General features: G+C 41.4%; 1 pseudogene; it reads left to right on the top strand.

Annotated features, from left to right (window-relative positions):
* Positions 1 to 54530: 54530 nt before the first annotated feature.
* On the top strand, positions 54531 to 58153 carry LOC140316995 (putative nuclease HARBI1; annotated as a pseudogene).
* The last annotated feature ends 86026 nt before the right edge of the window (positions 58154 to 144179 follow it).

Raw genomic sequence — 144179 nt, 5'->3', positions numbered from 1 at the left:
AACACCCCAATGGAATACAGCCGTTTCCCTGCATCAGTCTTTTGTGCCGCTCCATTGTCCCATTGGCTTGAAATAATGGGACAATGGACACACCCACACACAGATGAAGGCACAGACAGACATCACCATCAGTCTTTTTCATTGGATGATTTGTGTTATTCTCAGGTCATGAAGATCAATGTTGACTCCACAACACAATCATCTGAAGAATAAGATTAGCATATTTTAGCACCGGTTGACTCATTTCACTGGATGCAGCAGAGAGGGGTATTTAGGAATTGATTGTCCCAGCAGGAGCAGTTGTGAAATTTAGAAGCCAAAGATGTTGATGAGGAAACAGATCAGACAGACAAAGAAAGACGAAATTATCTGACTCACTGTCAAGGCTAGGTCTTCTAGCCGTCCCTTTAACTGTGAGGACCCAAACGCAGACACTGCAGCAGAGGTGAAAGTGGTTAACAGGGTTTATTGAGTTGAAGTGGTGTTTGTAGATTGTCAGGGGCCTCTGGGAAGAGAGACGCTCTGAATACGGAAAGAGACGGTTAGGAGGGTTGAGAGGAATGATTAATCCACTAGTGATTGCAGGTTTGTCCTTATGGCGTTCAGAGAGGAATCCAGGTATGAGAGGAGGGTGCTGGCTGTGGTGCTGTGGCGCTATGGCTCTGAGTCAGCGGTGGGGTGAACAGGCAGGCAGTGAAGCAGAAGGCAGTGAATGATCCAACAGTGATGTTGATCCAGGCACAAGCAACTGAGCTCAAAGAACAGGCGACTGGAGCAAGACTGTCAAAGACAAGGTAAACGCTGAGAAAAGGTTCTCTGAAGACATAGGAGGGAGCCGTATTACCACTCAGGAAGTGAGATTGTCTGGCAAAGACTGGCACTCCTGCAGATCCTTAAAAAGGGTGTTCTGGCGAGGGTAGATGAAGAACAGGTGTGACGGCAGGAGTGATCCAGCCTCTGCCCCAGACTCCCTGGAAACCTGCCCCGCCCTCATCTAAGACTTAGAAACCAAGTTGAGTTATTATTTATTGTCAGTTTATTCTATCATGAAAGTATTATTACATTTACATTCTCAAGTGTACACTGTAACAAATTACTGTAAAAATACTGGATTTTTTGCACAGTAGTGTACCGTTTTCCATTAATACAGTTGAATACTGTAAATTCTGATGTCTTTGAGGAACAAAATATAAACGGCAAGCTCCTGTAAAATTTTACAGTAAAAAGCAGTAATTTTTTTTTTTTACAGCAAGCTAGCTATAGTAATACGGTATAATACAGTATTTTTTTTTCTTTTTCAGTTAACTTTAAATCAGACTTGATCTTCGGTCAGTTTAATAGTTCATCTGAACAAAATAAAATATTAAATGAAATTAAAAATAGGCCTACACATCATTGTTTTTATTTGAGATTGAGGACACAATAACAAGAAGATGAAGAATTAGTTTTCATCCGAACTCTTAAACTGAAAGCACCGAATTGCATGGAGCACTTGAAGCGTCACCTGCTGCTTTCTTCGCCGTTCTCTCGTCAACTGCGCAGCGCATCCTCATCCATCCTGTCCCTGTGGATTTCTTAAGAAGGTAAATATAATCTTGCAAAAGTAAGCATAATGCTAATGTGATTTTGTATCGGATTAACATTTTATTGACTGTTTTTTGCCGAAAGGATTGGGTCAAAAGTATGTGCTGCACGCTAGAATACGTTACTCTCATTTAGCAACTATGTGGACAAAAGTTTAGCTTTCCGTTGAAGCTCATTACAAAGCATAAGTTGGCTTGGCCATTTGATTTGTTGTCAGATCTAATTAAGATGGGCTACAAGGTTCTATTTTGCCATTTGTTGTTGTACTTTTTCACATAGAACGGTTTATGCGAGTTTATAGGGAGAAGCTTGTTATGCAGGTTGATGTTAAAAGCTAAAAAGTAGCTCCAAATATACACCAATGTAATATACAGTAGCTAAAGGTTAGTTGATTCGTTGTTGATGTAATGATTTTTTTTTCTTGAGAGTATGTTAAAGATATTTTTGCTGTGAAGGCCTGTAGTTAGTAACATGATAACTTGCAACATATGTGGTAAAACCTGCAGGAATACATTTGCACATGTCAGGCACATGCGAGCTCATAGTTGTCTGCCTAATGCATCTTTCAAGTGTGGTTTCCCTGGATGCACAAGAGCTTTTTCTAAGTTTTCGGCCTTTCGCTCTCACACTCATCGCCATAAATATGTAAATAATGTAACTAAACTGGATAATGCAGGAGATTTAACATGTCACATTGACTTCTGTGGTAAACATTGTGAGGATATCCGGGGTCTTCTCTTGCACCTGAAAAGTCATATAACTGAGGGAATGGGGATGTTCAGACTGGCCATGTCACTCTCCGTGGCGCTCTCATTGAGCAATGTGTCCTTCATTAACTGCTCTTCTTAAGTTGAAAATAGACACTATGGTTGAGGAGCCTGAAATACAATCTTCAAAAAGTATCTATATGTTGAAATTTGCCAAAGATTAAATTTCCCAAAGAGTTCCTCATGCCACCCTCAAAGTTTAATAGATACTGTAATAATGGCAACAGCTGATCTGTTGTAATCCTGAATCGTGAATGTTTTGTTTCTCATAAATAGTTTCAGATCATTCTCTCATAATTATAAGACCCAGGGGTCATTATCATAAAAATACATTTTATTTTTTTATTCAATTAATGTGATAGGGTTCCATATTAAATGCAACTTACCATACCTAATATCTTATATACTTTCTCTATTATTACATTTTAGGCGCCTCATTGGGATTAATCCTGAGAGGGGAAGAAAGACCAGCCAGGGGAAGGTGGTGTCAAAGAAGACAGGGAAGCTGGTCCACAAAAAGGCAACAACAGTGAATCCCCATGTGGCCACTCTACTAAAAAATTTGATGGACTTTGAGTGGGGCTTTATTTAGTCAGTATAGTCTATCTGTCTCGGATGTCCAGGTTCATTTTTGGACCCACCATTGTTGAGAGCCTGTTTGATGTTATTGTTAATGGAATGTGTGTTATTAAGTTAGCTTATACTTTTTAGCTGCTATGCATTTGATGCAGACCTGGTTAATTTTGACCCGGGGAGGAGTCAAGTTTAAAGTTTACAAAGTTTAATGAATGTAACATTAGCCATCACTTGTCATAGTTCAAGAGAAAATTCTGACAAGCAAGCAGTAATGGTGTTTTTATGGATTTCGTAGATGCAGAAAATGTTCAGCTTTAATAAATGCCTAATGTTGTAAGGCCATCTCTTGTCTGAGCCATTTCTGTGATAGCTATTTTCATTTATTATTATTTTTAAATGTAAAACTTTCAAATCTTTGGTTTATATCACTGTGATGATCACATTCTACAGATTTACAGTAACAAGTTGTTCATGGAGAATACTGTAGGAACTATAAAATAACAGTATAATTGCAACAAAAGAGCTGACAGTATAATACTGTAATGTTTATTTTCCATACAGCACAGTACTGTAATATGTTTACAGTACTAAACTGTTGTTGTAGATCACAGTAGGTACACTGTGGAATAACAGTTTCAAGCTGGCAACTGTAGCTGCCAGTAGTTTACTGTAATTTAACAGGAAATTTTGTTACAGTGTATTGAGAAAAACGAGGAAATCAGATACCTCCGTAAGTACTATTTTCTAAAAGAAACAGTGGCTAATCAAGAATTTTAAATCACACAATGTCCAATGGTGTAACATTTCAAACAACAGTCATCTCAACGGAAAGTTTTATTTCCTTCAATCTTCAGCCATACTTTATTTGCCACATTGGCAAATAAAGTATGGTCGCCTTCAAACAGCCTATGTGTATATGGTAAAGGAAGAACACAGACTTGGTCGAACACAGATGTATTCTATTGTCAACCAGGTCCATATCAGAATTACAGAACGATGCATCAAATCTGGAGAGATCCTCGAAGCCAAAAAGCCGGTGTCATGTCTCTCTCACTGGGGGTGCCTCTCCCCTTATATTGGGTAAAACCTTTCCCTATGGGGTTGAGCCTGGGTGGGCTCAATAGTTGGGCTGAAAGATACATATCTATATATCCCTGGTGTGGCTGTCCCAGACATTCTTAACTGAGGGAGTTGAGCATGGGGTTTTTCTCCAGATTTTCATGTTTACCATTCTTCATCTCCTGTTTAGACACACCAAACACACGAACCAGATGCCCTTCTGAACCTCTATTAAGTGTCAGACACCAATTCTGACAATTTGCAGAATTATGATATAAATGTTTTCCAGTAAAAGCCTGGTTTGGGAGCCAATCTTTCCCCAAAATTTGTCTCTTACAGGCACAAAGGGTTGCTCAGACTTCCGTCCAATTGCTCCATCTCTACAAACTGTCTCTTTGCTTTTATCTGTTCTATACATACATACATACAATTATTTCTCCAAGAGTTATCAACATGGACAAAATACCTTACATTCTAAAAGTTACCACTCTATGACATATTACGACATAATGGCTCTAAATAATGGGAACAAATATCCCCTAAAGTAATTCTTGTGACAATTTTCAACCACACAAACATATGTTACTGTCTTTAGAACCTTTTATGGTCAGTAGGACGATGCCTGCCTGATAAAATAGAAATACAGTATGAATTCCTGCCTTGAGCTTCAATGTGAACAACAAATTTTGATCAAAATTCTTCATTCTTTATCATCTGGGTGTTTATTCATAGATATTCTGACATAAATTTCTATCTGTGACTTTAGCTGTCACAGGGGATAACAAAGGGTTCATCCAAACTGTGTACACTTACTGTCAGAGCATATGAAGAGCCCATTACTGTGGTCTGTTTGAGTAGTTGTGAATATCATTAAAGATCTATGCCACCTCTGAGTGAGCTTTGTGGCTCTCCAGTGGGGTAAAGGTTACATCACATTAATTTGCTGTGACCATTACCTGCATATTCACTGACCCCCTCCACATGCCATTATATTTGTCTCACATCAACAGAGTGTGACTGACAGATGCCAAGAGTGATTAGATGAAGCGGATTAAGATGGACGCTCACTGCCTGAAAATACACCTCTGCAGTTCTCAGTTGTCAGCCATGAAATGCGACAGACATTCCAAATGAAAGAACAGCTCAGGATAATATCCCATTACAAATACTGTTTTCTCCGGGTGTCTGGATTTTGCCCGGCTGCCCATAACTGTATCTCGCTAAGCTGTGTGTTGGAAGTTAGGAGGACTGCCAGGAATATTTCCCTTTAAACCTTAGGAGACATTTCCGATGTTAGAAGTGGGATGCTCCATATGTCATTCAGCCAATTCCCTGTCAGTCATGTCTGAAATCTTCCCCTAATGCAGGCTGAGGGGTAGTCGCAGAGTGGCACTGTGCCACAGTTGCTCACCTCACAGCCAAAAAACAGGAGATAACCTTCATTAGTGAGTACTTTGTCCTTTTGACTTTGGATGGTTTCCTTCTTCCTTATCTTCCTCAGCAGTAGCATGATGTCTTTACTCCCCTGAAAGCCAATTTTAATTTCGACTAACATCACCTATTTTCTGCATCTGAACACTGTGACTGTCGCTCACTTTTAAATATTTAAATAATATTTGAGAGTATCACAATGTATATCCAACAAAAAATTTAGTTTGTATGATTATTTTGATTTTCTGAGGCAAACCTGATTACAATAGATGGTATCCACCCTACTGAATTTGAATCCCTACTGTAGCTCAGTTGTTTTATATTGCTCTGTTTTCTTACTTATGACATCTTCGCAAATGTCCTTAAAGGGTCTGTATTTGCTGCACAAATAAAAAAAAAAATACATTAATCAGAAATCAGCAGAAGATAAATTTATCATAAAACCAAATAAAAATTGAAGAGTACTGTGTAAAGGGGCATCACAGAACTGTGGTGTAAAGGATAGAATTGTCACCTCATAGGAAGAAGGTTTGTGGTTTGAATCAGAGGCCTTTCTGTGAGGTCTTCACACTTTGTCTCTGTACCTGCATAAGTTTTTCCAGGTACAGAGGCATTCTCCCACACTTAGGAAACATGCCTCCTAGTATTTTACCTGCTGACAATAAATTGGCCTCGAGTATGACCTTGCATAGTAGTTTTTCTCTGTTAGGCATCGTTTATACTTTGTAATTCTCAGATGTCCTACATGAAAGATGACCATCATGAAAGAATTGTGGGGATATTTTTGAGTTTGGGAAAAATTATCATCATTCTAAATTCCAATGTCAGAGTCTTCTGACCAAAGCTAGCAAGTGAAAAATTTGACAAAGCCAGCAATTTAGGATAATCATCCTGCAGGGTGAATGCTGTTGTGAGACAGGTATCCTAATCATCTAATAGGGATATGAAATTCCTATTAGGAATCGTCTCAAATCTAAAGTCAGACTCACCCAGCCAGATAATGCTGCTGGTGTTTAAATCTCTCCTGCATGTGTAAACTCAACTAGACCCTAATGGGCCTTGGCAATTCTCATGCATCTTTTTGTTGGAAAAAAGTAAGGTGAGAGTGTAAATTAATATAGTTGAGTTCCCAATTAAGCTGCTCACATTGAAAGTTTTTCTGTCCGATGGATAACAATGTCAGAAATTGTGATTCAAAATCAGCCCATTAATGTTACACAGCAACTCAAGATGGTTTCAAGCATTTCCAGACTGTCGCTCTGCTCTAATAAAATCCTGATTTTATAACTGAATTGAATTCCAATTGGCTTGAATTGGACTATATTATTTAAGTGCCTTGAGATGACAGTTGTTTTAATTTGCCGCTATATAAATAAAACTGAATTGAACAACCAGTGTCCTCTGACAAAATCACCATTCAAGTATCTTAAAGATGTTTGTGCAGTGAATTCAGCTGTACTTATATTTATTACGATCTCCCACGAAGAAAGTTAGATACAGCACAATGGCTCAAATGATCTCACACAGTCCACAGCATTAGACCATACATCTGTTAATAACTCTTTTTCCCTCCCATGCATCTTAACAATTAGAGGGATGATGGTCCAATTAAATGGCCCAGGCAGTTACCATAGCTCGACTCAGCTGTTTGTAAGCCTGGTGACTGTTTGGTCTGTCTAGTCTGAGTCATTTCATGGTTACCTGATAAGGCAGACTTCATGGTAGAGCCATGTGCAGTATGTAGATTAAAAACCCTTGTTCAAATATAATCATTTTTAATGCGTTCCATTTTAATGAAACATTGCTGTCAATATATTACACACATACCATACATTACTTCCCACTTTGACTACTGCAACAGCCTCTTGACTTGTTTCAACGAACCAACCAAAAAAAATTAATTCATTGGAGAAGATTGGATTAATTGGCCCAGACTGGGCAGAACTTCAGACGGACTGGAGCCGGTCTGGGGGCCAACCAAATGACCAACGAGGACTCCCCCTGGGCCCCCCTCGGGAGCAGAAGCCGGTGTGGGAGGAGGCTGTACAGCTGGCTGGACCCCCTCCAGAGCAGCAGTGGGAAGAGGCTAGCATGCCTGGGCTCCCTCTGGCGAAGACGCAGGAAGAGGCGAGCCCGCCTGGGCTCCCTCTGGAGCAGGGATGTGCCATAGCCCCCCCATCAAGGGATGGATCCCAGACATCCTAAAGCCTGGGTGGGAGGGAGGGGCTCGGAAGAAGGGCCCTGGAACTGCCGGAGACCGAGGAGGCTGTGGCACTGGAGACTGTGACGACTGTGGCACCGGGGGCGATCTGGCAGCTGGCCAGACCATGAGAGTGCAGGTGTCGGAGATGGTCTGGCGGAAGGCCAGAACTCCGGCGATGAGGGACCTGGAAGCCACGATGGTCTAGCGGATGGCCAGACGACGTGGGAGCTGGAGTCGATCCAACAGCGACGAAGGGGCCCCCTCTGGAGCAGGGACTGGCGTGGCTGGAGGCTCAAGGGAAGAGGCGGCTCCGACAGCCACCTGTGTAGACCTCCGCTCCAAAGATTTCCTCCACGGCTGCCTCTATCACATGAATCACATGAATGACCGTAAGGATTTCGCAATGACATGAGGGAACCTGGAAACTAAATACTGTGGGGAGGTGATTGGTGATGGAGTGCAGCTGTGAACAAAGACAGGTGACATGGATGAACCTAATGATGTGGCAAGAGTGACTGGGGAATAACAATGGTAAATGACTAATGACTTAATATAAACCTAAAACATGAAAAACCTAACGTCATAACAGAAAAACCAAGAACTAAAAACATAACAAAACCAACAGACGTGACCAATGAGATCCTCAGGCAGTTATTTTATTTGTTCCAGAGACTATATTCAGAAAATTCTAGATCCACATAGATAACTCCTACCTTAGTTTAAAAATGTGTAGCCAGTCAGCCTCAGAGTGAGTCAGGGCCAATCCCACTCCGACTCTGAGAAATAAAAGACAAAGTCTTTTCTGAGTGAGGAGGCTGGGTGATTTACATGACACAATATTCTGTAGAATGTGACTGGCTTTCCTAGAACACACACACACACATATACAAATTTATTGCTGTGATTTTTTTACATTTGATTTACCATGCAGTTGATTTTGTCATTAATTTATTAGTTTTAACAAACACTGGTGTTCTGTCAGTGCTGTATTCTTCGTGTGATCAGGCTGCTTGTAAAAGGTTGCGACAGATCCAAATCATCACTGCTGCACGTTTGAATTCTTCCAGTTGCAAAACATCTACTTCTTTTATTTCTGGCATTCTGGTATTTTTGCTCTTTGTCACAGATGTAAGCACAGTTTGATAAAAATCAATCAGCCTCTTTGTTTTCAAGACTAAGCTCAAAACTTACCTTTATGAAAGAGCTTCTACCTAATTCACTGACTGATTTGTGCTCTTCTTTTTCAATTTAATTTCTTATCTTTTATATATTAACACTTTTTAATTTAATTGCTGAATTCATAAATATTTCAATCTTGTTTGAAAATTTATTTTCTAAGTGTGGTGATTCGTTGACATTTTTTTATTTTTTGTTTCATCACTTACCTGTGTCCTTCTAATTGCTTTGTAAGGCACTGAGGAAAATTTTACAAGATAAACGGCTTTGTAAATAAAGATTGATTGACTGACCAACACAATCCCTGCACAATCTAATAACTAACTCTCATCCATTGTCTCGGGCACATCTCCTCCCTGTTTGTTCTCCCATCTCCTTCTTTTCTTCAGGAACTCTGAAAACTCTTGAAAGTCTTCCTGTTTGAACAACTTTTCACATAAGGAGCTCCTTTAAGGGTTAATATGCTTAATCTCTGTTTTTCTTTGCACAAATAATTTTTATGAATACAACCCTGAGGTGACAGAACATTTGCAGACAAAGCCCCTGAACAATTGAAGAAACTGCCAGACAAAGTCAAAGACAAATTTATTTGTATAACACATTTCATGTACAAAACAATTAAAAGTGCTTTACATCAAATAATAGCATTGCAGTGGGGAGCGAAAGATAAAAATATGTAAAAGAATATAAAGAGAAAGAAATAAAATTATTATAATGAATAAAAACAAGCAACAGTCTAGATAAGTTAAAAGACACAGTTAAGACAAGATCAAGAGTTGGTCATTTTAAAAAAAAATGTCTTAATTTCTCTTATGCTACCTACCTTATGCTCTTATGCTACCTACCTACCTCGGATATGAGTGTACTTGCTTTGGATAAAAGCATCTGCCAATTGCATAAACATAAACTTTGTGCCAATTGTAAAATGTTTACAGTCAGGGCATCTGATGATGAACAGTTTTTCAAAAGGAGCACAATGGAGTTACACGTGGGAAATATCTCCCATACTCCCAAGCAAATAGGGATGTCTCTTGTTGAAAATAATCTACAAAGATTGTCATTGGAATTTAAACATAAATCTCAGCTATGAAGCAGCTTCTCTGATGTTGCGCTTGCCCAAGCCAAGAAAACAGCTGCTCTAAATTCCTATTCCTCCAATATCCAAGGTATTATGGCTCTGGATGCATTGGTGGATCAGTCCTCTACAGTAGTATGTGGGAGACGGCCTACACCTGTGGCAGCCCCTGACCAGCATCTGGGTGATATAATCCCATGGTTTCCTGTAGCTTCACAGACAAAGGCCCTCTCTCTTTTATGGGCAAAGTAAAGCTCTCTTTGACCTAGGTAGTGGCTGACCATGAAGCACAGATGTGTTTAACTTCCTCGATTTAGGGGAAGCACTCCTCTCCTCCACAAACACCACTGCAGGTGAGTAACCGGTTGTCTGTCTTGGATAATCTCAGAGATTTTGTCTCTTCACCTCTGAAGTCCTGCCACGTCTCTTGTTTTTTATCTTGCTTTTTTCTGGCACAGGCACTTGTAATTGTGCAAAAATGTGATTGTAAGTAATAGTATAAAATTAGGTTTATACTCTGAAAATCATAAATTTTGCACCCCAAAATTCAATAGAAATCACCATTTAAAGGCTGATCTTTCAGGATTTTATGACACTGCTCAGTGACCACAACTAAAAACGTACAAAACAAGTCTAAAAAAAAAAAAGAGAAAACAGAGTGACAGCTGTACACAAGATCAAAGAACAAGATAAGACAAGTTTTCTGCAGAAGTTAAACTCTGATCTCTCAGGTGTCAACTGATAATTTAGAGCCATCTACTTATACACTTTCCTCTTAATAAGTGTTCTTTACTTTCTCAAAACTGATGGTGGACATTATTCATTTTAGAAAAATGGTTAAAACATAATGAATGTAGAGATTGTATGGAAATGTTGTTACAAGAAATATAAAATGGCAGCATGTTTTCCTGGTGACAGGGTTAGTACTTTTAACACAATATGTAACAGAAGAATTACTGCTCTTGTGTCAGTCAAACCAGCCTTGTCATTATGTTTTCAGCAGAGAGAGCAGTCCCTTTTGCTCATTGTGCATCATACTTCTATGGCTTTGCATTGCATGTGTGCTGCAAGCAAGTCTCCACTGTACAGTGTGGAGCTGAACTTCTTCAGCTAAAAAGCCTAGCACAAAGTGAGGGACAAGATAAGAGTCAACATTACTTTTTTTTTTTTTTTTTACATGAAATTAATTCTATGGGTTCCAAGAGCTCCAAGTTCAGTTTTACTTTCTGTGTTGTCTAAGTTCATTTTGAATTAACATCTGTTGCTCTTGTATGCAACGTGTTTTGGACCTTTAAAGAGAAAAGTAGACCAACACAGGTCACCCAAAAACACTGATATCCTCAATGCTGAAGGGGACTGAGTCTGTCATCAAAATATATGAAGTACTAAAAATAATATACTGAAAATATGTATTTGTATTTTCAGTATGATTAACACAATGGAAGTCCAACGGCCTTTTATCTAAGCTCTTAGATGACAAGTTTTATTTACATTTTAGCAGAAAACAGAGGTAAAATCATACACATCACAGTGAAAACAATGTTCTTCCAGAGATATCAGTAAAGTTTCTTCAGTTGTGCCTTCAGACACTGTATTTGAAGTGTCTATGAAGGATGAGTGTGGTGTCTGTCAGGGTCCAGCCTGTGTATCAGCTGTTTGTAGTGTCTGTGTAGTGGTGTGATAAGGGCTACAGGGAGCTGATCTACACCGGGCTTCTGTGTTCAGCCTGGTTGTTTTTGATGTCCAGGGAAAAGACAAATACACAGCTGTGACCTCTCACATCCCTGTCTCTTGATTCAGATCCGTCCATTTCTATGCTTATACCATATATCACCTGATTAAGGATGAACCATTGTTATCTCCTGTCTCATTAATCCTTTTCCTATGGGCTTGAATTAGGACAACTGGACCTCTTGGTTCTTGAAGACCTTTCACCTCTCTTTCAAAAGACTTTTTCAGTTCTAACCAGCTGGTGTGGATTCTTCAATGTTCGCAACCACCTGTTATATCTTTTCATATTTTACTTCTAGAGACAGATTTTCTTGTAAAGTGGCCATAAGCGATAGTTATACAGGCTTTCTGACAGTCTTCAGCTGTATTTTCTATCTGTTTTAGTCGAGTCCTGGTATATGACTATTTTCAGAGATTATTATTTTTTTTTTTCAAAAAACTTACCATATTTTCAGCAGCAAAAGGCACACCTAAAAGCCTTAAATTTTCACAAAAAATGGCCATGCGCCATACAATCCAGTGTGCTTCATGTGTGCACCGGATTCTGTCAGGATACCCCCATTTTGAATTTACCACGGGGAGCGCCAAGCATTCATCGGGGCATAAATCCCCCTCCGCATCACTCACCGCTCTCCCTTTGCGCCGCTCACCACCACGTTCACTTTTGCCGCGCCTCTTCTCTCGCTTACATTGGATATGAATGGCAACTCGCTTTGCGGTTGGTGTTAATCCAGGGTCAGGCGGATCCCAGCCATTCACTCTGAATGGGGCGAAGATTTTATCGAGCTCATACTTAGCGATTGAATTGTGTCATTGTTAATGCTTTTGCCCATGTCCAAGTGAGAGCCTGTTCTTCAGTCTGAGATGGGTGATGCAGACCGATGTGCAGTTTATAAGTTTGACCGTCGGACCATTTCCCGCTGACACAGGGACGTAATACATACACTCCGTCTGCTGGCAGTGATAAACCAATCAGAGAACATTAGGTAATATGTACGCCTTATAATCAGGTGCGCCTTATGTATGGGTTAAGTCCAGAAATGGACCCCATAATTGAGGGTGAGCTTTATAATCAGATGAGCCTTATAGTGCGGAAAATACGGTACTCATAAATGACTCAAGCACAAAAACTGCTCCTACCTCAAGGGGTGAACCAGTGTTCTGTTTATATATAACAGACAACTTAGTAATCAAGCCAAAAAAACAAGAACCACAATTAAATTGTATGAATTAACCTTTTAATGAACTAATTAACTTTTTGGTTTTATCTTTAGGCACTTTGTTACTAGCAGCCTGTCACGAAGACACATCATTTGTTCCCTTTATTCATTTTTTCTTTTATCTATAAAAATGCCCAAGATTAAACATTTTGACAGACAGAAAATATTTAAACTATCTATGGCAGATGAACAGTATCTGTAACTATTGTCCTTAAGAAATAGGAAAAAAATGAGTGAAGTTTAACCCAGTTATCTCGCCCCGGAGATTGGAATGGAGATTTGTACTGGATAGTGTAGTGGTATGATTGCCACCTTTCATGATGGAGACCTGAGTTCAAATCCCCTCCATGAAAGGTACTACTTCCAGTAGGGGTCCTTAGGCAAGACCCCCTTACCCTATATGCCTACCTGTAAGTCGCTTTGGATAAAAGCGTCTGCTAAATGCATAAACATAAACATTTAGGGAAGGCAGGCTCGCTCAAGATCAAGCTGATCCTGGGCCCCGGGGACTCGTATGTATTGCCATTTTCTGGGAGTGACTCGGGAGGTGTGGCAACACTCCCTGTGGTTTGTGATGTGCTGTGTAAGGCACGTGGTCTCACCAAAATCTGTCTGTGGAGTCTGTGAATGCATAGACCCCAAGGGTCCATTGTTTGTGTAATAGATTATTATCTGCAGAGGAGGAAAAGGAATGGTGTATGGTGTAGTTTACTTTGGGAGTGTAATGTGCTGCAAGAGTGCAGTGAGTTGTGGAGCTTCCTTGTAGTGAGTATTGTAAGGTGATATGGATGTGCTGGTATTTTATGAGTACACTGGTCACTGAGCAGAGCCCAGCGCCTTGAGATGTGGTGAGATATGGTGCAGGGCAGGGGACAAAAGGTTTGGTTCAGAATGAGAGGTATACATTGTAAAGAGGTTAGGGTTAGAATAAGTGGGCAGGGAAGATCAGTCAAGATGTCAGCAGAGACTTGGGTTTAAGGCTCTATTAGGTATTCCTTAGGGTTCGAAAGAATAGTGTAAAAGGTTTTTAGAAAGAAAGTTACAGTACAGGTTAGAGCTATGGAGAGAAGAGACTTTTAGGTTCAGGACTACATAACAACCTTGTTAAGGTCAGGGGAATTTGTTTGGGAAGGTCTATATAGCTATTAACTATACAGTATAATAATTAAAATGTATTGGGCTATTTTACTCATTAAGGAATTATCCAACTTGAAGAGACTTGTCTTCTTGTCTTATTGTACTGTATGTCAGTACGCACATACTTTTCATATAATATAAATATGGTACACAATATATTCTTTGAGAATGTGATTATGGCACATGATATATCATGAGATAACAACTAAAAACTCTAACAGGGGGGTCATGGTTTCTGCAGCAGTCTCTTCACAGCCAGAGGGAAGGCTGGTTAAAAGAGAGTGTCCTGGGTGGGTGGGGTCTTCCCGGATCTTTGAGACCTTTTGGAGGAAGAAGCTCGAGTAGATCTCCTCTAGGCATGGGAGTGGGGAGCCAATGATTCACTGAGAAGTCTTGATGACCCGCTGCAGTTGTTTCTTTTAAGATGCAGTGCAGCTAGCATACCACACTGTATATCCATAGGTCAGGGCACTCTCTATTGTCCAGTGACAAAGGTTTTTCAGCAGAGGTGGAGGGTGTTTGTTCCTCCTCAGCGTTCTCAGAAAAAAAAGATGCTGCTAGGCATTTTTAATAATGTGGGTGGTGTTCACAATCTAGCCCAGGTCCTCTGAGACGTGCAGTCCGAGAAACTTGGAGTTTGTGACTCGCTCCACTTCTTCCCCACTGATGCTTAAGCCTGAGTGCAGTGTGGTCCTTGATCTCCAGAAGTCAGTGATGATTTCTTTTGTCTTCTTGTTGTTGAGGTTGAGGTGGTTGTCACTGCACCAGACCGCCAGTGCTTGGACCTCCTCCCTGTATGGTCATGCTCATCATTGTTGTTATTCAGCCCCACAGTGGTTGTATAGCATAGTCAAATTTGAGTAGGGTGTTGGAACGATGGGTGGTGACACAGTCATATGTGTACAGCATGTACAAAACTGGACTCAGAACACACCCCTGAGGAACACCAGTATTGAGGACGATGGTAGAGAATGTGGAGGTGTCCAGCCTGACATGCTGGATTCTGTTAGTCAGGAAGTCCTTGATCCACAGACAGAGGGAGGTTCCAGTCAACAAACGGCATCTTTATGTATGTTTTGGGGCTTTCAATGTGGCTGAGAGCGGTGTGGAGGGCGATGGAGATTGTGTCGTCTGTGGATCTGTTGGACTGGTGTTTGTCAAAGCCGGGTGGGATATGGGCCTTGAAATGCTGTAACACCAGTCTCTCCGTGCATTTCAGGTCACTGGCATCAGAGCCACAGGCCAATAATCATTCAACCCTGTGATGGCAGAGGATTATGATGGCAGTTTTCAGGCAGGTGGGGACTGTAGTTTGCTGCAGCGAATGGTTGAAGATGTCAGTGAATACTGCAGCAAGCTGATTGGCACATGATGTCAGTACCCTCCCTTGTACTCCATCTGGTCCTGGTGCTTTGCTGATGTCGATGTCACACACTACTCGCAGTATATGATGTTGTTGGATGGTGGGGGGGCTGGTCATGCCTTGGGGGGGTGGGGGAGGGGGTGTTGTGGCACTGTTTGTAGTCCGTAATGTTCTGGATGCCTTTCCACATTGAGCAGGGATTGTTTTCCTTGAAATTGGCCTCTATCTGCTTTCTGTACTTTGTTTTGTTATCCTTGGTGCCTCTGTTCAGGTCCGCTCTAGCCTTCCTGTAGGCCTCCCTGTCTCTCGATCTCAGTGCTGAATCCCCGGCCTGGAGTAGTGCTCTGATATTGGTGTTAAACCAGGGTTTTTTTTGGGGGAATATTTTCACCTGTTTTCTTGTAGTTACACTATCCATGCAGAAACTGATGTATAACAGCACAGAGGATGTGAGGAGCTCAATGTCTGGGTCCTCAAAGAGTTCCCATGTGGTGCCACCAAAACAGTCCTGCAAAGATAATGTGGCCTCCTCAGTCCAGCACTGCAAATGAGGGGCTTGTAAGCTGGTGTCAGGAACAGGGAAAGATGGTCTGAGTGTCCGAGGTGAGGGGAAGGGTGGGCTTTGTAGGATCCTGAAATGTTGGTGTAGACCTGGTCTAGTGTTCTGCTCCTCCTCGTTTTAATTTCCACATTCTTGTAAAATCTGGGGAGCACAGTCTTTAAGTTGGTGCGGTTAAAGTCTCCAGCCACGATGAAGAAGCCTTCTGCATGTTTGTCCTGCTTCTTGCTGATGCTGTCATGCAGCCTGCTCACAGCTACGTTTGCATTAGCCCATGGGTGGGTATAAGCAGCAGCTACAAACACTTAAGTGATTTCCCAGGGCAGATAAAAAGGTGTGCATTTCAATAGTAACAATTCCAGGTCTGGACTGCAGTGTCAGACTGAGTCATGAAATAAACAAATTAATGAATGGTTAAATAAGTTTTTAATTTTTTTTTATTCAACATTGTGATTGGTAAACTACCTCAACATATCAGTGCTGCAAATGTAAGGTTAGCCTTGGCAAAAAGTTTGTTTGGTTGGTTGAGAGATGCACATATCTCTGCAAAAAAGTCAATGAAATAGAATTTAAATCAAGAAAACAAAGAAGTGAGAATACAAAAAGGTCTATTGAGTTTTAACACAGTTTTCTAGCTTAGACTATGCTGTTTTTACAGGTAGGTTAAATTATCAAGATTTCATCATTGAAATTGTTGGTTTTATAGTTAGTTCCCTCTGATTATCATCTCACAAAAAGGGAATCTACGGAACTTTCCTGAGTGTGTATCGCAAGTTAATTTTGAGGACCCCTGACACTGGGAGATTACTTGTAGTGAAAACTGTAGAGAGGAAGGAACTCCTCTTTATTTGTGAAAACACTGTGGTTTAAGAATGCACACTGTGTCTGCACCACTACAAATGTTGACATATATCCTCTGTTAAATAACCCAACTTGCAACAATATCCCATGCGGACGTGTATTTTCTTAGGCGGCACCATCTTTTGGTGACACCCAGGAACTGCATTAATTGGCATGATAAAGGTGACATGAAGCATGCCTAAGACGGTGAAGAGACTTATGTATTCATGTGGATTTTGAGACTGCTGGTGGCAGGGAGAGGCAATTTAAAGTTGCTGCATCAGTCAGTCTGTGAAAGTAGTGAAACAGTAGTTTCTTATCTTTTCTGACACAAATGCATACGGAATGCTTCCAAACTTTTAGTCCAAGAAACATAACATTCTTAGGGGGGAATCATAAAACAGTTGTGTGTGTGCAGTCAGTGTCGAATGGAAGACGATCAACACCTCTCAGAGATAATAGTGGCAACTCCATTTCCAGTATGTGCTCAAAGGGAGCAAAAAGTCTACAGGGGCATGTTTAATACCATTTCAGGAAAACTTCCTAGTGCCTGGAAACATTTTAATTATAAATGCTGTATAATTTCTATATAACACATGCAAACATTATATTTGCTCATAGCATAAATTGATCTATGTGAAAAGTATTTTTTTAACTTGTGTGGTTTAACATTAAAGAAGAAATTCTGCATTCAGAACAGCATCACTGACTGTCAATTCAAATAAAAAGACAGTCTATAGAAATCCATAGAATTAAAAATGTAAATACCACCTCATTTCATCTTCCTCTGAAATGCTCTTCTGAAGCCTAAGTCTTATGCTGTTTGCCAATCAGTTTGGGTTGTAAAACAGTCAATAATGAGTGGATCAGATGCTGAAATAGAAGGATGGGAAAGTCTGACAGCATGGCAGTGTTGCTCCACTTTAGCCTTTAGATCAACCAGCATGTAACACAAAGTGACAGGCAAAGCCGACTCCAAAAATCAAAGCCTCCTTTAGCTCCACATGCTGCAAATGGAACTATTTGAGTGGCTTAGAAAAACTTCAAAGGCGAGGAGAGGAGGACTTTTTCTAATTTCAGATAAGACCCTGTAGCTGAATATGAACTGCCAGAGTTGTATGTACTCACATCTTAATCAACATGACCAGCTGAACTGAGCAAAGAATTAATCTTCAGACTCCTGCTTCTTCCTGACACCTATTTTATTTCTTCATGTTTTCTGTTCTAAATTCGTATAATCAAAATATGTGGACACATTCCAAGTTAGAGAGGGAAATGGGTGTGTACTGATTCAAAAGTCTCACTTAGTACTAAATACATTTTCTTCGTAAAGCTGCAAGAGAATCATGAGCCCCACTTATTTTAATGTAACATCATTATTATTTTGAGGCTTTGATAAATGTCTGCCCATTTGGACTTTCAAATCTGTGAAGGTTGGTATTTCTTAATGTGTTGGGCTAATTGCTCCAGCTGAACACACCTCTATAGGCTGTCTGAATTGGGACTTTGCAAAAGCATGTCTACATGTTATAATTGAATGTAAAACAATCTGACTTGTGGGCTGCTGTTGTTGCTCTTGGTTGTGATAGTGCTGTTATTGTTCTTTTAACTTTGCAGTGGAAAGGAAAAAAACTAAGTGTTGAATAATCAAAATAGTCAAGTGCAGATGTTGTTTGTACTTTCACCTGTTCATATTTGCTATTTATTGTTTTTGGCGCCTTGTCCTCTTTGTTATTAAATCAGTAATTGTTGGCCCTTCCTGGTTAAGCTCATTTCAGCTAGTCTGCATTAAACCAATGGGCCTCATGCAAAAACAATTCATACGAACAGATTTGTTCTTAAGTTTTGCATACAAGTTATCTAAGAGAATTTGCACGTTCACCAATGTTTTTTCGTATTTGAAGTTTTTTCAGGTACGAACAGAATTTACAAGCGATCCAGACCTGTCGTACGAGTTACGTAAAATAGTTCGATGTTATTCAAATCAACTTTGCTTGACTAGTGGATTGTACATTTAATTACTTTGAAGCAATCATAAAATTATAACCTGTAATTATGCTGACATTGTTCTGTTTGACTTAAATTATGCACTAATTGAAGGTTCGTTTGACTGTATATAACAACGTCAATGAGAAGTGTAACCAAACTGATGATGTGGGCAAGCCATTGTCATGCATCAGGCACTGTACTGCTGACTATGAAATAAAAAACTTGCACCTTTCAGGTTGGATTAAAGATGGAATTGTCAGAAACATAATTTTGTCCACTTATTCTCTGTTTTTTTTAACTACTATCCCGTGTTGCTAATTTTGGTAACCAAATTTGGGTTGATGTGTTTTGTGTTGGATTTTTTGTTATCATGAGTATTAATATTATTGTTAATATTACTGTTCTGATATGTAATGTTAAAAGTTGATTGAAGATAGAACGTTGTTATTTTAGTGACCTCCTTTTACCACATGAACCATCCAGACCACTCAGGTCCTCGGGTACAGGTCTGCTCTCCATCCCCAGAATCAGAGCCAAAGAGGGAGAAGTAGCTTTTAGTTCTTATGCTCCAATTATCTGAAACAAACTTCCAGAAAAATGCAGGTCTGCTGAAACTCTCTGTTCTTTTAAATCAAGGTTAAAGATTATTTTATAGCTGCATTTTTTAATGTTTTTAATGGCCGTTTACATTTTTTTTAATTATTATCTATTTATTTTGTGAAGCACCTTGAATTGCCTTGTAGCTGAAAGGTGGTATAGAAATAAACTTGCCATGCCTTTCCTAGAGTTCATCTAAGAACTCTAGTTCGATATTGTGACTGTAACTGATTGGCACATCTTAAGTCTGTAAGAGGAAGTGATATCATCAGTAAACAGGAAGTCAGTAAGAGTACTGAGAAGGAAGCTTGTCCAGCGTGATGACTGTACCAAGTTAAAGCCAACAACATCCACATACATCCTGTGTCTTTGGTAGGATTGTGGGTATGTACAGACTTGTGTTCTTGCATATGTATATTTACAGATAAGTTTCTTCAAAGTAATGTTAATTTCTGCAACTTTAATGATAAAAACAATCTCCCGGGACTTATACTAGCAATCACTAATTGAAGTAGTTAAAGGGCAATGACAAATCATGTAAAGGCGCGAGCAATTTATTACAGCTGTAAGAGTTGTTAAAATCATAATTGAGTTAAAGAGAAAAGTAATTCATATGAATATTGTGAAAAGAGAAATTTGTTTTTTTTTTCTTAAAAGTTGAGTTCATATTCAAGGATTCTTTATTGTCATTTCGACATGTGTTAAAAACACATATTAAAAACATATATTTTCATTGTAATACCTGTACTTAGTAGAGAAGTGAAAGTGATTATGCCCTGTAATGCATGTTACAGTTTGATATTTCCCTGTCATTTAAACCTGTGGAACAAGAGCCATGCTGTCAGACTCTTCTGTAATAGCTGACAAATCCAAGAAAAGATTTCAGCTCAGCCAGATGTTTGGGATGCTGCCACTCCTCCACAGCCACTATTTTTTGTCTGGGTCTGTGGACACCCCTTCCTCACTGATAACGTGGCCCAGGTACTTCACAATTTTATCAAAGAAATTATATTTTGAGAGCTCTACCTTTAACCTTTGGCCATGGAACTGGGAAAAGACCTCCTCTAGTCCGTAAAGATGCTGCACTGTAGACAAGAGGAGAATTACATGATCAAGGTATACCATAACATAATGGTTTCTCCAATCTCCAAACAACCGTTTTATTAAATGCTGGGATATGCAGAGGGGGTTACTCAAATGATATTCAATTCCTCTCAGAGAGGTCAAATGGGGTGCAAATACAGTCTTGGTTCTGTCCGTTTCTGCTACAGCCACTTGGTTGTATCCACTGGCTAAATGAGGAGTAGAAAAATACTTAGCAAAACTGAGTACATCTAAGGAATCCTCAATTAATGGAAGATGACAAGCATCCCCTCGCGTTTTGGCATTCAGTCGGCGGGCATCTACACACCCTCCCAGTGTCCCATCTTTCTTCATGACAGCCACTATCGGTGAAGAATATAAATCAGTCTGCTCTCATCCACAGCTAGTATGAAAACGTACAAAAAGTTATGCGCAGATTTTTGTGCATATTCCTATGAACATCCATCAACACGAGCGACCAGTGTGCCTGCACAAAACCTGAAGTCAGGCCTGACTTGCCTTTTATTCACAGAGGAAAATAAACATTTCAAAATCGTTTCGACATTATAACACATCGTCTACTGTCTTTAATAGTTGCACATAATTTAGCTTTGTTAGCTCTGAGAGCCTGGAGGAAATGTTTATGCCTAAATCTAATATTTCCTGACTGTAAAGTGATCGCAGGTATATTCTGGACCCTACAGTTAATGGGCAGAACTGTGGTCTTAGACCAGTTGATAGAGTAGTCAGAAAGTGCTGAGAATTTATTTACGAGTGTGATCGTGTGAGTGAGAGATGTCTGTGAGTTCTGAAGGAAACGTGATACATCATCAGCATAAAGACTTATTTTATGCTCCATATTTTGGGGTTGGATGCCCTTAATATTTCTATCTTGTCTGATAGCAGATGCTAAAGGTTCAATGAAAATAGCAAAAAGTGAGGGAGAAAGTGGGCAACTCTGTCTGGTACCTCTCTGCAGACTGAAGCTTGGAGAAGTCTGATCATTTGTCCTAACACGTGCATTTGGGGAGCTATATAATATCCTTATCCAGTTGATGAAGTCTGACCCAAACCCGAATTTGTTTAATGCTGCGAATAAAAATTTCCAGTTAACTCGATCAAATGCTTTTTCTGCATTGAGAGAGACGATTGTGGTTTCCAGGTTGTTGATGATAGAATAGTCTATGAGATTAATTAGCCTGCGAGTGTTAGTGGATGAGTGTCTACCCTTTATAAAACCTGTCTGGTCAGGATGTATTATAAGTGGAGTTATTGTTTCTATTCTTTTGGCGAGGGTTTTCCAAATTATTTTGAGGTCTACATTTATTAAAGATATTGAGCGGTAGCTGGATGGAATTATGGGGTCTTTTCCTGGTTTCTGTAGCAGGATAATGTTAGCAGAGTTCATGCGTGGGGATAATCTGCCATTCTGCTTAACTTGTAATACCATTTTGTGAAATGTAGGTACCAAAACAGTCCAAAATTCTTTGTAGAACTCTGCTGGAAAACCATCTGGTCCTGGGGCTTTGTTACTAGGCATATGTTGAAGGGCTTCATGGAGTTCTCCTATTGAGAGAGGTGAATCCAGAGCCATTGCCTGTTCGGGTTGCAATTTTGGAAGGTTGATATTACTAAGAAACTGATCTATTTTAATGTCTGGTGGATCATATTGTGATGAATATAAGGTTTTATAGAAGTCTCTGAAAGCATTGTTGATTACATCAGGGTCATGGGTGACATTTCCTTTTGAGTCTTTAACAGAACTGATTGTTGTTTTCTCTTTGTTTGTCTTTAGTTGATTAGCTAGGAACCTTCCAGATTTATTGCCATGCTCAAAGTTCTCCAAGTGAAGTCTTTTTATCAGGAACTGTTTGTTTATCAATAATTTAATTTAGTTCAAGTTTAGCTTTTCTTAATTCATTCACTATGTGTTCCTCTTTAGAGGCACTGTAGGCAACTTCTAATAATTTAATTCTTAGTTCTAATTCTGATATCCTTGAATTTTCCCTCTTTTTCTTATTTGATGAAAAAGAGATTATTTTGCCTCTCATAACTGCTTTTCCTGCTTCCCAGAGAATACAAGCTGACATTCCTGGCAGGTCATTATTTTCTAAATATACAGAAAGTAATATAAAATCAGCGTCTTTTAGTAATGATGTATTAAATCTCCAATTCCTCGCTGATGGTGTAACTCTGTTATTCTTCAGTGTGATAGAAACTGGAGCGTGATCACTGATAGTGATGGGGTGGATTTTGGTGTCTGAAATATCCCTCATCAAAGAACTGCTAACTAAGAAATAATCTATTCTTGAATATGAGTGTTGTACTGGTGAGAAGAAGGTGTATTTTCTAAGAGTGGGGTGGTGGGAGCGCCAAGCATCACAAAGACCAAATCATTCATGTACTGCTTGACAATAGTTGTGGACTGCCAGTTCCGCTGACTTCCTGAAGTACTGAGTCTGTCTACTCCTGAGTCAGAAACCATGTTAAAGTCCCCTCCTGTGATGAGTGTGTTATCTGAGTGATCAGAGAGTGAAGTGAAAACGGAGTGAAAAAATGAGGGGTCATCAACATTTGGAGCATATATGTTAGCAATGCATAATATATATTTTGGATAGATAAATTATAAATCTACCTTCTGGGTCTATAACTGTGTTGTTTACTGTGAAATTCACTCTTCTATTTATCAGAATGGCTACACCTCTTTGTCTGGAGTTGTAACAGGCTGAGTACACATGAGGAAACTGTGCTGTGGTGAGAACATCAGCTGCAGTCTTTGATAAATTAATCTCCTGTAATAAAACAATGTCTGCCTGTAGATCCTTCAATTTATTGGAGATTTTTAATCTCTTCTCCCTGGACCGAGCTCCATGCACATTCCATGAAATAAACCTTAGCGTGGACACGCTCAGACTAACGCAGTACTGGATGCTTGCTAAAAGCATCCCGTGCGTGTGTGTGCATATATGCTTGCATGAACATGCGATCTATTGCATTTCTGTTCATGAGTGCGGACACCACTTGCTATAATGTGTACGCTCGCTGACAATGTTGTCTAAGCGTGGTATTTTATTGCGTGTGCTGCTCAAATCTCTATGTGCACCGTGCATGTTAGCATTACGTATTGAGGTGGAAACACAGCGGGTTGGGGAAGAAAAACAGAAGAGAAAAAAAAAAAGAGTGGAAGTGTGATATAGAAAAAAAGCCCAAAACAAACCCAAATAAACAAATGTAAGCTGCATAACCTTCTATGCTAGTGAGACTGGCAGTGAGCTATATATTTTGCCTTGACAGATAACTGTGGATTGGAAAGACTATTTCAAGGTTACTTATATACCATCTACGGTGATATGATTTATATAAGTTCACGAATTCTGATCACCTGGGGCCTCATGTACAAAGGGTACGTATGCACAAAAAAGTGGCGTACACACTTTCAGATGTATCAAAAGCGAAATGACCGTGGAAATGTGCGGTGCCTCACGCAAATTTCAGGGCTGTCGTACGCACTTTTCTACAGCGGTTGTTTCTTTGGCGACACTTACAGGTGATGTTGGGAAACTGTTATAATGAATAAATTTAAACACAATTTGTCCTCAGAATGAGCGATGTGCACATCTGAGACACATGAACAATTATTACTGATAAACAATTAACACACCCATGTGTCTGCAATTACAGTTAGAGTGAATATAAAAGTATGCGCAAAGTGGTGCAATGCATACTATTAAAAACAATGGCTGCTTTAGCAGTGTTGGAAGACATATGAAATGGTGCAATAAGGAGAGAGCGTGTATTTAGAGACAGACATAATTTGTTGGCACATGAGGACAAGTGGCTCATCAGCCGCTTTAGGTTCCCGAGGGCAATCCTCATGAAGCTATGCGCAGAGCTGCGGCCGGCGTCGGAGCGCAACACAGCGAGGAGCCATGCGCTGCCTGTTCGTTGGGGTTCCTGGCAACCGGGGCATTTCAAAGGGACTGTGCCAGTCGACCCTGAGCCGAGCCATGCCAGCCGTGTGGGACGGGATTATCCACATCTCAGCCAGGTATATCAAATTCCCATACAGTGCAGTTGAACAGGCCAACATTAAAGCGCAATTTGCAGCGACAGCCGGTTTTCCTAATGTAATCGGAGCTATCGACTGCACACACATTGCTATAAAAGCGCCATCACATGATGAATTTGTGTATGTCAACAGGAAGCAATTCCATTCCATCAATGTACAGATAATTTGTGATGCGCAAATGCACTTAACTAACATTGTGGCGAGGTGGCCTGGTTCAACGCATGACTCATACATTCTGAGTAACAGCATTGTTGGGAACAGACTACAAGCTGGCACTGTGCGCGATGGGTGGCTTCTTGGTGAGTAACTTTCCTAATATTATTCCCCATGAAGTGCATTGAGCGTGTGCGAAGAAAATTTCTAACCCGTCTTCATAGCATCATAGTTGGTGGTTAAAGTTAGAAACTTGCTGTTTTTTGCTGGTTAAACAACAGCTTAAGATCTTTCTAACAAGCCCCTGATAGTCTCTGTGTGCAAATGTTAATAACCCCGTTCTTGTGAAATGTCTCACTGAGTCTCACCTTTTCCTCGGCGCACTTCTGCTCTAGATTACTGTATGAACACGTTTGTTGTGAGTTACACAAATATAGGTATTTACCTTGGGGGTAATCAGAGTCACCCACATTCCCACACCCACCACCCTTGAGAGAGCAGTGTCACCCATAGTTGTGTCGACTCTCTGTTCAACTCCTCAGCATTAAAGGCCTCGCTCACGCTCTCCCACCCACTCCTCTTACGTTTGCTGCTTATATCGTAGGACAGGGTTCCAAAGAGCACATTTTTCTCCTCCACTTCAGAAAGTAGCACCTCCATCTCACTTTCCGTTAAGTTATTCTTTTTTCCGTTTTACGCATTCTTTATTCTTTATTTTCTGATTGTGCAGAGAGGGGAATCGCAGGTGTAGGGCTCATTTAAATATGATTTGCATATTTAAGTAGGGGCGTGGACAGGGAGGAGTCGGGTACTCTAACATGCGCGCTCAATTCCACGTTGATTGAGATGTACAAAGGAAATGTGCTTGGATTCATGCGTGCTCACACATTGATACATCCGGATATTTTTGTACGTTGGAGGGCATTTTGGTTTGAGCGTACGCCATGTTTCAGTAGGAAATCCACGCAAGTCTTTGTACATGAGGCCCCTGGGGTTTAGAAGAGCGAAGGAGTGGTTTCCTGGTCGCGGTACAGCTGCCCGTTGATGAATAATTCATCCACCGCCAGGGGCGGATCTACAAAAATATTTATGGGGTGGCGAGAGGGGGGCAGGAATTTTTGAAGGGTGGCAACATATGGCAGATGTGTATATATATACTGAACTTAATCACAGTTTGATGAGAAATAGTATATACACACTGCCCTTTAGGCTCACGTGGGCCAAGAATGATTCCTGTGATGATAATATTCTCTTGCTTAAATCTCTCCTTGCTCTCATTACAACTAGGTACATAACACCTACGGAATGTTAAACCTTATCATAGGGCTGTAATCACACAACATTAAGCATGAGACCCAGATTACATGTTTCACAGAGGAATGGCTTGCCATCATAAGATTGAAAGTCTTTCCAAATCTTTACATCATACACGTCAGTATATACACATTGTCACACATTTCTTATTCTCTCCACTTCTCACAGGCTTAATTAAAACCTTGTCTATGTGCTAAGTCCTGCAAACTCTTTGTAACATTTCTGTAGTAAAAGCCACGTTTATAATATAAATATGTTAACCCTTTTTTTCCAATGTTTTGGAACAGCAAAGTTCCACATTCCTTATGATGACGCTTTTTTGTATGTTTTGGACGGGTTTGTTATTTTCCAACATAACTACATCTTGCAGATTTTTTACTCGACGCCTCGTCCATCGTTTACAATTATTGTTGCCTCCTCAAGTGTACATACTTTGTTACAAACTGGGCATGCCACATAGTGAATGGAGTCATCTCTTTTGAGTGAAAGTATTTTTCTGACCATAGGGTTGAAGAAATTCTTTCAGCCAAATGTTTCAATATATCAAGTCTGAAAATGCTACCAACCACAAAAAGCAATGACCTAACCAGATCTAACAGTGCTCTATTACTGTATACTGTATTGCAGTTCATTTGATTGGTTATTCAACCCTCGCGCAGCAGGACTGTTTAAGGGGCTTGATTTCATTGGCTGCTTCCGCTAGCAAGTATCATAGTTCTGGCCGGTATCGAATCTACAGGTAGATACGCTAGCTACGCTGCGGCCCTGAGTTGTGTGTTTTCCAGTAAAGTTCACGTTGAGTAGCATGTAAACAATGCCTGGGACGTGGGTCTTCAAGGCGAAACCAAGTAAGGCGGTGCCTCATTGTAGCCAGTGGCAGAGCCTGCAGTCCCGAGACCACGGTTATCACATCGGACGATATGTAGAAGTAAGTTGATACTCGTTTTTTTAGGCCCTTAAATTGTTTCAGTTGTTGAGGATGCCGAGTTACTTGAGATCAGCTTCGTAGACACACTGAGTGCTATACCTCTTTGCGTGAAATCACAGTTATTTTAATTGCAACTGAGAAGTTAACCACTAGACCTGGTCCCATAGGGGACTCTGCTCAGTTGGGGGGGTACAACATAATTCCAGAACAAGTTATGAGAACAAAGTATGAGGGTCCTGTTTACTTCCACAAAAAGACAAACACTAAGTGTAAAATGCAACAGAACAGTGAAGTTTGGATTGCAGGTTCAGGAAAATGTTGTGGTCTTTTTCATTCCAAATATTTCTCTCCCCAAAGAACGTGTGACAATTGGCTGAAAAGGTCTGTCACATATTGATATGTGTCAGTTTTTGTGTTCATAGGAGCCTGCAACAGATACTTTGAGAACATCAAGTTGACTCTAAGTTGACTGAGGACAACAGAATGGAAGAGGATCAAAGTGCCAAAGTTCTCAACAACAGAAGGCATAAGGTGAGTTGATTAACTTGTGGATTGTTGACATGGTTTTTTAAAGATCCTTAGAATGAAAAAGAACATTTGCTTTTGTGTCACATTACAGTGTTGTAGATAGTCTGCAGTGTTATTTCTGGATACAATAACTGAAATATGTTGTATGAACTGTAAATAAAGATGTCGTTTCTAGCAATGCAGAAGAGGTAAATCAGGTTTTAATGTGTTTGTTTTTTAATGTATATATTTAAAAAGTGTTCTCATTGAGCTATGGCTGTCATCATTATAAAGAGTAATATCTAACAAATGTTTTCTGTTTAGGCTTTTAAGTTTGCAGCAATCTGTTGCTCGCTCCATTTTAACTGATGGGGAGTACAGATACCTTGAAGGGGTGCCTGCATGCTTGATGGGCGACGAGGAGACGGACACTGAACATAAAGAAACATGGAAAGCGTATCCACCTGAGTGGAGTACGACAAAATTCACACACATTTCAGATGGGTGCCAGAGCAAACTTGCCGAGCTACAAAGACAGTCCTGCAGGATGGAACACCGCAGAGTGCCCAGTGGCGTGTTCCGCATGAGGCAGCATCCAAGAGGCATCAACAACATTTATTTGAAATGAAACCGTAGATTTTGTTGTGCGTTAATAAAGAATTTATTTTCAAATTTTTTATGTCTGATATATTTTCATTCATATGTGCAGTTATGTAGAAGTGAAACATCTGATTAGAATACTTTATAAACTGTTCATGTAATACTACTGATATTTCATCAATGGTTATTGAAATGGTAATGTGTTTATTGGTCCAGCTAGTGATTTGTACAACATGATTATGGTACAGAAACCAAATTCAAGACTGTCAATTTAATTATGATTGTGATGTAGAAAATTGACTGGGTGATCTTAAAATTTCTAAGATAAGATCTTAGAAGATAAAATAATTTAAGCTGGTTAATACTTTTACATGAAGGCATACATGCCATATTTTGAAATTAATGAAGAGAAGTAGTACATCGGCCATTGGGTTCCCACATTTGCATAAATGAAAAATCCGTAACTATCCGGCGGGCATCCGTCACGTATGGTCGTGAATCTGTGAACATGATACGCCAAAGATGCGGCGAGTATGTGGAGAGATCTAAAGCAGGAACTGTGGTGGATCAAATTCACACGTATTTTCTGGATACATCGCAGATATCCAGTTTTGGGGATTTTACCGGAACCGTTGCTGTCTGTATACAGGGATATCTGAAAACAGAATCCGTCAGGTATGTGATGCGGATTTTCCTGAATATTTTCCTTATATGTGATGTATATGGGCATATCACTGCATCGGATAGTACCATATCTTTATGCTTTTAGTGCAGTGAAAGGTCTGTTAAGAAGACCATGCCCAATTCATCCCAAATTTGAAAAGCAGAATCAATTTGGTAGGAAAATATGATTATTAAACAAAGGGGGAAATAAGGAAAGATGGGTAATGAGAAAATGTTTCCTAAACTGAAAGCAGATTTTTAGAGTGTTTTAGGACCAGGTTAAGGACCTGAGGATATGAACCTACAGGAATTGAAGAGCTCAATAATGAAATAGGACAAATTGCTGAGTTGCTATTCAGTTCCATCTTGGCCCAGACAGGACCCTGGTCATTACACCACGTGAAAATACAATATGACATCTTACTTACGTTTGCATCCCAGTAGTAATGACTAAAACTGGGCATCCCCAGGCCTCCTGCCAATTTTGGTACCTCCATATAAATGAAGAAATTAAGTTATCAATCTCTCTAAACACAGACTTGGGTAGAAAAAAGGGAATCATTTGAAAAAAGTACAGAAAACGGGGAAGGATTTTTATCTCAACTGTGTTCACTCTTTCGGCTAAAGAAATGGGCAATGAAGACCATTGCGCCAGATCCCATTTTGTTTGTTCTAATAAAGTCTTGAAGTTGAGTTGATAGAGATCTTTATATATACGTGTCATTTTAACTCCCAAATATGAAAATTCTTCAGCTTGCTTGAAAGGGAAAGAGTTTAAGTCTTTTACTGTTGCTAAACGATTAATAGGGAAGAGGGTGCTTTTAGAAAAATTCAATTTGTATCCTGAAATTTTGCCATATGAGTCCAGTACATCAATGAAAACTGTGAAGGATTGTATAGGGTTTGATAAATACACTAAAAAGTCATCTGCACAAAGAGAAACCTTATGTATGCTGGTTGACTGAGGCTTTTGCTTTGCGGTAAGACTTATTGCATCACTTCCTGTTGCTTTGTGTGTGCACTGTGACAGTTCTCGCTCTTCTTGAACTACTAATAATCACCTTATTTCTCCCTATAATTTACACATTTTGCATAGTTAACTCTATCGCATACTTGTTATATCACTCTTACAGATCTTTATTTTTTATTTTTCACTTTTTAGCGGTGTGTCTGGTTCTCTAGCTTAGCATGGCTACCAGTTCTCTTCCTCTATCTCCTGCTTTCACCTGCTCTGTGTGTCAGATGTTTAGTTACTCCTCTGCCTCCTTTAGTGGTAATGGTACATGTAACAAATGTATTTTTGTAGTTTTGGAGGCATGGTTATCTGAATTGGAAGCTCGGCTCTGCACTGTTGAAAACCACCCGATAGCGAGCCAGACCCCTTTAGTCAGTGCAGAGCCACCTAGCGTAGCTAGCTCTGTTAGTCGTCCCCTAGCAGATCCCGAGCAGCTGGGACTTAAGAGTGGCTGGGGGACTGTCAGAAAGAGGAGTCATAGTCCTAAAGTCAAGCCCGTGGTTCACCATCAACCGGTCCACGTTTCAAATAGATTTTCCCCATTCAGCGACACACCCGCTGAGGACAAAACCCTGGTAATTGGCAGCTCTATAGTCAGAAACGTGGCGTTAGAGACACCAGCGACCACAGTCAAATGTATTCTAGGGGCCAGAGCGGGCGACATAGAATTCTATTTAAAACTGCTGGCTAAGGATAAGCGTAAATACGGTAAAATGGTTATTCATGTCGGCGGTAATGACACCCGGTTACGCCAATCGGAGGTCACTAAAATTAATGTTGCTGTGTGTAATTAGTTTTCTCTGGACCCCTGCCAAATCTGACCAGTGATGACATGTTTAGCCACATGTCCTCATTCAATCGCTGGTTGTCTAGATGGTGTCCAGCAAAAAGGCATCCATCCCACTTTGGAAGGAGCGGCTCTCATTTCTAGAAATATGGACAAATTCATTAGTCATCCAAAAACATGACAACTCAGGGTTGAGACCAGGATGCAGAGTTGTAGTCTTACACACTTCTCTGCGGCTTCCCACCTGATGCTGCCTCCCCATCAAAAAAACACAAGAGGAGCAAATCCTCTTGTGCAAAAAAAATTTGAAACAAAAACTTTAACTGAACAAAAACATCAACCTATTAAATGTGGTTTGCTGAATATTAGATCTCTCCTTTCAAAGTCTCTGTTAGTGAATGATTTGATCTGTGATAATCATATTGATATATTTTGTCTTACAGAAACCTGGCTGCAGCAGGAGGATCATGTTAGCATTAATGAATCAACTCCCTCTGACTATTTAAATGTTCACGTTCCTCGAACCACAGGCAGAGGAGGAGGAGTGACAGCTGTCTTCAGATCAGGGTTATTAGTCAGTCCTAGACCCAAGATTAGTTTTAGCTCTTTTGAATCTCTGATTCTCAGTTTTTCCCAAAGTGGAAATCACAAAAACCTCTTGAGTTTGTTGTTGTGTATCGTCCACCTGGCCCTTATTCTGAGTTTCTGTCTGAATTCTCTATATAGAATATAGACTATATTAGACTCTATTGGATTTTCTCAAAGTGTTCACAGACCTACTCACTGCCTTAATCATACCCTTGACCTTGTGCTGACTTATGGCATTGAGAGTGAACAGTTAACAGTGTTCCCTCATAACCCTGTCTTGTCTGACCATTTTTTAATAACTTTTGAATTTACATTACTTGACTATACGGTTTCTGAGAAGAATTTTACATATAGAAGGTGTCTGTCAGAGAATGCTGTAACCAGATTTAAAGAGTTGATTTCATCATCCTTTTCTTCACTGCCATGTGCTGATATGACAGAGGACGGCTACCTACATTTTACTCCAGTAGAACTTGACTCTCTTGTTGACAGCACTATAGCTTCAATGCGTACAACACTGGACAATGTTGCCCCTCTGAAAAGGAAGGTAATCAGTCAGAAGAGGTTAGCTCCTTGGTATAATTCACAGCTGCTTTAAAGCAGACTGCAAGAAAGCTGGAAAGACAGTGGTGTTCCTCTAATTTAGAAGAGTCTCAATTAGTCTGGAAAGATAGTTTAATAACGTATAAGAAAGCACTTCGTAAAGCTAGAACTGCTTATTATTCATTATTGATAGAAGAGAATAAGAATAATCCCAGGTTTCTTTTCAGCACTGTTGCCAGGCTGACAAAGAGTCCGAGCCATGTATTCCTTTAACTCTCAGCAGTGATGATTTCATGAGATTCTTTATCAATGAAATTGTTTCTATCAGAGAGAAGATTAATGGAATCCTTCCCACTATTATCACTGATGTATCATCAAGTAGAGCAGCTTTAGAAGTATCTTTCGAACCTGATTTGTATTTAGACAGCTTATGCCCAGTTGATCTTTCTGAGCTAACAACAGCAATAGTCTCTTCTAAACCATCAACTTGTATTTGAGACCCAATCCCAACCAGACTGTTCAAGGAGGTTTTCCCCTTAATTGACACTTCCATATTGGATTTGATCAATCTGTCTTTGTTGACAGGATATGTACCTCAGACTTTTAAGGTTGCTGTAATTAAACCTTTACTTAAAAAACCTACTCTTGATTCAGAAGTGTTGGCTAATTATTCACCTATATCCAATCTCCCTTTTTTGTCTAAAGTTCTTGAAAAAATAGTTGCAGCTCAACTTTGTGATCATTTACATAGAAATAATCTCTTTGAAGAGTTTCAGTCAGGATTCAGAGTGCATCATAGCACAGAAACAGGACTGGTGAAAGTTACCAATGATCTCCTCTTAGCCTCTGATAGCGGAGACTTGTTTCTGTGCTTGTCCTTTTGGATCTCAGTGCTGCATTTGATACGATCGATCACAGCATTCTGTTACAGAGACATGAACATGTTATTGGGATTAAAGGAACTGCATTAGGCTGGTTTTAAGTCATATTTATCTGATAGATTCCAGTTTGTTCTTGTAAATGAAAAATCGTCCTCACACATTGGAGTAAGTCATGGAGTTCCTCAGGGTTCTGTGCTTGGACCGATTCTTTTTACTTTGTACATGCTTCCATTAAGTAACATTATTAGACAGCATAGCATAAATTTCCATTGTTATGCTGATGATACTCAGCTGTACCTATCTATGAAACCAGATGAAACCAATAGGTTGGTCAGACTACAAGCCTGTCTTAAAGACATAAAGACCTGGATGACTCAGAACTGTCTGCTTTTAAATTCAGACAAAACTGAAGTTGTTCTCTTTGGACCTGAGCGCTTCAGGGAGAAATTGTCTAGTTATATAGTTACTCTAGATGGTATTTCCTTGGCTTCTAGTTCTACAGTGAGGAACCGAGTTATTTTTGACTAGAATTTATCATTTGACGCACATATAAAACTTCATTCACCTTCGTAATATTGCTAAAATCAGGAACATCCTGTCTCAGGGTGATGCAGAGAAACTAGTTCATGCATTTCTTACTTCAAGATTGGACTACTGTAATTCCTTATTAATGGACTGTCCCACATATTCTCTGAAAAGCCTCCAGCTGATCCAAAATGCTGCAGCCAGACTTCTGAGGAGATCTAACAGCAGAGATCATGTTTCTCCAGTTTTAGCTTCTCTTCATTGGCTCCCTGTTAAATTCAGAATAGAATTTAAGATTCTTCTCCTCACATATAAAGCTCTTAATGACCGAGCTCCATCATATCTTAAAGATCTCATTGTAAGATATTTTCCTAACAGAGCACTTTGCTCCCAAATTGCAGGTTTACTTGTTATTCCCAGAGTTTCTAAAAGTAGAATGGGAGGCAGAGCCTTCAGTTATCAGGCCCCTCTCTTGTGGAATAAGCTGCCAGTAAATGTCCGGGAAGCAGACACCCTTTCCACTTTTAAGATTAGGCTTAAAACTTTCCTTTTTGATAAAGTTTATAGTTAGGGATGGCTCAGGTAATCCCGAAACATCCCATAGTTAGGCTGCTATAGGCTTTGACTGCTGGGGGACCTCATCTGTCACACCTTTCCTCACTTTGCTCTCTTTTTCCCCCTGTTTAATTTCTCAATTGATTTCATGTACATGTGACATTATTGTGGTTATTAACTCGTGTTTCCCTATTCCAACAGGTATCCTTTGAATGGTGTTATGGTGTTTTTCCCCCCTCTTTTCCCTCTTTTCTGTCTTCTCAAACCCCAGCTGGTCGAGGCGGATGGCCACCCTTCCTGAGTCTGGTTCTGCCAGAGGTTTCTTCCTGTTAAAAGGGAGTCGTTCCTTTCCACAGTCGCCACAGGCACGCTCAGGACGGGAGATTGGACTGAAGACAAGTTTCAGTGCAATCTGTTGGTTTCCTTAGCTAGGATATTATTTTTTTAATTGGCTCTATATGAATGAATTGGATTATGATTACAGTGAATTGAATTCCAATTGGCTTGAATTGGACTATGTTACTTAAGTGCCTTGGGATGACAATTGTTGTAATCTGGCGCTATATAAATAAAATTGAATTGAATTGAATTGAATGTATTTCACCATGTCTTGACACTCCACTGACCCCATCATCTGTTCTTAAGGCAATAGCTAAAGGTTCTATGGCCAAATCAAAAAGGAACAGTGATAGACAGCAACCCTATCTGTGTACAGCTGAAAATAAGTTGACACAACAGAACTCGAGTGTACCGAAGCTGGTGGTAAAGTTTTTTTCCAGAAAATTACATTAGGCTCATATCCAAACTTATCAAGAGTAGTAAATACATACCGTATTTTCACGACCATACGGAGCACCGTACTAAAAGGCGCAGTCTCAGTTATGTGTGCCGTTACTGTGTTTTTAACACACACAAGGTGCACCTAATTATAGGGCGCGAGTTTTTGTATTTAAAATAGATCGGGAGCAAAACTGAGTTTGTTTGTGCTTTATTTAAAACACACGGTTGAACAAGCAAGTGTGCGTCATAACTCAAACCCATCGAAGTCTTCATCTTCTGTTTCTGCATTGAACAGCTGTGCTAAATCTCCATCAAACATGCCAGGTTCACTGTCTTCACTGTAAAAGCCGTGTGGCTCCTCGGAAATGATGCCGGCTTTTGCGAAAGATCGAACAACAGTGCTAGCAGACACGTTAGCCCAAGCATCTACAATCCACTCACAAACTGTGGCGTAACTTGCCCGGCGTTGCCTTCCACCCTTAGTGAAACTATGGTCTCCATCAGTCATCCATTGCTCCCACGCCGCTCGCAGTCTGACTTTCAACGGCCGATTCACACCGATGTCCAGCAGTTGGAGTTCCTTTGTCAGGCCTCCCGGAATGATAGCAAGCTCAGAGTTCGTTTGCTTAACTTGTGTTTTCACATCGGCTGTGAGATGGGCACGCATAGAGTCACAGAACAACAGCGATGGCGATGCGTGGAAAAAAACCACCTGGTCTTCTTACATACACCTCCCGCAGCCACTCTTTCATCATTTCCTCATCCATCCAGCCCTTTTCATTTACCTTAATGATAACTCCAGCTGGAAACTTCTCTTTATGTCTTTCTCTTAAAAATCACCAAAAATCACTGTCCATTAGCATGGCAGCCTAGCACAACAGTAAAAGAAGACTTCTCGTACCCCGTTGTGCGTATCGCTATCGTGCTGGTCCCAGTCTTCTCCACAGTGTGACTCGCCGGGATGTCGAAAGTGAGCGGCACCTCATCCATATTAGTGATGTGACTGGGCTGGATGTGTTTATCGGTGATATGTTTAAAGCAGTAGGAGCGGAAGCTGGCCAGCTTTTCATTATAATCAGCTGGAAGTTGCTGCGCTACTGTAGTCCTGGTCCGGATGGAAAAATGGCACCGTTTCATGAAACGAAAGCACCAAGACGGACCTCCTTGGAAATGTTCGATTTTCATTTCTTCTGCTAGCATTGCCGCTTTAAGTCGAATGGTGACCGTCGAAACGCTTCTCCCACTCGTTCTTTGCTCGATGATCCACTGGTCGAGTCTTTCCTCCAACTCGGGCCACCTCGCCTTATTTCCGCGGAAACTCAGCTGCGTCTTCTTCACCTGTCGGAGCTCGTTTTCCAGCTTCCTCCACTTGCGAACCATCGATTCGTTTATCTTAAATTCTCTCACGGCTGCTCGATTCCCATGTTCCTCCACGTAGCTGATGGCCTTCAGTTTAAACTGTGCTTCATAAGCGTGCCTCTTTGCCATTTTCAGGGTTGTTAAAACAGAGATGTTCTGCATAACGCACACACCTGTTCTTTTACATACAGGTACAATCAACTTCACCCTTTAACGTTCTCATGGTGTTCTCTACCATGTCCGCCTTACAACAACACACAGGGCGCACTGCACTATAAGGCGCACTGCACATTTTGAAGAAAATCTAAAACTTTTATGTGCGCCTTATGGTCGTGAAAATACGGTATTCCCACTCCAGTGGGAAGCGACAGAGAAGAACAGCTTCAATAACTGCTGTGGCTTGTTGACATCGCTCGCATACGGGAGACACAATATTTTTGTAAGCCGAGCTTTAGTGTAGTGAGCTCGATGGATGATTCGACATTGCATAAAGCTGTGTCCAGCACAGATTGAAGATTGAAATTCTAAATATTTAAATAAATAGAAGAGATTGCCCACTTTAATAAAGAGAGGCTTCAGAAATGTTTCGAAATCTGAAGATTTATGAAGAGCAGGGAATTCTGGGAATGAGCGACAGATAAAATCTTGAACTTGAAGATATCTAAAAAAAGTGTCCTTTAGGAAGCAAAAATGTATTTATCAGTTGCTTAAATTAAGCAAAAATAGAATCAACATACAGGTCTCTAAGAGTTTTTATGCCCAGCCTAGCCCATTTAGAGACGTTGCTGTCCAATAATGATGGGGGAAAACTAGGATTAGCTGCAAGTGGAGCACCAATAGAAAGCAGAAAGCAGGCCAAAATAACATCTAAATAGAGTCCATATTTTGATACTTGAGGTCACAATTGTCACGTCTGTTGGTGTTGTTATGTTTTTAGTTCATGGTTTTTCTGTTATGACTTTAGGTTTTTCATTTTTTTAGGTTTCTGTTCATCATTAGTATTACCATGTTTTCCCTCAGTCACTCTTGGACATTAGTTCACTCACTTCGCCTGTGCTTTCCCCCTCAGCTGCACTCCATCACCAATCACCTCCCTCCAGTATTTAGTTTCCAGGTTCCACTCATGCACTCTGTCAGATCCTTACTGTCTTTCATGTGTGTCACAGTTGTTCCCATGTTTATTTTCTTCATAGTCATAGTTAAGTTTTTGTAATCCGGCTCAGCCGCACCTTGTATTGTTTTTTTTTTTGTGTTGAAAGAAATCAAGTTTTTACTTTAAATATCTGCATCTGGGTCCTAAAACCTCCACCACGCCATGTACACCCACCATTTATGACAGAAGGATCTGAACAGAATGGACACCGCAGATATTAAGGAGTTTCTGGAGTTGGTTGGTGCCCTTTGGACATGCAAGTGAAAAAAACAACCCACTGAAAAGGCTAAAGGTATGTAATGAACTCCTTGACTTTTTTTTACGAAAAATCTGTTCATCTGATGGCGACAGATACCTCACACATCTGGGAGGAGGCCGAGAGGATCAACCGTGCAGCCCTGGAGAAAATCTTTGGGTGGAGGTCTGCACGGTTGACTGCCGGGGCCGCCTCTTCCCTCGTTCCTCCAGTCATGGCACTCCCTATTCCAGAGGGAGTCCAGGGGGGCCTGCCCCCTTGTCGCTGGATGTCTGGCTGCCCACCAGACCGTCGCCAGGTCCCACATCGTCTGGCCGTCCGCCAGACCATTTCTGGTTCCAAGTCTCTCGTCGTCGGAGGTCTGGCTGTCCGCCAGATCGCCCCCAGCTCCAGGCACCATGTCGCCGGAGTTCTGGTCAGCCGCCAGACTGTCTCCGACACTTGCACCCTCATTGTCTAGCTGGCCGCCAGATCACCACTGTCTCCAGGGCCACAGTCGCCACAGTCTTCAGTGCCAGTCCCTACTTCGCAGGGGACCAGGGGGACTTGCCTCCACTTTGCTGGAAGTCTGGTCGTCCACCAGATTGTCTCCGGCTCCAGGCCCCACGTCGCCAGATGTCTGCCAGACCATCTCCGGCTCCAGGCCCCACATCGCCAGATGTCTGGTCATCCGCCAGACCGTCTCCGGCTCCCAGCCCCTATTTGCTTCCAGGGTCAACCATGATGGAGGGACCTCAACATCTCCATAGAAGCGCCTGTCCAGAAGTTCTGGCTTGAGGTCTGTGAGGACCTATCAACATAGCTAAAGTGTAGCATCCCTGCATGCCCCACACTGTGCATACTGGGTGACTTAGACAACATCAACGTGAAAATTAACTCAGCACACATGGTCCTCACAGTGCTATGTATCGCAAAGAAGACTATTCTCATTAACTGGAAAGCGAAGAGCAATCTGTGTATTAACCAGTTTAGAAATGTTCTTTTAGATTATATTAGCATGGAAACAATGTCTGCCTCCTCAAAACATCAATTGGCTGAATATCATTCTCTCTAGTCCCCGCTGATTAGCTTTATCACATAGTGGTGGTGGTGGGTTGCTGTCCCGTCGATCTGGGAGGTTGGGTGTGTGCTGGGGGGGGGCTGTGTGGCTTCGGGTGTCTGGTGGTCTCTCGGGTTGTGGGGACCGGGTTGATCCTTGTTGGGGGGGGACTATGTGTCAGGCCTGGATGGCAGTTTTCGGGGCTTGCGGGTGGGGCTGTCTTGCGGCGTGGGGCGGGGTCACTTCGGGGCCCTGGGGTGGCCGGGCTGCTCTGGCATGGGTGGTGGTGCTGGGCCTGGGCTCTGGGGGCTGACTTGCGCCCCGGGGGGATGCCCTGCCTGTGCCTGGGGGGGTCAGGGTAGCATGGCACAGTATGGGTGGGTTGGTGCAGGTCCTGGTGTCGGGCTGATTGCTCTGAGACCTCAGATGTGTCCGCAGGTTGTTTTTTTTTTTTGTTTTTTTTCTTTGGTTGTTGAGGCGTGCGGTGGGGTGGGGCGATGCTTTTCCCCTGTTGGGGGCAGCCTGGGTGGGCCTGGGTGATGGTGGGTCTAAGGCCCGGGCTGCTGTGACTGCATGGTTTGTTTGTTTAGTTTTTTTCTCCTTTCTTTATTTGTAGGGGCCCTCTGGGGTAGGGTGGGTGGTTGCATTCTGGGTGTACAATAGCTCCCCGAATACGGTCGCTACGGGCCCTGAACCTGGTGGACATCAGGCCCTCCTACCCTGTGGAAACGGCCCCTGAGGTCACAGGAAACGGGGGTGCCTATTGCAGTTAGTCTCTGGCTGCCCGGTCCTTTATATGCCCATACCCCTCTCCCTTCTGGCTCCTGTACATAGCACACACTCACACACGTAGGGTTTTTGGGGCAGGTGCTCCCAGACAAGGTTGCCTGCCCCTCAATTTCAATCGCTCACTATTAGAAAATATTGAAGAGCCAGAGGGGAGAGGGGAGGGTTTTTTATTATTTTTAAGAATTTATTTATTTATTTAATTTTTGGGTCTGGGACTTTCTGTCGTCTGACCTGCTTGTGCTGTTATTTATGGGGGGGGGGGGGGGGTGTTGCCTCTCACCGCTGCCTCTCACCGCTGCCCTATGCTTATGGGGGCTCTGTCCGTGGGCTTCCTCTGCAGTCTTCTGGGTGGATGCATGGTTGTTCCTTCAGTGGGCTTCCCGGGTTCTGTGCTCCGTGGGGGCTCGTGGTGGCCTGGGTCTTGTGGCCCTCTCTGCCTGGTTCCGATTGCCTGGGGGGTTTGTGGCTCACACACACAGTCATTAGCCCAGTAGCATGCTTGCTAAGCAGTTGTTGTGTTATTCTGTGGTTTGAGGTCATCTATATGTTGTATGTGATTGTGATTTTTGTTTGTATGTTTTTTTATATAATTGTCTGTTTTCAGGTGCCCCTGGTGGCTCTGAGGCTGGATTCCCTTCAAAGGCTGTGGATTGTCTTCTGCTTTGTTTTTAAATGTGTAGCAGCTAGATGTCTGGTTTTTCATTGTTTGTCTCTTTCCATTTCTGTTCCGTTTCTTTTTCTTTGCTCTTCCTCTTTCCCTGTCCCCCAGTTCAGTTCAGCATTATTACATGTTAAATATTGTAACAAAAATGAATAAATAAGCAGTTGATGGGCATCAAGGGGAGCTTTACATTCATAAAGCTTCCCTTGGCAAAGCAAATCTGTTTGGCATAAAAGGTATTCAGATTACAGCTCTGCTGCCATAACGCTGGACAGGACAAGGGAAAAAAAAAAAAAGAACGAGTGTTTATGTTAGCCTAGAAGGCTAGCATAGTGTGGGTAGTTAGCAACTACTTACTCTCTGGGTGGTGAAATAACTTTTGATGTCTCTTTTCTTTGTTTGTGACATTTTGTATTTACAAAGCAGAAACAAGGGAGAAAAAGGTGAGACTAAATTAAACATTAATGTGAGGATTTACTTTCATGATGTTGTGGCGTCAGGCCTGTCTGCAACAGCCAATCTGAAATTGGATTTTTCAGCAACTCTGCCACACAGCGCTCTTCGTCGGGAGCGGGACGAGAGGGGCTGACCTTCAGCCAATCAAATGGCTAACCTTTTTGCCATTACACTGAACATTGTGACGAGAAGGCACATTGGAAAAATAGTTCTCTATAAATGCTTAATACTACGAATGAGTTATTTAATGCTTTATGTAAAAAAAAAAAAAATACATTAGAATATTATAAAAAATATTGGTAAGGACAGCTCTGTCTTTCCCAAAGTTTGGTTGTGACTTGTCCCTATGCAAACTTACACCCTTGTGTGGCCGTAGTATTAGCTTCGAAGCGCTTGTTAAATTTTTTTAACAGTTCAGTCTGTTCATCCACTTTTCCAGTCAGAACCTGAACTACATGGAGAATGGCGGCGCCGATATGTCCATTATCCCTTTCATTTTCTTGGGGTTTGGGATTTTAATTAGTGTATGAGTTGGGTTAATTTTACTTTCTTTGGAAGAACTTTGGAAGTCTATGGGTTGTTGTGTGTAAATTTACTACATAGGGACAAAACGTTACTTTTTTAACAGAGCCTGCGAAAAGGCTGCATCTCACTCTGCCATCTTGGATCTTCCCCTACTTTTAAACGATTGTTCTGCTCTGCTTGACAAAATGCAACTTAATCAACTGCTCACTCAACAGAGCCCCCATATCATCTCTTTTTATTAAGATTACATATTTATAATTTTTTTATGTGTATGGATATAATGCATTACTCCACAATTGGTCTGAAATTGAAGATGTGCCCATATGGGGATACAGCAAGGAATCTTTGGGAGCATATGTGCTTCTTTATTCTGTGGATGCTAATAATATTTTTTTCCTGATCACCTGCTTTGACAAGGTTTGTCCTCCAATGGTCCAACAAAATATATAAGTATTTTTAAAAATGACAATTGTTATGGACCTTTTTCATGCTTCCTTTCTAATACCTCTGATGAGCAATGAAATAAAGAACTTTTCTTTTTCTGCCAGCCGGCTAAGTTTTATTTTTCATTGCAAGGAAAAGGTCAGTCCACACCATTCAGCAGTTATGGTATGGAAAGACCCAGGACAAAGGAAAGCTGAGACATTTATATCTGAGAAGGGGCTTTGTTCTTTGGGTGTGTAACCACACCTCTGGAGGAGGAAAGGATGCAGTCTTGATGATAATTAAGAAACAGGAGGCTAAAACAATTATTTTGTCTGGGTGTTAATTAAGAGACAAATGGTTTAAAACCATTAGTGTGTCTGGGTGAGACAAATGGTTAATGTGGATTGGAGAGTCTGTTAGTTCTGAGACATAAAATTTGCCATCACACAATACATCACAATCACTGAAGTTTGGGTGTGGTTGGTAGATTTCAACTGGTTGCAGTGTGTTATTTGTGCCACTAGATGCAGTTGTATTCTTCACAGTGGACCTTTAAACTGAAAAGAGATGGTAGAAGAGTAAAGATGGTACTTTTCAACAGTTCAGTGTGTGCATGGTTAAGTGATACTCTTGCATCACTGAGAACTGCAAGGTCAATTAATTACTTTTTATTCAAGCCATTGATTCCATAAAGTGGTTTAGCTGAAAAGGCTATTTCAGAAACCGATCCTGACAGTTAACTTTGGCTCAACCTTCAAGGCAATTTAGAAGTTTATAATGTGCGTCAATGGGAAATATTTATCTTTATATGAATTAACTGTGTCATGGAAGAAATCAATATCTGTGACTTATCTTTTTCCCCTCTTGTGAATGTGCTTCCAGAGAAAATAGATAAATGCAGACTGAAGTTTTTTTCGTTTGACACTTTCTCTTACAGTCTATCTATAGATTATTAAATCTCTTTTTAGTCTCCCAATTGTTAAAGGTATAAATCAAAGCCAATTCCAGAAGTGATAGCAAATAGTTAAACAGATGACAGCCTTACAGCAGATCTGCTTCATCTTACCCAACATCACTCTGTTTTGATCCATTATTCTTCTGAAGGTGTTACCCTAACCCAGGGGTCAGCAGCCCGCGGCTCCAGAGCTGCATGTGGCTCTTTCATCCATCTGCTACGGCTCCCTGGGGCTTTGGGAAATAAATAATGAGCATTCAATTTGTATTTATTTTATTGTAATTCTAAATGTGAAAATGATGGTGATCTTGTAACATTAAAATAAAACTTCACTCAAAATATTCATTGTAACCACTGATATGCGACACCCACCGCCACGCGATTTATTGAGCTTTTGAACCTCCGGTGGGCCAACCATGGATAAATCCAAGAAAAGAAAAGTTTCTGAAGAAAACAGAACGTTTAATGCTACACAGAAAATTGTGAAGTGTTTCTTTTACACTTAAAGAGTAAATTTTACACCAAACTCTGTGATCATTTTGGTTCCAAATTCCCAATGGAGTTAAATAAATAACCAATGTGTCAATTTCTTACACTTTGAGAATATAAATGAACTCTTTTAGCAATATCATTTGACTCTTTCCAGACTGACAGAATAAAAAATAAACTCTGACAAAGTGTCTAATCTGTACAATATGGAATACAATGTATACCATGGAAAAGAATGTTTATTTATCACCAAAAACAGAGTGAATTCTAGGTTTAAAGAATTGATCTTTGACACTTATATCATAGCGTACTGTGACTTTAAGTCACTTCCTCTTCATCATTTATACACTCTTACAAAGATACAATTTAAAATTAATTAGAAACATTAACTCAACAGAAAGTCCAAGTAGACCTTATTTTAAAACAGGTTAACACAATGTGTTAAAAGCAGCATTGTGTCAAAGATTTCCAAGTGTACAGCATTTTGAGGAAACAAATAACATCCTTCATGTAAAATTTAATTTTAACAATTGCCAGACCTGTTTAAACATTTAGCACTGGACTGCACCATAGTCATTATCCATTGTAAACACAAAGGCACACCAAATTAACAAAATGTGAAAGCTGTAAAAGAAATGCACAATCAGTTGCATAAAAAAAAAAAACAAGTTTAAGTGAAAAGAGTTTCTAAAACAAAGCTACAACAACAAATCCTCTGTCAATGTCTTCTACAACAGCACGTGCACAAGAACCACATAAAGATCATTCCTTTCAAAATGTTGTGGTCTGAAGATCAAAGGTTGGAAAAACTGCAACTGGTCAACCCTCAGCAGAGAAGCATCTCAGAAGCAACTCATTTCCATTCGCCACATGGTAGGAGTGAAAATGCTCATCAAATCCAAGTGTCTCAAAGTGTTCAACAGCAAGAAAATAATTCCCAGCAAAAACAATAATGCCACTGATTTGACTAAATATTGGCTTTCCATCTGCAATTTTGGAACACAGGAGACTCTGTGCCATAACCCAAGATACCGTATCCATCGGCTGTAGCTCAGGAGGAAGAGCAGTTGCCCACCAATCGGAAGGTCGGTGGTTCGACTCTGGCTTCCCCAGGATACATGTCGAAGCGTCCTTGGGCAAGACACTGAACCCCACGTTGCTCCCCCAGTGTATCATTGGGGGTATGAATGTGTGTGAATGCTTAGAAAGCACGTAGTTATATCTTAAGACGTGCTGTATGAATGTGTGTGAGTGGGGTCAATGCGGCATGTAGTGAAGCGCTTTGATTGGTCAGCTAGACTAGAAAAGCGCTATACAAGTACAAGTCCATTTACCACCTCACAGTTCATGTCATTATGCCACCATGTCTCCATTTTTTAACTCATATATTTTCACTGCCTTTACATGTCCAGAATCAATGCCTTTCAAAGACAATGACTCCCAGTGGTATGCTTTTGCCATCTGATGTTTTTGGGCTAATGTCTGAGTGATGTTCTTGAATTTTTTCCGTGTTCTTTAATCTGGTTTAATCTGCCTCTAATCTCTAATCTGGTTGACCAAAGGTGAAGAATTGGACCAATCTTTTGTATGATCCTGGGATAATGGATCATGAAGTGGTGTTTGGGTATGAACTTTTGCTGTGGGTAGAGCTCTTTGAACAACCGATTATGATCAATAATGAGACGCTTCAAACAAATGGTCATCCCTTCTGTAATGACTGGTGAAAACACAATATTGACAATTTGAAGAAGCAGCAGTAACAGTCTCCAATATGTATGTATGTATGTATTACATAAGCTAGGCCTAATTTTGTAGTGCTACTTTTACTGTCAACAGAAGAGGCATCAATGAGGGTCCAGACCAAGTTGGATTTCTCCTCCAGAATGTCACTTAGAATTATGTCAGTTCTTCATGTATCACTAATATTTGTGTATATTTACCACTATGAAAAAGGTGAACAAATTTATAAAAATGCAGGCAAAAAAATAATACATAAGTTTAGGTCGTTCAACTTGAATAAAACAAAAAATATTACTGTTAAAAATCCCCGACTTCAGCCGCATTTGCAGACGCTCACCTCACAACTCCAGTAATGCAATATATGAGGTACACATAGTCTGCGATGCCTCAGAGCGAGCCTATGGTGCTGTGGCTTATCTCAGAGTAATGGAGCAGCAAGTGCACATCTCCACCTCATATCTGGTGGCTCAATCAAGAGTGGTGCCACGCAAACGGGTGTCAATACCCCGATTAGAACGTTGTACAGCACTCACAGGAGCCCAACTAGCCTACAACAGTGATGCAGTGGATCAAGTCTAGCTCCCACCGTTACAAAGTATTTGTGGGGACTAGAATCTGAGATACAGGAGCTGACATCCCCTGAGCATTGGCAGTATGTGACTTCTGATCTCTTACAAACAGAAGATGGACACACAGTCAGGCCATCAGTGACCACTTCTGGAAACGTTTCATCCAGAACTACCTCCCGGGACAACAAATGCAACAGAATTGGAAGAATTCCACTAGCAATGTTACAGTGGGACAAATTGTCTTGATTGTTGACTCTAATCTACCCAGAGGTCTATGACCCTTGGGCACCATCTCTTAAGTCTTCCTGGGGACAGATGGTATTGTCCGAGCCGTCGAGGTTAAGGTTAGAGACAGTACCTACATATGCCCTGTAAGCAAACTGCTGGAACTCCCAGAAGTTCCCGAGGATTCAAGTGACACTGATTCAAATCAGAAAGGACTTTAGAATGAGTGTATTTGCATGCAAACACGGGGGCGGCTGTTAAAAGTCCCCGAGTTCAACCGTATTTGTAGACTACGCTACCCATGACGCACCTCAGTTGTAGTTCCGGTTGCGAGTGATGTTAGTTTAGTGCGTGTTCAAAGATTAACAGGTGTGTCGGAGGTGCAAATCATTAGTGTTCCTGTGTATGAATATTGTGTGTGTTCTTGCCATGTAAGCATTGTGTTTACAGAAGTGATGTATGTCATATAGTGATATATCGTCACTTTGATTCTCAAGAATGTCATTTGTGTTGTAATACGTTAGCTCATTGCTGATGGTAACACGCGATCCGCGGCTTACACGAGGCAGTAGTTTAGCTCATTTTGTGTGTTTTTTTTATGTAAACATTTACTGTATAGCACTATTTACACGTGAATGTTCACTTAACTGTCTTTGTAGTCCATTTCTTGTTTAGTAGTAACCGGTTGTAAGTCCATTTGTGAACTTATACATGTTGAGTTTAATCCTATTGTGCCATCTACTGATTAGTTAATGTTACTACTAGCTGGATTAGACTAGGTTAATTCATTATATGGTGTAGGTTGTATAGAGTTATACACAGTAACTAATACACATTTTTACACCTTTATTTCAGATGACCACAAATACACAGACACCCATTCACACACCTCCTTCACTAAACTTGTTTGAACTATATACTTGGAGTAGGCCTTTCCTTCTGACCGAGGACGACTCAGTTGAAACGTGATCGGCAATCAGTGCAATAATATTAAACAATTACCTTGTCTCATAAATGTCGACCAAGAGGCTCCACTGAGTTTAATGTAGCGTTTCTTTCCTGCATATTGAACCTTAAAGAGCATTGCCACACAAATCTGAGAAAAAAAACTTAGTCATTACTTAAACTTTGAGCTGTTCATGCTAACAGCAGGTTAACATCACCACCACCAAACAAGCAGGGCAAAACTGTTATGGGTGGGAATGCTAATCAGCAGCCAGTGCTAGATTTCGAGAGCACCAGAGGGGGAGCGGGAGAGAAGGACAAACAAGTAAACAAAACACTGAGGAAACAGAGTGCAGTTTTTGAGTAAAACTGTGGGAACAGTGACGTGTCTAACTGGCTCCTTAGTGAAAAATAAATAAATAAATAAAAAATGTACTAGCACCGGTAAATTGGGGTTCCTTAAGTTTACGCTACTTCTTTTACGCTAGTTCCATGTCTAGCGTAACATTTACCTAACTGTCAGCTGCTGCCGTGAATATTTGGACAAAATTACATGTATAAACATATCTGTCAATGTACTTACCTGTGTTTTCTGTTGTCAGAAAATAAGTTATATCTTTCACTGCTCTGTCCAAACTTGCTAATCCCGCCAACAAATAACCACTGTCTGCTTGTTTGGCACGAGCAGGCGCATTCAGAGTATGTCACAACTGACACGCACTTGATGTACACACGTACGCTATGTAAAATGTGAACCATGAAGACTCGACCACAAATACACACCCATGAGAGTTAGTGAGTTTAACAAACTCTTCACCAACACTGCAGAAATAACTGACACCAATAGGTGACACTGTTCCAACATGGGAAGTGTATTTAATTACTAATGAACTCCACGGTGTAAAAAAAAAAAAAAAAACACCTCTACATTATCAAACTCTGAAAAAGTAACACTTTTGCATTGGCTGTGAATGTGGGCAGATCAATTTGCTTTCACTGCTGACGAGGCTGGTTTAACAGTCTGCTTAATATGTGGGAAGAAATTGGCAAACAACAAAAAAACAATGTTGCAAGACATTTCTAAAATAATTACACAGCCTTTGTTGAAAAATATCCAGATGGATTTGCTGCAGGTGGATAATTTAAGTTCGGCTTTTTATTTCATAAACACGAGGAGGACTCAAATAGACATGAATATTTTATTTGAAAGTAACCTTCAACCCAGTCTTTTTTTCAAAAATGTTCAAAATGTTTTTGTTGCATGCCAAAAAAGAATGTTACTGTCTGTGTAGCAGTTCATTGATTTCATAAATGCAATCATTTTAGATGTCAAAAGGGATTTGTGACTCCCGGTGTTTTCTTTTTTGTGGTAAATGGGTACAAATAGCTCTTTCAGTGTTTATAGTTGCCGAGCCCTGTTCTAGACAGAGGGGCACTAAGGCAAAAGGAGGGGCCAGTAAGTGAGTTAGAACTATGTTGCTTAGCAAAACCTGATTGATGACCTGACTTTATACCAACATTGTTTTTTGTTGTTGTTTTTTCCATCACAAATAATTTGTAGACTCCTGCTCCATTGTACTTTGCAAAGTTGTGTTCTATGAGCATATACCAAACCAACATCAAAAACAATCAGTGACAGGAGACCCCCTGCTGTCTCTTCTCAAGTTAGCAGCATCAGAGGGAACATCCAACTGCCAACTTTGGCATACAATGTTTGTAAGCATCCTTATACAACTGGTCGTTTTATTATATTGTCATTTTAATGATTACTCCGATGTTGTTCCTGGGATCTATCGGAGCCACTCTCCAGTTACTTCCGGTGCCTGACGCGAGTGGCAGCCTTTCAAACTGTCTATTTAGCGTGTTGTTTTACTACTTTTTATCTATTTTTTTTCCTCTTTTTTCTACATCATATATTGTATTTGATACTCTATCCACATGGAATTTTCCATATTTTCCATGAAACAGCAGCAACAACATAGTTTACACAAAGGAGCAGTTGCTTACACTTAAAACCAAATGAAAAGCTGGTGTTGTTTACACCGTACTGGAGGAGCTTAAGTGTATCTACTGTGGTTGCAGAGCCAGCGCTAAGTGGAAGGCTAAGCACCTGCAGAAACGATGGAGGTACAAGCTTTCTATTCAGTCGGTAATGCGATGTAATGTAAACTCACTGGCCAACAAGGCCGACGGGATGGCTGATCTACATGGACTTTAGCTTTTTAGGTGCTTAACTGAAAAGTGGTTAACTAGCAATATCCCAACTGCTAACGTGGATGCCAAGGTTCACTTCCATGAGAGCAGACAGAGACACGCAACGTTGTGGAAAGAGCAAAGGTGGGGTCTCGCACTCTTTGTTAAGATCAGATGCAATCTGGGGCATGTCACTGTTAAAGAAATTATTTGTTGCCGTGATATGGAAATACTTGCTATGAGCCTGTACCGTATTACATGCCCAGGGAATTCTCACACACCATCGTTTATATTCTCACAAGAGTTGGCTGATACTACTTGTGATGTCACCCACTCCACAATTGCAAGGCTCCAAACACAACACTCCGAGGCTTTCTTTGCAATATCTGGAGACTTTGATCACGTCACGCTATAGACACCACCCCGTCAGCCTTTTTTCAGCTTGTGGATTGTTCCACCAGGAAAAACAGGAGTAGTGACCTTATGTATGTCAATATGAGGGATGCATACACTGCCACCACTCTGCCCCTACATGAGAACTCTGACAACTTAATCTTTCTCAAACCAAAGTATAAGCCACGCCTACAAAGGCATCTGACCAGACACACTTAATCAGCAATTGGTCTCCAGAGGCGGAGGAGGCTTTGAGGGACTGCATTTGAGACCACTGACTTGAGTGTGCCACAGGATCCACATGGTGAGGACTTGGAGAGAATCATACTCTGCACCACAGACGACCTGAACTTTTGTATGGATGTTGCTATGCCAACTATTACAACTGTACACTGCTTTCTAAACAACAAGCTCTGGATTACCAGAAATGTTCAAGGATGGAAACTGAACAGAACTTTGCGTGTGCAGGGTGAGTCCTACAGAAAAAAGGTGGAGCAGAAGCTGTAGGAGAAGGGAAGAACACGACAGAACGTGTTCTCTGTGATTTGATGTGTGTTCTGCATGTTAAAACCTTTACCCATCAGCTCCAGAGTCTTATCCTTGTCTGCATTTGGGTCCACTAAATCCACCACTCGTGACAACAGTGGGTCAATTTAGCAGCTAATCTGACGGAGCATTTATTGGAGCATTCAAATGCAATGTGTATTAGTATCAACACAGAAAGAGTCAACCAGTAGCCTCAAAAAAGACACCTTTGTTAACCTGCCCCAGTTATTCTTCATAATTCACATATCTCAAATAGAAGTGGATCAGCACCGCATCCTTGTGTCCTTACACACAAAAAGCTTTTGTCGCAGAATCAGCTGAGTGACTCGTGGTTAGAGTGGTGAGTGACGATCCTGCATCATGTGTGCTTACACATATCAAGCCAGCATCATTTTGCCTTAGTTACTACTTCCTTTGATGGCTCAGAGATGTATCAGCGATGGATTGACTTTGACCCCCTTCCGCCACTATACTTTGACACATGACACGATAAATAACGAAGGTGCATTAATCCCAGCTTGAAAAGGCATTTGTGAAAGAGGCTAGTGTATTGTAAAGGAAAGACATCTGTACAATTTTGAACAGTAACTGTTGATGAAAATTAGGACCAACTTGTATACAGATTCTCCTGAATGTCTTCAGTATTCATGACTGTTATTTTTAAGTGATTTTTAATGTTCATCATCATGATTATCTCTACTGTCCCCAAATTTTTTGGATTTAAGAATCTTCCAAAATGTCCTGATGAGACTGCTTTGATGACACTAACTGGATAGCATCTTTAATATACAATTAACATGTTTTACCATCACATGTAAATAGGTTTTTCTGCACTATGGCAAACTATATGGTCAAGTCAAACTGGCTGAGAATGGGAGATATGCCCACCAAATTTGAAATGGTGTTTCTGATATAACAAACTCTTTGAAAGCATTTCTTAGCATGCTCTTAGAACTGCACTGTGACTCTGTGCTTGCTGACATATGTGCAGAGCAGGCAGTGGAGAAGGAAAAGACAGATGGGAAATAACAGGAAAGATATGACTGACCAACCATGGAAAGAATAAGTATAGTAGTACAATCAAAGAAATGGGGATGAGGCACTTCAAGTTAGGGAGAGAGAGAGGGAGCAATATTGCAGCAGATGTAAAATTGTTTGCTTGAGAGTGCGTTTTAATCAGCACAGTAAGCACTGGTGAATTGAATAAAATATTACCTTGAAACTGGAAAAGTGACAGTAGAATTTATCATACATTATGTTTCTGATATAAAGGGCTTCACCAATTTTAGCTCACAGAAGTCATTCATCACAAACAGCTCAAAGTACCTTGTTCTTTTTCTTTACTATTGCACGCTGGCTGGGCCTGTGCCCAGAATGATTTGGGCTCCAGATGCATGAGTGCTGCAAGAAGTTATAGAAAAAGTATAGCAATTATCACTGCTCTGGACTGGAGTTGATGAATTTGTATTTCTCCTCTTATCTGCAATGTGAGTGGACATGTGTTCACATGCTTCAGTCCACGCATCGGTCCAAATTTGACAAAGTATGGACCAATCTATGACACTTGAAAAGTAAAGTCAACTGAACTAATAGACATGAACATTTATTAACTACAAACTAAATAAAATGAGAAATGAAAACATAAATATGTACTCAAACAAATTAACACAAATTAACTGTAGCGTAGAGTCAAGAGTTAGGGTAAGGAATGACTTTTCTAACTGGACAAAGGAGAAGTCTGGTGAAGCATAAATAAAATGAGAGTCAGCTCTGACCAGTTTCCCAAAACCACCAGCAACTGTTGGGGAAAAAAGAACAGAGTAGTTGACCTTGTCTTAGGAGAATTTATTATCAGACATACATGTTACACAGCAGCATACAAGGAATTTCCAAAGACAGTAGATTGTGCTATTCTCTTATACTTTCTGCTTGATCATGGCCAAACCCCAATCTCTATCTGATGCCACTGTGTCTGAGATTTCCACAAGTATATTATGTTGTTCATTTTACCTGTGGTAAGACACTGCTCCCTCCCTTATTCCAGAGCCTGGGGGCAGCAACGGAAAAGGCTCGGTCACCCCAGTGCTTGTATTTTGATCTGGGCACTTCCAGCAAAAGTTGATTTGTTGACCTCACAGCTCTGCCAGGATTACAGACAATTAAAAGCTGAAATAAATACGATGGGGTGAGGCCGTTAAGAGCTTTAAAAACAAACATTAAAAGTTTAAAAAGGACAGGAAGCCAATGAAGGGAGTTAAGAACAGGAGTGATATGCACACGTCTGTTGGTGTTGGTTAAAAGACGGGCAGCAGCATTTTGCACAAGTTGAAGGCGACTGAGAGAAGTCTGGGAGACGCAGACATAAAGTGCATTGCATTGTGAATGTCACATAACACTAAACAATGTGAATATGAACATATGACCTTGTTGAGATATGATGACTAGTAGTGTACAATTAAGTGTAACAAAGTCAAAGTTTAAAAAAAATAGAAATGATCATCACATGCAGAGTAATGTAGTGCAGCTTAATCTCTTCAGGTCCAATTCTGCCACTGCTGGCTCCACTCATCTTCTGGCTGAACATTAGTTCAGCAGTCTGATCTGCCAGACCTAGTTAGGAAGAAGAGGTTACAAGCACTTCATTTCCATGAAGGCGATCTTTACCACCCCCTTTTTCCATTATCTACTCTAATCCATTATAGATTAGTTTATCTATCTAAACTAATCTAATTTTAGGGCAATTTAGGAGAGAATTCAGACACATTTTCTTGACAGTGGTTGAAGTCTACACAAAAAACTGATTCAAGTTTTTATTTTACGTAAATTTAGCAGTTCAATTTTACTATATTTATATTTAATGGATGTTAAGCAAAATTATTTCATAGCCTCAGATTCATTAACTCAGAATGTATACATTTTATTTCGGGTCCGCCCCCGTGTGCATGCGCATGTTTCAGCGCTCTCACATACACTTCCTACTCCACTTCTTCCCGCTGCACCTGAAGCAGCACGTTGGACATCGGGTTTGAAAATTAAAATCAAGTCCTGGTAAGAATCTTTTACTTTCTGTTGTGCTGCATTAATGTCAGTATTCTCTATCAGTAAGACGCAGTCCGTGAGGTTGCAGTAGCTACTGTATAACTCCCGTAATTGTGTTAACGACATGAGTTGCATTCAACTTTTCTTGTTCAAAAACGGCGGACTAGCAGGCAATCTCTGCTCCTGATTGTTGGCACATTTCGAGCAAAACTGAACGACTTTACCTAGTCAGTAAGTTTTGAAAAGCAACTTGTGTGGCTCTTCATTCACACCTGGAAGAAATTGATCAATTAAGGTACTTTCAGAGGTCTTAGTGAAAGGCGCTATGATGCTAAATCCAAGTGGGCTTGTCCATCTAACGGCTCAGCGCACCTGTTCAGTGACACCGGCGCTGGTGCAGTCTGGTGCGGACCAAACACGTGAACTTGGCCCGCTTTACAACCAGGGTCTCGGTTCTCTTCCAAGTGAACCCTGATGTGGTTCACATATGCAAATGGTCACTTAGTGGTTAATGTAACTGCGTGGGATGTTTTAACGTGGCTAAAATATTAGGTATCCTAACATCATGTCTTTTAAAGTATGTAATGGAGTATCAAGTATTCATTGTACGTTTTATACTTTCTGAATTTAATCTCAATCATATATTTCTCAGATTCAATCTGAATGTTTTTCCAGCAACTCTTGAGTTAAGATGTTATCATCTTAAACTTCCTCATGTTCAATTTTGACTTATTTTTAAATGGTCTGAATTACTAAATATTCTGGTAAGTATATTGCACATGTAGCGGGTCCCGGCTTGGTCCCCACTGACAGATATATAGATAACCCTCTGATAGGAGTTTTCTGGAAATGTCAGGCAGAAATCATCTGGATTATGTGTTTTATTCTCACATTCATTTTTACTTTTTCACTGCAATCATCAATTATTTCTGTTATTTTGTCTGCATTACAGCATTAGGATTAACCATTTTAAATACCATTCACATTAAATGTCTACTTTTACACATTTCTACAAAATAGACTTATCAAAATTAGTTTTACACCAAAAAAACATTTTCCCTTTTAATCATGTCATCAGTCTAAAGCATAGGTGTCAAACTCAAGGGCCGCCATGTCATTTTATGTGGCCCGCGAGAGCTTAAAAGTTTTAAGTGTCTAAAAATAAATACCAAAAAATAAATTAAGAGCGTGCTTTGACCAAAAACTACATTTCCCACATTGCCTTAGCCTTAGCAGTGTTTCCATGCCAACGAGTGGAATTGAGATATGATCCCAAAATGTCCAGAAAGAGAAAAGTTGATACAGACGGAAGACTGTTTCAAGAATGATGGGAAGGCGAATATACAATCTGCGTCGACAATTTGACACCAAACACGGAGCTAAGTATGCTAAAGCTAGCCTTCAAGAAAAGCAACAAATTGCCCAAGAATTAAAAGGCAAACTGCGGTCTCAGCAGAGTTTGTTCGTGAAATCCACAGCCAAAAACGAGGCCGCAGTGAAAGCTAGCTTCATTGTGGCTGAAGAAATTGCCCACGCTTCCAAGTCATTTTCAGAGGGAGCGTTTTTGAAACCGTGCATGCTGAAGGTCTGTGAGCAGGTGTGTCCCGACCAGTTACAGACTTTTAAAAATGTCAGTTTATCAAGAAACACCATCGCGAACCGAGTGAAGGAACTAGCAGAAAATCTTACAACACAGCTGGCCGAGGAGACACGCAGCTACACAGCTTTTTCATTAGCCGTTGATGAAAGCACAGACAGCGTAGTTAGCCATTTTTATTAGAGGTGTAAAATCGGACCTCTCTATCACTGAGGAGCTGTTGGATGTGGCTGAAATACATGGGAACACGACAGGACAGGACATTTTTGATGCGGTGGAGAAGTCCGTCAGTGAAAATGCATTGCAGTGGGAAAACTTGGTGGGATTAACTACAGACGGTGCAAGGTGTGGAGGAAAAGTGGGCTTGGTTGGACTAATGAAGAGGAAAATGGAAAAAAATTAACTGTCACATGCCTCTGATTAATTAATCTCTCTTGCAGTTAAACTACTTCCCATTTACTGTATCTGAACACAAACTGAAATAATAAACTGGCTCATAGCTTGCCGCTTTAACCGTGAACTCAAACTCTATCATTGTTTCCAATTTTAGCTGCGCGCTCTCCATCAAAGCTACAGCCATAGCTGGTCTTTAACTGCACATTAGCATTTGTTTCAACATTCCGAGCAATGCACCACACACACACACACACACAAGTAATTTACACGCATACAGTAATAACCCACAAATGCCCAGGAGCCGAAAGAAACTAAAGAAATTAACCGTTTGGCTCCGGCGTCGGACGCCATTTTCTCCAATGCAATCATCACGTTTGCGCGACACTTTACTTTATTTACACACTTCGCGATCTTTTAGCTTATGGACCACACATCACCAGGGATTCATATTAGCTTATAAACATCTTTAGTCACAGAAAAGATGTGTAACCAACCTGGAAATATCAGGCAGAAATCAGCGAAGCAGAACACCTGTTGCTCAGTCTCCATTCATCTGGATTATGAGCCCCGCGAAGCATTTCAAAGAGTTCAGGTGACGTTGCTGGTAAGTGCTGCCAACTAGTGTCCATTTCACGCAACAGCATGTTATTGTGTGTTTCTCTGGATTATTTCTTATTCTGAATTGGACAGACTATAATAAAATAATACAACAGCAATAAACTAAAAAGTGACTCTCAGAGGACATGAAACAATAATAATGTCTCAACAAAAACACTTATTTTGTGGGTATCACACATATTTAATATATTTATATCCATGTTTTGCAGTGTGATCATCCCTGTTACTACTTCCAAATCACCAAGTTATCTGTGGCGACCTCCTAGTAATAGTAAGTTTTCTCTTAGTACTTGTTAATCAGTATTCTTTTCATTTGTTTGAGTGATAATTGTGTGCATTTTCCCTTTTTTAGGTTGAATGAAGCAGGTATTGGTTGTTAAAACATTTTAGACAGGCTCATGGGCATATAACAGGCAGTTATCGCTAGAGATAGATGAACATGTTTTTTTCAGGGCCGATACCGATTATTAGTCAAGGAGGCCGATAACCAATATTTGGAGCCGATATTTATTTGCAGTAAAAGAAATATTGGCGTCAAAATTTTGAATAATTCAAACACCAACACTTAAATTAGTTTAAACGCCTTTAAGCATATGTTTATTAAACAGATTTTCAGACATTTAATGGTTATTTAGATTAACAGTACATGTTCAAGTTTTTTGCTTAGAATTTCAAAACAAAGATTTCTATTGTCTAAGAAAAGTGCAGGGAGCTCCAGGACTCAGCAGCATGTCCAATGCTTAATTTATTACAGCATTTGGGAAGCCTGTAGTTGATTTTATTATGTAAATGTTATATTTTAACATGTGATATGAATTGAGTTCATTAGATTATTACTCTCTCTCTCACACACAGACACATACGTCTCATTCCCTACTCCATATATAGGGAAATAAGTATAGTGCACTATATAGTGAGCTCAACAGAAAAATCTTTCAGACACTTCTCTCGGTGCCGGTAATTACGTCATAGCTGTCGTACAATTAAAACGTACCACATTAACGTTGTCTCACACAATCTTGTCCGTTTACTACTGCATTTTTGTTAAATTAGAGGCTTTTGATTACTGTCATGTAATTTTTATTTTCGTATTGTGTTTACTATAACAGCAAGTTACAGTGTAACCTACTGGAATGTTTAATAACATGCTGTTCGTTTTACACTTTTTTTTTTCAATGAATATAGGAAGCCATTTAAATGGCCTTGTTTTAACATTTGTAATAAAATGAACAATGGAATAAACTGGCTTTGACTGTTGAACTGCTCCACAACTCATGAATTTGTCTCACGCCCGTCATCCAACAACTAACTACAAGCAATTCATCAGAGAAAAAAAAACAACTTACCGTTATCTAGAAAACTCAGGTAGTTCTATCGAAATGCCGTCTTCTATCAATCTGGCCGTGTTTCTTTTAACAATAAATCAATTAATGATGATACGGAGGAGAATTAGAATTGCGAGAGAGAGTGAAAGGAGAAGAGTGCTGCTTTTGTAAGACTAGCTAGATTGTGAATGTTAGCTTAGTTTTTACTGCCTTTTTGATTAGAGTAATATGATTTATTAAATCTCTGAACAATAAACTACCCTCCGTCAAACTACACCCCCTACTGACGAAACTTCCTGAACCTTCGGCAGCTCCTTTATTTCATGTCTCACAATATTGGACAAACTGATTAATCCAGTTGTGTCTGACTAGTCACAATGGTCAGATTCACTCAGCTTTTAGTCACCCACTGTACTAGCCATCATTAATAAATGGCGAATTAAGCTTTACTTATTAAACTATCTGTGCACATTTTCTAGATAGAGCCGCAACCATCTCTGTTACTGAAGTTTAAATATTAATTTACCATTTATCGTTGATAGTTGCATCTTTCTACAGCCAAATGTTTATAGATGATTAATTGTTGATTGATAATCAAGAAAGCCTTTTGTCATCACTTGTATCAATATAATTTTTAATGGTTATTATAAACCGTTACCCTTAGGCCTACACCACGCCTAAGACAATCCAAACTCTTTTCATGTGTCGTCCCACGATGGTGGAATGACCTACCGAGCGCTACCAGAACAGGGGCGTCCCTGTCTATCTTCAAGAAGCTCTTGAAAACCCAGCTCTTCAGGGAGCATCTCCTATCCCAGCACTTACCTTGTACTTCCCTACCCCCTCTATCTCTGCGCTTTATCTTTCTGCACTTCCTTCTATGCCTGCACCCTATCACTACTCTGTCACCTCTGAAGGAGTCGGACTAGTGGGTTCCTTCTATGTAGTTTATTGTTAGCTTTTTGTATAGCTGTTATATCTTCATTTGTAAGTCGCTTTGGATAAAAGCGTCTGCTAAATACATAAACATAAACATACCCAACAGAGTGATTGTTTTGTCATATAGCTTTAATACACTTAATTTCATGACACCATGTTATCAGTTTTAATTACTCTTTACAGCGTGATCACCCATCTCGGTACTGTCAACTGAACCGCCACGTCCCTGTCTTGATCATCTACTTTGATGGTGAGTGACCTGCGCCCAGACTTCCGCCTTTCGAGACCAACTGTTGCCCACCTTATCCGGCTCCTTCACTCTCCACTAGACCATGGCTGGGGTCATGACCTTGAGGTTTTGGTCTTCCTCTTCTGGATGGCAAGTGCAATATCTTGCTGTGTCGTATCCAGAGCATTTGCCATCCTGCGATCCACGGTCCATAACATAGTTCACAGGGTCACCGAACAAGTTCTCATGCTGAAGAACAGGCTCATCTTTTTCCCCTCAGCCGATCAGCTTCAAACAACCGGTGCAGGCTTTAAACGGTTGGCTGGATCTGCAGCGTTTTCTAGGGTTGTGGGCAGTATTGACGGCTGCCATATCCGCATTAAGCCACCAAGTCTTAATGCTCAGTGTTATTTTAATAGAGAATTATTTTATTCCATTCAGCTTCAAAATGTGTGTGACCACCAGTGCCAGTTTCAGGACATATTTGTTGGCTACCCTGGCTCTGTCCATGATGCCAGAGTTTTTAAAAATAGCACTCTTTTTGTTGAGCAGTTATACCCACCTGAAGGCTTCCAGATTCTCGGGGATAGTGGGTATCCCTGCACCTCACAACCTATCGCCCTCATCACTCCTTACAGGGAGCCTGTCAGAAACCCTGTTGAGGCCAGATTTAACAGGCACCACACCAAGGCCCGTTCCGTGATTGAGAGGGCATTTGGTGTCATGAAGGCCAGGTGACGCTCAGTTTTTTTCAAGGCCTTGGAAGTTAAGCCAAACTTTGCTGTGTCGGCCATCGCTTGTTGTGCCATCCTCCATAATCTCTGCCTCAAGGACGGTGATATTCTGGAGCCTGTGGAGGAGGCACTGGGGCTAGATGATGGCGGCGATCAGGTCCAGCCGGATTTGGAATGTGGAGAAAGCCTGCGTGGTCGCATTGCTGCTACAGTTTCAGCGCCAAAGCACAATCCTCCAGCTCTGCAGGATCATGATTAATAAAGACACGAAATTACAAGTGTTAACTGTTAGGCTTAGAATAGATTAGATGTTCTCTCTTTCTCTCTTCTCACAAAATTAATTCTCTTCTCTCTAACCTAATTTTACCTGTCACTCTCCTCTTCCCTCTTATCTTCTATTGGTTCAAGTTTCAATTAATGTAAATAGTTTCAGTAGCTGTTGATAGTTAACGTAGCCTTTGATCTGTTTTATATGCTCTCCGTAATTTTGTTTAACGCCGTGGAAAGAAATGTTCATATGTTATAATTTACAAGTAGTTCTAGTCAGTGTTCAATAAAGAACTGTATTTCAATTGAAAACAAAGTGAGACATGTATTCCTTTTTTTATGTATTAATTTAATTAACATTTTCTCAACTATTTTTTTGAGGAGGTTCAAAAGCCTCCTCCCTGTTCTCCTCCCTTTTCTCCCTCTCATCTGCCCTCTTCTCCTGCCTCTCCAACAGTTCTAAAACTGGGTCATGCTGCTTCAGTGGCGCTAGCTCCTCAGACTCCGAGTCCTGCTCTGCACTCTGACCCTCTGGCTCTGGTGGCACTGAATCAGGGGAGGCTGATACTGAGACTGGTGGGTTCTCCCCCCAGGCTGAGGCAATAAGACAAGGAGGCTGAATAGAAGGCCTCCCACCTCTTGCTTCATCCATAAGGGAGAACCACTTCCAATTTCCGGCAGTGGACTCCTCTGATTCAGTGCCACTCCCAGTTGCTGGCTTCCTCAGCTCCTGCACACATTGCAATATACATACATTTGATGTGTGCAATTAATGTAGTGTTTGTTTATAATGCTAAACACAGCCAGGGAAATATACAAAGTATATACAAAATCATCTATGTCGGGCATGTCCAATCTATTCCACAGAGGGCCGAGTGGCTGCAGATTTTCTTTCCAACCAAGCATCAGCACAACAGAAGTGATTCATTTAATCAACTGATCTGGTCTTCAGACAGCTGATCGGTCAAAGTGTGTGCTCTTGGGTGGTTGGAACCAAAACCTGCAGCTACACGGCCCTTTGTGGAACAGTTTGGACATGCCTGGTCTATGCACTCATAAAATCGAGCTGTAGTTATGATGCATCCTAACCTCGTATGTTTTTTTAAGATTCTCCAACTTTTTGGCCGCCCGGGCAGGAGTCACCACCCCAGGCAGCCCCATTTCTTTCATAACAGCTCTACAAAGTGCAATAACAAGTACAGGATGATAAAAACCACAACAACTAACCTATCATTAATGCTGTCAGTAGCAAATGCTTATGATAAACAATAATTTAGTCAAAAGTCTGTGTCATTTTACAGTTATTCTCAGTTTTTATCTTAATAACATAACGTTACTGCTTCACAAGAGTGACATAACTTTGACTCACTCCCAACCGGCTGCGGAGGCGAAATGTTTGCCTGAAAAAAGGCGGTCATTGTCCATCTTCAGCCGAATCATAGTTCATCATAGCCAGTCAACCACTTCGTCGTCGGTCCCTGTGAGATTAAAGTAAATGTATGAGCTTCTCCCATGCTTATTTTACACTTGAATGTAATTTCGCTAATGTTACTTATTAATTATAATAGACTGTAATACATTTTTACTCTAGCTTAACATGAAAAATAGCATTGACAATTACCTGTAGTACCTCAGTTGCTAGCCATGGTTGGTGTTGTAATGGCTTAATGTGTACCTCCCAGTAAGTTTTTAAATAGTATTGCATATTAACAACCTGTTTTGAACTTCGGGATCAAACGTTAAACGGAAAATTTAACGTTTGTGCATTAAATTTTCCTGCCGTCCATCTGCCATCCCTTAAGCCCAGAGAATTTTTGGCAATGCATGGGATATCTTGCTCCGGTTAGTGACCATTGGATGCTACATTTCGCGGTAAATTGTGGGATACATTGAGTGAGCATCAAAAAAGCATAAAAAATCCCTAAACATTCGGACACCACTACAAAATGGCGTGGTCACTATATAGTGCACTATATAGTGGTTAGGGAGTGATTTCGGACACATCCAGAGAAGCGCGGCTGCATCAGAGCTAAAATAACACTGTTTGAAGTTAATCTCTTATCGGGCCGTGTGATTTAAAAATTTTAAAAAAAGGCAGATACCGATATGCGTCAAAATGCTGAAAATCGCCGCCGATAATCGGTCGATCCCTAGTTATCGCTTTCTGTGTCCATAGACAGATTGTCCATGTACATTTACTTTGTGGAGTCAGCTCTTTAATAACACTGACAAAAGTCATTTTGAACAGACAAAACCGAATTATCAGTTCCAGACATTTCAGTGTTGGATTGTGTCACGTGTGCTCACACAGAGAATTGATATCAGAGCAAGGGTTTTTTCAACACATTAACAGACATCTCAGGCATCACAGAATTGTCCAATGTGTGTTTCTAGATTGTAAATGTAAAACAAACATATATAGTACATTTCATACAAACATAAATAGGAAATACAATAAATGCTTATTGAATGACTTTAGAAGTAATATAATCTGCACTGGTGGTTAGTAGTCCGTCAGTCCAATAGTTCTGCAGAGTATCCGTCTCACTCTGGGGACACCGATTATGTGTATGACAAAATTAATTGTGATGATTCAGCAGAATTACTTGGTTCAGATTATTTCGAAGAAAAAATGGCTTGCCTTCCTTTGAAGTTAGAAAATATTATCCATGTCCCCAAGACAGTATTTGATGAAGCCCGGCTTTCAGAGCTTCATTACTTATTGAGTACAGCATCTTTGCCTGTCACAAAAACAATCAAAATGTTTCAAAATACTAAGTTTCTAATTGAAGAGTCTGTAGTTGATGAAATTTCCTCAGTTCCTCAGCAGTATGTCACAACCTGGCTCCGAGGTAGGACAAAAGATGGAGACCACACAAAACTTTAAACTATAAAACATAAATTTATTTAATTAAACCACAATAAGGTTAACTGTGTATGTCAGTTCATCAGTAATGTTTGTAATGTATGGGTGTGTGAGAATGTGTGTAAATGTAAGATGAAACAAAACAGAAGTAACCAAAGCTCAAACAAACCCAGAAACTCAAACAGGAGAGAGAGAGTGAGTGCTCAGAGCTCTTCTTATAACTGAGCACTCACACCAATGCAGGTGCTGACCTTAAATCCCAGACAACCAATCAAAAATTAGGTCAGGCCATGAGGCTGTCACAAGTAGCAAATAATGGCCCTTTAGCTACTGCATATAAAATAATGCACTATTATTGTTCTCGTTTTGGTGTTGTAGAGCCAGTGGGGTACATACTAGATCAGGGGTAGCCAACACAGTGCCCGCGGGCACCAGCTCGCCCACAAGGACCACGTGAGTCGCCCGCAGGCCTGTTCTAAAATTAGCTCAAATAACGGCACTTATCACTGAGCTGCATATATTTTATTTTATTTTATTTTTTGTTATTCTTGATTAAATCACTCTCACATGTGAATGTGAAATGACAATTTATTAATTTTAAATATTTTTTTAAATGATCAATATAAATGAACTCTGACCTTCTCAAGGATCTACTCAAGGTCAGTTCGCGTTGCGAACGTAGCGTTTGTGGAGTAGCCAGAAACACAACATTGACCCCCAAAAATATGGCAGAAAAAAGCAAGAAAAACAATATTTTTCACAATGAATGGGAAGGAGAGTTTTTTTTTACTACTGTGAAAGGAGCCTGCGTGTGTCTCATTTGCGGGGTGACTGTAGCGACGGCGAAGCGACACAATGTGGAGAGACATTTCTTGCCACACAAGCTACAATGCTAATTACCCGCCAGGCAGCGCACTGCGAGCACAAAAAGCTTGCGATTTAAAGGCAGCTCTGAGCAAACACTAAATTTTTTTTCACGAGACCGGTGAAAAGCTCCCAAAAAGCAACCGAAGCCTCATTAAGAGCTACGCAATTCTTGATTAAGAAAAAGAAGGCCTTTTCAGATGGGGCTGTTGTAAAAGACGCAATGATGATAATTGCTAAAACTGTACTTGAAGACGAGAAGTTCAGAACCGATGTTATCTCCTCTGTCTCTGATGTTCAACTGGGTGCATCTACAATGGTAAGAAGAGTGTCAGCGATGTCCGCGAACTTGGCCGATCAGTTGGACCGTGATCTGGCGAGGTGAAGGTGGTTCAGTATCCAGTGTGACGAGTCGGTGGACAGTAGCAGTACAGCGCAGCTGATGATATTCATCAGGATGTCGTTTGATGATTTCTCCACAAAAGAAGAACTTCTGACAGTACTACCCTTAAAGACCACTACCAGGGGGGTTGACATCTATAACGCGGTGAAGGAGTTTTTGGTGGAGAAAAAGGTGCCGCTGGAAAAGCTGGTATCAGTGCTTACGGATGGGGCTCCTGCTATGATTCATTGCTCATTGTAAAGGTGACGCAGATTTCCCAAACTTTCTGCATTACCACTGCATCATCCACCAGCAGTCCTTGTGTGCAAAAGTGATAGGCTTTGAACACGTGATGACTCCCATTGTAAAGATCATAAACAGCATCCGTTCCAAAGCTAAACAGCACAGAAATTTCAAGGTACTATTGGAGGAGCTGTCATATGGTGCTACCACACACAGAAATCCGATGGCTCAGCAGGGGACGGATTCTGCATCGTTTTTTGTCACTTTTGGGTGAAATCAAAGAGTTCATGCAGTCCAGAGGGGAAGACACCTCGCTGCTGGAGGACACTGACTGGACCCTTGACCTTGCATTTTTAACGAACATTACTGAGAAACTGAACAGTTTGAACTGTGAGTTGCAAGGCAAAGGTAAGACTATTGCTGATATGATAAGCGCTTTAAATGCATTTAAAGCCAAGATGAGCATTTTCTCTGTGCATTTAAAGAGAAAAAAGGTGCTGCACTTTTCCTCTGTGCAGATGGTGCTGAAAGACAATACTTCTGCATCTGAGGCTTTTGAAAAAGTTGCAGAAAAATATTCTCAGGTCATCGAAAGACTTGGACAAGAGTTTGAGAACAGGTTTTGTGACCTGGTCAGCTTGAGCCATGCGTGTCATTAATTTCTAATCCTTTCATGAATGTGGACATATCAAGTTAAATGCAACATTCAGCTTTGATGCTGGACAGATGGAGCTTGAAATTGTGACATTGCAAAACGACCTCCATCTCAAAGCCTATCAGGGTGCACCAAACTTTTGGGGCCTTGTTGACACAGTGGTGTATGCACAGCAGCTTTGAAGGTTGCAAGCCTGTTTGGTTCTACCTATCTTTGTGAATCAGCCTTCTCTGACATGCACTTCATCAAGAACAAACACAGAACACGCCTCATTGACGCACATCTGCAAGACTCACTCAGAGTTGCAGTGTCAAGTTACACACCAGAGTACAACACATTGGTGGAGAGCATGCAATGCCAGGCTTCCCACTAGCTGACAAAGAAACAGATGCCAGATTTGGTGTCCAGTTCAAAATGTCATTCATGATTTGTTAAATGTGTTTGTAAAATGTAACATTTGATAGCACAACTGTTAAGTGCATTTTTTTCTTAGGCTTGTGCAGGATGTTTGTTAAAAATGTTAACAATTCTGCGGAGGTACATTGTGATTTCCAAGGACTGTTGAAAACACTGAAACTTGAAAATATAGAAATAAAGTGTTGCATGTTGATATTAATTTATTTCCTATCTTTTTATCATTGTTGATATTTTTGTGAGAAATCACTAACATGATCAGTGTCTTCATACAGAAAAATACCATTAATTATTAATAATAACATAATTAAAGCTCAATTGAGGAAACTGGCTATTTCAGAAATGTGTATCGAACTGGTAGCCCTAGGCTTAATCAGCACCCAGGAAGTAGCCCTTGTTTTCAAAAAGGTTCGGGACCCCTGTACTAGATGCTCCAAGGAATAGAAAATATCAGGACATTCCTTTATTACAATCTCTGCAACAGTTGTTTTCTCAGAAAGATACTCTTGAGCTTCTTGAAACTCAAACAGGACAAACCACCAAACGGTGAGTACTATAAGCAAAACCATTTTCTCTGTGGTGAATACTTAAGAATTGCAGTTCATCTTTATATTGATGATTTTGAGATTTGTAACTCACTTGGGACATCTCGTAAGAAGCACAAACTCTGTGGTGTGTAATGGGTTTTAAGCTATTTACCACAGGTTCTTCTTCAGCAATAACATCAATCTATCTAGCAGTTCTGTGCAAATATGATGATGCCAAGTCTTTTGGTAATTTGAAGGATTTGGAACCTCTCCTGCAGGACTTTCAGAAGAGCATGGTGTTTTTTGTGTCTCAGCTTGGTCAATTTGTAAAAGGCTCTGTCCAGTGTGTAATAGTGGACAACCTTGCAGCTCATGGGCTTGGTGGATTTGTATGTAGGTTTTGTACAGGAGACAAATCAGAATTTCAGAGTAAGGATGTAATGTCGGATAGTTTCCAACTTCAAACCAGAGAGACCCATGAAGTTCATGTCCATTGTGTTCAAGAAAACGCAACTACTTGCTATGGTGTAAAAAAAACTGTGTTTTAACAGAGCATCTCTCATATTTTCATGTCTGCACTGGTTAACCCCCTGATATTCTTCATGATATCTTTGAAGGTATTGTTCCCACCGATATACTGTATTGGTTTATTGATCTCCAAAAAACACTTTATACTTTGATCCAGGCATTTCCATACAAATTTGGTTACAAAACCAATTGCCCTCATGCCATACCACATACTTATTAATCCATCAACAGAATAGAATAAGATTGCTTCCTTTAATTATTGGACCCCTTTTGCCAGAGGATGAGCCAGCATGGCAGGTAATTCTACACCTAGAAGACATAGTTGAGTTGGTAGTTGCCCCTGTCCACACAGATGAAACCATAGCTTATCCCGAGGCCAAGATCCATGATCACTGACTGCTCTATGCTGACCTCTTTCCACTTGTCAAGTTCCTGCCAAAACATCATTATTTAGAACATTATCCACATATGATTCGATGCTTTAGACTCATTACACTGTAGACAATACGATTTGAGGCGAAACATAGTTTCTTAAAACAAGTTACTCGTCATACAAATTGCTTCAAAAACATACCTCGTTTACTAGCTATTAAACACCAGTTCACAATTGTCTACTACACAAAATCCTCCAATCACAAGAAGTCCTCTTTGGAAGTTACAAATGTCTCTGTTCTGCCTGTTGATATTCTTAATGAGAGAGTAGTATCTGCTCTGAAGGAAAGATACCCAGATATTTCTGAGGTTCCTCTTGCAAAGAAAGTGTCTTGCAATGGCATATATTATAGTGAAGGGATGCTTATCATTCACGGATCTGTGAATGGTTTGCCAAAGTTTAATGAGATCATTCAGCTGTGTATTATTAAGGAAAAGTTGTGTTTTATAGTGCGGGATCTATGTTCTTGGTATAGGGAGCATTACGGTGGTTTTGAGCTGTCTGCCTCACCCACAAGAGAGATTGCCATAATTGAGCTTGGTGACTTGAGAACCCTTGTTCTCAAGTCACTACATTGTGGGGGATTTGCACATGGTGATGTTAAAGAAATTCATCATAATCAAATTGCTTTGTAATACTTAAAAAATCTTTAACTCTGCTCAAGCTGCTGCCCCCGCGACCCGATCCCCGGAGAAGCGGCAGATGATGGATGGATGGATGCTTAAAAAAACATTATCAATGAAAATATAATAGTTGTGAATTAAGTCCAATATCTTACTCTTCTGCAAATGTGATTGGTTTTGTCAATGTGTCACTAATGTATTGTATTTCTTTCTCTTCTGTTTCTTTTAAAGAATAAAGGTGTTGAATAATGGCAAGCACAGTTGCTCTGTACTGGACCTAAATAGAATGCAACACTATCAGAAAAAAACTGCAAACATTTTCTTAATGTTGGAGTCGAAATTTTAATGATTTTGGGAATAATTGTTGATTGCAATGTGGAATTAGCATTTGCTTTAAAAGTTGTTCATTCATGTAGTGAAGCGCTTTGAGTGGTAAAGCGCTATACAAGTACAAGTCCATTTACCATTTACCATTGGTCATAATTTCCTTGTGACATTGTTGCAAGACGTATTTTGAAGGAAAATGCCTCCAGAACACTTGAATATGTGTATGTACGGCACAAATGTTGTTGACTTCACTGTTGTTTGATTTTTACATTGAGTAAAGAGTCATTGTTTGGTTTTTTTGGGAATTGGCTTTGGACAAATAAAGCCGGGAAGAGTTGTAGGTATTAAGAACCTCCTGTAAGGCAACCTAAAATTGTTGTTATTGCTTTTCATATTGCATTTTTTATGGGGAGAAATATAGTCATATTAAAATGTTGCAGTATATGGATTGAGCACTTAAGCCAAGTTTGGGTTATAAGATTTTATTGTAGTTGGATTGTTAAAATTGTGCACACTACACAGCATCCTTGATTTGTGAATTGTAGTTCTTATAGTTCTAATGGGGTCTAACTTTAAGGCTGATTGGAAGCAAAAGGCTGCACATGACAAGATTTTTCTCTTGACTTGATTGGTTGGCTGATCTTCATCAAGGAGTCACAGTTATCATGTTGACAAGTCTCTTGTCATCAACCAATTGCTTAGGGTCAGTCAACCTGTTTTTTTCACTTCATTTCCTGCTCTTGTCTGGTATAACCCATGTTAGAAACAGTTTGCTGAGTCCTGGAAGGCTTTTTTTCTCTTATCTTGTCTGTGTTGTGTAATTACTTTTCCAGGTATCACACTCATTAAAGGAAACTCAGTTTTACACTAATTTTAACAACTCCTTCCCTACCAAATCAACCAAAATTTGGTCATTGGCTGTGATTAGTCTGTGAAGTTTGAGTCCCACAAAACATCTTTGAAGCATTTTTATATATAGCAGTTTTTGACAGTAAATTTTGTCAACCGCTTTTTTCTTTTTTTTCTTTTTCAGATCTTGGCCCATTGTAGACACAAAAACAAATGCTTAAAGACCTTGTAACGTGAATTCAGAATATTCTAAAATTCTAAACACATTAAATGGGTCATAAATGTATTTCTCAACAACGTGTAAAAAGCATTTCAAAAATTGAGATTGGAATTGTGGCGCTAGGCTTTACAAACTGTGTTTCAACATTTCTGTGTCAGGATTTAATGGGTTAAAGGATTTCTTAAATCACAGCCGCTTTCAACGCGGCGGTGTTTAGCACAAACCTGCCCTTGCTGCTGTAGCAGTATAAATAAATTCAGCTCTTTCGCCTTTCAGATAGCATAGCATGGTGGTTTGCAGCTAGCTGGCTAACTAACTAACAACTGTAACAAGTAGTGATGGGAATTTCGGCTCTTTTTAGTGAGCCGGATCATTTGGTTCACCAAGCTCACCAAGAAGAGAAGCTCTTTCAGCTTCAAAACGGCTCCATTTCAAATGGCTCCATTTCACCACTTATACTTTTTAGAAATCAGCCAAATTTAGTGCTGTTTTGACTTGTAATTTGTATTTGAACACATATTTGAAAATTTCAATAAATTGCTGTAGCCAACTGCATTTACAGTCGTAAAATCCCTCTAAACTCTCTAACTTGCTTGAAGAATCACTCTGCTACACAAAGTCTGCCTATAAAGAAAATGCCTATAAAAACCTAAACCTAGCAATTAAAATAGGACAGCTATTGAAACAACTGTCAAAATGCATCCAAATACTTCTTTTTCTGTTTTCACTCATCTTTGCACCACACTCGTCTTCACTCCTCTCTCTCCTTCAGTGCGTCTCTCCCTCCCCCTCCTCCTGTCGTCTCAGCGCTGCTACCCCCGCCCGTCCCTGCTTGATGGTATGATCCTTGTCAATCCTCACACGAATGGTTGCACAGCATGCACATAAAAACCATAGCCAGCACTCGCAGGTACTTTTCCAAAAGCAAAAAGTTAAAAAAAACAAAAAAAAACAATGGGAGCCGGTCCGTCACTTGTCCTTCTCTTAAAAGAGCCGGCTCTTTGAACAAGCTTGTTTCCGGCTGACCCATCAACCCAGTCTCACAGCAAAATGTGTAATAACAATGTAACAATTTGGCCCCCAAAATTGTGACAAGACTAAATAAAAAGTACGGGGAATGTCGGCGCAGGTCAGTGATGTAGACATTGCCACGTCCATAGCAACCATCTTAACAACAGTAGGAAACATTTTATTCTTACGTTTTTATAAGGAGATACTAAAATCTTCAGCAAAACTAATAAATGAAAGATCGCCTGCATTCCTTGAACAAATATTATGCATAGCTCTCGCTAGACATGTCATCAAAATGCATACAAATGCTGATGCTTTCTTAGAATGTTATGTTTTTCACAGAAAATAGGCCGGCAGTCGGCCATTTTCGTTTTTTCTCCCCCATTTCGTCCTGCCAGCAGCAGATGCCATCATCACTGCCATTATATGCCGTTCAGTGTAAGTAACATTATGAGACTGTGAGACACGAGGTTGTGCATTTTCATTGTCTGACTCAAAGTCAGTGTCTGGCTCTGACGGCTCAAACATGTAGGGCCGGGTCACTGCAATGCTGTTGTTAACTCTAGCCTCCATTGGTACTGTTGCTACGTTACACGGAGGCGGCCCCCCATGGTTCCAGTGCCTTCAGCGGACACGCCCCCACAGTGTTGAGAGTACTGCTAATTTTTAACTTACCTTTTTTACCTTTTTTGAAACCTAATTTCTAGGTCCGGGACTCGTTTAAAAAAATTTATCCTATCAATTAGAGGCTTTGTAATCAATTCATTGCATTTTTAATCGCATATAAATATTTGATCTCAGAAGCAAATTTTTTCACATCGATTTTAGTATACCATTGAATAATGGCTGAATACATAAGCTTAAGCAACAAAACGTTTTTTTTTCAAGTTGGTACTTAACCAACTGTGCTCTGATTGACGCAGAGAGAGGGGGAATGACATGCAGTAAAAGGCCGTCCGATGTGGGATTCAAACCGGGGTCCACTGCAGCGAGGACTGTAGCCTCTATACACTCCCATTCGTCTGTTTTTTATAACAAAATTTCCCATCCACGGGGCCAACCAAAGCGGTCTCATCGGCTTCTTCTTCATGTTTGACTATTGTTCACTGTGGTTTGTTGTTGTCTGAAGTCAGTGGTGGCGCCAGAGTATTTCTTCTAGTTCAACTACGGTAGGGCTAACCCATATAGCGGTGGGGCTCAAATCAATGCCATAATTTCAATGTGAATATATATTCCATAAAACAACACCCTCCCAGAGCTACAAACACACACACACAGAGACACAGACAGAGAGAGAGAGACGGTATAATTAATAGTTAAGGTGTCCTAAAACCATATATAGTCTACCACACAACAGCCAAGAGTCAAAACACAGCCCCGACCAATTAAGTATGCTAATTAAGCAACCAGACTGCGTTAAAATCTAATTATTGTTTCTACCCTGCATCTGTGTCCAGTGCTTCACGGTTCGTGACAGATTGTACTGAGTTGAATAAAGTTTGTTATTCCAAAAAGGAAGTAGCCCTAGTTTGCAAGTTTCAAACTTCAAGTTTCAAACTGTAGAGCCTGGATCAGCTTTGAAAAATGAAGAAAGAGTTCAAATTTGCAAGTAAAAAATGGACATGAACATTTCAAATACATAAGCATAGGTTTTGGGTGCAGATCAACATATTTAACTACTACTACTACTAGTACTCCAGGGTCACTGGAAGGAAAAGTCACCCGACAGTGCTAAAAAGCACCCAAGAGGGTCTCGGCCCACAAATTTCACCCTGTAATCTCTTGGCCAAATGGGAAATGGAATTTTCACAATACCTCGCTGGACTTTTGACCTCCTGGAGCTGGTAAATTTTACTTGCTTAATCTGGGGCCTCTGCAAGAAATCTCATTAAAATGTGGGATCTCTTCACCCATTTGGTGTGACTGTGCAGTGGCAATACATATACATTGGAGTCCTAGGAGCACTTTTGTAGTTTGTGACTGGTTGGAACTTCACCAAATCTCAATATTAGTCCACAGGAAAAAATGGCAGCTATTGTCATCAAAATCATTATAACTGTGTTTATTCTAACTTGATTATGAATGATTATTTTAAACATGTAACCTGTTCCTTTAAACATACCTGTATGTAATTTATTATGTACCAGGTGTCAACCCTTGGTGTCATGTGGTAATATTCAAGTCTTAAGCATTGCCATTAGACACGGTACACTTGCAATGTGTTTGAGGTGAACATGTGTCATCCACTCCAAAAACATGACTGGTCACGTATCCAAAACGTACCGGGGTCTGACAGCAATACATGACCCCAAGATTTCCATTGGCAGAGGCAAAAAATGCCCCATCCAGTGGGAATGCGTGGTCTATTGGTATTCACCAGCAGTTCGCATCAGCAGCTGTCCAGGTAATGGACCTCCTACCTATTTGTCCCGGACAGTGTCCATTTTTGGGTTATCCAGTTGGGGCATGCTTCTTGGATGGCTCGTCATCCTGGGTTACATGCTGCCATTCCGACATCTCGCCATTCCGACATTGGCCTCCAATTGTCGGAATGGTGACACTTAATTTTTTATTAAACGTCCCGCCATTCCGACACTTTTTTCCTCCTATGGTCGGAATTTCGGTATGTTTTTTTTTTTAACATACCGCCATTCCGACAGTTCCTTTTAATAGCCTATGTTTTACCCAAAACATTTTGCACTAATGATATGCCGGCGCAAATACGCGCGCCGGCATATCAGCCTCGCAAACAAACTTTAATAATCTATTATCAAAATCCCCTGAAATATCAAATAGAAAAATACAGATATTAATGTAACTCTGGCGAGACTGAAACTGATTAAGCAGAAATACAGTGTCAGTGAGCTGTCTCAGCAGCCAGCTGGAGCGGAGCTCTCCACAGAGCCCATGCGTCTTTTGCACGCTGTCATCATATGCAAAATAAAGTAATAATTGCAATTACAGATATCACGGCTACTGCACAGGATACAGTTGCGAGCACTCTACCTTGCCAATAGGAGAGGAGAGAAATGACAGCATAGAACGTATAAAACACAACAAAATGCAGTAAAAACGTTTATTCATGTTATTCACGTGATTTATGAGTACTCGCTCTAATTTTGGGAAGCGCGGATGGGCTTTGCACATTTGGCACAAACACACAGCCGTTGCGCAAGGCTTTATACAGCCTGTTGATATCTTAAGGTCCTAACTGGTCACACCTGTGAGTAAATGTCATGTAGAGATTGTTTTTACATGGCATTACAGCTGAACATATAGCTTTTATCCACATTCCAACGTGGGAGAGCCCGAAGACCCATGTGCCAGATGCACATAGGCATGCGTAAAACCAATTTTGACCACTTCGTGCTGTTTATTTGCTTTGTTTTAGTTAACTTTCGTTTCTTTTGGATTCTTGTGTGTATTATGGAGCCGTTTCGGTCCATATTTGTAAGCCTTTTTTCCTGGATTAAATTTTCGGAAGTTGAAACAAGTGGCATTGGAGTGTGTGATTGAAAACCACCACTGTCTGCTTCTCCTCCTCCAGTTGCCGAGACTTTGTGTTTTTAATAACGCTTATCTGTAAACATGTGTTAAACATTTAAATTGCATGAACAGAAAGAAGGGACTCACCTGTTGAGTAATGCACATTTCCCTATACGGAAAGCCTTGTCGGAATGGTGGGACGTTTGAATGTCGAAATAGCGGGATGTCGGAATGGTGGGACGTTTGCATGTCGGAATAGCGGGATGTCGGAATGGTGGGATGTCGGAATGGTGGGATGTCAGAATGGCGGGATTTCGGAATGGGTGTTGCCACCCGTCATCCTGGTGCTGTGAACTCTATCTCCTCCATCCAAAGGAGTTTTCTGTTTGCCTACAAGACTCCTTCATCTGCTCCCTGTCCCAAGTAGATCTTGGTCACACATTGCTCTGGACTGTGTCACTGAATTTCCACCTTCAAGAGACAACACCACTGTCCTCACTGTTAATTTTTCTTTACCAAAGCTTCCCTAGAAATAGCTCAATTTCTCATCCAACATTTTTTTTTTGCCTTCATGGCATTCTAGCTGATATTATTTTGGACTGTGGCCCTCAATCAGTCTCTCAGGTGAAGAAATACTTTTGTTAAAAACTTTGTTTATCATCAGATTCTCACCCCTAGACCAACAGTCAGGCAGAGTGGACTAACCAAGATCTGGAGGCAGCCCTGCGCTACATCCCTACCACCAACCCTTTTTCATGGAGTGACTCTCTGTGCTGGGCAGAGTAATCGTAAAACTCCCTGTTTGAGGGACCACTGAGGCCTCACTCTGTTGTTTCCCATCCAGGAGGAAGATATTGTGCCATTAATCTAGGAGCCCCTGCAATGTTGCTGCAAGCTCTGGTAAAAGACCATTACCGTTCTCCTCAGGACCCGGAATGCAGCCAGCAGGAGGCAGACAGGTGTCAGACTCCGGCACCCACCTATAACCCAGGTCAGAGGGTCTGGTCTTCTTCCCAAATTATACCCTGAGAACTTAATCCCAGAAACTGAGGTTGTCTCCCACAGTCTATGTCTCCCAGTTCAAGTAAGATGGACATAAACCACCATGACCATCTAAACAGAAGAAAACGAGGTTACAGTGGGCTGAAGTTAAATTACATTCAGTTAATTTATACAACATCTCAATAAATGTCTTGAAGATACAGTCCAATTAAAACCAATTATGATCTAGTTCATTGTGATCCAATTATAATCTATTTAAATCAAGTTCATTAAAATCTGTACTTGTCTAATTTATATAATACCAACTAAACAAGCCCATTTCCAATCACACAATATATCAACTCTATGACATGGCTAGCAGAGAGTCCAGATTGCATTATGAGTTAAAAAGACATTCTAATAAGTTACATCACAAAGAACAGATTTTAGAAAAGGTCCATGACAAGGCTGCAAAAATCCAATTCTGCCCTGAAACTTTATCAACATATTGACTGGATAGTGTAGTGGTATGATTGCCACTTTTCATGTGGGTGACCTGGGTTCAAATGTCCTACATGTAAGGTACTACTTCCAGTAGGGGTCCTCAGGCAAGACCCCCTTACCCTATATGCCTACCTGTAAGTTGCTTTGGATAAAAGTGTCTGCTAAATACATAAACATTAAAGATAGCCAGAGCTCATTCATTCTGGGCATATTTGCTCATTGCTGTGTTTTTCTCTCCCTCAGTTTTCAGCCTTCTTATAGCGAAGGTCACCCCTGAGTGGAAGCAGTGTTATGTGGAGGCTTTGGCAGTGGAATACCTGAAACAAGATATGGTGATTGGAGATTTAATGTAGGGAATGTTCAATTTTGAAGATGGGTCTTCATGGTTGCCCAATGCAAAACACCCACTATTCACAGGCTTTTATCTTTATTTAACTTGAAGGGCTCCAGACAGAGAGCAGGGACTGTGATTTTACTTTTGTGACAAGAATAAGTCATATGCTATAGCCAAGATACACAAGGAGATTTTTCTTTTCACTCCAAGTGTGAGTGTGAAATACATGCATATCAAACATCATCATATGAAAAAGAGAGAACATTCTCATTGAATTTTCTTAATTTTGTGTTTGCTTTTTTTTTTTTGCTGTGCAGTTTGCTTGTTTAGAGTATGCAGGTGTGTGTCAATACAGTACACATGGGGTATAGTACTATCTTCGCTCAATAGCATATTCATTTAAAAAGTAGGATTCCACATTTTCACACTCAAATATTATGTTTATGCTCTACCTCAAACTGCACTCATACTAAAAAAGTCCATGCTTGTGCCCAAATATTCTCTACAGTAATGGTGTACATCCAGCTCTCTCGTCTAGGCTCTTATGGAATTGCTGCTCACTTTCATATCACTGCAACTTGTGAATAGTTATTTGGGAACCACTCTGACATCACATTCCTATGGGTTCACCCCTTTTGTTTTTCAGAACATCCTCCAATAAATTCTGGTTAACTGGTTTCAACAAATTAGTTAACAGCACGGATCACCCAACCAGTAAAGTACATAAATCACCATATGTTTTGGAGGCCAGTCTGCTCTGTCAGGTTTGCTGACCACTTGATAGCAGTAATTTATATTAACTAAATTTTTCAAAGTGGGATTTAAATTTTTTTTTCTTAATGGAAGAAAATCTGTTTATTTCTGTGAAAAAAACTGTTATGAGTGTATATAGGGAATGTAGTGTCCACATAAAGGGCTTTAATCACAGATAATAAGATGCTTTATGTTAATAACTTATTGATCCACACTTAACCCACATAAAATGTGCATCGACAGAAGCACTGCTATTCTGATTTGCAGTAATGTATTATTTGAACTCGGTAGAACTGTGGTAGAACCTTCCGGTTACTTTGTTGTTTTTGGTAAATTACAAGATATTTCCATCATAAAATACCCCCTATTTATCTATGAGATGTAAGTCTCAATATAGTCTTACTATGAAATTAAATGGAAACAGATATTTGGCCTAATTTTCAGCCTTGATTCATGTTTTATTACATTTTACACATTATTTCTATTACAACTAAACCACTACATTGGTTCCAAGTGATCAGTGTGCGCCTGGATGTTGGGTTTGAAATAATATTACCTTGAAATTAAAAAGTGCGTTTGCAGCTCATATTCATGGTAATTACAAAGAAACCATCACCTTTGTGTTTCCTGGTCATCATTATGTATCCGGATGTTCAATTTAATGTAACATTACTATTAAATTAAATGGATACTAGTCAGTTTGCAGCCATGCTTCATTGTTATTACATAGAAACTGCCACACTTTTTTCCAGGTTAGAGCTTGCAGCAATGAACATTCAAATTCTACAACATTACTTTAAAATAAAATAATATTTGACCACAACGGATTAATTTAATTACAGTAATGAAGTGATTATCAATTTTAAAAGAATAGAACAGTAAATACTTCATAGAATAGAATAGAAAATTCAAATTGTCATGTAGCTCAATTGAGAGGGTTCCAGGTTTGATCCCCACCTGCGGCCTTTCTGTGTGGAGTTTGCATGTTCTCCCAGTGTATGCGTGGGTTCTTTCCGGGTACTCCGGCTTCCTCCCACGATCCAAAAAAATGCATGTTAGGTTAATTGGTGACTCTAAAATTGTCCTTAGGAATTAGTGTGAGCGTGCATGGTTATTTGTCTCATTTGTCTCTGCGTGGCCCTGTGATGGACTGGCGACCTGTCCAGGGTGTACCCCGCCTCTCGCCCGATGACTGCTGGGATAGGCTCCAGCGGCCTATCCTGCGGTCCCCCGTGGCCCGACCGACGGATTAAGCGGGTATAGAAAAATCGATGAATGGATGGATGTAGCTCAATTGAAATATTTACAATGATTGTATAGTAGAACTAAATAATAATTTATAAACTAGAAAATTTCTGGAAATTTTGATATGGGCATGCCCTACTGCCTACCCAGGCTACAACATGTTGTGGTCCAAATCGTCCTGAGTCTTTAAATGTTTGAACGATGTGTGTACGATAAACCATGGCCGAGCAAAGCCTCTCCAAAATCAGCATGTTAATCATTAGCATTAAAATCATGACCAATTTAAAGTGTCATATCTCAAAAACCGTAGTAGCCAGCATAACGAGACGCTAACATGTTGTAGTCCAAAGCGTCCCGTGTGTTTGAACATTTGAACGATGTCTCTACGTTATAGTGCGGCCGAGCAAAAGTCCTCCAAAAATCGGCATAATAACCTCATAGCATCAGCTAATAGAGCATGTCTACGTGATGTAACATTAGCATTTTAGGCTTCCCCGCAAAATGCTAATGATGCTAGTATGTTGGCATTTTAGCATGATGTTAGCATCTGCTGGTTCTGTCTAAGTTGGTTCTGGTTATGTCTGAGGTGGCTCTGGTTATATTGCATTCACTCTGAGGCTCCCCCTCAGGAATGCATAGGATTTGTGTTGCCACGGTAACAAGCCTCATGTTAACGGTTGGGCAAATTTTAACGTTAAATTTCTCAGAAACCGTAATAGCCAGCATAATGAGACTGAAATATGCTGTAGTACAACGCGTTCCGGGTTGGGGAACATTTTAATGATTTTTCTACAATGACCTGTTGCCTAGCAACAAGGGTCCAAAATCAAATTTACAGTTTTTTAAAAATTTAAACTTAGCTATCGCAAAAACCGGAGCACCTAGCGTAACAAGGCTTAATGACCATTTAGTACGAAGCGACCCAAGTGTTTGAACGCACGATTGATGTCTGTACGATAAAGTTCGGCCAGGCATTAAGCGTCCAAATTTCTTCGCTTCCTGGCTTCTACCGTTACCATGGAAACGCTTTTGATTGAGAAGAGTAAGGCCAATCGAGGCACGATGGAGACGCACGTAATGACGTATGCATTACGTGGGTTGCGAGTTTCGGTTCGGGCCGAATTAACAGATAAATTTTTTTCGTTTTCGTCGTAACAAAATGTTAAGAATCCTCATAGAAATGCATTGGGATGACTCTGAAAAAAAAAAAATTTAAAAAAATTTTAATCACAGCTTCATGAGATTTTAATATGTTGTAGTCCACAGTGGGGCAAGTCGTGGAATATATTAATGATGTCTCTACGACAACCTGTTGCCTAGCAACAAGCGGCCAAAGTCAAAATGACGGTTTTTAAAAATTCATAGTTCAAAATCTCAAAAAGCGTAATAATTCGCATAATGAGGTTATACAGGCACTTAGTCCGCATCAGCCTGAGTCTTTGAAAGTTTGAACGATGTCTCTACGATAAAGTATAGCCGAGCGATAAGCGCGCAAATTTTCGACCTTTTTTCCGGTTTTCGGCACGGTAACGGCACGGTAACACTTTTGAGCAATAAAAGTAATGCCCATCGAGGCATCGTGGAGACGCACATATTGATGTATGCCATGTGTGGCTTCACATTGCGGTTCGAGATACAAGTCTAGATACTAATGAATCGCCTTCTTTTTTTTTTTATATATATATCAGAGCGGGGCCATAATATACACCCTGCTTAGCAGCGGGCTTTTTACGACTTCAGCTTGTTAGCAAAATGCTAGCTAAAGTAGCCGAATTTTACATGTAAAATGTTTTGGTTTTTTTCGCAATTTTGTTTCAGGGAAGTTCTTGGCATGCGTCCACTGCAGGGTGTTTACTTTTTTCACCTAGTGAAAGGCTGAATTGCAAAAATGCCCGAAACAAAATCAAAATATTAGCCTAACAAACAGGTTTTTTCAAATTTCTTCGGACGTTATTTTTTTTTTCACGATTTTTTTTCAGGGAGGTTCTAGGCATGTACCACCTGCTAATAACCAGGGTGTGTTTATTTTTTTACCTACTTATAGGCGATGGTGCAAAACGGCCCTTTCGGGTGGTTTAGCACCATCGCAATATGTGCCTGCCAAAAGGGTTTTTCGTCATTTTTTCGTACGTTTTTTTTTTTTTTTTGATTTTTTTTAGGGAGGCTCTAGGTAAATACCCTGCCTATCACAGAACTGGCCTTTTTCACCAGTTTGTCCAGGCACCTACAGTTTTTGTCTGTAGTGCCATTCCACCAGCAGACAACAACGCAGAACAGTGCACTATCACTTACAGTATGATAAAACATGCACAACATATCACTGCAGACATTGAAGGACCTGATCCATCTCAGGAAGAAGAGACATCTGTAATCCACTATGTCAGGGAGGGGGCCACCCCCATACCTAGAAGCTTGTCTTTCAGTATGGGAGGCTGTATGGTGTTGAAGGCAGTGAAGATATCAAAGAACATGACACTCACATATGAACCAGGCACATCTAAATAAGCATATGTCAGGTGCAGCTTATACATAATTGCATCTTCCACTCTTATGTGTTTGTGGAAGGCAAACTGGAGGGGGTCAAGATCTTCAGCAACCTGCAGTCTCATGTGATGGACAAGGAGCAGCTCCAAGGTCTTCATTAAGTGAGATGTCAAAGCCATGTAGTCATTCAGCTCTACCGGTCGCCCTAATATGGGCACCGGTATGACACAGGCAGTCTTCCACAGCACCAGGACTTTTTCCATCTGAAGGCTCATATTGAAGAGCCTCTGAAGAGGAACTGTTCGCTATCCTGCACAGCCTTGAACACACTACATATGTGCTCGCAACCTTCCCTGACCTAAGTCTCCTGAACTCAGTTCCCACCTTCTGTATAGTTGGAGACAGAGGGAGCTGCTGAGGTTGTAGCAGAGGGATAGTGGCAGAAGTGATCTTGGTGTCAGTCACAGAGATGGGGATGGGGGTGCAGTTACTTGGAGATGGTATTTTCGAAGGAACAGTCGCAGAGGTGGAGGTGCAGCTGGGCAGAGGAGGCAGTATGGAAGTCAGCTGGCGTGGTGGAAGTGGAGGGAGCAGCAGCAGAGGTGGAAAAACCACACTATCAAACCTGTTGTGATATTGGTTGAAGGTATTGGCTCTGCCCACATCACCTTTGTTTGTACCCTGTAATGGTCCTCATTCTCATTTTTTTCGCCAACATCTGCTCCCTGGTTAGGAGGTGGACGAGATTAAACTATGGGACGTTAACAACTGTATAGACAACTGCATCATGGTGATAATGGAGACCTGGCTGCATGAGAACATCCCAGATCTAGCTGTGGAGCTAGCAGGCCGTACAATCTTCCCGGCAGGTCGCACATCAGACTCTGGCAAGACGAGAGGAGGGGGCGTGTGCATGTATATTAACAACATTTGGTGCACGGACACTGTCGTTATTGAGAGACACTGCTGTGCAGATCTGGATTTTCTTTCTTTTGAAATCCAGACCCTTTTATCTGCCCTGGGAAATCACTCAAGTGTTTGTAGCTGCTGTGTATATCCATCCACAGGCTAATGCTAACGTAGCTATGAATAGGCTGCATGACAGCATCAGCAAACAGCAGAATATCCAGTGGACTTGTTCATGGTGGCTGTAGACTTTTATCACACCATACTTAAAGATTTTACAAGAATGTGGACATTAAAACAAGGAAGGGCAGAACACTAGACCAGGTCTACACTAACATTTCGGGAGTCTACGAAGCCCACCCCTTCCCCTCACCTTGGACACTCAGACCATCTTTCCCTGTTCCTGGGACCACCTTACAAGCCCCATATTTGCAGGTCTCAAGCCTGTGCAGTGCTGGACTAAGGAGGCCACATTGTCCTCGCAGGACTGTTTTGAGGACACCATATGGGAGCTCTTTGAGGACCCAGACATTGAGCTCCAGACATAATCTGTACTGTCAGTTTCTGCATGGACTATGTAATAGAGCCCTGCGCGGGACTGTTTTCTTCATCCCGCTCCTGCTAAATTTCTGCCATTGTGTGTGTTACATTCCCGCCCGCTCCCACAATGTGTATGTCCACTCCCACCCGCACCCTCAAAACTTACGCACAATAATAGAAATGCTTTGATTTTGTCTCTTCTCCCGTCCCGCAGGAGAAAACACGTAATTTTCTATGCTATTAATAAAGAGATTGATGGACAATTGAGAAACTTCTCCAAATGTCAGACTGGCCTTGCTTTGTCTTTGTGCTGTAAAGACCTTCTTTGAGCTTCCTTTCCACATCATTTATTGACATCCTGTCGCTATGATACATCCTGACAGTGTTGCCAGGTGGGAAATGTAGTATTATTGTACCAGAGACATAAAATGATCGTATTTTGAGGGAAATTATCGTACACCCGTCATAATCAAAACAACAAGTCTATTGATGCGCTATAGTCACTCTGGTGTTGAATAGTGTCTAAAAGGCACTCACGGCTTTGCATCAGCAGTTGCGTTAGGCTAAATGTCCCCGTAAACAATGACAAGTGGGAACTAATGAGCCAAATCATGAGGCCTGGAGGCCACCTACTGTTAGGAACTTCTGAGGCAAACACATGCACGTCACTGTAGCTCACATAGAAAAGCATGATTGGCTTGAAACTTGTCAATGGAAATGCCTTCAGGGTTCACAAAAAAATCAGTTGTGGTAGGCTGATTACAACCACACATTCACAGAATGGTCAAATTATCATATATGTGGCCTTTTTTGTGATTATTGATCGTACATCGTACAAAGGGCAAAATTATCATACAAATAATAATACAATAATTATCGTACACATGACCCGGCAAAACTGCATCCCGATCCTGCAGTGGTTTTTTTGTGTTTTTTTTAGCCGCCCGCTCCCGCCCCCAGCAAAGTTCATACCGCCCGCTCCCGCGAAATTTGAGTTGGGTCCTGCGGGGTCCTTCAAGGAAAACAATCCCTGCTCAATGTGGAAAGGCATCCAGAACATTACGGACTACAAACAGTGCCGCCACCCCCCCCCCCCCAACACTTCTCTCCCAGACCAGCGGGTTTCTCCCGCTTTGAAGACAGCAGACTGGCAAAGGACACACAGCTGACACCATCAGAGCAGGACCAGCCCCCCACCATCCAACAATATCAGGGACTGCGAGTCCTGTGTGGCATCGACTCAACTCAACTCTACTGAAAAACCTTTATCACTGCACACTAGAGAGTGTCCTGACCTATGGATATACAGTGTGGTATGCCAGCTGCACTGCATCTGAGAGGAAACAACTGCAGTGGGTCATCAAGACTGCTCAGTGGATATTTGGCTCCCCACTCCAATGCCTAGGGGAGATCTAATCGAGCCTTCTCCTGACCAGCCACAAAGATCTGGGAAGACCCCGCCCACCCAGGACACTCTCTTTTCACCAGCCTTGTCTCTGGAAGACTCAGTCATGCGGGCCAACACCAACAGACTTATACACAGTTTCTTCCCCATGGCTGTGAGGAAACTGCCGCTGGAACATGACAACTCCACATTTTTAATTGCACTTTAATATTTATACTATTATTATGTTCTATGCTTGTGACATTGTAGCTGCTACAAGAGATGCTGCCAAACGACATTTTGTTTTAGCTTTTTCTTCTTCATGCCCCTCCACACCTCCTTGGTGTTGCTGTTCTCCAGCTGTCTCTCCACCTTTTCTTGTACTCCACCTTAGCTCGACGTAGTATCTTTTTGAGCTCCTGTTGAACACCCTGCTTGTTCTTATCCATGTCCTGGAACGCCTTCTTCTTCTGGTTCATCCACAGATTCAGATAGCACCTTACAGTCCTCAATGGAATCAATTTCCCTGCAGACGTTAATGGAGTCTGTGATGGTGCTGATCCTCCTCTTCATGTCAATGTCGACACAGCTTCTTCAGCTCAGTCGGAATATGTTTTATTCTGTGTCCAGTCCTTGGTAGGGCCAACAGTTCTTCATTGTACACTGCTATACTCGTAGCAGTGCACACTGTCCAATAAAATTATTAAAAATAAAACCAGATAACCATATGTATATACAGTATACCTGTATATATTGTGATTAAAAGTGAAAGAATCTCGATGAAAATCTCAGAGCAACTCAGACTCGCTGCTGTGTAGCAACAAATTTTTTTTCATTTTTAAAGTACAGATTATTTTAAGATTATAAAGTCACTTTTAAACCTGCCCTAGCTAGAAACACCCCTATTTGTCTGTGGAAGTCAGTTGCAATTTACTTTTGCGAGGAGAAGTTATTATCAAAGCTCCAACTGTTTTGTTTCTAACAGATCATTGCAGTTTAATGTAAACCCAGAGCCACTTGACCACAAAATAGAAAAAAGACTGGAAAAAAAATTAAACCCCTGTGGGGGAAATTCAAAAGATCAGCAATGTCATCAGAAATATTATCCAGAAACTAATAATGTGGTGGAAGAGATGGTCCCTGACAGAAGAAAGAAAAGAAAGCCAGACATAACAACTCAGTGAAGACATGCACTGTATTTACACAATATGATGGTGTTGTATCAAGATCTGTTAAAATCTAATCTTTCCATTCTATCTTAAAGCAAATAGAATGAAGCCCCAAAAGCTATACAAATACATTGCACAAAAAAATAATGGGAGCACCTAAACAACACAATATAACTCCAAGTGAATCACAATTCTGTGAAATTAACCTGTCCAATAAGGAAGCAACACTGATTGTGAATCAATTTCACCTGCTGTTGTGCATATGGAACAGGCAACAGGTGGAAATGAGAGGCAATTATCAAGACAACCCATATAAAGGAGTGGTTCTGCAGGTGGTGACCACAGATGATTTCTCTGTTCTCATCCTTTCTGACTGATGTTTTGGTCACGTTTGCATTTTGTCAGAGCTCTCACCCCTAGAGGTAGCATGAGGCGGTGTCTACAACCCACAGAGGTTGCTCAGGTAGTGCAGCTCACCCAGGATGGCACATCAATGCGAGCTGTGGCAATAAGGTTTGCTGTGTCCAGCACAGTGTCCAGAGTATGGAGGAGATAACAGGAGACAGGCCAGTACACCAGGAGACGTGGAGGGGGCCATAGGAGGGAAACAACCAAGCAGCAGGACCACTACCTCCTCCTTTGTGTAAGGAGGAACAGGAGGAGCTCTGCCACTATGCATGTTTCTGCTCAAACTGTCAGAAACCGACTCCATGAGGGTGGTATGAAGGCCCGACGTCCACAAGTGGGGCTTGTGCTTACAACCCAGCACCGTGCAGGGCGATTGATATTTGCCAGAGAACACCAAGATTGGCAGATTCTCCATTGGTGCCCTGTGCTCTTCATGGTTCACATTGAGCACATATGACAGACGGGACAGTCTGGAGACGCCATGGAGAACGTTCTGCTGCCTGCAACATCCTCCAGCATTACCGGTTTGGTGCTGGGTCAATAATGGTGTGGGAAGGCATTTCTTTGGAGGGCCGCACAGCCCTTCATGTGCTAGCCAGATGTATCCTGATTGCCATTAGGTACTGGGATGAGATCCTCAGACCCATTATGAGACCATATGCTGGTGCAGTGTGCCCTGGGTTCCTTCTGATGCATGACAATGCTGGGCCTCATCTGGCTGTAAGTGTGTCAGCAGTTTCTACATGATGAAGACACTGATGCTATGGACTTGCCTGCCCGTTCCCCAGATCTGAATCCAATCGAGTACAGTGGAATACAGTGGAGTTCTATCCACCAACGCTGAGTTACACCACAGACTGTCCTGGAGTTGACTGATCCTTTAATCCAGGTCTGGGAGGAGATAATCATCAGGAGCATGCCCAGGCGTTGTAGGGAGGTCATGCAGGCAGGAGGAGGCCACACACACTACTGAGCCTCATTTTGACTTGTCTTTGAGGAATTTCCACTGAAGTTGGATCAGCCTGTAATGTGATTTTCCACTTTTATTTTGAGTATGATTCCAAATCCAGACCTCCATGGGGTAATGATTTTGAATTACATTGATCATTTTTATATAATTTTTTTTCTCAACGAATTCCACTATGTAATGAATAACGATTTTTAACTGGAACATTTAATTCACTGAGGTCTAGGAAGTGTTATTTTAGTGTTCCCTTTATTTTTTGAGCAGTGTATATAGAAGGAATATACTTACATCTCTTAGATGGTAGAGTTTATTAATTATTTTCACAAGACCAACAGACTCTTTCAAGAGCTAAAAACAAAGTTTTTGGGTTTTTTTTAGAGGTTAACCTCCCCTTATCATACAAGTCTAATTACTTTTAAAAGGCTCTGACTTGAGTCCTGAAATTCCATCAGATGAGCAAAGAAAATGTGGGAATGGTTGGTTAGAGTTACAGGATGTGGACCACATGATGTCAAGTCCTTTGAACTCCAGAGGCAATCCTGGAAGTGAGGTCAATGAATATTTTTCAAGGATATTTTCAGCACTAGTGGCTTTTATTGGAAAGGTGCCTGACAGGAATAAGGGCAGAGAGGGGAATCTCATTTAATCCTATGGTCACTTTTTAGACAACTGTAGATAGACAGGAGTTTGAGAATGAACACAAGTGTCACAAGTTATTAATAAGCAGGGCTATGAACTGTCATAAATTCTCTTTGAGACACAGCAGCTGATTTTCTTACACACTAATGCCACACATTAATTTTGTCATACAGTACACAGTTTAAAAAAAAAAAAATCAGAACTGGAGAAACCGTAGTATAATTACTGACATGCATTTTTCCTCTGACAGCTTTGCTGAGTGTTCACTGTGTGTAAATAAATTAATACAGTCAGCGAGTATAGAGTGAGTTCACAATCATCTCTTGTTTGTCAGTTGAGAGCCCCGCATTAGCATCACAATGGGATAAGTTTTTAGAGCTCATCCTAAGGGCTCTCCCAACCATCACAAGTATAGAGCTGCTATCAGTCATCTTTTACAGAGTTAACGGCAATTTGAGAACACAGACAAGCTTTAAAATGTTATCAATGTGGAGGGGTACCACCGTTTTGCATTGACACTTAGCAGCTGATTTTTTTTTTTTTTTTTTTTTTTTTTTTTACATTTTTTGTTGTTCTCTTACAACATGACCAAATTTTTGAGACCAGAGATATCCACAGATCCATCATATTGAAAATGTATACCATTTTTATATGAAGGCTCTGCATAATCTTGTTAAACAGTCTTTGTTGACAAACACGTGCAAGTAGAAATTTCCCAGAACTGAATCTGAATTTTTGTCTTTCTCCCACGTCCACAATACTTACAGCTAAATACAATTTGTCTAAAAGACAACAGTGTCATGATCTGACTTGACTTGGAGGTGTGTTTTGAGTTACAGGCTGGGTGAGCAGGTTTTCCCCGGTTACCTGGGTGAAGTCTGGTGGCTGCCTGCTGGCACACCTGTTGTGCGTCTACCATCATCGAGAGCGCTTCTTAAGGAGCAGCAGGAGCACCAGTCTTCGCCAGATTGTTTTGCCATGTTTGTGGTAACTTGGTCAGCTCTCACCAGAGTTTTGAGCATCTAAGAAAAGTACTGTGCACTTACCTTGTCTCCTCGTTCCAGTTACTCCTGAGTCTGATGGATCCCCTGGCTTCCCTTCTTATCTCAGCGTGATGCTGCTGTAACAATGCAATTTCCTGTCAAGGAGAGAGAGATTAAAAGCACCCTTCAATCAAACTAATTTGACAGGTGACCTTTGACCTCTAATCGATCGATCAAAGTAGTTGACAGATGAGGGGGTTTATGGGTAGGGTTAGGGGGGGTTTCAGCTAAGGTCAGGAGGTTGTGAGAAATATATTTGTTGAATGTTTAAATAAGAGAAAGGGTTAGGGTTAATAGGGATGGTTAAGTTTTAGAGAAGAAGTTGTCAGCATTTGGTTATCCTATGAGTTTGGTACAGGGTGCCGGAAAGTCCTCCTTTTTGACAGCTTCAAAGGCCGATTCCCTGTAAGGTAAAGATGTGGAAATGTGAAATAATTAGATGTGGGAGGTATTGTTTGACTCGGGAGCTGTCAGGACTGTGAGGATTTGGGGGTGAAACAGATAGTTAATAATGAACGTTAGTGTCTCACCAAATCCTGCTTTGTTACTGTTTCAGTAAGAGACCTGGCAGTCCATAAGTTCTCTTTTTTTTTTTTTTTTTTTTTTTTTTTTTTTCAGTGAGGGAAAGTGGAATAATGTTTAATGTCCTATATTTGTGTCACTTACAGGATAGTGATGAGTCCATCTACGGGGTTGATGGAGAACAACAATCCATTGCAGGTACATCCAATGTTAGTTATTCTTTTAAGACTTTTGCTTTGTTGTACCTTCTGGTTTTATGTTGCATCTTTAAGTTCTGTATTACACTGAAGTATGTTTTTGTTGTTTTTTTGCCAAACAATTGAACTGAATAGTTAACTTCATCTTCAAGTCAAGATATGAGGTGCCAGTGCAGCCAACGTGGGAGAGTTTCCCTAAGACCCTCCAGGGAGGAGCCAGGAGAAGCTGATGAAATGCTGACCTCAACAGAATAAGAAAATTTCTGTTTGGCAACTGAGAAAATCTGATTAACTTCAGTATAAATATACATATGCCATATGTTGCCACCCCTCAAAAATTTACTGCTCCCTCTCGCCACCCCATAAATATTTTTCTAGATCCGCCCCTGCAGACAGTATAGAACACTTTACTTGAGGGACTTTTTTACCAACAGTACAGAATAGTTTACTTTTTTACCAACTAACTACAGTTTACTGGAGGGCCTTTTTTACTGACAGTACAGTACAATTTACTTGAGGGACTTCTTTTTACCAACAGTACAAAAGAGTTTGACAGTTTACTTGAGGGACTTTTTTACCGACTAACTACAGTTTACTGGAGGGCCTTTTTTACCAACAGTACAGTACAATTCACTGGAGGGCCTTTTTTACCAACTAACTACAGTTTACTGGAGGGCCTTTTTTTACCGACTAACTACAGTTTACTGGAGGGACTTTTTTATTGACAGTACAGTACAATTTACTTGAGGGACTTTTTTATCAACAGTACAGTACAGTTTACTTGAGGGACTTTAGAGAGAGATAAAAGGATACCTTCGATCAAACTCTTTTTGACAGGTAACCTTTGACCTCTTATCGATCAATCAAATTAATATGACAGGTGACCTTTGTTTGACATCCGTTTGCTGACATCTGGGGATATGACTTTTGACCTTATCGATCGATCAAGCTATTTTGACGTGTGACCTTTATTTGATATAGATCAGCCATCTGTTGAGGAGGCCTTTGACATCTAAGGAAGGGGGAGTTTATGGCTAGGGTTAAGAATGATTACAGCTAAAGTCAGGAGGTTGTGAGAAATATATTAGTTGAATGTTTAAATAAGAGAAAGGGTTAGGGTTAATAGAAAAGGTTAAGTTGTAGTTCAACATTTTAACAGCTTCAAAGACCGGTCCCTGTAAGGTAAAGATGAGAAAATAATTAGATGTGTGGGGGGTCGCAAGAATGCAGCACTGCAAGGATTTGGGTGTGGGTGGTGGGTAACAGACATTTGGCTCTCTCTGACTGATCAACTCATACCATGAGACTCAACTGTAGGGGATCGCAAGAATGCATCTTACTGTGGCACTGAACAGTAGGAACAAATGGCCAGGGGTCATAAGAATGCAAAGTACAGTGTGGGAAAGAGACAGCATTTTAAGTCTCGTATGAGTATGGCTCAGGGTGCCGGAAAGTCCTCCTTTTGCCAGGTGTTGCCAGCACTACAAGGATTTGGGTGGGTTGGGGGTGGTAACAGATATCTGGCTCTCTCTGGCTCATACCATGAGGGTGAACGAGTGAGGGGGGGTCGCAAGAATGCACCATACTGTGACACTGAACGGAGGATGGGGTGTTTATAGCAAATAGTTGTAGGTTTAAATTACACAAAAAGGTTTCCCTCTTAGTTTGCACACATGGTGCATATGGTATCAAGGGTTGATCTACAGAGAATTCACTAATAGACCAGGTTGCCCATAAAGTTTACATCTGGTTCTCTCTGACTGATCAACTCATACCATGAGACTCAACTGCAGGGGGTCGCAAGAATGCATCATACAGTGGCACTGAACAGTAGGAACAAATGGCCAGGGGTCATAAGAATGCAAAGTACAGTGTGGTAAACAGTCTGTGTCGTTGTCTTAGTTCGCAAGTAAACAAATTAACATATATGATGTTCACTAGAATGCATCATGCTGTGTGGGAAACATCCTATGTCTTACTTCACAAGTAAACAGAATCAATACATCTGTTACTAACCGTAGGATGGATGTAAACTAAGTGTGAAGAGCAAATGGGTTGAAATTAGCACTTCAAGAAATTTTTAAAACGCTCCCTTATTTCTATAGAGGGGGATGTAAGACTATATAAAATGGTTCAGGCATTTACGTCGGGGGCTCAACCGAGGCAGGACAGGAATCATGGACTCTGGTACGCAAAAGTCTCCTTAAAACCTTAAATCACCTCCGGATGGGACTTTTTCATCTCAGTCCACTCGTGCTTCCACATAATATGCAGGCGAAGACCATACACTGACTGAAGCAGTCTCTCTCTCTCACGGGTCTCTGCATAGAACTTTTCAAACGGCGCCTTCCTCATCCGAGAAAATCCTAGACTTTCCCTGAATAAATCCCGGCTACGACGAAGACTGCTCCCTGTTCGGGACAATCAGTTTTCAACGGAGTGTCCGAGTGTTGCTACAGAGGACGGGCAGTTGGAATCATCGGTGTTACACACACCACCGACCATACATTTCTCCCCTCGAATAATACCGCGGCCCGAGTCGCCTGTGAGCGGCTTCAACACCGATACGGTTGAGGGCGAGGGGGCACAGGCTGTCGGTTTACTAGGCTGCATATCGGCGCAGCTATTAGAGGAGCCGGGCCTTGTTCGCGGAGAGGAAGGACCCCTCGCTAAACAGCCTGATCTGCGGGGTAAGTTTTAAAAAAAAAAAAAAAAAAAAAAAAAACTCATCACTCTTTGTTTTTGTTTTCTCACGTGTGCGCGTAAGCGTCATACGTCATCAACACGGATGTGACGCATAGGGAGAGAGTGAGAGTGGGAGGGGTAGTGGTTGAATGAGCGCAGCCTTTTTCAGTAGAACTCATGTGAAGTGCCTGTAAAACAAGCCAGTTGATATATTATTACTGCTCTGTCCACTTTTCCGTGCAGCATTTAACGGGAGCATTACATGGTAACATCTATGCAAATTTCACATAGTGTATACTTAAGCAAAGTTTTTTTATTTATCTATTTTTATGCTATTAAACTGTGTTTCAATTTGACAGAATCTGATGTTATAGTTCCTGTGAGGTCCGTGGTAAAGAATCGACGGTGCAGTAGAGTGCGCACCAGACTGTCGCTTGTCCGAGGGTTAATGAGAGGTGCAGTTTCTTTCTCTTCATTTTTTTTCTCTTTTTTAATTCATTATTATTATTATTATTATTAATATTATTATTTTTTTTTTAATTATTATTTTTTTATTTATCTTTAAAACATTCACAATCACGGAACCAGGCATATTTAAAATACTTTTATGGTTATTTCTCCTTCATCCACAGAGGCCGACCTGTCGATAGAACGGATAAGTCCTACAATTCGGCCCGACCCTCGTCTGTGGAGGAAAAGAAACGCTACCATCCGACGTGAAAAATCAAGAGCTCGGGCATTCATGAGAAGTAGCGAGATTCTTATACAGAAAATTAACCGTGACTTGAAGGTGATTTCGAAGTAAAGTAAATATGTGTATATATATATATATATATATATATAAGTAGATATCTTAACCCCTCTTAGCCATTCTCAATTCTGTGTAAAGATGGATAATCAAGCAGGCAGAGCTGTGCCGGCTGTAATATCCGAGGCTGTGGGAAATTTGGAAAACATTCCCATACCGTTTCATACCGTGGAATTACTTTACACCGCTGGAGTATGCGCTCCTTAATGTCGATTATCAGTCATCTCTTATGAATATTGAAGAAGATGAAAATGATGAAATTGACGTGTTACACGAATTATAATCATCAATCCTGAATTTAAACGGGCCTCCGCCACCCGCCCTGAGTTTGCAAAATGAGTCACCGAATATTGTCTCACCAAATCCAGAGCCTTGTGTCACATAACTAGATACAGCCTCAGCGAATAGTGCTTCTCAAACTTCAGCATCAGATACTGTCTCACCAAATCTTATTTCTTTACCTTCTCCAGCTGCAGCAGAACAAACTCGGCAGCATGGTAGGGGGTTGAATCAGGAGAATGTAGCCGTCTCTGAACAGAGTCAGAGAGATACACCTCCACCGATTGGGGGCTTGAATCAGGAGAATGTAGTCGTCCCTGAACAGAATCAGAGAGATACACCTCCATCGATTGGGGGCTTGAATCAGGAGAATGTAGCCGTCCCTGAACAGAATCAGAGAGATACACCTCCATCGATTGAGCGTGAACGTTTCAATTGTCTTGAAATAAGACGTCCCGTCACAATACCGCGTCCGTGCCCTGATATAATGCTCAACATCGCTGACTTCACTTCAGCTGTTATGAGCAATCTTATTTAAGTGGCAGAAAAAGCGCGATCACTCGCCAGATGTAATGATGTCGTACAACTAGAATTAGTAGATGAGAGTATTTCTCAACACATTACCGTTTCTGTCACAGACGAGTCTGATGTAATTCTTAAAGCCTTTCTGGACTTTTTAGACGAGTTAACTCAATCGAATGCAGAGATTGCCTCTGATACTAACATGGAGTTAGTCCTCCAGGTAGTAAGAAACCCTACAGGGGGCGCCAAACGGAAGGCTTCAAAAACCTTAGAATGAGAATTAATCCATAAGAAAAAACGTCACTTGTACATTACAGATAACTGTGACAATCAGCTCTGCTTCGCCATCAGTCTCGCGCACGTCTCGGGCTCTAAATTTACCGATAGTCAGGCTTCGGCCCAGGCAAGAGAGTGGCAGCGTCTGGCAGGGCTGACTGATCAGACGCCTGTATCTTTCAGTGATGTTGGAAAATTCGAAAAAATCCTAAACAGAAAAATTGTGGTGTTTCACAGAACCAAAGATGACCGAGGTCTGTGTAAATTTGAGACTGATTTCAGAGATCGATCAAGCCCTCTCTTTCTGTTTTTACTCCAAAACCATTACTATGGAATAAAAAACCTCAAAGGATTTATAGGGTCGAGGTACATTTGTGAGAACTGTTACACCAGTTATAATGAGCCACACTCACACTACTATCCTGGTTACTGTCCTGTGTGTTGTGACTCGTCATGTACAAATCAAGAGCTCAGTCCTGTATTTTGTGGCGATTGCAACAGAAGCTGTCGTAACTCGTCGTGCTTCAACAGACACAAAGAACCTCGTGAGAGACCCCGAGCCAGAATGCAAGTGAGCGATTGTGATCTGATTAAAAGGTGTCCGACGTGTAAGAGATTTTATCGCGTTGCGATGACTAAGGTAAAAACCCCCCACGTGTGTAAAGGTTTAAAATGTACAATCTGTGGTGAGAAACTGACCCCCGGTTCTACAGCAACTCTCAGTGGAAACCAGTGCTACATTCAACCTAGCAGCATTGACGAACGGCTTGATGAGAAACTGATCTTTTATGATTTTGAATCCTTAGTCCGTCAGAATGATGTGCATGTCCCCTTTCTGGTCTGTGCAAAAACGCTGAAAGGTGCCGAGTGGTCTGCCTATGGATTGGATTGTGTCAGGCAATTCCTCCTCCATTTCAGGAGACCACGCTACCGTGGATACACGTTTATTGCTCACAACGGATGAGGATATGATAGCTATATAATCCTTAACGTCATGGTGCAACTAGGTATGAAGCCCTCTCTCATCACACAGGGGAGTAAAATTCTCTGTTTTACAGACTGTGATTATGGTTTGAGATTCATCGATAGTCTGTCATTCCTGGCTATGAAACTGAGTATGATGCCGAAAGCATTAGGTTTCAGTGATCATACCAAAGGTTTCTTTCCCCACAGATTCTCTTCAGAACAGAATTTGAAATATGTGGGGCCTTTTCCTTCACCGAGTTACTACTCTGTAGAACTCATGAGCCCAAGTGAGCAGGGAGAGTTCTACAGATGGTACAATGGACTGTGTAAAGGCACCTTTAACTTTCGTGACCCCCTGAAATGCATCACGATCATGTCGGCCTGTATGACGGTTTTTACCGCCAACTTTCTGCAGCCTAAAACCCTGGCTATACCTTCACCCATTGATTACAGTCAGGAGAGTAAGACATTCTCAAACGCATCCATCCAGTGGTTGGAGTGGTTAGCATTTAGCAGAGGGATTGAGATTAGCCACGCGTTAAACACAGGGGAAAAGGGAATCAGTCCTTATCACGTAGATGGGTATGCGGAAATTGACGGTGTGAGGGTAGCTTTTGAGTTTTACGGCTGTTTCTTTCATGGCTGCCCCGTCTGCCATCTGCCTCAGGATGCATGTCCGCTGAGGAAGGCGCCGTTTGAAAAGTTCTATGCAGAGACCCGTGAGAGAGAGAGACTGCTTCAGTCAGTGTATGGTCTTTGCCTGCATATCATGTGGAAGCGCGAGTGGACTGAGATGAAAAAGTCCCATCCGGAGGTGATTGAATTTCTCAAGAGCTTTAACGCCCCTGAACCTCTCTCTCCCAGACAAGCACTGTACGGTGGTCGGACCTGCGCACTCAGGTTGAGGTACAGTGCGGGGGAAGATGAAACTATGTACTACGCTGACTTTGCATCTCTTTACCCCTATGTAAATTGCAGCTTTCCTTACCCTCTCGGCCATCCCAGAATTATTTGCAAAGATTTTGATGACCCTGACAGCTACTTTGGTTTAATAAGAGCTGTTGTTTATCCTCCGCGCGGGCTGTTTTCCCCAGTTTTACCCTACAAGTCATCTCACGGAAAACTTGTATTCACTCTCTGTCGCACCTGTGCTAAAATGAATAACGAGACAGGTGCATGCAACCACAGCGATGAGGAGAGAGCACTAACAGGTGTGTGGGTGAGTGTGGAGTTTAGCAAGGTGTTAAAGCTTGGTTAACGTCTTGTTAAAATCACTGAGGTGTGGCACTTTGACAGGACCAGTAGCTCAATCTTTGTAGACTACATACACACATTTCTTAAAGGTAAACAAGAGGCTTCAGGATATCCCGCAGATGCACTTGATGAGGAGAGTAAGTTGAGGTACGTCAGAGATTACAAACTCCATCAAGGTATTCAGCTGGATACCAGCAAAATAGAGGTGAACCCTGCTAAAAGACAGGTGGCTAAACTGTGTCTGAACAGTTTCTGGGGGAAATTTGCGCAGAGGAACGACGTCCATCAGACCACCATCGTCACAGACCCGAATGAATTTTTTAATTTCATGTTCTCGGGTAAATACAAGATAGCCTACTTCCACTTTCTAAACCCTGACATGTGCATTTTGCAGTGGACTTACAACAAACGGTGCATCGCACCTCCCAACAAGGTAAACGATGTATTCATTGCAGCATTTACCACAGCATATGCACGTTTAAAGCTGTACAGCTGTCTGGAAGTAATTCAGGACAAAATTCTCTACATAGACACAGACAGTCTGATCTATGTGGTGAAAAAAGGTGAGACTCCTCTGAAACTGGGAAACTATCTGGGGGATTTGACCGATGAGCTGGGGGGTGACACAATTCAGGAATTTGTTGCAGCAGGACCCAAGAGTTACGCCTACCAGACCAGAAATCAGAAAAAAGTATCGATGCGCGTTAAAGGCATCACTCAGACGCATGAATGCAGCGAGAAGGTCAATTTTGACAGCGTCAAAGAGTTAGTGGAGGGATACTTGGGTGGCTCCAGAGAAATGGTGATCGAGACCCCTCAGCGTACCATCAGAAGAGATAAAAAGGGGTTTCTGTTAAAAAATGTGACATTCCCGAAAAAGTTCCGGGTGGTGTATGACAAGAGACGCCTTTTTCCTGACGGTACAACTCTGCGTTTCGGTTATTAAGGTATTAAGGTGATTAAGAGGGAGGAAAAAAAAAAAAAAAAGTCGCAATTTTCTGATATGAAGGAGATTGATTTTGACCCCAGACTAAAGACTCCTTTTTTCATGTCTGATTGTGGGGCCCAGCGGATGTGGGAAATCGTTTTTTGTTAGAAGTGTTTTAAAGAAGTGTAACCATGTGATGGATGATGTACCTGATAGTATTATTTGGATTTATACCTCTTTCCAACCATTGTACGCTGAACTGCAGCGGCTGAATAAAAACATCAAATTTGTGGAAGGATTGCCTCATTCTTTTGAAGATGAAAATCTGTTCCCTCCTGATCGTAAGCACTTGGTTATTCTGGACGATGTCATTTTTCAGGCTTCAGACCATCCTGAAGTGGTAAAAATTTTCACACAGTACAGACATCACAGAAATATGAGTGTATTTCATCAAGGGAAATATAGTTGCACCATCAGCCTGAACAGTAACTACCTGGTGCTGTTTAAGAATCCCAGAGACAGATTGCAGGTGAATATACTAGCCCGTCAAATCTTCCCCTCAGAGAAAGCTATCCTCCTGGAGAGCTTTGAGGACGCCACCAGAGAGCCGCACGGGTATTTAATCGTCGACCTGACCCACTCATGCCCAGAACAATACAGACTGAGAACGGGTTTACTTCCTGGTCAGTGGCCAGTTGTCTATGTTCCGAAAGCATAGTAATTTATCATGTCAGCCCGTATAAAAAGGAATGCTCCGTTACTCAGAGCTCTGTACCACGCCACACCTCAGAAACGTAAGGACATTCTCGGCCATTGTTCACCCGACTTTCTTAAAGCTTTGTGTGAGATTGCTCTGAATATTTTAAAGGGTAACATTAAGCTATCCCCTCCCCAGTATCGGAGTTTGAAAAAGCAAAAGAAAGTTATCAGACTGCTGGCTGATAAGAGAACCGGTTTAAAACGTAAGCAGCTGTCTCTCAAAAGTCAAGGAGGTGGGTTTATTCTCCCCATCCTAACGGCTCTTGCACCCGTAATTGGGGATCTAGTGGCCGGAATTGTTAGAAGATAAGATGTCGCTCAGGACGGCACAAAAGATGTTTCTCATCTCACCTCATCAGTTCCAACACTTGAGTCAGTCAGAGACTTCTATCAGACAGACGGCGGAGTCAGGAATGACCTCTTATGAAAAAATTAAGAAATACAACACCCTGCTGCAAAGATACCTCGCCCTAATCAAGCAAGTTCAGATGGAGGAGCCACGGATGACTGTGACTCTTCAGCGAAACAGTCTTAATGTGAATACATCTTGAGGAAATTATCTGAGAGAAATGGCTGGACCACCAGAGGAGAATTTGTTTATCAGGGGCAGGTTGTGAGAGGATCACATTTGGTTGATTTACTTAAAAACCTTCTGCTCCCTTTTAAAAGAAAAGCCCAAACCATGCAACCAACAGGCTGGACAAGTTTTCTCAATGTCCTGAATGAACTGAACATACCTTTATCCTCTGTGAATCATCCGCAAGCCCGTGAACAATACCGTCGTCTCAAAACAGCCGAGCGGAATGGAGAAAATACCATTTGTAAAACCGAAGAACAAGATAACCCTCTCCCCACATTTTTTAAGATCTGGACATGGTGAGTGAGACGAGGCTGCAGATGAACATACTTTGCATAAAAAGATAAAACCTCCGCGCTGGGTTACCTTTTCACCATAAATTTCTGTAAGAAATGAATAAAATGATACCGTCATTTGTTCTCAATAAAAACTTTTATTGATTCCAATTTTCAGAGTCTACAGAGTCATCACTTTCATACATATTACACAATTTGTAGCACTCTTTGAACATCTGTAAAGGACAGGCTCCGTGATGCAATGAGGTAGCACTGTGCTTTCTGATGCATCTCTGATATTTTTTCACAAAGTTAGATACCATCACATCATTTTTAAGAACATCATCACTGTAGGAGGATAATACTTGTTGCAGAGACATTCCACACATCCGGTGGCAGAGTTAATAAACGCACTGCTGACCGCACACGGTGGACAAGGTGTTCTGAAGTTGGCGATTATGGTACGTTATCTTCAGGGATCGGTCTTTCAGAAATGACACAATGTCTGAGGGGTAGTGAGAAAAATCTGGCGGTAGCCCGTAAGAGTCGAAAAAGGTGGCTTGACCATTCTCCTCCAGAGTCAGAGCTAGCCAGTGCTCCCCAGGCATGTGAGAAGGATGTGTGTTCACAATAAAGTAAGCCGGCTTTGTAAACGTTTGTGTGAGCAAGGGGAGGTGGTCACTAGCCCACATGCCACAAAATAGGTCTCCCAGTAGATGGTGTAACAGGCTCTCCAGTTGGTGGTTATTCATGCTTACTCTTTTTATAATACTCCACCAGCACCTGTCTTCTCGAGTTGATCTCCAAAATGGAATCGTAACATGCGTAGACAATGAGGGTTGTGGTGTGAGGTAACGATACTCTAAACCTCATCTCCAGTCTTAAATTCCCATTAGAAACAGGTGACACCAGGATTGAGATTAAAGATAAACAGCGAGTAACCGTTGTTCAATTCTTCACGTGTGATACTCAGAGGGAGATCTTTTAAATGACGACCGGTCGCTGTAAACAAATTGTAAAATTCCCGGACTGAAATGCCTTGGTTGAACTGAGGCTGGAGCGCCTTGGCGGGAACTTTTTTACCATCCTGACAAAGAGCTAGATACTCTATATCCATAAGTTTAAAGTTGAAGGGTGACAAGTCCCTTCTTCCCGTGAATGCCTCGTGGTGCACCATACCTAAAACAATATATTTAGGCATCGCTCCCAAAAAGAGATTCTCCTGATTACATATCCTCGAATTTTCAGGGATGGAGTATGTTTTTACATTCACTTGTGACAGTGGGTAGAGAGCGTTTCCTCTCATTAAGGCCGATGTGTGGCCTAAACGAACAGCGGGGGAGACGGAAACTTTTTTGCTAAAAAGAGAGGCTCCTAATATCATTAATCGGAAAGTCGAGTCTCTGGTTCCCATGAGATAGAAAGCCTCGCTGGCTCTGGTTAGTTTAACTCTCATATCCACAGAGTTCAGCAGGAGCCTTTCGCAGAAAAAAATATCCCCATGGAGGGGGCCCATTAGGTGTACTTCTCTGGAATTAGCTGTACAGAGAGCCCTCTGGTTTAGCCCTCTGTTTGGCCCATTATTGGTTACTATAGAGTCTATGGCGCCGGCTGTGTCTTTATAATAAAGACCAGCGCTGAACTGACTCTTTAACGTGTCTTCAGAAAAGTTTAGCAGAGTCTCGATCATAGCTCTATATGGGTGGGTGGCACAAGACTGTGAAATTAATCTATCACCCAGAGTAACATCGCATTGACTGAATAGTGTATTGAGAGGATAATTGATGAGACCCACAGGTGCGTCGTTCGGCAAGTTTGTGCCGTCTGCATTGGTGATCTTCACGCGTAGATGTAACAAGGTATCGTTGAGATCCAGATACTTTTCACCATCTCCCGGTATAAAAAACTCAATCGGACCATTCTCTGTAATAGCGGATAGAGGCATAATTTCCGTGTAGATCTTATCCTCGATCGAAAGCTGGGTCATAGGGACTGAAAATAAGTCCAGTTCTGCCAGGGTGTACTCAGGGGATTTGTGATGCAAAAGAGCCATGTTTTACTCTCTTTCTCTCTCTATTTATGATTCAGGGAAATATATCCCTGCTCCGTGCAGACTTCCTCCCTTTAGGCTTGATCCTTCCAACTGACTTCCAGCGGCCTCACTATTTGTGACCTCCTCACACGTTCACCCGGCGGCCGCTTTCTTGGTCTTCGTGACAGAACCATAATACCCGATCCTTCTTGTCCTCCCATCTCTGCAGGACCAGAGATCCTTCTCATGGTTTTGCCTATGACATCTGAGGCAATGTTTGTAGCTGCTGTTTTCAGATGAGGCTTAGCTATAGCAAAACCTTTTTTAACAAGGGGGGCTATGAAGCGAAATAATTTTGAAAATATAGAGCCTATTCCGCGACCGTACATTACAGGTGCTCCATAAAAACCAGGCAGGGTACCTCCGACCTGGTTCTGGTAATAGTTTACGAAGCGGTGAGGATCATCCCTCATGTTTATCTGAACCATGTTGCTTTGTTTTGTTATCCTCCTCCTGACACAGACAAAGACACTGAGGTGACCTCTGACTGAACGTTTGCTTGATAGTGACTAAAGAGTCTGTGATCAACCCGTTTTTACTTCTGATCAGAGCTTATCGGGAGAGATAGAATCACAATTCCCTCTTACTCTCTCTGTGATATCAGAGTGAATGACCATCATTTCATTACGCGTTGTGATATCACGGGTCGGAAGTGTAGTCTCACAACGGTTTTCCCATAATTAAAAGTGTTTTGATCCGTTTTAATCTCTATGTGGATGTTTTCAATATGCCTCTTTCCTACAGGTAGCTAGTTGACCGGGTTAAAAGTATGCGTAATTATATCACCAAACTTACCCTCTACTCTAACTGTTCGCAAGAGCGGGGCATAAGCATCGCCAACTATCTGAGGAGCAACCACATTGCTGTAACAGTAAAGCTGGTAGAAACCTGCTTTTAAATCCATCGGGTAAGGGGCACTCCTTTTATCAAATACCATCCATTTGCCAGGCTCCACACCTAGCATGTAGCTCAGTGGTGGATAAAAACGCAGGTGGTACTGGGCACCTGCCTGATAAATGAGTCTATTTTCCACCGTGTTCACGACTAAATAAATATGAGAACCTATTTTTCTAAGGTGACCCTCAATCGCGGCTTTGAGCTGATTCAAATCTTTGAAATGTCCGCATCCTATATTCTGGCGGTAGAACTTTTCCAGCCCCGCTTTCCTCCATTCAAAAAAATCCTGGTCCCTGGGGGCATTATGCCATGTGTACGGATAAGAAATCTCCGTCAAGGCAACCTGCCACGAACCTTCCAAATCGATATACTGGGCTAAATCCACACGGAAACTGGAACTGGTATTATTCTTAAAGATGTTGAGACTAGCATTGGAAGGCAGGGTGATATAAAACCCCACATCCTCTACCGTTCGGTTCATGGCGTAATGTAGCGGGCTAGGAGTAGCGATGGCCCCTTTATACCTCGTGAAGGTCACTGGCTCTGACCCAGCTGTTGAATTTCTCAGGCCAGTTTTTCCAATGGACAAAAACCTGTTTTACACCCCTGATGCTGCGTCGTTTTAATATCTTCTCCACTTGATACATCTCGTCGTTATTCAGTAGAACTTTTTGAAGCTCCTCCGCGTAAAAGGAACCTTCAATAGCTTCTCCATCAAAATCTTTGAGTTTGTACACAGGGGGAGATCGTGCAAGCTGCTCGGTCACTGTAAACACTTCATCTGTAAAACTTTGTTCATATTTCTTGTCAACCACGCCTCGCAGTTTAGATATTCTTACAAGATCTCCTTTTTTAAACTTTATCCTTGAGTCCTTGTAGCGTCGATCGCGTGCAGAGCCGTACAGGTTCTGAAAACCTTTAAAGGTGTTTTCTAGAGTCACCTCTCCAGGCTTCATTTTGATGCTCGTGTGGTAACTGTGGTTGTAACTTTCCACGAGATCCTGCAGGACGTCTAGGTATCGACGTGTGTTATTAGCAGTAAAATATCTCCACATCCTGGTTTTTAACGTTCGGTTAAACCTTTCAATCACAGATGCCTTTACCTCGCTCGGCGTAGCAAAATGCACAACTCCGTGGTTCTCTAATAATGCCTTAAATTTTTTATTAAAAAATTCTATGTAGAGTATATGCATCTTGCTCTGATAAGAAGTCTTGCACTTTTTCGCACGCGACTTTCTTACCCGTTTCGTCCTGTACAGCTTTACGCAACCTCTCTACTCCCCCAAAACTACCTGGGTGGATAGGATCGTAGAAAACCTTTTTCATTAATCTCTTTTCAGCCATCTCACCTTATACAAACTCTGGCTTGTAATGACAGAAAACACAAAACGCAAGTATATTTCAACCTTTTATTTTTTCTCTAATGTGTGATAATACACACACACACATACACATGATCACGAAAAGCAGGAATGCTAGTAATATAGGATTTAAGAAAAGTTAAATGTTATAACAACATCACATGATTACAATATTAGTCTAAACACATCCAGCTGATGGAAAGAAGGAATGTTACACCCTTCTTTTAACCCTCCCAGAACTTTGTCATGGTTTGAAGCTGCTGCAATTTCTTTACATCTTCTCCAATCAACTGCTCGTACATATCGTGTATAGAAGTGTTGATTTGTTTCACCAGAGTTAGTTCGTACAAGTAAGCTTCTGCCATAGCCCTGACTCTGGCATCATCTTCACAAATGTTACGCGCAGTTAGAAGATGTTGAATGGAAGCAATGAATCGTTGATTATAAAGTCTCCGCATCAGAGTGTAGTAATGGTCATGAAAAAAGTCGTCCTCGAGGACATCCTTGCACTGATGTTGGCGTAAACTAGGGTGATCGACACAACACCCGTAGCATGATTCAATCATAAATTTTTTGATGGTCTCATTCAAGAGGTGTATCACTGCAGTTTTCACAACTTTGATAAAACCGTGTGACCGTCCGGAGTTGCTGCGTTCTGCACAGAAACACCATCCTTTTCTTGGGAGCATTTGGTATCAAGGGCTGATCTTCAAATATCGTTACCGGAGTCTCACAAATGAGAGACCGCAGAGCACACGTCCTCTCCAGTGCCTGCGTAGATTTCTCCTCTACACTCACTCTGCTTCTTGTCCTGGGCATCTGGAATCAGTTATCTTTCACCCCAAAGTCGTTCTCTACACACTGACTGTCTCAGGGTTTTTATCCTTTACTCGAAACCCCTCCCCTGTCCACCCATTGGCCCTCAAACCTGGGGTCGAACAATACCCCCCACACATCTAATTATTTTCCCATCTTTACCTTACAGGGACCGGTCTTTGAAGCTGTTAACTTAACCTTTTCTATTAACCCTAACCCTTTCTCTTATTTAAACATTCAACTAATATATTTCTCACAACCTCCTGACTTTAGCTGTAATCATTCTTAACCCTAGCCATAAACTCCCCCTTCCTTAGATGTCAAAGGCCTCCTCAACAGATGGCTGATCTATGTCAAACAAAGGTCACACGTCAAAATAGCTTGATTGATCGATAAGAGGTCAAAAGTCATATCCCCAGATGTCAGCAAACGGATGTCAAACAAAGGTCATCTGTCATATTAATTTGATTGATCGATAAGAGGTCAAAGGTCACCTGTCAAAAAGAGTTTGATCGAAGGATTCCTTTTATCTCTCTGACTTTTTTACCGACAGTATAGAACAGTTTACTTGAGGGCCTTTTTTACCGACTTAGTACAGTTTACTTGAGGGCCTTTTTTACCGACGGTATAAAACAGTTTACTTAAGGGCCTTTTTTACCGTTCTAGTACAGTTTACATGAGGGCCTTTTTTACCGACGGTATAAAATAGTTTACTTAAGGGCCTTTTTTACCGACCTAGTACAGTTTACATGAGGGCCTTTTTTACCGACAATACAGAACAGTTTACTTGGACTTTTTTACCGACTAACTACAGTTAACTTGAGGGTCTTTTTTACCGACAATACAGAACAGTTTACTTGGACTTTTTTACCGACTAACTACAGTTTACTTGAGGGCCTTTTTTACCGACTTAGTACAGTTTACTTGAGGGCCTTTTTTACCAACAGTACAGAACAGTTTGCCTGAGGGACTTTTTTACCGAATTTTACTGTCAGGTATGGTGTAGGGGGAGGACCCAGATGCAAAATTCAAAAGCAAAAACTTGATTTATTTACAAAAGACAAGAACAAAAAGCGCGGCTGAACTGGTTATCAAAAAATCTAAAACTGAGTAATCAATAAAACAAAACAAGACTATTGTAAGACTGTTGTTGTTATTAACAGAGTTGACTGACTACTATTGTGCATTTTCCATGTTATTAATTTTTTTCTTGTAATTTTAATGCCAATTATTTTACTCTGCACATCTTTTGAGCAATATTGACCAATGATGAATTCAGGAATTCTAAAGGAATATTATAGTAGTAGTAGTCGTACTTGTACTTAATTTACAGTACTCATACATGTATTTTTTTAACCTTTTATTTGGGTCATGGTAGTTTATGTTGAAGTTTTTGTTTGTTTTTTGTTGTTGATATTTTTTTCCAGAGTAATTTTTATTATTTTCACATTAATTGATTTTATTGCCAGTTATTTTATTCTGACCTTGTTTTGCACTTTATGTATTATGTTAAACGTTTGTAGAACGTTTCATAAAAATTACGAGTTTTATATATTACAATAAAAGTGTTTTTCATTTAAAGGAATTGTTATCTAACATTTGATTTAATTTCCTCCAGTTGCTAATGCTGTCTTATTCACTTTCTAAACAAACAAAAAACAGCTTCAGAGCATGCCAGCCACTCGTTTAGTAAATGCCAATTTTTATCCCTTTGAAATAAATCCATTTATCATATTACAGATATAAAGCTCAGTAAACTCCCCCCTGAGCTGTCACCTTATGGTGGTGGGGGAGTTTGCGTGCCCCAATGAGTCTGGGAGCTATGTTGCCCGGGGCTTCAAGCCCCTGGTAGGGTCACCCAAGGCAAACAGATCCTAGATGAGGGACCAGACAAAGAATAGCTCAAAAGACTCCTTATGATGAAAAAGAAATTTGGACCTCGTCATCCCTTGCCCGGATATGGGACACCGGGGCCTCCCCCCGGTGCCAGGCCCGGGGGTGGGGCCCGGCAGCGAGCTCCTGGTGGCCGAGCCTGTGCCCATGGGGCTCAGTCGGGCATAGCCCGAAATCATGACATGGGTCCCCCTTCTGACGGGCTCACCACCCGTGGGAGGGGCCAAGGGGGTCGGGTGCTATGTGAGCTGGATAGCAGCCGAAGGCCTTGGCGGTCTGATCCTCGGCTACTGAAGCTAGCTCTTGGGACGTGGAATGTCACCTCTCTGTTGGAGAAGGAGCAGGAGCTGGTGCGCGAGGCTAAGTGGTTCCGGCTAGATATAGTCGGACTCACCTCGACGCACGGCTTGGGCTCTGGAACCAGTCCTCTTGAGAGGGTTTGGACTCTCTTCCACTCTGGAGTTGCCCATGGTGAGAGGCGCAGAGCAGGTATGGGCATACTTATTGCCCCCCGGCTGTGTGCCAGTACATTGGGGTTTACCCCAGTGAACGAGAGGGTAGCCTCCCTCCGCCTTTGGGTGGGGGGACAGGTCCTGACTGTTGTTTGTGCCTATGCGCCAAACAGCAGTTCAGAGTACCCACCCTTTTTGGAGTCTCTGGGGGAGGCACTGGAGAATGCTCCTACCGGAGACTCCCTCGTTCTGCTGGGGGACTTCAATGCTCACGTGGGCAATGACAGTGAGACCTGGAGGGGTGTGATTGGGAGGAACTGCCCCCCCCCGATCTCAATCAGAGTGGTGTTATGTTGTTGGACTTCTGTGCCAGTCATGGACTGTCCATAACAAACACCATGTTCAGGCATAAAGGTGTCTATATGTGCACTTGGCACCAGGACACCCTTGGCACCAGTTCGATGATCGACTTTGTGGTTGTATCATCGGACTTGCGGCCGTATGTCCTGGACACTCAGGTGAAGAGAGGGGCGGAGCTGTCAACTGATCACCACCTGGTGGTGAGTTGGCTCCGCTGGTGGGGGAGGATGCCGATCAGACCTGGCAGGCCCAAACGTATTGTGAGGGTCTGCTGGGAGCGTTTGTCAGAATGCCCCGTCAGGAGGAGCTTTAACTCCCACCTCCGGCAGAGCCTCAACCATATCCCGGGGGAGGTGGGGGACATTGAGTCCGAATGGGCCATGTTCCGTGACTCCATTGCCGAGGCGGCTGATCGGAGTTGTGGCCGTAAGGTGGTCGCTGCCTGTCGTGGCGGCAACCCTCGAACCTGCTGGTGGACACCAGTGGTGAGGGAAGCCGTCAAGCTGAAGAAGGAGTCCTATCGGGCCATTTTGGCCAGTGGGACCCTGGAAGCAGCTGATAGGTACCGGCAGGCCAGACGGGCTGCGGCTTCGGCGGATGCTGAGGCAAAAACTCGGGCCTGGGAGGTGTTCGGTGAGACCATGGAGAACGATTTCCGGACGGCCTCGAAGAGATTCTGGTCCACCATCCGGCATCTCAGGGGGGGGAAGCGGCTCACAGTCAACACTGTGTACAGTGGGGACGGGGCTTTGCTGACCTCAACTAGGGATGTTGTGAGTCGTGGGGGGAGTACTTCGAGGAACTCCTCAATCCTACCAACACGTGCTCGGAAGAGGCAGAGCCGGAGAGCTTGGAGACGGGGCCTCCCATTTCTGGGGCTGAGGTTGCCGAGGTGGTCAAAAAGCTCCTCGGTGGCAAGGCCCCGGGGGTCTATGAGGTCCGTCCTGAGTTTCTCAAGGCTCTGGATGTTGTAGGGCTGTCTTGGCTGACACACCTCTGCAGCATCGCGTGTACATCGGGGACAGTGCCTCTGGACTGGCAGATCGGGGTGGTGGTCCCCCTCTTTAAAAAGGGGGACCGGAGGGTGTGTTCCAACTATAGGGGTATCACACTCCTCAGCCTCCCTGGTAAGATCTATTCGGGGGTACTGGAGAGGAGGATCCATTGGATAATCGAGCCTCGGATTCAGGAGGTGCAGTATGGCTTTCGTCCTGGCCGTGGAACAGTGGACCAGCTCTATACCCTCGGCAGGATCCTGGAGGGTGCATGGGAGTTCCCCCAACTAGTCTACATGTGTTTTGTGGACTTGGAGAAAGCGTTCGACCGTGTCCCTTGTGGAGTCCTGTGGGGGGTGCTCCGGGAATATGGAGTGCCGGACCCCTTGATATGGGCCGTTCGGTCTCTGTATGACCGGTGCCAGAGTTTGGTCAGCATTGCCGGCAGTAAGTCGGATACGTTTCCGGTGAGAGTTGGACTCCGTCAGGGCTGCCCTTTGTCACCGATTCTGTTCCTAACTTTTATGGACAGAATTTCTAGGCGGAGCCAGGGCGTTGAGGTTGTCCGATTTGGCGACCTCAGAATCGGGTCTCTGCTTTTTGCAGATGATGTGGTTCTGTTAGCGTCGTCAGGCCGTGACCTTCAGCTCTCACTGGAGCGATTCGCAGCCGAGTGTGAAGCGGCTGGGATGAGAATCAGCACCTCCAAATCTGAGACTATGGTTCTCAGCCGGAAAAGGGTGGAATGCTCTCTCCGGGTCGGGAATGAGATCCTTCCCCTTGGAGGAGTTCAAGTATCTCGGGGTCTTGTTCACGAGTGAGGGACGAATGGAGCGTGAGATTGACGAGCGGATCGGTGCAGCGTCTGCAGTGTTGCGGGCTCTGCACCGACCCGTCGTTGTGAAGAAGGAGCTGAGCCAGAAGGGGAAGCTCTCTATTTACTGGTCAATCTACATTCCCATCCTCACCTATGGTCACGAGTTGTGGGTAGTGACCGAAAGAACAAGATCGCGAATACAAGCGGCCGAAATGAGTTTCCTCCGCAGGGTGTCTGGGCTCTCCCTTCGAGATAGGGTGAGAAGCTCAGTCATCCGGGAGGGGCTCAGAGTAGAAATGCTGCTCCTCCGCATTGAAAGGAGTCAGATGAGGTGGCTCGGGCATCTGGTTAGGATGCCCCCTGGACCCCTCCCTGGGGAGGTGTTCCGGGCACGTCCCACTGGGAGGAGACCCCGGGGAAGACCCAGGACACGTTGGAGAGACTATGTCTCTCGGCTGGCCTGGGAACGCCTCGGGGTCCCCCCGGAAGAGCTGCAGGAAGTGGCCGGGGACAGGAACGTCTGGGTTTCTCTGCTCAAGCTGCTGCCCCCGTGACCCGACCCCCGGATAAGCGGCAGATGATGGATGGATGGATGGATATTACAGAGGTTTTCATCATTTACAGACGTTAACTAGAGAATTTGAACTCAGCAAAATCCTACTGTAGAACTAAAGCTTGCCCAACAATTAGTACTCTGTTCCCTTGATCAAGGCCGAGCTAGTTTTCTCTGGATTCTTGTGTACAGATAATGTTCAGTCATCTCATAACTTTGGCCTCAAAACCTCATAACTAAGGGTTTAATAGCCTTCAGAATCAGAATCATCAGTTCAATCAGAAGTTTATTGGCAAGTAGGTTTGTGCATACAAGGACTTTGACTTGCTGTAGTTCATGCAGAATAAACATTAAGTAAGAAAATATAGGAAGTTAAAAACACAAGTTTTATATAAACAATATACATATACAACATCTTCTGCAATGAAGGAGCTGTAGTGCAAGCAGAGGTGCAAGTACATGACATGTAATAGTGAGAGTTTACAATGTATTCATAGAATACTATGAATGTGCAGATATACAACAGGATGAAGTGGTCCCAAATAATTAAAGACTTACTGTTACGCAGAAAGTCTTTAGATGATATGTTAATGTAGCATGTCGATCTAGATGGGGAGAGGGAGAGAGTCAGTGTCAGAGGGGGCTCCAGAACTTGTTGAGAAGGCTAGTAGTGGATGGGAAGTATCATGTCATGTGTTGGGTTTTTTTATGTCATGTCTTGGGTTTTGTTTTTGTTTTCAGGAAAAATCCTCACTGACACCTCACCTTCATTCATGCAAAGTGCTTCATGTTTTTCAGGTTTGTCAGGTTAGGTTTTGCCTCTTGTTTTTTCCACAACCACAGCCATAGCAAAGTTTTGTTTATTAGTCTTGTTTAGTTTAATCCACAGTTTAGATTTATTGTTATCCGGCTCAGCCGCACTTTTTGTTCCTTTTTGTTAAATAAATAAAGTTTACCTTTAATATCTGCCTCTGGGTCCTACCTCCACCAAGCCACGCACAACCCCACCCACACCGGTTGTGACAGGAAGAAACTGTTCTTGTGGCGTGAGGTTTTGGTCCTGATGGACTGAAGCCTCCTGCCAGAGTGGAGTGTCTCAAAAAGTTTGTGACCAGGGTGCGAGGGATCAGCTACAATCTTTCCTGCACGCCTCAAACACCTGGAGGCATACAGGTCCTGGGAAGATGGAAGATTGCAGCCAATCACCTTCTCTGCAGATCGAATAAATGGTGGTGGCAACAGCATACCAGATGGTGATGGAGGAGGTGAAGATGGATTCAATGATGGCTGTGTAGAAGTGCACTATCATTGGTAGGTTGAATTTCTTCAGCTGCCGCAGGAAGTACATCCTCTGCTGAGCTTTCTTGATGAAGTCCTGGGACATGGTAGTAGTCCCCTGGAAATGAAAAGACTCCACAGTGCCAATTGTGGAGTCACAGAGGATGACGGGGGCATGTGAGGCTGAGTTCTTCCTGAAGTTCACAACCATCTCCACTGTCTTTAGACCGTTAAGCTCTAAGTTGTTCTGTCTGCTCCATCTCTGAGCTGTGGGCGGACTCGAGAGGAGAAAGAAGACAGCCCTGGGGGGATCCGGTGCTGATGGGCTGTGAGTTGGAGACATGTTTTCCCAGCTTCACATGCTGCTTCCTGTCAGACAGGAAGTCTGTGATCCACCTGCAGGTGGAGTCAGGCACACTCAGCTGGGAGAGCTTATGCTGAAGCAGCGCCTGAGACGGGATCCTGGCATAGGTTCTCTCCGGTGAGGTCTTTTGTTTTGCACCTTGTCTTGTCTCGTCATTTCCTGTTTTATTTTGAAAGATTAACCTTCCCTCTCATTTCAGGTCACTTGCCCTTCCTCATGTGTCACCTGACGGATTGTCCTCCCTGAGTGTTTCCACCTGTTCCCCATTTTTCCTCATGTGTATTCATAGTCTGCGTCTTCCTCTGCATCTCCCTCAGCCCCTTGATTTCTCTGACCTGGAGACTCATAAGTGCTTTATATAAATAAACTGACTTATTGTGAAAACCCTGCATCTGTGTCCTGTGTACTGCCGGTTCCTGACAGGTTCTTGTGGAGTCCAGGTGCTGGAGGATGTAGTGAAGGGCCAAGTTTACTGCATCGTTGACAGACCTGTTGGCTCTGTAGGCGAACTGCAGGGGGTTGGTGATGGCTTTCAGGTGTGAAAGCAAAGAGGTCACAGGTCTGAAGTTGTTAAGTCCTTTGGTCCTTGACTTCTTGGCTTGTGTGTGTATGGGTAATGTCCAGTTACAGCAGGTTGGTCCTCACAACTAAGGGTTTAATAGGCTTGTGTGTATGGGTAATGTGCAGTTATAGCAGGTTCGTCCTCACAACTAAGGGTTTTGCTTTGTTTGTGTGTTTGTAATGTATAGATATACCAGGACGATCCTCCTAAGTCATATTCATGTCTGTAAACGCCTCCCACCCTGTGCTCACAGTCCTGTAGAGAATAGGTCTGTGCCCCTATTCTTCACTGAGTCACATCTCCACCTCATAATCGTGTTCGTTCCAGTGTCAGTTGCCATGTAGTCTGCCTGTGAGTCATCTTATGCCACTGCTCTCGCTCACTCTTGTAATGGAAAATTGACCGAGCTGCAAGGTACCAGTCCTGTTTTCTTAAATTCCTCTTTACAATGGTGGGCTTGTTATCATGAAATAGCTGCACTTTAAGGGGGACAGGGATGAAGCGGATATTTACAACATTACTAAAATTTCCACAACACCCTAGGGATATTTTCCTTAATTTACTTGTAGCATATGCTGGTTGTAACAAAGCTGCTAGGCCTCGCTACTGCTACCATGGATTGCTAGCCCATGGCAGCACCTTTGGGGTCTTTGCCTCCTGTCAGCTGTATTTCCAATCTGTCACATGGTCTTTCCCTTGTTGTCAGCTGCCCTTTTCACAGCAGTCACTAGCTAGGCTAGATCTGAATTCAAAGGTAAACACAAGAAATTTGTGCTAAAAAAATGAATAAAAAAATCGACCAGACTCGGTGAATAATTCCCTACAATACAATAATGATAGTAACACTCAACAAAGTTAAGGCGACTTCAGTCTTTTGTACAGTTTGCTTAACTGATGTTTCTTTGACATCAGTGCCAACAGAGAAAAAGGAGGCTGTCCATTTTGACCTGTGGGTAGAGAGACCCTGAATAACAGGGAGGCATCAGTCACCTCTAACTGTGGAGCCTTCCCTTTTGGCAGGTGTGGAGTTAGAAGACAACTCCATTTTCCCTCTCGCTGGCAGACATGAGACGGTTGCTATGCGCCGACCTTATCGGCAGAAAGTCTATGTAGTTCAGAATTTTGTTCGTCGTTTGTATAATTATATGTAATTTTAGTTTTAATCTAAACATTTTAGTGATTTTTAGTGATCTGCTTTTTATTTACATTTCGTTATATTTTTATTTTTTGACAATGTGCACTGCTACCAGTACTAGAGCAGTGTAGACAAGAGAAGAACTGTTGGCACTGTCAAGGAACGTACGCGGAATTAAACATCCAATTCCAACCAAGCTAAAAAAGCTGTATCATGGATGCAGAGCTGGAGCAAAACTAAAGACAAAGAGGCACAACAGGAGGTGGAGGTACAAGCCTTTTCTGCCCTCTGTTATTATGGGAAACGCTAACTTGCTGTCAAACAAGTGTGATGAGCCAGAGGTGCTGCTGCAGAACCAACGGCTGTATAAGGGGAGCAGTTTGATCTGAGTCCTGGCTTAACGACAACACACCAGACTCGTGTGTGGACATACGCTCGGCTTCACAGCCGTACGAGCGGATCATGACTTGAATATGAGCGGTAAGCGGATAGGCAGGTGTATTGTCCTGTTTTTTAATCAGAGATGGGTAAACCGCTGCAATGTGACTGTTAAGGAGAGGGTATGCTGTCCAGTCATTGAACTGCTGTCAGCTGTTTTCCGTGCGTTCTGTGCGCCCAGAGAGTTCCCATACACATTTGTCATTGTTGTTTACATTCCACCAAGGGCGGCACTTACAACGGCGTGTGACGTCATCCATGACGTCGTTGCCAGGATACAGACCCAGCATCCTGAGGCATTTATTGCAATCACAGGGGATTTCAATCACGTCTCTCTATCCTCCTGCCTGACTGGCTTTGTACAGTATGTGGACTGTCCAACACGTGGAGAAAAAACATTAGATCTGTTTTATGCTAACGTGAAGGAGGCTTACAGGGCAGTATCTCTTCCATCACTGGATAGATATGATCACAGCATGGTCTATCTATAACCCACATACAGACCTTGTGTACAAAGACTTCCTGTTACTACCAGATCTTTCAGGAAGTGGTCACCAGAGGCGAGTGATGCATTGAGAGACTGCTTTGATGTCAGAGACTGGGCTGTACTGCTAGAGGAAGAAGAAATGGACATTGACACGAAGAGGAGGATCAGCACCATCACTGAGTACATTAACTTCTGTAGGGACACTGTGATTCCAGTGAGGACTGTAAGGTGCTATCCTAATAATAAACCATGGATCACCAGTGACATAAAAGACATCCTGAACCAGAAAAAGAAGGCCTTCCAGAATGGGGATGGAGAAAGGCGGAGGAATGTACAACAGGAGCTTAAAAAAAACACGTCAAGCTAAGGTGGAGTACAAGAAAAAGGTAGAGAAACAGCTGGAGTACAATAACACCAAGGAGGCGTGGAGGGGCATGAGGACCATCACTGGATACAGACTGAAGAACTCTTTCTGTGGAAGGTGATGATGACAGAGCCAATACTTTCAACCAATATTACAACAGGTTTGATAGTGTGGCTTTTTTCACCTCTGCTGCTGCTCCCTCCACCCCCACCACTACAGCTGCTTCCGCTATACTGCTTCCACTGCCCAGCTGTACCTTCACCTCTACAGAAGCTTCCACCACCAAGCATCCTGAGACCAGCTACACTTCCACCTCTGCGTCAGCTTCCACCACCAGGCCTATTGAGTCCAGCTGCACATCCACCTCTGCGGCAGCTACCACCTCCAGGCCTCCTGAGCCCAGCTGCACCTCCACATCTGCAGCAACTCCCACCACTATCCCTCCTCTGTCCAGCTGCACCCCACCCCCATCTCTATGATTGATAGCAACATCACTCCTGTCGCCATCCTTCTGCTATAACCTGAGCGGCTCCCTCTGTCTCTAACTATAGAGGAGGTTGGAGCTGAACTCAGGAGGCTTCAGTCAGGAAGGGCTGCAGGCCCAAATGGAGTCTTTCCAAGGCTTGTGAGGGACTGTGCTAGTCAACTAGTAGTTCCTCTTCAGAGGCTCTTGAATATGAGCCTTCAGATGGAAACAGTCCTGGTGCTGTAGAAAACTTCTTGTATCTTACCGGTGCCCAAATTAGGGCAACCAGTAGAGCTGAATAACTACAGACCGGTGCCTTTGACATCTCATATCGTGAAGACCTTGGAGAGAGTCCTTGTTCATCGCATGAGATTTGAGGTTACTGAGGATCTTGACCCCCTCTAGTTTGCCTACCAGAAACACATAAAAGTGGAAGACGCGATTCTGTACATGCTACATCGTAGCCTGGTTCATATGTGTGAATCATGTTCTTTGACTTCTCCAGTGGCTTGAACACCATATGGCCTCCCATTCTGAAAGACAAGCTTCTAGATATGGGTGTGGCCCCCTCCCTGACATCGTGGATTATAGACGTGGATTATATGACTGTCAGACCACAGTATGTCAGGATGGGGGAGATGTGTTTCTGGAACACTGTAATGCAGTACTGGGGCTCTGCAGGGTACTATTATGGCTCATTTTCTTTACACCCTGTACAAATCGGACTTCAGATACAACTCAGAGTCCTGCCACATACAGAAGTACGGTGATGATACGGCTGTTGTAGCACATGTGCACAGTGGACAGGAAAATAGGGCCCTTGTGGAGTCCTACAATGGCTAGACCAAAAATAACTGTTTGCTCCTTGTTGTGACAGTACTGTATTGTTGACAATACAGTGTCCCGGGCTGAGGAAATAAAACAAGGAGAACTGATTGGTGATGTTAAAGAGTTATTTATTTGAAAGAAAAAATTAACACTATTCAAACAAAACCCAAAAGAAAAATTTCAATCCTAACGGAACCTGTTGAGGAAAGAGCCTAAATGATTAACAGAACAACCTAAAACAAATTCAAGCAATCACCCTCCTTCCACTGAAAGAGTTACGCTGTTTCTCAAAACCCTGCACAAGCTACTGAAAAACACACTTCACTGGCAACCAGGTGGCGTCTTCCACATTCTTTTAAAAGTGGCCTAGCTGATAAGGCCTACTTAACCACAGTTGGGAGAACTCACCTGGCTGCAGCTCTAACACACACGCATACACACTGTCACACACACACACGACTGTAGGTGCCTGGACAAATTGGTTAAAAAGGCTGGTTTTGTAGTTGGCAGAAGACTCGACCCTCTCAGTGCTGTGGTGGAGCAAAAGATGAGATGGAAATTATATTCTGTTTTGGAGAACAATAAACATCCTCTCCACAGCATCCTGGCAGGACAGAGGAGCAGCTGCAGTGAGAGGCTCATCTCACTGTGCTGCAGGACTGAGAGGTTCAGGAGGTCCTTTGTCCCCACAGCCATAAGGCTTTTTAACAGTGATTACTGGCTTTTATTTTTTTAATAAATAAATTAATCTATATATTCATTTATTATTATTATTGGTGTTGTTGTTATTGTTCTAACATACAATCAGTGTAAAAAAATTCTATAAAAGTAAAAATTTTGAGCTACTTGACTAATTTTGAATTACCCCCACTGGGGGATGAATAAAGTATTTTTCCATTCTATTCTATTCTATTCTATTCTATTCTATTCTATTCTATTCTATGATTTTGGTGTCACTGCCTGTTTTGAGAAAAGGTTGATGATTGGACCAAGCATACTGTCTTGTCATGGACAGGGAATGCTAACTGCTGATCCATGGCAGTTGATTTCAGCTGTTTGGAACTCGTCTTTTGTCACGTGTTGGAGACGGCGAGGAAGGAGGTGCAGACACAAATTGGTAGCCAGCAGGTATAAAGAAAAGAAAACTATTCAGTTTTACAACAGAAACAAGAATGAACTGAAAAACAAAACCAGACAACAACAACAGCACGGGACATCCTAACCCAAAGTTTAAAACACAAACAAAGAAGCGATCAATCAAAATAAATTATTTCAATGCCCAAAACTTAGGGAACAGGAGGAACGAGGACCACTCAGGGCGATGGGTAGGAGGCCCCTCAGGCGGTCGGCCAGACGTCTAGTTACGGGGTGACTGGATTCGACAATGGTCTGGCGGGCAGCCAGACATACAAGTGATGAGTGAACTGGAGCCGGCGACGGTCTGGCAGGCGACCCCTTCGATTATTAGTTGATTAGGAAAGGTCAATTAGCTGCAGACGATTCTTGCATTGGCCATCATAACAGATGGTGAAAAGAGTAAAAAAATACAAGGAGAATCCACTCAAACAGCATGGCTACAGGCGGCCGTGGATCAGTGGTTAGAGTACGTCGTCCAGTAACCGGAAGGTTGGCGGTTTGATTCTACTCTCGAATTCGATTCCACTCAAACTGCTTGGTGAAACTGACAGCTGGATGTGTGTCAGTCCACCTCCCTGTCATGGCCGAGGTGTCCTTGAACAAGGCCGGATCTTCGACTCGTTGTGTCACTGTGTCATTCAACAAACTTATGTCAAAGAGCTTTTTTTTTTGCTCTGGACATACAACGTCAGCCACTTTCAAAATGCAGTCTCGCACAAATTCTCCATCACTGAACGGCTTGCTCCGCCTGGCTATTTCTCGAGCTACCATGTAGCTAGCCTCTGTAACAGCTTCACTGGATTTGGCCAGATTTGTGAACATTAACTGCTGTGCGGTGTAGCCTCTTTTCATCTGTTCAAGCTTACCAGTGTGCTCCTCGTCGTGAATTTTTCGTAGATATTATTACTCTTTTAGCATTGTGCAAACATTGCATAATGGACCTCTGGGAGTGAGGTCAGGTGAGGTCTAAACCACACCTGTAATTACCGCTTATTCCTGTCATTACCGCTAATCCCTATAGATGTCGCGAAAGACCACTAATTGTAGATTCATCCTTTCAAAGCAATGTACAGTTGTATTATACTTATAGTCCATTGGCCCACGGACTGCCCTTTGAGAACCCCTGATATAGAGTATAAATCACATTAAACCCAGAAACAAACTACACATGTGATTGGAGCTAATGCAAATTGTTGCCACCACTGTTGTGGCACATTCTAAACAGAGCAGGAACTATAGTTACTTTCAAACTGCTGTTACTTGCAGCTCATTGCTTGTTAGAAGTAGCTATCTGTGAGTTAATTCAGTTAATTAGCTGTGCTAATATACCAGCACCCGATTTCTAATGTTAGCTCCTGCAAAGTGTAAAGTTAGTTTGAAGTGCCAAGATGGTTGGAAGGTCTAGAATTCTAGAGGGTTTTCTTACTTCAAGAAGCAATGTTTGATGTTTAAACATTGTAATTAATTGTAATCAGTCATGAAAACTTACTTGTTGACATGTTTCAACACTGAAATATGTGGTTATGACTTATTTAGACACCCTGTGGTCTGACTGGTCACTGCAATATTCTTTGCCTATGCCACTCACTCACAGAGATCGGTGAGTGTAAAAGTTATGTCACTGCTTCTCTCGTTTCAGGTACCTTGCCCTTCCTCCTGTGTCAAGTGTCTGATTGTCTTCACTTATTCCAAAGTGTTTCCACCTGTTCCTCATGGCTCCTCTTGTGCTCAAATAGTCTGCGTCTCCCTTGTCTTGTGCCAGTGTGTCGTAAATATCCATGTTCTTCACTCCAGCACCCTTGTCCCACGAAATCCACAGCCTTGAATCCTAGAGCCTGCAGTCGAGCAATCCTCCCGTAGAGCATTCTTTGTTTGTAATTTATTCCTTAGCCTTAGGTTAGTCACGGTAAGTTCCATATTCTGTTTTTGTTTCTCCCTTAAGGAGTGTTTTTGATTTCATTAATGTTTCATAGCACCTCCGGTATAGGAGCGGTTGCGTATAGTTATTTGTAATTTCATAGAGCCTCCATTTTTGGAGAGCGTCTTTTGTTTGTTTTGCCTCAAACATATTTATTGAGGAGAGTGCTTTAGGGTTTTCACAGCCCCTTTGTTTTGCTCTGTCTGGAGATCCTCAACTTGTTTATTGTTAAATAAACATTCTTGCCTTGAAATCGACCCTGCATCTGTGTCCTGTGGCCCTGACAAGTTATTGTTCAGTGACAGCTGTCATTCTTTTTTTTCCTTTATTGTTGCTTGACTGTCATGTTCTGAATTACACTATTCAAAGCTGCTGGTCGAAAGTGTTTTAATTTGCCTTTGTAAAAGTAAGAAAGTGCTTTTATTTACGTCTTGAATTGTACTATTAAAGGACACGCAAAAAATAATATGTATTGTTTTAAAATAATTCATGTTTATTTATAAATTGATATAATAAAAAAAAGGTCAATACAGGTTGCATGATGATGTTTACAGGTAAAACACACCTTAGCTACTTGATAACTCACAGTATTCATTTGACCCTGTCTGTTGACATACGCTCTTAATATCCTTGAGCTGGTGTGTTAGTGACTTATGACTTGGATAACCTCCTTGAGTTAGTGGCGTTTGTAGATTGTACTCAAAACTGAAATTGGGTAATCTGAATTTTTAGTGAGTTACAGAATGCAACTGTATCATGGTGCACCTCATATTAGAGCCAGACCGATATGGGTTTTTTAAGGCCGATACCGATACAAATATTTGGAGATTTAAAAATATGATGTATCAGCCGATATATATATTTTAAAAACGAAATTCCAGAAACGCATAACGAAACATAAACAAATTTCCCTAACATTAGTTAGATGTAGTTATTTATGAGTCCTCGCTAAAATGATAGGATAATACAGTTTAAAAATAAACTTGTTTTATTGTCACAGCAGAACAGAAGAACATCAGTTTGCGCACACACACAGCCACCCACCCTTCAACAACCCTCACTGGACATGCATTCACCGCTGCTTCCCTCTTCCAGAAGCCAGGCTGTCGACTTAGTCATTTTCTGATGCTCAGCTCAGCTCCTGCCTACTCTGGGCTCTTAAAAACTCACATTCTGATATCGCGCGGGAGGTAGTTTTGTCGTCTGCTAAAAAGTTTGTCCCTTTCTCCCGTCTTGTGAGAAATTTCTGATGCTCAGCTCGTGCCCCTGGTACTATAGTGGTCTTTTATTTTTTTTCTTTAATATTTGGCTACATTAAGAGAGTCACAAGTACTCCCGCTGTGAGCCAGGCACCCATGCCCAGCACGCACACACAGCCACCCGCCCTTCAGCACCCCTCATTGGACGTGCATTCACTGCTGCTCCCCTCCTGCTGGAGCCATGCTGCCTGCCCCAGCAACACGCCCTAACTTTTATGCACAAGCTGTTTGATACATTTTCTCTATGTCTAAATGTTCACTCCTTGCATGCCTAACTTACGTTTTACAATGTCTGTAAACTACATATATGCTAGTTATAAATACAGTGATCATTACTTTATTTAGGCAGAATAAGTTTGTTGATGCATGGTGGTGTGGTGGTTAGCACCATCGCCTCACAGCAAGACAGTTCCAGGTTCAAATCCTGGCTGGGGCCTTTCTGTGTGGAGTTTGCATGTTCTCCCTGTGTATGCGTGGGTTCTCTCCAGATACTCCAGCTTCCTCCCACTGCCCAAAAACGTGCATGTTAGGTTAATTGGTGATTCTGAAATTGTACTTAGGAGTGAGTGTGAGTGTGTATGTGGTTGTGTGGCCCTGTGACAGACTGACAACCTGTCCAGGGTGTACCCCACCTCTTGCCAAATGACTGCTGGGATAGGCTCCAGCCCCCCCGTGACCCAACCAACGGATTAAGCTGGTATAAAAGATGGATGGATGGAAGTTTTTGTGGTTTCCAAGCACATTAATGTTAGCGGTCTTCCACTGACAGTAATGGCATTAGCCAGCTTTGTGGTTAGTCTATGATAAGCCATAATTTAGCAATGGACAACATCATATGCTGCTGCAAATGATTGTAAAACATAGTTTTTCCAAATAACTGGCGGGGAGAGATGATATGTCTCATTGCTATAACTGTCACGCTATTAAAGAAATACATTTTCAGTCACATTGTCAAGAGTTAAACCGACAGTCAGTCAACTAACAACAACATACGAGCTAAATTAGTTTCACTCCCGGCTGACACATAACAGCAGCAAAACTGGACATGGTAGTCATGAATTCTGTCATGCTTATTTGAGTTTAGAGAACTGATGGTGATTTTCTTTTAATTGATGTTCAAGCAACGTATGTCTCGTGACAGTTACCAACTTACCATGAACACACTTCACCGATAATAACTCTTTTGCTCTGCCCTCCAGCAGGATCAGCTGTTTGTAGAGTTTGTGGCTTCCTTGCCAACAGGGACGTTGTGCCCTCTGGAGGACGAACTATGCAACAGCAACACTCATAACATGGTTGAAGGGTGTTTCATCCGTTTTTTTAAATATTCATTTAGCAGCCATTATAAATGCCAATACCGATAGTTTGGAAACTACTTAATATCAGCCGATGATATCGTCCCGCTGATAAATCTGTCGGGCTCTACCTCATATAGAAGATATCAGGTAATGGGCTTAGATTAATAATGAATGACAACCACAGTTGGTATTATATGTGAAACAAATAATTGTGAATTATTTCAGTTATTCTTATTTTTTTTTGTATGTATTTTTTTCATGTATGTAAATTTTGCAACACAAGCATTCAGATAGCAACTGTGTAACTCAGCAGCCTTGCTTCTGTGCATATGAATTACTCATTGTATTTGTAGATATGGAGGGAAGTAGTTGATATACTGCGAGTATGTGTAGTCTATGCGCCAAAACAAGAGAGTGTTGAATATATGTGCTCCATGCTGCAGTACAGTGAAATAAAATGTTGCTATTTTGGATAGTAAAATTTACAATATGATTAATTTAGCAGTTTAGGAGGATAACAGCTCACTCTCAGTCTCTGGTCTCATTCCTGCTTTCACAACTCCCGCTGGGTCCGCTTATACCATTTTGGTTCAGGTCATGGGGCAACAGGTCCAGGAGGGAAACAACACTCTCAAGATTCTCCGTAAGGATCCCAAATCGTTACTAGACCAGATGGGGTATACACTCCCTTCAGCGTATTCTGGCTCCTCATTCAGCTCAACATGCATTTAGTCCTCTTCCTGGCTGGTCGCTAAAACAATGTTTTATGGAAATTAATTGACATGTATTTTGATATAATGGCCAGGCCCATTGGCTGTTGACGCATTTGTTTGTGCTGAGAGACGGGCCATATTCTGTCAAAGGACAAAAAGTTGCCACAGCCAAAAAACATTTTGGTGTGTATGTATGACCAAGAAGTGTTTTTGTTTTCATGAGAAATAAAGTAAAGTAATTTGAAAGATTAGAAAGTTAGTTAAGAGGTTTAAACTTTGGTGACTTACACATTTTCATCCCCAAAACATCTGAGCACAGCACTTGTTTTCCATTGTGCAAACAATGAAAGACTTGTCCATGGAGATAAATGCAAAGCCCATCAATATAATGTTACTGTGTATGTCAATCAATTTCATATAATGTTACAGCACATACACATCATCAGCGGCTGTAGCCTTGTGTCTGTATGATTAGCTGTGCCTTAACTAGGTAATTTATGTATGGGGGCACTTACTATGACCCGAGTCTTTTACCACAGATTGCCATGCCACATCTAATTTATTGTGAGCTGCAGGCAGAGTCCCCTAAGAGCCTTCATTCCCTGGGCTGGAAAAACAGCAGTCAAACACAGAGATTGCATCTCTCAAACAAATAAAGCTATAATGAAGTGTGTTAGAAGGAAAAAGGAATGTAGTGGAAACAATAAGTGACATTTGCTCCTGTAACCTCTTTCCATCTGTGCTGAGTATATGAAGCCATAATGGAAAACTACAATTTAAATTTAAGATCCATTTCTTTTTTCACTAAAGGATTTGTGTTAGATGTGAAGAATTAACTTGTTGCACGTGTTAGACATAGGCTTTTAGTCATGCAAATATTGTGTGTGTGTGTGTGTGGGGGGGGTGTCTTTTCATTTTGAAATAAATAAAAAAAAGCATTGAAATAAAAAAGATGGCGCCAAACTGGGACAGTCCAAACAGGGACTGTAGAACATGAGCAACGAGAAGCACTAAGACAGACAATGACTTTCTGATGCAAACATTTACTCACAATATTGACATTCATGAAATGGAGAGATCAGGAGCACCCTGTGGTCAGAACTCTGACGTATTTAGTGTTCTCTGCCCCTCTCAGTTGTGGCTCTTTTCTTGGACTCTGCAATTTGCGAGTTTTCATTACAAGCAAAGTAACTCCAGTACTGTACTGAACTTCCACAAAGGGACAGTTGTAGCAAGATGTGGAATTAGAGAGGAGGAGTTGACAAGGACTGAGCTTCTAGACTTTTTCCCATGCAAAGCCTAGCTAGATATTCTGAGGAACTAAGGAATGAACCGTATACCTGTAAATGAGTCACTGTGTGTTTGTAAGTATCCATAGGACTAAGATGTGTTTTGACTAATTCAGAGAGTTGTTACCATGGTTTGCAGTGTTTTGGCTGTTGAGAGTTTTTTCTTGTTGACTTAAGCCGACAAACTTTTTATTTAAGATAGCATGAACGCCACTCTAACATATGGTTTTCTTATGTTCTGTACAGAAATATGTAGATACAAACAGAATATTAATCATCTTAACTATTAATCAAAACTAGGGTATTCACGATTAATGTAAAATTAATCACAGTTTTTTTTAAATCTGTTTTAACTGTACCTTAACAGAATATTTTTCATTTTTCTAATACTCTTGTAAGCATGGGATTGGACAAATATATTTCCTTTTTACAAATGCATGTTTATCATTATTGCAACAATCCAAAACAATGACAAATGCTGTCGTGAATAATCTCCAGATAAACCCCAAACCTTAAAGGCATATACTCCCAACAATTAAGGTTCACAAAAAAAAAACTCTTTCAATCTGGATCAAAACACATTTACTCAAAAACACTAATTATTTAAAAAAACAATAAATAAAGTGCAAATGTAACAGTGGAGAGAGTAATACAGTGCTAAGACTTAGCCTATAAAGTGCAATTAGGTTATTCCTTATACTTACAGTGTATTTGGATAAAGCAGTTGGGCTATATTTCTATCTTTTTGCTCTCTTCTTGTCTTTCACAGAGGTTGAGCGACCCAAACTACTTCCTTGTCCTTTTTCTTAATATGAACATGGAAACACCATAAAGGAAAAACAGTAGAAAATAACTACAAAATGCAGTAAATGGTAAATGGACTTGTACTTGTATAGCGCTTTTCTAGTCTAGCTGACCACTCAAAGCGCTTCACTACATGCCGCATTCACCCCAATCACACACATTCATACAGCACGTCTTAAGATTCATAACTACGTACTTTTTCAAATCATTCACACACATTCATACACCCAATGATACACTGGGGGGGTAACGTGGGGTTCAGTGTCTTGCCCAAAGACGCTTCGATATGTAGCCCGGGGAAGCCAGAGTCGAACCACCGACCTTCCGATTGGTGGGTGACTGCTCTTCCTCCTGAGCTACAGCCGCCAAAAATGGGTTGTTCCCATTACGTTTCTTTGCACTGAGCCAGTTCCACAAAGTTTTTTTACATTTTCTGATGACAGGGCCCAGGGACCTCTGACATGGGACGGATGTGTAAGTACTTGCATTCAAAGTAGGCAATCTCACTGTGTGCCCCCTCATGTTTGGACCATCACTGCTGGGGACAGTTCTCTATGTCAATGAATAGACATTCAATAGAATGTCAATTAAATGTAGGATCCAGTGCTGTCGCAAACCTCAGCTATGTGATGTTAGTTTTTTTCCTATCGATCAATCAATCACTTTATTCATATAGCACTTTTCATACCAAAAAATGTAGCACAAAGGGCTTTACAAGATAAAAGCAAATAAAGCAAAGCAGGGAAACCCAAGGCCACACACACACACACATCTATATGTACACATACACCCACACCACACATACTGGAAGGAAGGTATCTGAAGCACTGTCTTATTGTCAGCGAATTGCAGTGAGGAAACACCAGAGACTGGGTAAAACCAAATAAATGGAAGGAGCTAAAAATAAGTAATAAAAATAAATAAACGAAAGTTAATAAAATTAACTAAAATTATACAATAAATACGCTAAATACACAAACAGGTGAAAATTTTAAACATCAATAAAAAGACAGAATATGATAAAAACTGCTGCTTAAACGCAAGGATTAGATCTAACCTTAGAAATTAATAAAAGATCGCATCTGAAGCCTGGAGAGTTCTGGATGGCACATAAGTTCAAATAAAATCCGAGGCCGTATTCACAAAGCTTTTTACTTCCCACTAGGAGTGCTCCTAACTCGTGCTAAAACATTTTACGTTGGAGTTTTTCCTTAAAAGTAATTCACAAAGTCACTGAGACCTACTCATACTAAGTGTAAATCACATATACAGGTACGAGTAGTTTATGAATAGTTTATTATATCTTTTTTCCCCATACCAGTTCATATCATGGTTTATGGGGACACCCCTTTCCCATGGTTGTAGAGAGCTGTAACAAACAAACTGGTCCTTCTGAATTTAGAAAAAATCCCCACTATTCAGAATTCAATTCTAGTAAAGGAATATGAAGATATGAAGGCCTGACATTCTACTATACGCACCACAGTACACCTTACACACACCTGTCTGTCTTCTGTCTATTGTCTTTATCTGTCCTGTCCTTTCGTGTTCTACTCTTGGCGATTCTCGTCCTCTCTGACTAAATCAAGGTTTTTTTTAAATCAATAAAGCTTGTTTGATTATATGATCAAAGAGGGCTGGGGGAGCATACACTCACCATCACTTGCAGCTATGCACAAGAAAAATTGCAAGATTAAATTGCATATATTAGAAAAATATTTTCTTGCCAGACCTCGGTACCAACCATTGATATTTATGCAGACAGTGGGGAAAAAAACAAACCTAACCGCATCTCTAAAGTGTAACAAATGCAATGATGAATAATAACTACATGAGACAATGATTTACATGGACAAACATCTAATTCAAACCCCACTGGCCAATTTTATGTTTAAATCTAGTGACTTTTCAATTTTCATGAAATTTTGGAATTTTCTATTGCCTTGCAAAACTTAAAGGATCTTTTTTTTTTTTTTTCCCTTGTCCTGTTCAGCATTATGGCAGCAGAATTGTAGTCTGAATACCTTTGATGCCAAACAGATTTGCTTTGCCAAGGGAAGTTGTATAAATGTAAAGCTCCCCTTGATGCCCATTTATTTATTTCTGTTGACAATATATGACATGTAATAGAACTGAACCGGACCGGGGGACAAGGAAAGAAGAAGAGGAAAGAAGAGGAAACAGAACAAAAATAGAAACAAAAACCAGACAACCAGCTGCTACACCTGTAAAAAACAAAACAGACAACAATCCATGGCCTCTGTGGGGAATCCAGCCTTAGCGCCACCTGGAGTACCTGAAAGCAGACAAGCAGAGAAAAAACAAACACACAACCAAACAAAAACAAGCACAAGAAGCGGCAATCGCATACAATACAGGTGTGAATATAGATGACCTGAGACATCAACATACATCAACTGCTTAGCGACCATGCTACTGGGCTAATAAATGTGTGTGTGTGTGTGTGTGAGAAAATGCAACACCCATGGCACAGGACCTACATGGTAACCGTGTTTAGTTATGAGTGTATAAGTGTACAGAGCCACAATCAAAAAGTAGGCAGAGAGGGCCACAAGACCCAGGCCACCAGCAGCCCCCACGGAGCACAGAACCCAGGAAGCCCACCACAGGGACAACCACGCATCCACCCAGAAGACTGCAGAGGAAGCCCCCGGACAGAGCCCCCATAAGCATAGGGCAGAGGCCCTCCGGGAGCCAGGGGCAACAGCCCACCGACCCCGCCAGGCCCCAGCCGCCCAGACATGGGCCGTGCACTGGACCCGGGCCCCGGGAGCCCGAGCGCCCCCAAACCCCCCGGCAGAGGCCCCACCCAATACCCAGGAGGGCCAAGCGCCCCAGACAGCCACACAGTGGGTCAGCGCCTGCCCCAGCGCCCCTGGCCAAGTGCCCTGGGAGTCAAGACGTGCCCACAGGTGGGTGAAGTCGCGAGCAGCGGGGAGAGGCAACGCCGCCCCCCCATCGGGAGAAGCACAAGCAGGCCAGGCGACAGCAAGTCCCAGATCCAGGCCCAATCATCACCGCACACATTTTCACGTCCCATACATCCACACGTCCTCCCTCCCTCAACTCCGCTGGTGTGTAGCGCAGCCATCTGCGGACACCTTGGAGGTCCCAGAGCAACAAGCCCGGCACCAGGACCTGCACCAACCCACCCATACTGTGGCGCGTCCAGGTCAACCCAGCCCCCCCAGGCACAGGCAGCGCCCAGCCACCAGGGCCCAGGCCCAGCACCACCACCCACGCCAGAGCGGCCCGGCCACCCGGCATAGAGCCAGCAGCCACCACCCCAAGGCCCCTAAGGGACCCCGCCCCACACCGCAAGACAGTCGGGGGATGCTACACTTTAGCCATGTTGATAGGTCCTCACAGACTTCAAGCCAGAACTTCTGGACAGGCGCACAGAACCACAAAGCGTGTGCATAATCATCAGGTGTGTTATCTGTGCAATGTGAGCAGATGTTTGAGTGTGTTAGACCCATCCTGGACATCCTTTGTCCTGTACAGTGTGTTCTATGAAGAATTTTGTATTGTATGAGCTGTAAATTAGAATTCTGAGTCATTCTGAAAGTGTTCAAACATATTTGTGGCCAGAAGCTATGACTAGAACTGATGGATAAATCTGCCTCCCATTTTGAGGATGGAAGAGACATTGTGTCATCTATTTTAGACAATAATTTATATATTTTTGATAGTAGTTTTGGGGTGCAGATGCTTAGAAATTCTGCTACCCTAGTCGGGAGTTGTAAGTCTGGTTGGTGGAGGATATATTTCTTTGTTATTATAGATTTAAGTTGTTGATATTCTAGGAATTTATTGCTGCCTATCTCGTGTTGTGATATGAGCTCATCAAATGAAATAAAATGTCCATTTTGGATTATATGTTCCAGATGTTTGATTCCTTTGATCTTCCACAGAGTAAAGTTTAGCATTTTTTTGTTTTGCAGTATGTCAGGATTGTTCCAGATGGGTGTAAGCTTACATGGGACAATTGAAGACTTTGTTATTTTAAGAAATTCCCACCAGGCTGTCAGAGAGGTGCTGATGTTAATGCTTTTGAAACATTTGTGATTTTTTATGTTTTGACTAATAAGTGGCAGGTCAGAGATTTCCAGATTATCACACAATGCTTGTTCTATATTTATCCATGGTTCATCTATTGGGCTAGGTTTAAACCATTTTGATATATACTGTAACCTATTGGCTAAGGAATAGTGCTGAAAATTAGGTAAATCTAATCCACCACAGTCCTTGGTCTTCTGTAGGGTTTTCAAACTAATACGTGGTGGTTTGTTTTTCCACAGAAATTTGGAGATGCATGAATCTAGTGACTTAAACCAAGTAGCAGATGGTTTTATGGGGATCATTGAGAACAAATAATTAACTTTTGGTAGTATCATCATTTTAATGGTTGTAACTCTCCCCATAAGTGATATAGGTAAGGACTTCCAACGAGAGAGATCGTCCTCTACTGTCTTTAATAATTGCACATAATTTAGCTTTGTTAGCTCTGAGAGCCTGGAGGAAATGTTTATGCCTAAATATCTAATATTTCCTGACTGTAAAGTGATCGCAGGTATATTCTGGACTCTGCAGTTAATGGGCAGAACTGTGGTCTTAGACCAATTGATAGAGTAGTCAGAAAGTGCTGAGAATTTATTTATGAGTGTGATCGTGTGAGTGAGAGACGTTTGAGAGTTCTGAAGGAAAAGTAAAACATCATCAGCATAAAGACTTATTTTATGCTCAATATTTTGGGGTTGGATGCCTTTAATATTTCTTTCTTGTCTGATAGCAGCTGCTAAAGGTTCGATGAAAATAGCAAAAAGTGAGGGAGAAAGTGGGCAACCCTGTCTTGTACCTCTCTGCAGACTGAAGCTTGGAGAGGTTTGGTCATTTGTCCTGACACACGCATTTGGGGAGCTATATAATATCCTTATCCAGTTGATGAAGTGTGACCCAAACCCAAATTTGTTTAATGCTGCGAATAAAAATTTCCAGTTCACTCGATCAAATGCTTTTTCTGCATCTAGAGAGACTATTGTGGTTTCCAGGTTGTTGATGTTAGAATAGTCTATGAGATTAATTAGCCTGCGAGTGTTAGTGGATGAGTGTCTACCCTTTATAAAACCTGTCTGGTCAGGATGTATTATAAGTGGAGTTATTTTTTCTATTCTTTTGGCAAGGGCTTTACAAATTATTTTGAGGTCTGCATTTATTAGAGATATTGGGCGGTAGCTGGATGGAAGTATGGGGTCTTTTCCTGGTTTCTGTAGCAAGATAATGTTAGCAGAGTTCATGTGTGGGGATAATCTGCCATTCTGCTTAACTTGTAATACCATTTTGTGAAATACAGGTGCCAAAACAGTCCAAAATTCTTTGTAGAACTCTGCTGGAAAACCATCTGGTCCCGGGGCTTTGTTACTAGGCATATGTTGAAGGGCTTCATGGAGTTCTCCTATTGAAAGAGGTGAATCCAGAGCCATGTAATTTTGGAAGGTTAATATTACTAAGAAACTGATCTATGTTACTGTCTGATGGATCATTTTGTGATGAATATAAGGTTTTATAGAAGTCCCTAAAAGCGTTGTTGATTACATCGGGGTCATGGGTGACATTTCCTTTTGAGTCTTTAACAGAAGTGATTGTTGTTTTCTCTTTGTTTCTCTTTAGTTGGTTAGCTAGGAACCTTCCAGATTTATTGCCGTGCTCAAAGTTCTCCAAGCGAAGTCTTTGTATCAGAAACTGTGTTTGTTTATCAATAATTTTGTTTAATTCAAGTTTAGCTTTTCTTAGTTCATTCAGTGTGTGTTCCTCTTTGGAGGTACTGTAGACAATTTCTAATGATTTAATCCTGAGTTCTAAATCTGATATCCTTGAACTTTCCCTCTTTTTCTTATTTGATGAAAAAGAGATTATTTTGCCTCTCATAACTGTTTTTCCGGCTTCCCAAAGAGTACAAGCTGACATTCCTGGCAGGTCATTATTTTCTAAATATACAGACCATTCCCTTTTGAAATAATTAATAAAATCAGGGTCTTTTAGTAATGATGTATTAAATCTCCAATTCCTAGCTGGTGGTGTAACTCTTCAGTGTGATAGAAACTGGAGCGTGATCACTGATAGTGATGGGGTGGATTTTGGTGTCTGAAATATCCCTCATCAAGGAACTGCTAACTAAGAAATAATCTATTCTTGAATATGAGTGTACCGGTGAGAAGAAGGTGTATTCTCTAAGAGTGGGGTGGTGGGAGCGCCAAGCATCACAAAGACCAAAATCTTTCATATACTGTTTAACAATATTCGTGGACTGCCAGTTCCACTGACTTCCTGAAGTACTGAGTCTGTCTACTCCTGAGTCTAATACCATGTTAAAGTCCCCTGCTATGATGAGTGTGTTACTTAAAGGATCATTTAATTAAAAACAGAATCTTACTCTCATAATAAACTTAGCATAATGATCATTTTTATTTAATTCTCTATGGAGAATGTTTCCTATATGATCTGTCATTTTAAGACTTTCCTCGACGCTGTAGCTAAAATACCAGGAAAGTGATTATCTGCAAGAGGCTGCACAGTGGTGTGGTGGTTAGCACTGTCACTTCACAGCAAGAGGGTTCCAGGTTCAATCCCTGACTGGGTCTTTTTTTTTTTGCATGTTCTCCCTGTGTATGCGTGGGTTTTCTCCGGCTTCCTCCCACCGTCCAAAAGGTGACACTGGTGACTCTAAATTGTCCGTAGGAGTGAGCGTGCATGGTTGTTTGTGTACCCTGTCTGGGATAGGCTCCAGGCCACCCGATTGACGGTATAGAAAATGGATGGATGGTCCATCGTCATCTCTTATTTGAACGATGTCAACTCTTCCTGTTTACATTGCTTATATTTAATACCTGTGTGATAATTATGGTATTAATGTACTCTTTGAATGTGCTTTGGAATGCCGGGATAAGAGAGATTAACCTATCTTTTATAAAAAGTTAATTTAAGAATGAAGCCCTTCTGTGACGCCCAAAGGCAAACTCACAATCTCATTGGTTGGAAAATTGCTAAAATCAGGAACATCCTGTCTCAGGGTGATGCAGATAAACTAGTTCATGCATTTGTTACTTCAAGATTGAACTACTGTAATTCTTTATTATTGGGCTGTCCCACATATTCTCTGAAAAGCCTCCAGCTGATCTAAAATGCTGCAGCCAGAGTTCTGATGCAAACTAACAGGAGAGATCATGTTTCTCCAGTTTTAGCTTCTCTTCACTGGCTCCCTGTTAAATTCAGAATAGAATTTAAGATTCTTCTCCTCACATATAAAGCTCTTAATGACCGAGCTCCATCATATCTTAAAGATCTCATTGTAAGATATTTTCCTAACAGATCACTTTGCTCCCAAACTGCAGGTTTACTTGTTGTACCCAGAGTTTCTAAAAGTAGAATGGGAGGCAGAGCCTTCAGTTATCAGGCCCCTCTCTTGTGGAATAAGCTGCCAGTAAATGTCTGGGAAGCAGACACCCACTTTTAAGATTAGGCTTAAAACTTTCCTTTTTGATAAAGCTTGTAGTTAGGGATGGCTCAGGTAATCCTGAAACATCCCATAGTTAAGCTGCTATAGGCTTAGACTGCTGGGGGACCTCATCTGTCACACTTTTCCTCACTTTGCTCTCTTTTTCCCCCGTTTAATTTCTCAAATGATATTATGTACATGTGACATTATTGTGGTTATTAACTTGTGTTTCCCTGTTCCAACAGATATCCTTTGAATGGTGTTATGGTGTTTTTCCCCCCTCTTTTCCGTCTTCTCAAACCCCAGCTGGTCGAGGCGGATGGCCACCCTTCCTGAGTCTGGTTCTGCCAGAGGTTTCTTCCTGTTTAAAGGGAGTCGTTCCTTTTAGTTCCTTTTTAGGGAGTCGCCACAGGCACGCTCAGGACGGGAGATTGGACTGAAGACAAGTTTCTGTGCAATCTGTTGGTTTCTTTAGCTAGGATATTATTTTTTGAATTGGCTCTATATGAATGAATTGGATTATTTTTAAATTAATTAATTAGATTTCATTGGATTATGATTACAATTAATTGAATTCCAATTGGCTTGAATTGGACTATATTATTTAAGTGCCTTGAGATGACAATTGTTGTAATCTGGCGCTATATAAATAAAACTGAATTGAATTGAATTGAATACTCTTTTTGGCTCTCTGCCCTATATTATGAACCCATCCTTAGATCAGTTTTTGTAACTTCTCCCTGACTCTGCTTATCTCATTTTTGTTACCTTTATGGGACACTCATTTCCTAAGCTAAATCCGCGGGGCAAACTTAACCAATAATTCCCTTTTTGACCAAGTTTACTCGAAAACCCAACTTTTGTTGTTGTTGTGACTCGACCCCGCTCAAAAGCCACTATGGCACAGGCCCGCATTCTTTGGCCAAAAGGGGATAACCAGAGACTGGACCGCACGCTCCAAGGATCCTCCGCTGCTCCATTGGCAGCCACTTCACCGGAGAAAAGGAATTCCCAAGTGTCCGTTTGGGACTCGCTCATCCAGCGATCGAAGCGCTCTTGGAAGGCTGCGGCCGATACCTCCGGATTCTGCTCAAAGTAAGGTCCACCCTTGTCTACCTCCCAAGAAACCTCGGGCTGTGGTTTGGTAATGAATAGGGCCGAGTTAAAATAACCAAGTTTTCATTCATGCAATAAGTTATCCCTCTATTTCGCCAGAGACTGCTATAGAAATATTAAGTCCCATATCTCTCTTATCCCTGGGCTATTTAACAGAATATTTGGTGTTATGTCCTCATTACCATACGTCCTGAGTGCTGTTTTACTCCATGTTAAATAAATGACCATATATCATCGATCCGTGTTTCCTGTTTCTTAAGTAATTCCGATCAATTCAGAGATAATTCTATCCTTCAGTAACGACTCTTAGTGACATAAATTTTGAAAAGTCCCTTCCAACGTAAATGGTAGGTGGTGCCTCTTCTAAGATCTTAAGAATTAATTTCATATCTAGAACGCTACAGTGTCGACATTCATTTAATGTATAAAAGAATAAACAGCAAAATTCATAAATTATTGGAAGACAAGGGAATATTGTACTTTATAAATTTCTTAGCAAATTTGTTCAGCACAGTCACAGTCATTGAAGGGATGCAGTGTCATTCCCTTCAGATTTTTCAGAACTGTCAGTTTTGTTCTGTTGGGTATGCAGGAGAAGTAGACTGTTTAGTCTTGTCTTTGACATTGTGCTTCTCAGATACTGCTTTTGCCTTCAAAGTGCAGAGAAGTTCCTCTTGACTGAGGCTGATGAACTTGGCAAGACCAACAGGATTTTCAGCAGTGTTTCTGACTTCATCGAAGCGCCTGCCAGTGTCACCTAAATCTTTTATTTTAGCAACTGCCTTTTTCAGCACCTCTGTAGTGTTTGGGTCAGCATTAATGACGGTGGGCAGCAAGGTCAGTTAAAGTTTTAACTGATGTGGGTCACAGTCACCTGCATAGTGTCCAAGTACAACATCAGTGCAGTTTTTTTTCTTTATTGTTCTCACAAGGAGCCTTTCCAAAGAAGCATTTGCTGTGGCATCCAAGTTATGGACTGAAATCATTGGGTCCCAATGCTTGGCTCTGTAGAGCTGTATTGTATTACTGTATGCGTCAGGATTATCATCAAGTGCAGGCAGGCAGATATATATATATATATATATATCTATATATATCTTTTTTTTTTTATATATATATAGTTCGAACGTACTTTAATAAAGTCTTCTTATTGACAATAGATAAACTAACACAGTGATATATGAGTAGAACATATACAGGTGCCTTCACATGTCTCACAAAAATAAAATGGGTGTATGATTGCTGATGGCAGCGCAATAACTGCCAAACCTATTAGTTCTTGTGGCAAACTTGATTCAGTGTCTTGACATGTATACGCTGTTGCGCTGACTTGACTGCCACAAGAAACAAAGTGTGTTTGATGAGATCTGACCATCTTATTACGGGAGGATCAGTATGTATGGATTCTGATGTGACTGATAAACCCATTTGTATCTTAAGCAAAATCTAATACGTGAGACAACACCCTGACACACCAATCCAAAAAAAAAAAAAAAAAGGGGTTTGTGTGTCCCCACAGTACACAATGTAGAAAAAGACGGAAAAAAGCATTTCTGATTCAGTGTGTGCTTACAGTGCAGAGTGTGGAGAAAAGAAAGGCGTTTGGGGGGGTGGGAGATTTTCTTGGGAGATGGGGGGGGGGGGTGACGAGATCGTATTTTTGAATCAATGGTCAGAAGCCCTGCTACCTTGGCAGTGCAGGCATCAACAATTAGTGTTATTTCACCCATTAACACTTTAGGGACCTCATGCAGTGGCTGTGATATGGTTACTTAACAAAATATCTTTACTGTCTCCTTCCAGACATCTTTCCTGCATAACTGTTCTTCTTTCACAGCCACACCTTGTTGTGAAGAGATGTGCTACACTTAATGCATCCACACTGCTGCCTACTGCACAGATGAAGAGCCTCATGATTGCATGTCAGAAATAACCATCAGTGTTTTACCCAGGCAGGCCAGACTTAACTGATATACCTTACGAAAATGCAGAAATAACTATATTTGTTTGAAAGGTCAATCAGGGAAAAAACCCTGATGGCACAAATGCTACAGAATTTGCAGTAGTAACAGAAACTGAAGTTTTCTTAAAAGACAGTCAGTATGCTTTCTCAACTGTACATGTGTTAACACAGCAATGAGAAAACATCCACAGGTAAATTTATAAACCATAAAGATTTTAGCATTATCAAATGTTATTCAATTACCAGCTAAAGTAGCAATTTGTAAATGTGCTGCACATACAAAAACACTGATTCTGTCTCAAAAAGTAATAGAGAAGAAGAGGAAGAAGCCAAAAAAAAAAAAAAAAAAAAAAAGGAAGAACCTCACATAGAAATAAACCATCAAGTTTTATGTTATATGCAAAAAAAAAAAAAAAAAAAAAACAATTCCACAAACAGAAATGCAGATATGGCAGAATAAAAGTACCATCAACAATGCACAGTCAGACTTGTATGAATGACCGGAAGGAAACCCATACTGCCAAAGAGTTTGTTTAAATATGCTGCAGTACTGAGCCATGGACCATGTCACAGCTCTACAGGAGGGATGGAAGCAATAATGAACAAGGTTTTTACAACATATGGTTTTACTAATTATTAAAATAACAATAATATTAATAAATAAATTGATAAAGTTTTGTCTAGCAGGTCAAATATGTGCAAAATACAATCAACAGGGCAATCAAAGACCAGAATGAAGATAATTCCCTAAGCCAGTGTACCTTTTTCAACATATTTGTATGGATTTCATTATTTGATTAATGTGTAGATTTCATGTAACTAAATTAATGTTAAGGGAAACGATTCTGAGTGATAACAGAGGTTTTTACCAAATGGACTGAAATATTTCCATGTGCACAATACGATGCACTCTCAGCATCAAAAGCACGGATAAAATAAATCATTTCTAGATTTGACATTCCTGAAAAGATCTACAGTGATAACTTGACACACTTTGTGAACAATGTCATCTCACTGATGGCAAAGAACTTAAATAGACCTTAGAAACCACTGTGCATATCATACACAGTCAGCAGGTCTCGTGGAGAGACACTAATTAAGTCAAGATTGAAGAAAATCATGGAAGAAATGGGAAATATTGGGTTTACTGTTTACCATCCTAAACATGCATATTGCTCCAACTAGTGAGGGATTAACTCCATTTGAAATTATGTATGGCAGACTATTTGTACTCCCACAGCTAAAACCGTTCAACAGACATGAAGAAAAATAAAAGAGAAGAAACCTTAGCAGAATACAAATATTAACAAGCAGAGAGATCTCTTCTGTTTAGTCTGTTCCAGGTGAAGGAATCTCTGAAGACAGTAAAACCCAGAGACTGGATCCTCATCAAAGTGATAAAGAAAAAGAACTGGTCCAGCCCAAGGGGGGGGGGGGGGGTCCATATCAGGTACTACTTACATCACCCACAGCAGCAAAAATAATATATCCTGGATTCACTTATCACACTGTAAATTAGTAAGGCCACGACCTGCAGAAGTAGGGAAAGATTAGTTACCCACCACCGTTCTCTGAGGCAAAAGTCTGACTACAAAGGGGAATTCTCTCAGCAGGAGGGGGTTCGTCTCAACCTCAGTGAAGAAAACAACGGCTAACATAGGGTGTGGCGAAAATAAGATGAACAAAATGTCCGTGGCATCCATTCATATTATCAGGATTGTGAGTTAAGAGGAACCAGCTGTGGATTATTAATAATTCCTCTTATTATAGTAGTCCCAATTTTATGGTATGAAGCATGGATTAGCAGAAATAAAGATCATGCAGGACAGAGTACCATCAATGTCCCCTCGACACAGCAGGCGCCACACTAGTTATAACATTTATTTAAACTTGGAGATATATTGAGGAAACAATCTCATTTACAATATAGCTGAGACATAAAAACACAAAAACCTTTGAAGACACGATTAAAACACAACATTTAGAACATACAATAAGCTTAAAAGGAGTGACAAAGATGGACTGCGAAAGCATGGAAGTCTAATTAAGAACAGGAGCAATAGGACAGACCTTTGTGGAATTTGAGTAAGCTCTGGGAATCAAATTTAGATAATGATCACACTTGGCCTTTCTTATTTCTGCTGTACATTTTGTCATGGACGTGGAAAGGTAGGACCCAGATGCAGCTCTTTCGATTCACAAACAAGGTTTATTCCAAAAATCAGGGCACACAGCAGGAACAAAAGGCGCGGCAGAGCCGGATTTCAAAAATACTTAAGCATGAAACAAAACAAGACTATGACTGTGAATCAGCAACGAAACAGGACTATGAATAAATTCTATGACTATGACAAAACAAGGCAAGACTATGAGGCAGGAAAACCAGACTTATCTTCGTGCAGCGAAGCATGGAGGGATAGTGAGGATTCTGCAATGAATGAAAGTAAACCAGGAAGCTAAATACTGTCTAGGGAGTGATCAGTGAATGCGGTGCAGCTGTGAACAATTAACCAGGTGACTTGAGTGAACTGAACGTGACAGGGAAAAAACATGACTAGAACAAAACATGGTTAAACAAACTGTGACATGACAAAGACTGTTACAGAGCAGACTGTGACACATTTATTTCTAAGCTGCCTAAAAGCAAGACAATGACCCAGGTCCCCCTTACGCCTAGCTAGCATCCAAGACTTATTTATCTTTTAAGAAAAGAAGATAGTTCAGCGGAAAGCCAGGGACTGGACCTGTTCTGAGTTCTACACTTTTTAAAAGGGGCATGTTTATCAACTATGAAATTAGAATATTTACAAAAATGGTCTAAAGCGAGATCTTCATCTGGGATTTTAACAGTGTCATGAGTAAAACTATTCAACAGATCAGTTAAAAAAAGCCTGCTCATGGAGATGTTTCAGGTTCCGTCTGGATACCAAGCGTGGACCTAATGTTTTAATTTTTGCAGTTCTGATACAGGCTATTGAGCAGTGATAACTAACATCAAGTTCAGATACTGCGGATTTTCTACCTTTGATTTGTTAAGATCAAGCCAATCAGGGACGACCTTGAAGGATCTTTTAAGTTCGGTCTTCTAGGATCAGTAATTACCTGAGAAAGATTGTACACACCTCTTTTAAATTATCAGAGGCAGAGTTCAACTAGTTTAAAGTAATATTGCCACACAGAGACTGGGTTTAGGCCACATGCACCCAGAATGACATCAAGAAATATTAAACATTTATACATATAGTCCTTGCATACATGTAGAGGTGTGATATTTGGAAATGTGCTCATTGCGGAGTTACGATCAGTTGAGTAATGAAGGTTGAACTATTCTGGGAAAGAGGTTCTGTTCCCAGCATCATGATAAACAGTGCTGATATAAAAGGTTTAGCTAACGCATGTCAGAGACGTTGGTGTGAAGGAAGGACCCAGATGCAGAACTCGTAGCAAAAACAAGATTTATTTTTTTTAAAAAGCAAGGCAAGAACTGAAGGCGCGGCTGAGTGGGGTATCAAAAAATCTTTAACTGTGGAAAATAAATAAACAAGACCAGACAAGGCAAGACTATGAAATAAGAAACAAGGTCAAGCAAACCCTGACCTGACAAGACGTACCGTGATCCATGGAAGTGAGGTGAGGATTCTGCCATGAGTGAGGGAAACCCGGAAACTAAATACTGTGGGGAGGTGATTAGTGAGGGGGTGCAGCTGTGAAAGAAAACAGGTGAATTGAGTGAAACTTAACGTGACAGGGGAAAAAACATGACAAGTGTCAGGTCTTGTAGACACTTTTAATTTTGAATCATGTTTTGTCTCGTCACTTCCTGTTTTATTTTGAAATATTAACTTTCTTCTCGTTTCAGGTATCTTGCTCTTCCTCCTGTGTCAAGTGTCTGATTGTCTTCCATCTGTTCTCCTTGGTTCCTCATGTGTTCAAATAGTCTGCGTCTCCCACAGCGATCATAGCCATTGCAGTTCAAAGATCTTGTTTTGATGCGGTCCCTCTTTCAGAGTGTTTTTTGTTGATAATTTATTCATAGTCATAGCTTAGCTTGCGCAATCCTTTTTATAGCCTGCTTTGTTTTCATCCCTTTGGAGTGATCCTTGTTTTTTTCTATAGGTTTCACAGTTCCTCCGCCAGTGGAGTGTTTTTCGTTCAATAGATTAAAGTTTTATAGCGCCTCCATTAGAAGGAGTGTTTTTGTTTCAAGTTTTCATAGTGCCTCCGATTATTAGGAGAGCGTTGAGTTAAGTTGCAATTTGATATAGCCTTTGTTTTGTCCTCCTGGAGTGGAGAGAGTTTTTGTTTAATACGTTTTATAGTCACACTCCCCCCTCTATAGGTATTGAGGTGAGTGTGTTAGGAGTTTCACAGCCCATTGCTTTGCTCTGTCAAAGAGGTCAATGAGTGATTAATATTAATAAACACTATTATTGATAAAGATCCTGCATCTGTGTCCTGTGTCTTCACTCATCGTGACAGTACACACTGGCCAGCATGGATGCAGCAGGATCTAATCGCCTCACCACAGCCCTCAACTCGCAGGCAGTCAGACTCTCCGCACAGGAAGAGCAAATGGCTACTCTCAGCCGAGGGGTACAAGGTCTAGCCCGGCAACACAATGAGCTCATGGTACAGCTTGGAGGTTTTCAGAACCAGATCCAGCAGCTGATCGGATCTGTCCAGGGGGAACGAGCCGCACCGCCCACTCAGCAGCCTGCTCCCGTCCCCACTCTCGCCCCTGCTGGTCCAGGATTACGCCTAGCTCCGCCCGAGCGTTACTCAGGGGAACCAGGACGCTGTAAGTCAGTTCTTATTAAGTGTGACATTCAATTTCAACTTTCTCCTCACCATTTCCACAACGACCGAGCCAAGGTGGCCTACATCATGAGCAACCTGGGAGGAAGAGCAACAGCATGGGCGACAGCCAAGTGGGGATGCCGCTCCAGGGTCTGCAGCACACTCCACGACTTCCAGGAAGGTCTTCATAAAACCTCTTCGTAAAATCTTTTTTAAAGGTTTGGCTAACCATATTCGTGAGAGACTGTTACCCTTAGATGTCCCCACAGATCTGGACGGACTAATTGCTCTGGCCATCCGGACAGATAACCGGTTGGCAGAGTTCCAAGCACTCCGAGGGGAACGCTCAGCGACACCATGCTACGCCCAACCTCACTCCACTGCTGCCTGGACTCCGCCGGCTCGATCTGAGCCGGAGCAGGTTCACGAATCCCTCCGCCCACGCAGTGGTGCGCCGTCGCTGCCGCATCTGCAGTTTCACAGGCAATTGCTTTGCTCTGTCAAAAAGATCAACGAGTGATTAATATTAATAAACACTATTATTGATAAAGATCCTGCATCTGTGTCCTGTGTCTTCACGGATCGTTTGTTTGTATGTATGTGAATGTTATGTGTATAAACTGTGTTGAGTTGTAGTTACTCAGTAGTGTCTCAGTGAAACAACAGACAAGGAATTAGATTGGAAAAATACATGTTTTAACGGGACCAAGATAATATTAGATACTTAAATACTACAAAATACTACAAAAGGGGACAAAGCTTTATGGTGGAAGGCAATGTATAAACAACTGTGTATGTGATAAAAGTGAGACCATTTGAAGTTGTTTGCAGCACAGAGACAGCAGTCCAAGTTAGAGGATCTCCCACATTGCATCACCTATCACATGTGTCAAGGACAAAGAGACGAAGATTCCGGTGGATCAAGAGAGAAGACTGACAAACCAGAAACACAAAAGCTCAATTTCAAGATCCAGAAGAAGAGGCTAACAATGCCGCGAACACTTACGGTGCTGGGGATGATGCCAGCAAGAACCTACCAGTCGATGAACAGAGAAGAAGATTCAGTGTCATCAATCTGCAACATGTGCCAGGAACAACGGTGACTTCCCCTCCGGAAGGCGATCCAACAAAGACTCGACGACGACTCTTCGAGAAGGACAAGAGAGCCAGTTGTACCAAGGAGACCAAGATCAGTCCGTAAAAAGACCAAGCTCCAGCGTTACGAGAACCAGAGTTGACGCAACCCTGGGTAAGTCGGTTCAGCTCCCATGCCAGTGCACAGCATGGAATCTTGACATACTTCTTCGAGCGCAGTGGAAAGACAACTATGGAAAACTGAAAGATTTCTCAAACATCTCCTCTCCAGTTAAGTATGCACTGCTCAGTGATGTTAGGAGAGTGAAAAAGGAAAGGGGACTGCAGTCCTAATAGTCTCTATAAGCGAATATATTTGGATCCCCAACCTGGGTGGTTAGAGTTAAGCAACAGACTTGAAACCAAAGTTGAAATGGTGGTTTTAGTAGTAATTAATGGCAGCTCTGATGCAGAGCTGAGACTTTTTGAAGAAATGCTACCATTAAACATCATCTCCACCACCAACCTCGGCATCCAGCTGGGGAACAACAGCAGGTACTACACAGGTTATCACTTTAGTGAGGGTCAAGGCCTCAAGAAAGGGGGTGAACATAGAATCCTCTACGATTAAAACGTCTCTGGGAACTGTGACAACAACAACCATTACCTCAAACAGTTGATGTTTTTGGGTGTACCACGATACAATCTACCCAACCACCAGGCTTGGAGGAGAAGGATATGGTGCCATCAGGTACCATTGGTGCGAAAACAGGCAGATCGCGAGCAGCAAAAAGACAAAGCATCTGATATTGCTCAGGAAGAAAATAAATGATAAAGACACAGAGGAGTAGCGAGCAGACGATGATATCGTTGACATGTATCCACTTTTGTATTGTTCTAGTTATAATCATGATCCAATCTGCTAAAAAAAAATAATAATAAAATCAAAAAGTTATATTTTAGGAGAAAACTCGTTGCTGAAGTCTTGGTAGAAGGAATTTAAAGGTAAAAAGAAATTTGTGAAACGATTTGAAGCTGATTGAAAAAAGTGTTTAAATGGCTCAAAAAATGACAGAAGTGTCAGCAAAGAAAAGCTGAAGGGTTAAAAACAACTAAAGGATTTCAAGCAGAATGAAAATAAGTTCAAAGTCTTGACATTTTGCTAAAATCATTCTAAAAGTGTGAAATGGAATGGATATGCCAGCTTAATTGGAACCTTAAATTTAATTGTAAAAGGGGGACAGCTTAAGAGTATTTCAACACAGAGATGAACGGTTCTCATGAAAAAGGTCAAAGGTTAACAGCATTCCCGTAATAATCATGCAGTAAGGGTGGACTGCCATTTTTTGTTAAGCCTGTTTTCTCCTGTTTATGTTGCTACAGGGAGGTAAGGTGATTGTATTTTTATTGGCATTCTTTTGGTCAGGAAAGTTGCTTGTATACAAAATAGATCTGTTTTGTTTGTTATTTTGGCTGTGGTCCACTCCAACATTACTACAACCGATTTGTTGTAAGAGGAATGCTTATGTCAGCGTCAGACGGTTATTTTCAACCTATCTTTTGTGCAGTTGTTCAGCTGTAATGGAGAAAAGCTTTATCTTGTCCATGTTTTATTTAGGCTTCCTTTATACTAAGCATGACATTTCTATATATATTTTGATCCCTTATTTTTTAAAGTATTTAGTCTAGTTAACATTGCCTACGCACAATTGTTTAAATTAATTGTTATCTGAATGCATGATGGGTGTTAGGTGATGGGGAGGACTGGATCCAAAAGCGAACAGGAGACAGAAGGTAGAAGTCAAAAAGGGATTTATTAGGTGAGGTGGAAGGAAGCTCCGTGTCCTGGTGACTCAAGGCTCGGGAGATGAGTGGTTCCAGTGTTCCGAAGATCTCGTGTGTACTCGTGTAGTGAGTCTCAGATACAGGCTGCGGGTGGGCTCGGTGGCAGGCTGGGCTGGGTACCGATCTCTGACATGTGTATCCAGTAGTCATGCGTGTTCGTCCGTTGTGAGGCAGGCAATAATCCGACACCGCAAACCAGGAGGGAGCAGGCTTTAACAGGTGCCAGATTGATAATGGGACACAGGTGGGGATGGTGAGAGCGCTCCTCCCAGCCGTCCAGCCCAGCCTGAAAAAAAACAAAAGAAAACCAGCCAGCACCCAGGTACAAACATACTTAAACGAAGGCAACAAAACGTCACAATCACCACAATGGGTTGTTCATATAATTGATTTAGATTGATTTGAATTACTTTTATTTGAAAACATTTCCTGACTTTTAATCCGCTGTTTTACTAAATGACCTAGTATTGCAGTGGTGTTGCCGGACACCGAGGTGTCCCAGCTCTGTAAAGGAATTTCAGCAGATATAAGTGGGCAAAGAGCAAGTCTAGAGTTTGCTGTTGACAGGACATGACGGGTGGACATAAACAGCTACACTTGCCACATACACACTGATATAGAAATAAAAAGGATATTATTAAACAGCAGATACATGCACAGTTATTTGGACTCTGGAAGCAGAGTTTGGACACATTGGGTTACAATTACACAGCAAGGGGAGTTGTCAAGTTACAACATATTGTAACATAGTTTAATTTTCTTGCAAGATACTGGTTCGGTGTTTGCTTTTTATTCAGGAGGACGTCTGGGATATCAACATAGAGGGACTAGCTATCCAGGGACCCAAACTCGGAATGGACTCAGAGTCAATGAAAATGGACTATGGGCCACTAGACAGGACAATACAATTGTCATGTCATGCTTTGAGTTTTGTTTTTGTCTTGTCTTGTTTTCAGGTTTTAGGTTTATTTCTTGTTATGTTTTTCCCTTGCACAACATTAGGTTCACTCAAGTCACCTGTCGTTGTTTCACAGCTGCACCCGATCACCAATCATCTCCCCACAGTATTTAGTTCCAGGTTTCCCTCAGCTCAATGCAGAATCCTCACCTCTCTCAATGCATCAGGTTCACATTTGTTCAAGTTTGGTCAGGTCAGGTTTTTGCCTTTTGTTCCATAGTCATAGCCTTGTCTTGTTTATTTAGTTTATAGTTTAAGAATTCTTGTTATACAGCTCAGCTGCGCTTTTTGTTCTCGTTTGGAAATAAATCAAGTTTTTGTTTTGAAACTCTGCATCTCGGTCCTCCCTTCCACACCATGTTTCTGGCTATTCCACTGCAAATGCATTAATATTTTTTTGTCTTGTCATTTTTATATTTTAAGATTATGCTCTTTGATTTTGTTTTGATTTCGTTATAATCTCTGATATCGTAATCTGAAATACCATAATCTTTGTAGTTGTTATGAATCATTTTAATCTGTTTATATACGGTAATGGATTGTAAACATCTATGTTACCTATAATCTTGATGCTATGACACTTTGGTATATCTTACTCTCTATAGCACAGTAGGAGTCACACTTTGAGGACATATATTTGATAATAGGTGGGAACCAGACCGAATTGGCCATGAAGGTCCTAAAATTAGACGATAATGGTAATTAGTCAAATAAAACAGGGATTTCTTGCTTAGATTGGCTCAAGAGTGAGATTCCCTTAGGCCATTCTCTCTTTTTCCCCACCTTTTATGTAGGGTGTTTTTTATTGAGTGGACGAAGGCTGATCTGCAGGTTCCCTACAGGATCACACAGAATTCATAGGTGAGATAGACAAGGAGGTTTTGCCAGGTCAGGAGAGGAATGAGGTGTGTGACTGGAAGGAGGCCTGTAGGCTGGTTTTATCGTAGCTGAATTTGGTCTAATTACAAAATAAGTTTAGTTTATCTAGTCTAAAATAGTTAAAATAATGTGCGCATAGGGATGTAAATAGGATCTTAGTTAATTAGTTGACTCTGTAATTGAGGATTTATAAACATTAGGACTTTTAATTATAGATAATGTCGAACAATGGGGCTTTTGTTGACATGGGTTCGCAGATTGAGTTCGGTCATTTGTTAAGACACATATTCGAGATATCATTTCATTTTTCAGGACTCTTATGTAGTCCCGAAGGGGGGAATATGTAGTGTCTGATGTTTACCACCTGTGCAAAGTTGTTTTGGGAAAATGATAAGAAATCTAATAAATACCAGATGTGTAAGGGAGTCTTGGGATAAATCAGGACATTTTGAAAATAACATACTCCCCAGTACGTTTGTCCAAGAAGAGGCTCAAAGTTACGCACACACCATATCCAGGCTTGGTGATGGGAACATGCAACATCTTCAAGGTCACTAAGAACAGGTAGATTCTACTTAACGAAGACCGCACCCTCAGTAAGGCAGAGATTTTGGGGAATCCAGGCTTGACACATCTCTCCAGACTTGATACATCATTCTGTAATTCTGATACGGACCTGGTTGACAATAAAGGTTTTGGTCTGTTGGTGCGTTTACACTCTTTCATAATATAAGAATAATTTTTTTCGCTATTATAAGACCATATGAAATAAAACGTTGTGTTTTTAAAAAAATTTTTAAAGGTTTCAGACACCCAAGAATAATAAGTAAGGGTTTTCGCTTTATCACAAACCTCATACCCTCGGACGTTATTTCAAAAGCACTGGACCAGAAAGAGTAAATTTTGGGGCATAGTGCATAACTATGGAGATGGGTTGCAATGGAAGATTTGCATTTCTCACACATAAGTGATACTTCTATATATATTATGTAACTTTTCCTTTGAGAAGTGGAGCATGTGTATGATTTTAAATTGAAAAAGACAATATCTTGTACTGTGTATGCAGGTGCTGATCTTCTCATGAGCTCTGTCCTATAGATCATCTGTAATCGGTTCGCCAAATTCTTTCTCCCATTTGCGTCTATGTATATTGGCGGGGGGGACTTAATGATTGGAGATTATTATAGATAAGTGTTATCAATTTAAGTTCATTTATTGGCATTTTCAGACTGAAAATCCTCCAAATGTCTACGTATATAGTCCCTAATTTGCAGATATTGAAAGAAATGATTATTTTCCAGTCCAAATTTCTGCTGTAAGTGAGAAAATGAGGAAAATACACCTCGTATATACAGATCTCCAACACATTTAATACCTTTCTGGTTCCGCTTAGAAAAAGCTCCACCCAAACCAGACGGGGCAAAAGTAGGGTTTTTATCTATGGGTAATGCAGAGGATATGGATGTAAGATTGTAACTAGATTTGATTTGTGTCCAGATACGAATCATGTTATGAATGATAGGATTACTGTTATATAATAACCTCCTGATCTGAGTTGGCACTAATAGAATTGTAGCCAGTGACTATGGATGTCAATCCTCCTGTTCCATCAGTAGCTGGTTAGGTGGGGACGTTGTGGTGTTTAGACAAAAAATAAAAGTCTTAATCGCTGAGGCCCAGTAGTAAATAAAAAAATTTGGAAGTGCTACACCTCCTGCAGATTTAGGCCTACAGAGATATTTCTTACCTATTCTGGGAGCATTGTGTCCCCATAAAAAAGGAGTAATTAAAGAGTGTAATTGTTTAAAAAAAATTTTTTTAGGAATATTGGAATATTTTGAAACAGATATAGTAACTGTGGGAGCAAGGGAGCAACCGTCTTAACCGCATTTATTCTTCTGATCGCCGAAATTGGGAGTGCATCCCAAAACAATAACCTAGAGCGCAGTTTTTCTATTAAAGGGAGAAAGTTTTGTTGAAAGAGAGAAGCATACTGTCTTGTCACTTCTATACCTAAATAGGTGAATTTTTCCGAGGAGATTTTAAATGGGAGATTAATCAGGAAAGTCAAATCATATATGTGAATGTATGATTGTGAACATTAAGACACTTTTTGTCCAATTAATCTGATATCCTGTGAAAGTACTGAATAAATTGATTTTATCTAAAAGTACCGGAGTAGTCATTTATGGACGTGTTAAATAAAGAAGAATATCATCTGCATATAATGATATTTTACTAGTTGTTTCTTTAGTGGTGTATCCGTGTATCTGAGGGTCAAGTCTAATACTTTGAGCCAATGGTTCAAGAGCAAAGATTAAAGGGGAGAGGGGGCATCCCTGCCTCGTCCCCCTACATAACTTAAATGGGGAGGATAGTGTTTAATTAGTTTAATTAGTGACAAAAAACCATCTCCGAGATTGAATATCCTGAGAACTTCAAATAAGTATCGCCACTCAATCTGATCGATGCCTTTTCGGCATCTAACGCAATTATAACAAGATCAGAGTGTGGTTCTCTTCTTGTGTACATGATATAAAAGAGGCGTCTCAGATTAAAAGTAGAGTTTCTGTTAGGTACAAAACCTGTCTGGCCTGGGTGGACTAACCTCTCCAACAGGGGGCCCAGTCTGTTAGCAAGTATTTTAGCAAATAGCTTTGCATCAACACTCAGGGGTGAAATAGGCAACTACTTCCTGTGGATCTTTCCCTTTCTTATGAGTTACCGTGATCACAGCTTCAGTTAAAGTCGGTGGTAGAGCAACGCTTTCCTGAGCGTGTTTGAATACCTTTAATAAATAAGGAGATAACTTTTCACCATACGTTTTGTATAATTCTCCAGGGAGTCCGTCAGGACCAGGTGATTTATTACCTTTTAACGAGGTCACAGCAGACTGAACCTCTTTGATTGCGAGTTCCTCATTTAGCGATTTACAATCTTCAACACCTAACCTAGATTACATTTATCTAAAATCATATTCATAATCTCAGACTCTGATGAGGATTTAGAAGTATACAGATCTTATTAATATCTTTGGGTTTTGTGAGTATTGTGTTATCACAGGCTTTTACCTTATGTATTGTCCTATCGCTCTCCATTTTTCGGAGTTGACGAGCTAATAATTTATGTGGTTTATCCCCAAATTCAAATAACCTTTATCTGGTATACAGGATTGCTTTACTTATTTTCACAGACAAAGTTTGATTGTATTCATACTTCAATGTTGCTATTTTCCTAGTGCAGAGTTGTAGATGAGGATCAAGCTTTTTCCTGATCCAGTACTTTGATCTGTTCTTCCATATCTTTTAATTTGGACATGTTTTCTTTTCTCCTTCATGCTTCAAATGAGATTATGCTACCTATAATATAGGCTTTAAACACCTCCCAGATAGTGGAGGGAGATGTCTCTGGAATATCATTCATCTCAAAATATAATGAGATTTGATCTTTCAGGTAATCACAAAATCTTTTTTCTGTAAGCAGGTAAGGATTTAGTCTCCAAGAGGTATGTGGTTTGTTTGTGTGGTCTAAACATACTGAAAAGGAAAGTGGGCTGTGATCTGAAATCACAATACTATGATACCGAACATCCATTACAGAAGGTGCCAGTTTGGCAACAACTAGGAAGTAGTCTATCCTACTATAAGAATTATGCACAGGTGAATAAAATGAATAGTCCTGACCTGAGGGGTTCATCATCCTCCATATGTCTAGGATATTTGTGTTAATTATATATGTATTTAGGAATTAACTTGAGGCATTTCTAGATATGCATCTGAAAACGGTGTTAAAATCTCCTCCGATTATCATAAAAATTAAATAAATGTCTGTGACATATCTGGTATTAACGCAAAAACTTTCTGAAAAAATACAGGGTTATCTATAATAGCTGCGTACATATTAACTAGGGTGAGGGAGATACTCTGAATCTCTCCAATCACTATCACATAGCGACCCTCTTTGTCGGTTATTGTTTTTTTCTGCAAAAAAGGTACACCTTTTCTAATTAAGATTGCCGCGCCTCTTGCTTTGGAAGCAAAAGCCGAGTGATAGACCTCTCCTATCCACTTTGTCCTGAGCCTGCCATGTGATGTATTATTCAGATGGGTCGCTTGTAAAAACATAATATCCGAGGCCAGTGCACAAAACCTTCCCTCTTTTGACTGAATTATTTACTCCACGCACATTCCAGGTAGAAAAAGTGAGATTTTTTTTTTCCTTGGTGTTATCAGTCATAGTATCCTGCGTATTGGTAATCAGTTTTTGTAAGGTCTTCTTTCCCCACCCCAAATCTCCCTCCCCAGGTCAACCTGAACCACATTATTCTGTCCACTGCATGTGCGTGACTCTGCACTGAGTAACAGATAGCTAAACACTTGGTGTGGCGTTGAAAAAGTGAAAAGATAACGCAGATAGTTGCTTTACAAAGCCAGACACTTTCTTGTGAAACTGAAAATAAAA

This window comes from Leuresthes tenuis, unplaced genomic scaffold (assembly GCF_036924035.1).
Source record: "Leuresthes tenuis unplaced genomic scaffold, fLeuTen1.0.hap1 SCAF_10, whole genome shotgun sequence".
Lineage (NCBI taxonomy): Eukaryota > Metazoa > Chordata > Actinopteri > Atheriniformes > Atherinopsidae > Leuresthes > Leuresthes tenuis.
Note: the sequence above shows the minus strand (reverse complement) of the source record. Positions and strands in the feature narration are given on the sequence as shown.